Source organism: Bos javanicus, chromosome 13, assembly GCF_032452875.1.
Source record: "Bos javanicus breed banteng chromosome 13, ARS-OSU_banteng_1.0, whole genome shotgun sequence".
NCBI lineage: Eukaryota > Metazoa > Chordata > Mammalia > Artiodactyla > Bovidae > Bos > Bos javanicus.
Genome location: NC_083880.1, coordinates 24,008,883 through 24,153,061, shown reverse-complemented (window position 1 = coordinate 24,153,061; position 144,179 = coordinate 24,008,883). Strand labels below are relative to the sequence as shown.

The 144,179-nt window shown below is 40.1% G+C and overlaps 1 protein-coding gene across 7 annotated transcripts; it reads right to left on the bottom strand.

Moving 5' to 3' along the window:
- Positions 1-23,055: 23,055 nt before the first annotated feature.
- ARMC3 (armadillo repeat containing 3) lies at positions 23,056-115,209 on the bottom strand. 7 transcript variants are annotated; one of them, XM_061435988.1, is made up of 20 exons: positions 115,103-115,194; positions 111,805-111,853; positions 110,323-110,467; positions 96,813-96,930; positions 92,006-92,131; positions 88,271-88,339; positions 87,856-88,031; positions 85,680-85,874; positions 83,069-83,252; positions 74,915-75,067; positions 74,565-74,670; positions 55,302-55,551; positions 51,628-51,764; positions 50,685-50,853; positions 48,009-48,109; positions 47,251-47,352; positions 46,743-46,850; positions 31,170-31,370; positions 28,962-29,124; positions 23,056-24,286 (listed from the first exon to the last, which is right to left on the bottom strand). In XM_061435988.1, the coding sequence occupies exons 3-20, from the start codon at positions 110,371-110,373 to the stop codon at positions 24,077-24,079; spliced, it is 2,619 nt and encodes an 872-aa protein (XP_061291972.1). In that variant the 5' UTR covers positions 110,374-110,467; positions 111,805-111,853; positions 115,103-115,194; the 3' UTR covers positions 23,056-24,076. The 7 variants fall into 7 exon arrangements, 6 of the variants coding, with proteins under 6 accessions (XP_061291972.1, XP_061291974.1, XP_061291969.1 ...); XM_061435990.1 differs by lacking the exon at positions 110,323-110,467 and having other exon boundaries at positions 115,103-115,209; XM_061435985.1 differs by lacking the exons at positions 110,323-110,467; positions 115,103-115,194 and adding an exon at positions 114,877-115,087.
- Positions 115,210-144,179: the final 28,970 nt, after the last annotated feature.

Below are 144,179 nucleotides of genomic sequence, written 5' to 3'. Positions count from 1 at the left end.
TGCTGGATTATCCTAAAAGAAATATCCAACCACAAGATACTCTGGATATCGTAGGGAGTGCATTTAAGATGAAGTTTAAGCCAGGGAATTCCCTGGCGGTCCAGTGGTTATGACTCCATATTTTCACTGCTAAGGGCCCAGGTTCGACCCCATAACTGCAGCATGACAAAGAAAAAAAAGTTTAAGCCATACATCAACGATGTATGTGTTAGTCACTCAGTTGTGTCCAACTCTGCGACCCCAGTGGACTGTAGCCTGCCAGGCTCCTCTGTCCATGGAGTTCTCCAGGCAAGAATACTAAAGTAGATAGGCATTCCCTTCTCTAGGGGATCTTCCTGACCCAGGGACTGAATCTGGGTCCCCCGCATTGCAGGCAGATTCTTTACCGTCTGAACCACGGATGGCTCACATGTCAACTATATTTCAATTTAAAAACTAAAAAGAAAAAAAAAAAGAAAAATAGTTTAAACCAATTCATGAGCACAGTTTATTCTTTCTTAGAACTCCCTTCTTTATAATTCTCTGTTTTCTCCAAATGGTAACACATGGAGGGTTTTAGTTTGCAAAGCAAGCCTAAAATGCCATAACCCATCCAAGACTTCGGCATACAAACATTTGCTCACCGCTACTAGTTAAAACGTCTTCCTTCAGCTGTTGGCTGTCAGCAGCTCTTTGCAGGCTGGTTTAAGTTGGACAGGACCGATTGTAAGGGAGGGCCGTGTGGTATTACCCATATGCTGTGTAACCGAAATTGCATTTTCACGGCGGAGGGAACAGGAGCGGGATCCCAAGTGGATTTCAGGTCAGTTCCTAATTCTCAGGCCAATGTCCTATATCCAGTTTCCCCTCCCTCGTTTTACATTTCAACAAAAGGCAGCAGCGCCTTGCGATCCCAGAGTTTATTTGGCCAATGTCATCTGAGTATGCGACAGGGTGATTTGTGGTGGGAGAGATGTGTTAACTGGGCCCAAACTGCTATCCAATACCCCAGACGTAAACCGCTTCCTGCGGGGTTGAAAAAGAGACTGAGGCTTTCGGAAAGTTTACCTTTCATTCTCTGAGGCCTTCCAATTTCTTGGTTGCAGCTGGATGTGCTCTCAGGTCAGAGGAGATATCCTGGGAAAGAATAGGGAAGGCCGGCCCAGCTGGGGGCAGTGGGAGCAGGGGCTTGCCTGGCTCCCAGCTCTGGGGCAGCTCACGGGGTGCAGGAGCTCAGCCCTGGATGGGAGAGGAATCCTTCCTTCAGGAAGAGCCTTGAACAGCAAAAGGACCTTCCAGTTCCTGTATATTTTATCTCCCCAGCAAGCATCCTTTCACTAGTAGTTATCACAGACTGCCGACGTGGCAGCCACCAAGTCACACAAGACACTCAGGAGCCTTTTGCATTATTTCCTTGGAATTCATTTTCTAGGCAAAACATGTTTATATACGGCAGAGTCGCTCTGCTGTGCACCTGAAACTGTCAAGCATTGTTAATCGGCTATACTCCAATGTCAAATAAGGAGTTAAAAAATAAAAAAATTAAAAGTCACCTGTAATTAAAAAACGAAGTAAAAGACATCAGCAATATTAGTAATTATACCAAATAAAATGAGAAGAAGAAAAAATCAGACATTGGAGATGAGCATCGACCCCTACTTCCTTCCCCTGTGCTTCTTGACTTACGAACAGCTCTTGTTCTAAAGTGATTAGCTCTGTGACTTTCAAACCAGTGTCCTGGGTTTACATGCGATGGATAGAGTCCTTGTGACTTGCTCTGAATCCAGTTGAGAGCTGAAGGGATTTGTGAGAAACGCAGATTCTACTTTGAAGGATTCCCCTCAGGGATTGGGAAGGTGCCCTCATTGGCAGACAGGACTCTCCCTGATGGGGAGAGAGTTGCTGGCAGTGGGGGTGTGAGGGAGTTGTACTGGGAAGCATTTGGGTGACTTGCAGGGAGGAAATCCTGCACAGCCGTTGCGCGCCTGCAAATTTATCTCTCTGAACTACGGCCTCCCCATCTGTTCCAGCCTCTAATTACAAATGCAAGAAATAGCTAATTTGCAATGGCATCATAAAAAGGGGAAATATAAGTGATTTAAGAGCTGCTCTATGCTATGTTGTTCATGTTTTACACACTCCAGGCAAAGAGAAATTGTGCTCTCCCTGTGTTAAGAGAGTTCCCTCACATCAGCCAGTTTCTTATTTGGCTGAACTGTGGGAGAATTTCTATGAAGGTCTCGGGGTAGAGGACCCGGCTCCCAGGACAGGACACCCCCGATGTGATTCTGCCTGGGAGAGGAGGCTGGCCACCGTGGTTACTGTTTAAGGCCAGTCATCTGCCATGATTTCTGAATTAGTTGAGCTCCCTGGGGAAATATATAATGTAGACATAGTGCTGTGAGTCTATCTAGGATCACTATAAATTATTTTCTTTTCAACTGTGCCAGTGATGAAATAAGGAGGCTTTCTCATGAATCATCTCAGTAAGGAGATGTGGAAAGGTACGTGCCCACACAAAGTCATAGATGCAATTCCCTTTTCTTTCCTCCTCCCTCCCCTCCCCCTCGTTCTCCCCTATCTTCTGTCTCTGACATGAGAAGACCTTGGAAGTCGCCTAGAGCGGCATCCATGTAGGAAAGAGCGAAGAGCACATGGTTTGGAGTCAGGGGCTGTTGTGCTCCTGGCTCCCAGTGGTTATGGAAAAAGGGGGCCAGTGACAACCTTGCTGAACCTCACCTTCTCTTAGGTGTGGATGGAATGAGCAGCATCTGCTGTGCTTCCCAGGTCTCTGCAACCATCAGGTGAATCCCTCGGTGATAGAGCTTGATAAACCAGGAAGTACATGCAGCGGTGTGCCCACTGAGCCAGCCCTTTATTAGGGAAGTGAGGAACTCAGTCTCCTGCAATGCTCAGATGAGGGGCTCACTCTTGCACTTGGTCCCTATACTCACCCCTCACCCAGAGTGCAGAGCACCCAGAATGGTGCTGACTCTTGGGGGAGGGGGCCGGGTGTGTGAGGGCAATAGGCTCTGGTGAAGGCCACCAACACGAAGGCACAGTTTCTGAATGCAGCATTACTGACACCTGTGTTCAAGCAGCATTGCCAAGGGCTTAGAAACTTTGAACAAATCAGCTTGCTTTTCTGGTTCTCAGTTTGTCTCTGCTGTCAAATGAGAAGTTTGAACAAGATGCTTTCTAGGAATTCTTCAAGCTTTAAAATTCTATCTTTGTATTGATACTATATCAATATTATTGAATGTTGTGCACTAGTCTTTGATTTATTAACTGTAAATCTGAAACACACATTTGCTCTGGGATCCTTTGATTTCTCTAAGCATATTATGAATGTCATCTCCATTTAATGGTGGTATATCTGCAATGAGGAAAATAGTATGAAAAAATTCATATAGTGTGTGTCAGTTGCTCAGTCATGTCCTACTCTTTGTGACCCTGTGGACTGTAGCTTACCAGGCTCCTCTGTCCATGGAATTTTCCAGGCAAGAATACTGGAGTGGGTTGCTATTCCCTTCTCCAGGGGATCTTCCCAACTCAGGGATCGAACCCAGGTCTCCTGCATTGCAGGCAGACTCTTTACCATCTGAACCACCAGGGATACTAGTTCATATAGATGTGCTCTAAATAAGAATATTTGGGAGATGGTAGGAAAGAATTATTTTGATATTTGTTAAAGGGGTGAGGAAGACTTTATTTTAAAATTTCTTTAAAAATAATTTTGTTTATTTATTTTGGCTGTGCTGGGTCTTTGTGGCTTTTTTCTAGTTGTGATGAGGAGGGGCTGCTCTCTTGTTGCAGAGCTTGGGCTCTAGGTGTACAGGCTTCAGTAGCTGTGGTTCCCAGGCTCTAGAGCACAGACTCAGTCATTGTGGTGCACAGGCTCTGTTGCTCAAAGGCATTAAGGGATCCTCGAGACCAGGGATCAAACTCCTGTCTCCTGCATTAGCAGGCAGGTTCTTTACCACTAAGCACCAGGGAAGCCCTAAGGAAAATTTTATTCAGGACTATTGCAATAGAGGAGAGAGATTGGGCTTAACTGCAAATACAGTAATGGTTGCTGGGGGGTTATAGTTAAGTAAAGTGAGTGGATCAATGGATAGAAAGTCTCTAAGAGGAGATAAATCGAGGGAGATTCTCACTCAGTGCAGTTCAGTTCAGTCCCTCAGTCATGTTTGAATCTTTGCGACCCCATGGACTGCAGCACGCCAGGCTTCCCTGTCCTTCACCATCTCCCAGAGCTTACTCAAACTCACGTCCATTGAGTCAGTGATGCCATCCAAACATCTCATCCTCTGTCATCCCTTTCTCCTCCTGCCTTCAATCTTTCCCAGCATCAGGGTCTTTTCCAATGACTCAGTTCTTTGCATCAGGTGGCCAGAGTATTGGAGTTTCAGTTCAGCATTGGTTCTTCCAATGAATATTCAGGACTAATTTCCTTTAGGATGGACTGGTTGGATCTCCTTGCAGTTCAAGGGACTCTCAAGAGCCTTCTCCAACATCACAGTTCAAAAGCATCAATTTTTCGGTGCTCAACTTTCTTTATAGTCCAACTCTCACATCCATACATGATACCATAGCTTTGACTAGATAGACCTTTGTTGGCAAAGTAATGTCTCTGCTTTTTTATATGTTGTCTAGGTTGGTCATAACTTTCCTTCCAAGGAACAAGCATCTTTTAATTTCATGGCTGCAGTCACCATCTGCAGTGATTTTGGAGCCCAGAAAAATAAAGTCTGTCACTGTTTCCACTGTTTCCCCATCTATTTGCAATGAAGTGATGGGACCAGATGTCATGATCTTAGTTTTCTGAATGTTGAGTTTTAAGCCAACATTTTCACTCTCCTCTTTCACTTTCATCAAGAGGCTCTTTAGTTCTTCTTCACTTTCTGCCATAAGGGTGGTGCCATCCGCATATCTGAGGTTATTGATATTTCTCCCGGCAATCTTGATTCCAGCCTGTGCTTCATCCAGTCCAGCATTTCTCATGATGTACTCTGCATAGAAGTTAAATAAGCAGGGTGACGGTATACAGCCTTGACGTACTCCTTTTCCTATTTGGAACCAGTCTGTTGTTCCGTGTCCAGTTCTAATTGTTGCTTCTTGACCTTCATACAGATTTCTCAAGAGGCAGGTCAGGTGGTCTGGTATTCCCATCTCTTTCAGAATTTTCCACAGTTTGTTGTGATCCACACAGTCAAAGGCTTTGGTGTAGTCAATAAAGCAGAAGTAGATGTTTTTCTAGAACTCTCGCTTTTTCGGTGATCCAGCAGATGTTGGCAATTTGATCTCTGGTTCCTATGCCTTTTCTAAATCCAGCTTGAATATGTGGAAGTTCTCCGTTCACATACTGTTAAAGCCTGGCTTGGAGAATTTTGAGCGTAACTTTACTAGCGTGTGAGATGAGTGCAATTGTGTGGTAGTTTGAGCATTCTTTGGCATTGCCTTTCTTTGGGATTGGAATGAAAACTGACCTTTTCCAGTCCTGTGGCCACTGCTGAGTTTTCCAAATTTGTTGGCATATTGAGTGCAGCACTTTCATAGCATCATCTTTTAGGATTTGAAAAGGCTCAACTGGAATTCCATCACCTCCACTAGCTTTGTTCATAGTGATGCTTCCTAAGGCCCACTTGACTTCACACTCTAGAATGTCTGGCTCTAGGTGAGTGATCACACCATCGTGATTATCTGGGTCATGAAGATCTTCTTTGTACAGTTCTTCTGTGTATTCTTGCCACCTCTTCTTAATATCTTCTGCTTCTGTTAGGTCCGTACCATTTCTGTCCTTTTTTTGTGCCCATTTTTGCATGAAACGTTCCCTTGGTATCTCTAATTTTCTTGAAGAGATCTCTAGTCTTTCCCATTTTATTGTTTTCCTCTATTTCTTTGCATTGATCACTGAGGAAGGCTTTCTTATCTCTCCTTGCTATTCTTTGGAACTCTGCATTCAAATGGGTATATCTTTCCTTTTCGCTTTTGCTTTTCTCTTCTCTTCTTTTCACAGCTATTTGTAAGGCCTCCTCAGACAGCCATTTTGCCTTTTTGCATTTCTTTTTCTTGGGGATGGTGTTGATCCCTGTCTTCTGTACAATGTCACAAACCTCCATCCATAGTTCTTCCGGCCCTGTGTCTATAAGATCTAATCCCTGGAATCCATTTCTCACTTCCACTGTATAATTGTAAGGAATTTGATTTAAGTCATACCTGAATGGCCTAGTGGTTTTCCCTACTGTCTTCAATTTAAGTCTGAATTTGGCAATAAGGAGTTCATGATCTGAGCCACAGTCAGCTCCCAGTCTTGTTTTTGCTGACTGGATAGAGATTCTCCATCTTTGGCTGCAAAGAATATAATCAATCTGATTTCGGTATTGACCATCTGGTGATGTCCATATGTAGAGTCTTCTCTTGTGTTGTTGGAAGATGGTGTTTGCTATGGTGTGTTCTCTTGGCAAAACTCTATTATCCTTTGCCCTGCTTCATTCTGTACACCAAGGCCAAATTTGCCTCTTACTCCAGGTGTTTCTTGACTTCCTACATTTGCATTCCAGTCCCCTATAATGAACAGGGCATCTGTTTTTGATGTTAGTTCTAGAAAGTCTTGTAGGTCTTCACAGAACCATTCAACTTCAGCTTCTTCAACATTACTGGTAGGGGCATAGACTTGGATTACTGTGATACTGAATGGTTTGCCTTGGAAAGGAATAGAGATCATTCTGTTGAGATATCAAGGGATATTCTCACTACACCCACCCAACAGATTTCTTGCCAAAAGCAGGCTGGGTGATGAGATGTCAAGGATGGGGAATGAGGAATTTGATTAGATTTCAAGGGTGAAGGGATTCTCGCTGAACTGACTTAGTAGGATTTTGGCTACAACTGCTGCTAAATCGCTTCAGTCGTGTCCGACTCTGTGCGACCCCATAGACGGCAGCCCACCAGGCTCCCCCGTCCCTGGGATTCTCCAGGCAAGAACACTGGAGTGGGTTGCCATTTCCTTCTCCAATGCATGAAAGTGAAAAGTGAAAGTGAAGTCGCTCAGTCGTGTCCAACTCTTAGCGGCCCCATGGACTGAAGCCTACTAGGCTCCTCCGTCCGTGGGATTTTCCAGGCAAGAGTACTGGAGTGGGGTGCCATTGCCTTCTCCATGGCTACAACTAGACTAGGCTAAAGTTTGATTAAGGAAAATAATCTTTGTCAGTAGGAAGAAATAATCTAATTTCTAGGACAGTGTAATCTTTTTTAGGTGAGTGTTCCAAATAATTATCCAATAATAAGTTCTCCATGGTTGTTTTACAAATAAATAATAGAGGAGGGGATGAGGGTTTAGTGGAAGGATAAATTCCTGTTTGGTTAATAAGACACAATCCTCATATCCCTAGTTTGATGAGCACTCATAGTTGTAAGTGGTTTGGAATCCTGGATTGCAAGACGTGGGGTGAAACTAAATCTGAATCAACCCCCAGGACTAGCCCAAACTCTACACTTCTATGAAAATAGTGGCCATTACACAGTGTTTACTGTGCAGAGACAACTGCCAGAATATTGTCTTGCTCATGTTTCCACCGTTTTGTAGAGGAAAAAATTTGAATAACCCTGTATACTATTGACGGGTATCTCAGTATAGACATATGTCACACGGTCTACACTGCATGTTTCAATACCCTGCCTTCTTCATTACTGATCCAGCTCCATGCACACTTAGGATCCTTGGTTTTGGGAGTTCAATGACACTGCTTATGAAACCGGAGAAAGCAATGGCACCACACTCCAGTACTCTTGCCTGGAAAATTCCATGGACGGAGGAGCCTGGTAGGCTGCAGTCCATGGGATCACTGAGAGTCGGACACGACTGAGCGACTTCACTTTCACTTTTCACTTTCATGCATTGGAGAAGGAAATGGCAACCCACTCCAGTGTTCTTGCCTGGAGAATCCCAGGGACGGGGGAGCCTGGTGGGCTGCCGTCTATGGGGTTGCACAGAGTCAGACACGACTTAAGCGACTTAGCAGCAGCAGCAGCAGCAGCTTATGAAACAGTTCAAAACAGGAAACGTGTTTTCTTGGAACTTAATCCAGTATTTTAATTCAAGATTTGAAATGCAGACAATATGAGACAGATTTTGAACTGGAGGGCGTCAGTACAGTGGGTATCTGTTATTGCCTGTGCCCTCCATCCAGGCCTCTAGTTCCAGGAGAGTTGGGTTGGGCTGATTTTGGATCCAGTAAGGATGAGAAGGCAGGCACACTGTCCCTGCCTTCTAGGAGTTTCTGGTTAATATGGGAATGCTGCTCTGAGAGATAATCTCACAAGTCTGTGAAAGAACATTCAGAATAGATGAAAGGTTAGCACCAACGGAGAGAAGTCAGAACATAAATCACCAACAGTCAAAGTCTAAGAAATAGTACAAAAAACATCCACTTCCCTCCGGCATCCTTAGGGTGGCAAAACCTTCCAGAGGCAAAACAGAAAAATGGCAGAACAAAAGAAACAACTTCCCTCTGAAAAGGAAAATAATGTCGCCCATCACCTGCAAATATAGAGGAAGGAGCAAAGAAAACAAAAGAGCCTTTTACTTCTCATTTATATGCATGAGTAAAAGTAGGTCCCCCATCTTTCCCTTGTTTTCCTCCGAAGAAAGCAGTTTTCAAATTGTATTCAGAGATTGACTTTGCTGCAGAGAGGCAGCTTCATTTTATTCCATCGAAAAATAATTCTTTTCGATTATAACCCTATTTGAAGACAATGTCTTTTTAGCTATTGAACAGAGCCTTTGGAGTTGTGGTGGTTCTGTGGCTGTGGAGCAGTCTGCCAGTTTTGATGTTTATATTTTCTTCTATTCGCGTTCAGAGTGAAAGGGCCTCCTTAAGCTGTAAATGACGGGAAAAAGAATAAGCTGTCTGCTCTGATCCACAATCAGCATAACTCCAAGAGAGCGTTCTCTGCTTAATCCGGACATGATTAATTCAGCTAAAGTGGATTTTTTTTTAAATGACTAAAAATAAAATGTATTCCAGTTGCTTCATGCTAAGCCATCCTCCGTTTGTGCTCCTCTCCATGGACAGCAAAATGGGGGACTTCTAGAATTCTGACCTAGCATTTCCATAACACCTCAGTGAATTGGAGGAGCTTTCTGCGTAATTAGCATGCAAATGTGCATTTCCATGCAGAATGGCAGACAAGCTCTCACTCTCCTGCTGAGGGACTGATTTTGTTAGAGGGCTCCAAGAAGGTGTGTTTTTCATTAAGACATGCTTGCGTGACTATGAACACAGGGGTAAATTCCATCTCGGCTGTAATTGGGAAGGAACCTTATGAGAAATGAGTTCTGGCCCCACAGCAAGTCAAAATGTCTGTGTCCTGGATTGGTCTAACATAGACTGCCTGAAAGATGCACACTTCTCAAGGAGTGTTCATCTGGGGGCAATTCTTGCTTTTTGCATATTTAAGATTTTGTCTAAAGGAATTTTTTTGAAAACCTTCAGTGATTATCTGCAAAATAACTATATTAGGGGACTTTATTAAATCATGCAATCTCACTTCATTTATTATTTCTAAGTGGCTCCCATAGGGCAGAGGGAATAGGGCCTCTGTTCTGTCTTCTTTTGGTCCCAGGAAGGAGGTTCCCTGGAGACAGGACTGTCAAGGTTTTCTCTGGCAACATTCTCTTCTGTAAACAGTTCTGCTTGGAGCTTCTGAAATGTATATCTTTAAGACCAGATGTCTAGCTTTCTGGTTTTGTTTGTGGGAAGACATTTTTCCTGTCGGGGGTGTGGGGACAGTCTGTGGCTGGGGTGACACATTCTGTCATACCTGAATAAGACTGAGTAGGGAGGACTTCCCTGGTGTCTCAGACGGTAAAGAATCTGCCTGCAATGCAGGAGAGCTGGGTTTGATCCTTGGGTTGGGAAGATACCCTGAAGAAGGAAATGGCCACCCACTCCAGTAATCATGTCTGGAGAATCCCCATGGACAGAGGAACCTGGCAGGCTACAGTCCAGAAGTCTCAAAGAGTCAGACACAACTGAGCGACTAAGCACAGCACAGGGAGGACTTAGCCTCTTAGGCATCACGGCAGCTAGAAGCTTCTGGGCAAGAAAGTGGCTGCCTGAAACTGAGTTCTGTGACTTTTGAGCAAGGGAAAGCTGAGTTGGCTCTGAGATGGGGGTAGGGGTTAGGGGAAAATCTTTGTCCTTGAGGGGTGTCCTTGGGTGGGGGAGGAGGAAGAAAATGTACCACTTCTTAGCATACAGGATGATGGGTAGCATCATTATTTTTTAAAATCTTTGAGGGGACAAGGGGTTTTCCAGAGGGCACAGTGGTAAAGAAACCACCTGTCAATACAGGAGACACAGGAGATGTGGGTTTGATCCCTCGATTAGGAAGATCCCCTGGAGGAGGAAATGGCAACCCACTCCAGTATTTCTTGCCTGGAAAATTCCATGGACTGAAAAGCCTGGTGGGCTGCAGTCCATGAGGTTGCAAAGAGTTGGACATGACTGAGCGACTAAGCACGCACATAAGGGGACAATAAGCTAACAGGGATTAGTTACCTCTAGTCATGGGACTGTGGGTGACAGTAGCTTCTTTATATATTTGTCTACATTTTAAAAATTCTCTACGTTTTCTACAGTGAGAATGTATTACTTTCAGAATCCTAAACACTATTTTTAAGGCTCTCAGTCCTGGCAGAGGTCAGGAGGAATGGAGCTGGCAGTTGCAGGAAGGTGCAGAGGCAGGCGTGCAGAGCTGGAACCCTGCCAGTGACTCCCCACACCCTGGCACTGCAGCATGGCAGGGGTGGGGCCATCTGCTCACCACTGAGCAAATCTCCCATCCTCCACAAGGTGCTCAGAAAGCCGCCTCTGCTCCTCAGCCAACCCTTGCAGGGCTGTGGGGCCTGCCTTCGCTGAAAGCTGCCCTTGACTGTGGTACCAGCTTCCAGCACATTGATTTATGGAGCTATTTGGTGTCAGGTAATTGCCCATCAATATCCTATTTATCACCCAGCTTGTCACGGGTTGTGACGGCTATTCCATAAAGCCAAGGCCTCTGAGAAAGGGCCAGTGACTCAGAGCACAGGGAGAGGATGCAGGAAATGTAGCACTTTCGAGTTCTTTTCTCCACACTTGTTTCTTGCTGCTCAGCCCTCCCTTGAACGGGGGCGGCTGGAGGGAGGGGGGTGGCCGGGGGCGGGGAGGCAGGGGGGTGCACAGTGGCTGCACCCAGGGCAGGGAGCTCGGGGTTGTGGGGAGACTTCTGAACGCCCAAGGCTGCCTTCTGCTGGGAGGAGCTCCCTTGTCCCCACCGTTCTCCCCAATATCCTTCCTAAATAAGTGTGCTCTGTGTGTGTGTGTGTGTGTGTGGTGAGGGGAGAGGGGCAGATTAGGAACAAAATCTGCGTATTCAGCAGGTCATTACATTTTTTAAAGTCCAGATTAATAGAATGGAAAGGAATATATCAAAACACAAATACTCTAGCTTGATAGAAAAATGCTTTTCTTCTTTGCAGTAGTTTCCATACTGTGTAGAATGAGCGGGTATCTCTTAAAAACAAAATAATACATCTTATATATGTTCACCGATACTTGAAATTCCACAATTCAAGAGTCATTCATTCAGTTTCAAGTTTTTTATGATTTTAAAAATGCAGGTTCTCCTAGAAGGTGTCTTTTACAGCCTGGATGAGGAGTTCATTATTCTGGGAAGAAGGCTTCGGAATTGACAGGCCCTGGAGAGCAGGCTCTGATGAGGGGTGGGGGTGGGGGGCTGGGAGGGAAGAGTGGAAGGAAAGCAGCTTTGCTACCAGAGGGTTTGCCAGGGGTGCAGCTGGAGGTGTCAAGTATGAAGGTGGAGAAGCTCCCCACTTTGCAGGCAGTGTTGAATTCCTGGGAAGCCCAGCTGTTGTCTGGAGCCCTACAGGTCAGCAAACACTGGACTTTCTGGGCCCTTTCCCTGCCTTTGGGTTTCACGGGTTCTGTCAAGGCTCTTGCCTACTCCAGTCCTTACTCTGCAGGGGGCAGAAAAGGGAGCCAGAGTCTCCAGGTGTCTGACAACAGAGTCCCATCTCCTGACACTGAGTGATTAAAAGGATTTTTCTTTTAAGAAAAAAGAGACCTTTTATCATACTCCTGGGGCTGTCAGAAACCGCTGGAGGTTTTGCTAGTCTTGCTTTCAGATGCAAAAGCGAGAGGGCGTGACTGTCCTCACCTTAGCTCACCCTTAAAGCCTGGGTGAGGAGAGGAAGGAGGTTTTCCGGTTGGTCTGGGTGGTGTTTTGATGGACTGTTCTCATTATATCCAGGGCAGCCCTCACTGAATGGAAGCAGGCTGCGAATCATTTCTCCCCGCAGATTCCCCTTTCTTTTGATTATGTCTGGAAATCTGGGTCCCTTGGCACGGCATGAACCAGCCCAAAAGGGTGAGCGTTCATCTGGTGCTTTCTCTGTGGCAGGCACTGTTTTCTTTTCTTTCTCTTTTTTTTTTTTTTTACTGCTTTACGATTATGCATCCATATAATTCTCTCTGCACCCCCATGAGAATGGAACCATTGTCATTGCCATTTTCCAGGCAAAGAAACTCTGGGCCAGGGAGTCGCTTGCCTGAGACCATCCGGTCAGTGGGTAGCAGGGCCAGGCTAAGAACCTGGGTGTTCAGTGATGGCCTTTGGTTATAACCATGACCCACACTCTCCCACCATTCTGTCTGCAGATGGTCATTTCAAATTTTGCTTACATCTGTGTGTAGAGTCTTAAAAAATAATTATAATGGAATACCCTTTCCAGGCATTATGCTAATTATAATGTGCCAACAATTTACATCAGTAATTAGGAGACTGGGGAGTGAGTGATTCAGTTGCTTGAGGAGAGGTACAAATATTACTCCCTGTGGAAACCATATTCCCAAATCCCAAGAATAAAAATAGCATACCAACAAATACTGGTGCCCACTGGAAGCCCATCATCTAAATATTTTCAAGGTCCAAGTATTTTAGTGATTAAATAGCCCAATGGCATAAATCTATAAAGACAAGAAAGTGGGCAAACCCACTCAAGTCAGCGCACTTCAGTGCAGGGGAAGAAAAAGCCTTTTCACACTACCTTCCTGGGTCCTCTAGCTCGGTCCCTGTGAATTGGACTGACAAATGCAGGTTAACAAAAGAAAGACATAGACATTTATTTTTTATTTATTTTACTTTTTATTTTTTGTGTGCATATTTCTTGGAATACTTTTTTCTGACAGCTCCAGTTATTGTGACAACTGTGTAAATCTTAATTGATAATTAAATTGAAATACTTGCTAGTATTTTAATTATAATACAATGGAATTATTTTTTAGTATAAAATAAATATGGACAAATTTTAAAAACTTAAAAGCAGACTTGCTGCTACTGCTAAGTCACTTCAGTCGTGTCCGACTCTGTGCGACTCCATAGACGGCAGCCCACCAGGCTCCCCTGTCCCTGGGATTCTCCAGGCAAGAACACTGGAGTGGGTTGCCATTTCCTTCTCCAATGCATGAAAGTGAAAAGTGAAAGTGAAGTCGCTCAGTCTGTCCGACTCTCAGTGATCCCATGGACTGCAGCCCACCAGGCTCCTCGGTCCATGGGATTTTCCAGGCAAGAGTACTGGAGTGTGGTGCCATTGCCTTCTCCTAAAAGCAGAATACAGATCCTGAATTAAGTGGAGATGGCAAAACTAATATTAAGATCAGAATAGAAAAGAAAAGACTGGAAAACAAATATTTTAAACTTCATGTGAATGGCAATTGCAGTTTGCTGCAGAATAAAACAAAGAAGTTTTCTGTTTTGTTTTTAAAAAAGATAATAGAAAAACAGAGAAATTTATATCAAATATGATAAGTTCCTCAAGTCAAAAAATAATTGACTAAATTTGTCACCTGATATCAGAATTGAACATCAATCAATAAAAATTTTAAGGATTTTTAACAGAATCTGATTGTAATTTTGGCCAGCTATGAAATGGCTCAGATTCTTATATATACATACACAGAACCATTTCTTGATAGATGATAAAATGAATTATGATTTCACTTATTGAAAATTTAAAGAAACTTGTGAGGAAACTAATAAAAGTGATAATTTACAAAAAGTGGAAGATTTTCAATTAAGCTGGAAAACAATTGCCCATAGACTGGAAGACCTTTCTAACAACATCAAAGATCAGTTCATACCCAATTGAAAATTTGCAAGGATTTTTTCCCCAGCTTTTAATGGGTTGGGAAATCTAAGAGACACTTGCTAATAAATATTTGGGTATATGTTGTCTCAAATTTGCAACAAATGTCAACCCCTGGCCTAAAGTATGGAACGTGTGGCATAGATAGTTTTTAATCTTTCATACACATTTATTTAATATAAGCCTTATGTTACAAAAGAGCTTTCATAAAATGAAGACACAAAGACAGGTGAAACCTGAGAGTGTTCATACAGGTTTGGTGGAGACTAGAAGTTGTGGGGGAAAACTGATGAGAGGAAAGGGTCTGAGCTAATTGTGGGAAACTGAAAGTCGTTCAGTCGCACAGTCGTGTCCGACTCTTTGCGACCCCATGAACTGTAGCCCACCAGGCGCCTCTGTCCATGGGATTTCCCAGGCGAGAATACTGGAGTGGGCTGTTATTTCCTTCTCTAGAGGATCTTCCCGACCCAGGGATCGAACTTGCATCTCATGGATTGCAGGCAGATTCTTTACCACTGAGCCACCAGAGAAGCCTGAGGGAAAGTTATCAAGGTCTGTTTGTTCAGAGTCCTGTAAGTCCCTTAATCTTGGGAGATAAGGACTCTCCTTTCCTCCTGGTATAAGGAGGTTGCCTCTCACATGAGGTTCTCATGACCCCTTCAGGGTGATGGAGAAGGTCAGGGAGACCTGCCTGTACCTGCCATTTCTCAGGTTCCTTCAGCTAAAAATATTTAGTTTGCCAAGTGGCTGTATTTCGGAATCACATGTTCTCAGCCCTGCTTTCAGCAAACAGCAAAGGTAAAATAATAAAACTTTAAAGCTGAAGGCATTCACAACCAAGACATTCTCAAATTTCCTAAACAGTTTAGTTCATGTATTTTTAATTGTTTTTTTATAGACATGAACACACATTAAAACAAAAGTTTAGTTCCAACTTTTTAAAAAATTGAATAACAGTTATTTTCAAGTCTCCTGCTTGGATTGTCTTAATATCCACACTTAGCCTTGGATGTGAAAACATGAGCTGAAGGAACACTTTGAGGTGCTCATCAAAGACTGACTCTGACCTTCTCTGTGCAGGTTCCGATTCACAGCTGAACCCTGTGTGTTTTTGCATGCTTTCTACATGGCCTCTTTGACAGTGGTGCCAACTGTACATGGCGCACATGTGCATGGTGCCAACTGAAAAATGACAACAGAACATGTCCTTGGAGGAGTCACTTTCCAAGACCTCTGACTCCAAGGGACCTGAAGTTCAGTCAGTGGCAGGCTGAAAGCAGACCTGGCTTCTCTCCTGGGGTGATTTATGTTAAGGCTCTGGACCAGGTTCTCAGCCAGATGCCATCCCCCCCACTCTCACCCAGCCCAGGCTGCTGGGACTGTGCCAATAACTCAGTGGTGAACCTGAAACTAAGCAGACAGTCTGTATTAAGAGATTTTTCCATGACTCTCTTCATTACTTCCTTTCCTTTCTGTGGGATTTCACATTCGTGAGCATATCCTCTGAACGTGATATTGTAACAGCATCAGACTTGGCGATTCTGAGTCCCAGGGTACTCATTTCATAAAGAACATGCATCAGAAGAGAGCATTTGAGTTATCCTGTAAATGTTTTTAATTCACCAATAATGTTGAGTTAGCAATCATGGATCCTGGGCCCAGGAGAGGGCTTTCCTGTTGCTAAATTTTGTGCCACTCATTAAAAAAAAAATTTTTAACGTGGATCTTTTCTAAAAGTCTTTATTGAATTTCTTACAATATTACTTCTGTTTTATGTTTTGGTTTTTTGGCCGTAAGGCCTGTAATATCTTAACTCCCCAACCAGGGATTGAACCCACACCCCCTGCCTTGGAAGGTTAAGTCTTAGCCACTGAACCACCAAAGAAGTCCCACTGCTTAAAGCCAGCTAGGATGCATGTGTGTTAAGTCGCTTCAGTTGTGTCTGAGTCTACACGACCTTATGGACTAGCCCACAGGGTTCTCTGTCCATGGGATTCTCCAGGCAAGAACACTGGAGTGGGTTGCCATGCCCTTCTCCAGGGTCAGCTAGTATGGGTTCCATATTGTTACTTCTGAGAGGAAGCCTATAGTCCATTTCAAGAAATTCTTAGCTTCCTTTTTATTTATTTTTTATTCTATTAGCTAGGGAAAGTTAAAAACTGCACAAGGAAAGTCTCCCTATCTCATTCATCAGTTCATTTTTCCCCTTTCATCCTAATTCTCAAAGAAGTAAATAATTACATACAAAGGATACAAACCAAGCTTTCTATTCTATAAGCATCTTAGGAACCAGCATATTTATCTTTCTTCCTATCTGTCTCTCTTTTATTTGTATTGATAAAAAGAGATTAATTTTTTTTTCTAGAAAGCCAGACAAATGAAATCATACAGCTAGAAAATTCTGTATGCAAGATAATGACTATCATTGATTTAGCAGATACATGACTTGATAATACAGATATAAATGCATTCATCTGGATTTTTCAAAGTTTTTCTAAAAGTAAAGACTATGAAATGAAAGGAAAAGATAGGCACTAATTCAGATTTTTCAAAGAAAGGAACCCATAAATAAACTAATTGGACTATCACTCGATTTGTATGTCAGATATGTAAGTACTTAGGGAACACTGTTTGTTTCAGCTGTTCTCATCACTGTGATTAATGACTACTTAAAAGTGCTCGATTCCATTTGTATGCCAGCTGTTCTTGTGTAAAACAAACTGGGACTTTCTCAAGATAGAGTCAGACTGTCTGCAGAGCTTGGGAGCTGATACCTACCAGTTAGAAAAGGAAACGGGTGGCTCTTAGCTCATCCTGATGAGATCAGACCCAGATGCTTGTGACTGAAATATATTCCTAAAGTGGATGCTTGTTGGTGGGGACTTGTAAAATCTAGGGCCTGCCCCATGTGTCAGTTCAGCTTAGTGGAAAGGTTGAGCCAATCGGGAGCTTTATGCATGGTTAGCAAGTTAAAAAGACACAAAGTAGTCTTAACCGTACAAACTAGTAGTATTTTCAAAGGGAAATATGCAAGATGAGTCTGTCAAAATCACAGACAAGCTGGACCAAGCAGCAGTAAGAAGTCATCAAGCCGTGGAAGTAATGTTATGTCCTTTCCCAGAGAAGCGGCCACACACAGATCACATCCTGGGGGTAGGCAAAGTGTTGGTGATGGGGGCATGACTTCACAATTAGAAGATTGTATATGCAGGATCATGACCATCAACAATTCAGCAGATAAATGACTTGAGAGTACAGGTATAAATGGATTCATCTGGGATTTTCAACATTCTTTTCAAAGTAAAGACTATGCAATCAAAAGAAAAGAGAGGCAGGGCTTCCCTGGTGGCTCAGTGGTAAAGAATCAGCCTGCCAATGCAGGAGACGTGGGTTTGATCCCTGGTCTGGGAAGATCCCACATGCCACGGAGCAGCTAAGCCCTTGCACCACAACTATTGAGCCTGTGGCTCCAGAGCTGGGGAGCCACAGCTACCAAGCCCACACAAAGCAGCTAGTGAAACCCACGAGCTCTAGAGCCTGTGCTCTGCAACAAGAGAAGCCACTGCAATGAAAAGCCTGCAAACCGCAACTAGAGAGTATCCCCTACTTGCCGCAACTAGAGAAAAGCCCATGCAGCAAAAAAGACCCAGCACAGCCAAAAAGATATAAATAAAATTACTTTTTTTTAAAAAAAGAAAAGAGAGGCATCGTAGGGAATGATTTCAGCCATGAACTTCAAAGACAGTGAGCAGAAATGCTCACTGCATATTCACTTCCTGTAGAGCAAGTTCAAAAGTAGCTGTGTGATCACTGACTGTACCCTCTGCATTGAAACGCAAAAGGGAGTCTGAGATGGGAGTGATTTTCTTTACCACATGACGACTTTCAAAAGGGTCCATGTGAAAATGAAAACCCTCTTGTAGTCTTTAAGGTGAGTTAGTTTAAGACACAAAGACAGTCAGCAAATACTGTTCAGGCTGTCTCTGTGCCGGTCACTCTGCCTCTAAGGTGGATGCCAGACCTAAAGTAGCTTTTTGTCTCATTGGGAGAGAACAACACTTAATAGCTAAAAGTTGTCAAATGCTTACCATGTTTAGAGGTATAGTGAATATGTCCATCCTCTTATTTATTCCTTAGAGCAACCTTATGATGGCATTATTATAACTACATCCCCACTTTAGAGACAAGGATGCCAAGATATTTGCTCAACATCTCACTATTAGGAATGGCAGAAGCAGGATTCTTGCACCCAAGTCTCTCTGATTCCAAAGACCAGGTGTGGTCTCAGCTACTATGTGGTAGCCATGTGTGCGAGGAAAGTGGCAGTGCCAGGCAGTAAGCATGAGGGAAAATGTTAAGGTGAGTGTCAATGGCAATGTCATGGCAGGTCATCAGAAGAGCGAAGAGCATCTTGAGGAAGCTTAGGGAAAAAGGTGAGGCTTAATCTGAATTTGGATTTCAATTTGTAGTCCAAAGATTAGTAGGGTGAGTTGAGGATGACTACCATACATGGAACAACAGACTGGTTCCAAATAGGAAAAGGAGTATGTCAAGGCTGTATATTGTCACCCTGTTTATTTAACTTCTATCCAGAGTACCTCATGAGAAACGCTGGGCTGGAGGAAGCACAAGCTGGAATCAAGATTGCCAGGAGAAATATTAATAACCTCAGATATGCAGATGACACCACCCTTATGGCTGAAAGTGAGGAGGAACTAAAAAGCCTCTTGATAAAAGTGAAAGAGGAGAGTGAAAAAGTTGGCTTAAAGCTCAACATTCAGGAAACTAAGATCATGGCATCTGGTCCCATCACTTCATGGCAAATAAATGGGGAAACAGTGGAAACAGTGTCAGACTTCATTTTTGGGGCTCCAAAATCACTGCAGATGGTGATTGCAGCCATGAAATTAAAAGATGCTTGCTCTTTGGAAGGAAAGTTATGACCAACCTAGATAGCATATTGAAAAGCAAAGACATTACTTTGCCAACAAAGGTTCGTCTAGTCAAGGCTATGGTTTTTCCTGTGGTCATGTATGGATGTGAGAGTTGGACTGTGAAGAAGGCTGAGCGCCGAAGAATTGATGCTTTTGAACTGTGGTGTTGGAGAAGACTCTTGAGAGTCCCTTGGACTGCAAGGAGATCCAACCAGTCCATTCTAAAGGAGATCAGTCCTGGGTGTTCTTTGGAAGGACTGATGCTAAAGCTGAAACCTCAATACTTTGGCCACCTCACGCAAAGAGTTGACTCATTGGAAAAGACTCTAATGCTGGGAGGGATTGGGGGCACGAGGAGAAGGGGACGACAGAGGATGAGATGGCTGGATGGCATCACCGACTCAATGGACATGAGTTTGAGTGAACTCCAGGAGTTGGTGATGGACAGGGAGGCCTGGTGTGCTGCGATTCATGAGGTCGCAAAGAGTCGGACACGACTGAGCAACTGAACTGACTGACTGACCATACTTTCTCACTAATGCTCTTTTCATGCTGCCAGAGAAAAGAAAAAGTTGGCTCATGAGTCACTGAGTTGATCTATTGTCACTTTTCTTGAAATAACATAGTTATAAATAGAATTGACTTTATACATGTTCATAAAATTTTTTAAATTTTGTATCAAAATGTATCAATATCTCTATTTTATAGATGAGAAATTCCATAAAGCCTCACATACTGGAAGAAGTGATGTAGCTATTGGGAGACAATTCTCCCTGGATCTCCCTCTTTTCTGTCTTATGAAAAGGTTTCCTGACTGCCCTTTGCTCTAGACTCTGTCTTCAAGGATGCTAATGAACAAGCCTGGGAAAGATAGTGAAAAGGGTAGATGCTTCCTGCCCACATAAAAATTAGGTTCTCTGAACTCAGGGCTCCTCTTCTGGGACACACCCACTGCGCTTGCAGGCGTCCACCTGGGTCTGTCCATGGGACTGGGAGCAAGGTGCCTGATATGATACGCTGTCTCATTTCTTTGTTCTTGCTGTGCGTGAAGAACAAAGCCCATTGTCTCTGACCTGGGCATCTCATGTTCATGCCAACAAAAATGGCGGCACTTAGCTTGCAACTGGGGTGAAACCTCAGACCCTTCACACATCAAAGAGAAAGAAATTTATTTACTTTTTTAGATAGGATAAATTTATCCTCACCCTTATTTTTTTTCTCTCTTTTTTCCCCCTCATTGCACGGCATGTGGGATCTTCATTTTGGACTAGGGTTTGAACCCATACCCCCTGCAGTGGAAGCATGCTTTCTTACCCACTGGACTGCTATGGAAGTCCCTGTCCTCATCCTTATTGAAAAATAAGGCAGCTGCTTTGGCATCCGTCAGATTACTATCAAGTAGATCCATCTTAGAACCCAGAGAAACCAAAGAAGACAAAATGCTCTTGTGAGCGTCTCTCTTTAACACTTATTCAAGGTGTCAAGTACTTAGTCGCTTGGTTGTGTCCGACTCTTTGTGACCCTATGGACTGTAGCCCACCAGGCTCCTCTGTTCATGGGGATTCTCCAGGCAAGAATACTTGAGTGGGTTGCCATGACTCAGGGATCAAACCCAGGTCTCTGGCATTGCAGGCGGATTCTTTACCATCTGAGCCACTGGGGAAGCCCAGGGACTAGGTTAAATACAGTTCTCTCCATGTCCTTACCCTCAAAGTGGTCATCATCTAAAGCAAGGGTTGACAAGCTGGCCTGTGAGCCAAGTGTGGCCCACATCTGTTTTATTAAATAAGATTTATTGTCTAGGTATGATCAACTGGCTGCTTCTGTGCTACAATAGTAGAGTTGAGTTGTAATAGAAACTGTATGGCTTACAAAGCCTAAAATATTTACTCTGTGACTCTTTAAGGAAAATATTTGCTAACCTCTGATCTAAGAGATACATGAAGAATAAAGAATGCCCTCAAATCATGCTAAAGACAGAGGTGTGAACAGAACATTGTGAGAATAGAATACAAAGCTATAAGCACCCACATGTACTCACATAACCTCCCCATTCCTCCATGCACGCACACACACGTCATTTACATGCACGGTCTTACTTCATCCTTGCAGTAACTTTATTAGATTAGTAGCTCTATAAATTGGGAGCATCTCCTCTACAGACAAACTAGGTTCAGATTTAAAGCTTTGCCAATTACTACCTGAATGAACTAGAGGTAATTTACTTCTCTGTGCCCCACTTGCCAAACATGAGTAATATCACCTATATATCAAAGGGTTCCTGGAAGGATTCAATGAAGGCTTAGAAGAGCCTCTGGTACATGGTAAACAACATGTAACTATTCATTATCACTTATCTCCATTTTCCAGATGAGTAAATTGAGAGACAGAGAAGTTGAGTAATTTTTTCAAAACCACGTAAGTAGAAAAAGGTATATGCAGAACTTATCCCCAACTCTCACTCACAAACCTGGGCTTTTTGCCACTATTATTATATTGCTTCTCAATAATAAAGGCTTATTACATTTATAAGGAAAATCACCACAGTAACATTTCTTTACATTTTCCAACAATGCTATTTTTCAAATTGTAATTTTTGGTTTGTTGGCTTATCCTACAGGTCCTTTGTACTGTGTGAGTTATACCAGGGCCTTATTGAATTTGCTATATTAATATATTCATTCCTGACACTTCAATGGCTGTCCTTTGAAGTCAAGTCTACTTTTATTATTAAAATAATGATGTTTCTGGCTTTAAAAGTATAAGTCTAAGCAAAGCTTTTGCTAGTGATCTATCTAAAAATATTCAGGTAATTTTAGATTAAGAATAGTACTTTTAAATACTAAACTCAAGTAATTTGATACTATTGTATTGCTCTAAAAAATATTCCCCCAAAATATGCCCAATGGTGATATTCTCCATATAGTTTTCACATTGTCAGTTTATCTTATCCGTATTATTCAACTGGGTTAAAACAAAAAAGCAAACAAATCACCAGTAAGTGGTTTATAGCCTTTCTGGGAATGGTGCTAAAGGGAAATGTATTTCCTGAAACTCCTTACCTCTTATCTCCAGGTATCTTCAGATTACTGCCTTTGGCAGACAAATAGTATGAGGAAATCTTGCTGAGAAATATGTTACTATTTAAATAATTTTATGTCAATAAAAACCAATATCCATTTGATTTGACACATCATTTTGAGCTTCTAGAAAATATTTTCCATCATTGACAGTGCTGCTTCTTTGACAAGGAAATAATATATCTGAAACCTACTTACTAAAAGTGGAGGACAATTATTACCTAGAACCTAAGTGAGAGAGATAGTATACCAAAATCATCTCTAAGATGAAGAAAAGAATGTGTGTTTGGTCTGTACCAGACTAAAAGATGTTGTGTCTACCTGAACACCATCACAGTGGCTCAGCATGGAACTTTTCCCTCATTCCATTTTGATGTTTGGCCATTGGCTTATGAAAACTCTTTCCAGAACTTACTTGCTGGGAGGTTGTTTTTCAAAGATGTTATTTTTTATATTACATTTGTCCTCTGTATGAAGCTCCCAAAGAAGAATTCCCCTGGTCTTTGTTCCTCTTGAGAAGCTGCTCTGTGTTTTTATCTAGTGGACCCTGTCATCAGTCATGTAACTGACAGCATTCGCCTCGACACTGGCTGCTAGGCAGTCAAATTTTCACTTGCCTCTAACAAGTATGCAGGATTTTCACAGAATGCGTTTTGAATTCTAAACTTAGTCTCAGCCCTGTCAAACTTTCTTTTCTATACTTAGGCCTGTTGCTCATTTGTTTTTTATCTTGTTACATCTTATATATCTTTGTAATCCATCAAGAGAGACTTGGAAATGCACTGATGGGTATGTATCCTATAATCTGTGCTCTGGTTCATGAAATTGGGTGATAAATATAATTACCACACCATTTGATGTAAGCAACTTTATTTTGAAATAAAGAATTACACATTCTTTGAAATTATACATTGGTTCACACAGAATAATCTTCACCTTAATTCCTAAAATCAAAGTTACTTTTAAAAGCCTTTTAGTAAAATGATTAGACGGGTTAGCTTTAGACTTAAAGGCATGGTAAGGAAAATGTTTATATCAGATCCATTTTCTCTTGCCCTTTGGAATGTGTGCTTGCTCCCCATTTTGTGCTCAGTACTGACAAAACAATCTCTCCCCAAAGATTTACCCTATTCTTATATTACAAAACTTTTCATAAAACAAGAATTTTTAAGTCACATAAATTTGAAATCATATTTTTGTAACCCAGCATTAAAATGTACAAAAAGCAAATCAGAATTTTTAACTGAAGGTATGTTTCCAAGTCAACATAGACAAGTACCGTGTATGAAACTAGTTTTTAGGAATATTTTCAGTTCAATGAAGTATACTAAACAGTGTTCTTAATGATAAATTTGGAAAAATATAAATTTCTAAAAAATTCCTTTTAGAAAGGAATTTGTGATACTAAAATAGATCTACAAGTGTTCAAAATATTAATACTCTTACTTAATGGTAGTGAGAGGAGGTGACTGGACATTAAAGACCACTGACTTTATTTAACCAGGTCTTCCTGGAGTGTCCTGAACATGAAGCACAGCAGTCACAGGGCACTCACTTTCAGGGAACAGCAACTGTGGGCTTTTTACACAGGATTTCCAAAGGGCAGAGATGCTCCTCAGGAAATGGGAGGGGTGGGGTGGGTTAATTTCAAGAATAAAAAGCTTTCCTTGAGCATAATATGATCTCACCAGACTGACTGCTTGCCAAAAGCCTGAAATCAGAAGCACAACTGAGTCCAATCCAAGTGACCTCATTTCTACACAGGGAGAGCATGTCTAAGATTTTTATTTAAAGAAATAAAATCCACTGGTGACTCCATAGAAAGGTATATAATGCATTTCTTTTTTGAACCCCTTCTGTGTTCATTTGGAAGTTTAGAGAAATCTGTAATGATCTGCCTCGCGACTTCTTAACTTTATCAGGGACCCTGGATGGAACATGAGGTCTACTATGTAAACTTCCAGGGGAGGGAGTGCCCCCATCACTCCCTTTCGGGATTCGCTCATCAGCTTAACTTCATTCCAGGCTCTGCCGTACTCCCCGCGAACAAGAGAGCAGCCCACACCAATTTTATCAGCCAGAGCCTGTGGGAGAAAACACGAGATCAACCAAGAGTGAGGAGGGGAGGGGCGGAGAAAAAGGCTTGGTTGAAAGACCCACCTTGCTTGAAGGTGAGATATACACTCTTGCAAAGGAAAAAAAAAAGTGCTTAGAAAGGAGGCTGGGAAAATGTACAGGATTGTGACAGGAGTCGGTAAAATGTGTTAAGTTTCCTTGTTCCTCAGGATTCTGTGGACTCGAAATTTGTGTGTAGGTCCTGCTGGGAAGGGACATTTTTCAGGCAGGTATGCTGCATTGTATCAGCACAAGATTGATAATGTAATTGGAGAAAAGCTGTTCCATGGGCTTTCAGCACTACTGTGTCTATCAATCTTTCCATGCTCCTGGGCTGTTCTTTGGGTGTGAAATGCAGTGGGATTGAAGAGAGGGATCAGATTGGGGTGGGGTGGGAGGGACCTGTTTGTTCTGTGTGGTGTAGACTGGTGCAGCCAGACCAGCAGACCTGTGAGCAGCTGGACCTTGGGCTGCCTGCTGCCCAGTCCTCAGGGGTTGCTATGTTCCTTGGAAGCTGTCTCTTCCTTCAATTTGTCCTGATTTTAAAAGCACTTTTTAAATAATCTGGAAAGTTCCTAGTCCCATCATAGGGGATAAGAGAGCTGGCTGGGTTTGAATTTCAGTTCAGTCACTGACTAGCGTCACCTTAAGGACATGACTCACTTCTTTATGCTTCTGTGTCTCCATCTGTGGGACGATAACAATGGTGTAGCCACCTTCCTTGCAGGTGGGTGTGAAGATCAACTGAACTCATGCTGTGAATGCTGGCACAGCGTACGGGCTCAATAAACGTTCCTAGTACCAGAAGGCAACGCTTGCGTTGATTCGATCATCTCTGTATTTCTACATGCATGTCATTATTGATTGCTTACTATGTAAAGACTGCTACCAGGGAGTCTTGGGTGAACCCAGATGATGGAGGCATGGTTGTTATTTTTAGGACCTTACATTCCATCTAGTCTGATCAACAGTCAATGGTAGCATAACAGTATCTGGATGTTTGGTACTCCTGTGATATGTAATAAGAAATATATATTTGATCTTTGTCCAGTTCCTGGCAGAGGGCTCCTAAAACTCTTGGAATTTCCTAAGTGATGAGATCCATAAGGTGTCTTTTGTTTTGTGAGTGAGGTGACTTTTGGACCCTGCCTAAGGATGGGAGCTGGTTGCCAGGAGAATCAATTCTGTGAGTGAAGGGTTGAAACTTTCACTTCTGCCCCCTGACCTCTAGGGAGGGGAGAGGGGGTGGAGGTTGAATCAATAGCCAATGGCCAATGATTTAGTTAATCACACCTATGCTATATATCGTTCATTAAAAAGCCAAAACTCTTGGAGAGCTTCTGAGTTAATGAGCAGTGTCTTCAGAGAGCTTGGAAACCCAGAGCCCTTTTCGCACAGCCTGCCCTGTGTCTCTCCTACCTGCCTGTCCCTGAGTTATACTCTTTTATAATAAAGAGTCATACTCGTTGATAATAAACAACTGCTATAGTAATAATAATAATATTTCTCTACTTTCTGTGAGCCACTCTAGCAAATTAATTGAACACAAAGAGGAGGTTACTGGAACCTTCAGTCTACAGCCTGGTCACTCAGATGCGCAGGTGACAACTTGGGCTTGTGACTGTCACCTGAAGTAGGCAGTGGTGAGGGGGAAGCAGTCTTTTAAAACTGAGCCCTTAACCTGTGGGGTCTGACCCCATCTCCGGGTAAAGAGTATCCAAATTGAGTTGAATTGTAGGACACCCAGCTGGCAGCAAATAATTGTTTGGATGTGTGGAACAAGCCTCTGATCCCCTTGAAATTGGTCCTAGAATCATTTTACACTCACAGTAGGGGGTAGACACACACACACACACACACACACACACACACACACACAAATATAATCATCTTTTCCAAAATAGTATTTAGTGATCTCTTATTCCATATCAAGGCATTTTAAATCATCAAAATACCCCTGTGGAATACTATCGTATTCCCCATTTTTCAAAGAGTAAGACTGAGGTCGGACAATTTTCCCAAGGTCACCATAAGGGTTGACCTAACATGAAAGCCATGGAATCTATCTCCAGAGTCTGAGTTCTTGTAGGACCTTAGTTCTCCAACCAGGGATTGAACCCGGGGCCCCAGCAGTGAGTGAACCAAGTCCTAACCACTGAACTGCCAGGGAATTCCCAGTCTGAGTTCTTAACCTCGGCTGAGTTGAACCTGGAAGTTTCTGTTTACTTCGCAAAATGGGAAAAAAGGTCATTTGCTCATAGGAAGAGGTGAAGATGGAAAGGCTTAGGAAGGAGGGCTGATGTGGGGACATGACTGCTGAGGAAAATAAGAAAATTCCTTGGCTAGGAGCTGGAAGAGGTGGCCAGGCAGCACGTGAACCACCATCTTGGATCCCGAATTGGCAGTGGCACACCCCACGGTCACGTTCTGCAGCCTGAGTGTCAACGTGGAAAGGGCAGGCAGTTGGATCGGCCCAGGGTAGGCAGGCAAGGCAGAGGAGTGGAAGGATTGGGGGGGGGGGTGGCAGGAAGATGAAGGAAATCAGGGAGCAGATTATAAGGTCTGTGGGCAATTTATCTAGGCTGCCATGGGGGAAAGGAGCTGGAAGAAAATGGGGGAGATGAACAGTATGTGTAGGAGGTGTGAACGATTTAGGAGGAATAGAAGGATGAGACATTTTACCTGTGAAAAAAGTAAGAACCTTGAGTTCTGGGTCAAGACCCTAACATTTAAGACAAGAGTGGAGGAAAAGAAGTCTCCAAAGGAGACTGAGATGAAACAACAAGAGGACAGAAGTGACTGAGGAAAGTGGTGCTGAAGAAAGGGAAGGATCAATGACAAATTCTCTGACATATCAAACAAGAGAGACACTAGATCATTATGATCCTTGTCGGGAGGGAGCAACGGCCAGACTGCAGAGAGCTGAGGATAAAAGTGAGATCAAGGAGTTGAGATCACTCAGAATTTTTGACCAGGAATGAGAATTATCTTCAGACAGAAGCAGTGTAGTAGGTTTTGGCTCAGACAGGCATGGGTTCAAATTCCAGCTGTATCTCTGGGTAAATTCCTTGTCTAAGTATCAATTTTCTTGTCGTTAAAACAGAGGTAGTAGTTCCAGCCTTTGGCCTATTTGAGACTGTTCATAATTATGTTTATCAAATGCCTGGTACATAAGCTCACGTTGACGACTGTCGTGTAATGGGGCTGTATACAGGAGTGGTTGTAGAGATCATGAGAAAAGATTTACATTTTCTCTTTAGATAGAATGGACTTAAGTTTAGATTTTAAAGGAGAAACAGCTGGCAAAGTGAAAGAGATTTAATATGAGAGAGAAGAACTGATAGAGCAAGAAATCCCAGGAAATAGGAAAGACTGGCATTTGGGCTACAAATAGGATTAGCTTGAAACTGGAGGCAAAATGCAATGAAGTTTGTAGGTATTCAGGAGAAGGCTGGAATTTTATACATTTAAATCTATGGTTCAGAAACCATTTTCTCAGCCCCTATTATATTTCAGACACTGAATACAATGAAGGGAAAAAACGATCACCCCCTCCTTTTGCCTCTTCTGGCTCTAGTGTCCTCATCTCCATGAACGATGCCATCATTTCCAGTTGCCCTGACCAGAGTCTGGAAATCATTTTCTTCTCATGCACTCTCTCGTACAACTGTTAGGCAGTCAGCAGCTTCTTTCAGTTTTACCTCCTGTGTCTCCCTCTAAACTCACTGCTAGTTTGTAGCCTCCTCCATGGCTTTTGTATCTGTCACCCAGACTTCTTGCTCCAGGGACCTTCCAGCTGGTCTTCCTGTCTCCAGTCTTAGCCACATTCTAGTTCATTCCCTGTTCTGTAGCCTCAGTGGTCTTTCAAAATCACATTACCATGCTCCCCTTAACTTTCAGTGGCCACTCACAGATTTTAGAATCAAGTGCAAACTCACACGGTGCTTTACTGTCTGGCCCTTTAGCCCATCCTTCCCTGCTCTTCTGGATCCAGACCTATTCTCCATCCCTCACGTGGGTCACTGACTCTCATACCTGTTATTTTGAATAAAATGTTTAGAACATCCGTGTCTTTCCTTCTTTCCTGCTGGCGTCCTATGCAGCCTTTAATACTGAGGCCACATATCATTTCCTCCCCTGAAACTTTCCCTGAAGTCACCTGAGAACCCACAAGTCTGGCTTCAGACCCTCTTGAGTGCAGGGATTGTCACTTTATTATCCCTATATTCCCGACCTTGGAAGAGGCCCTGGTCTAGAGTTCAGTTCAGTTCAGTTGCTCGGTCATGTACAACTCTTTGTGACCTCACGGACTGCAGAACGCCAGGCTTCCCTGTCCATCACCAACTCCCGGACCTTGCTCAAACTCATGTCCATTGAGTTGGTGATGCCATCCAACCATCTCATCCTCTGTTGTCCCCCGGTCTAGAGTAGGTGTGTCACAAATATAGAATGAATAAGCTTCTAACAGTCTGGTGAACTTACATGTGTGTATGTATATACACATACATATATATGCCAAATATAAGTACATCTAAATGATAGTATTAGTATTACATAGTTAATTGTTAGCAACTGGCTCACTCCACAACAATGAACACAAAACATTTTTACCTAATTGGAAATGAGGCAAAACATCTTAAATACCTTGAAAAGCAAAGCTCGATGGTAGAAGATTCCTTTTTTGATCAGTCCAATTGGTACAACATTGGATTTAAGTTGAAATTTTAGTTCACTTATATGAAGCTCCCAGCTGAAATCCTGTAGTTTTTCTTTTGGAATCTTACCACCCATTTTTTCAGCCACATACCTGCATCAATTGCAGTGAGATTGAATCAGTCAAGTTTAATATTTCACTGTCTTCTGTGTAATTATACTTGTAAAACATGTTTTCCTTCTGATTTTTGTTTTACTTTATGTATTTACTATAAGTTAAGATTATGCTTGGGCTTCCCTGACAGCTCAGTGGTAAAGAATCTGCCTCTAATGCAGGAGACACAGGAGATGAGGGTTCGATCCCTGGGTCAGGAAGATCCCCTCACGGAGGGCATGGAAACCCACTCCAGTATTCTTGCCTGGAGAATCACATGGACAGAGGAGCCTGGTGGGCTACAGTCCATAGGGTTGCAAAGAGGCAGACACGACTGAAGCCACTGAGTGTGCATGCATGAATACTCACACACACACACACACACAGTATTATGCTTACTCTCTTCAAACTGTCATATATAAGCTGAAATTCTAACAGTTTCATTCAGCAGGAAAAAAGAAATGAATGCTAATTTTCCTAATGTTTATAGCAAGATACAGATCAATATCACATTACATTTGTATCAATGCAGGTTTTGAATGTTATCTTACTCTTGGCAAGTATTTTCAAATGTTTGAATCTGAATTGTCCTGACGTATGGTCCTTCTTTTAAGGAATTTAACCTCATCCAAACACACAGGACCACTGCATACTGTTAGGTTCACAATTATTTTCAAGTTTTATCCTCTTCTTCTTTTAGATTTTATTATTATTATTTTTTAATTTAGAGAAAGATATATGGCATTTACATAACACTGAAGTTAGAGGAGGGAGGAAGAGGCACAAAGGAAAAAGTAAGTAACGATTACATGAGGAGGTGAGTTGGGCACGTTGTACTTTGCCTGAGAGTTTCTCCTAAAAGTAGGCTCTCACTGAGGATGTCACTCAGCACACCAGTAAAAATCCTCTGTCAACTGCGGCTACTTACATCTTGGAGTAAAAGCAGAATTGCACATCGTTAAGAAAGAATTTCCTCTTGCTGTTTATGGAACCAACAAAGAAGAGCAATGGTGAAAACCAAGAGAAAGGATTGGGCAGAACGCTGACCTGCGTTGTCAGCCAGCCAGGTATTCCACTAGGAGCCAAATGCATGGGAAAACATCTCTGTATCACTCTCCTGGTGTGGGCTCAGATTAAAAAAAAAAAATGGGGGATTGATGAAAATGATTTCTGATAGGAACAAAGCATGAGGAAATTTGACAAATGTTAAAATGAGCTAAGTCAGAATCTGCTTGAGTCATCACTTCTCAAGGACACCAGGAAAACTTCAGTAGCCAAAAAAACATTCCCTTCCAGAGCCAGCTGACAAGGAGTCAGTGATCTGGCGGCTGTGTTTCTTGCAGTTGTCACATCCAGGTTTGGTGCCTGCAACTCACTTCTATTTGGAGAAGGTACAAGCTCTTACAGAGACTGCAGCTGTTGCACAAGCCAGGAGCTCACGACTGGCTGGTGTCAGTCAAGAAAGTGAGCCTCCATTTCCAGGAAGTCTTAATCCCTGTCAGCTATAAGGTCAAGTTCTCAGTCTTCTCTTGGTGGGATCAGAGTAAACGCTCTCATTTAGGAGGCAACCTCACTGGATTATACAGAGCGCCGAACCATCTCTTAGAATACCCACAATGCCACTTTAGAGCAATGTGAGACACAAAATATCGGACATATAGCATAAAAATAGCGGGTGATCATTTTATTAGGAACCAACTTGTGAGTTTACAAATAATACACAATAGGATTCCTTCATTTATAACTTCTTTGGAATCACCCTGAAAGATGCTTTTCATGGTTTAGCAGGAGAAAATGACAGAGACATTTTTCTTTAAGTAATTTCTAGCTCCTAAGTTGTGATTTTTGGCAGAAATATTATCCAAAATAGAAATGGAGGCTTTCTTTCCAAATCTTTGTGTTTCTGCTTCAGAGTCAGAGTGCTGTTACAGTTCGATTTTATTATGGTGTAGTTGTCTGAAAACTGACTAGAACAATGCAAATCACTAACATCAAAAATGATTTTTCAGAAACTGAAAACGCGTGTGTATACACAGACAGCTTACTTTGCAAGAACCTCAATCTGCTCCTTTATATTGGTGATGGGAAGTATGGATTTGGTCACTTCATACACATAAACACAGAAGTCAGGATCAGAGGGAGGGAACCATTCTTTCTCAAGGCTTCCTTCTCCAGTCAATTTGGGTGCTGCTGCAACCTCTTCCTCCTCCTTCACTTTTTCCTCTTCTTTTTTCCCTCTGCCTTTCCTTAGAGAATAAACAACAGCAAGAAAAATAACAGAGTGAATAAGCACTAACTGTGCTCTGAGTTAATCTGAAGAGCATCATGGGAATATAGTATTTGCTATATACCTCAATAACCATACCCTACATATTTTTCAAAGTTTCCATGACAAGGAGTTTTACAGTCTCTATATTTGTGGGAGAAATTATTTTTCAAGAGAATACTACATGATTGATACATATTATGAAAATCATATATTGCTTTTATGCACCATTTCTTATCAAAATATTTGGTACACTGTAGGTATGCAATAAATATTTATTGAATTGGGGAAAAAATAGGTTGCCTCCTCAGGGAGTCTAAGCCAGTCTTTTATCATCTCTTGCTTCAGCTGAGACCTTCTGCAAGAAGAATTTGGATCCCAATTTTTAGAACAATTACCCAACACACGGGGGCTTCCCAGGTAGCACTAGTGGTAAAGAACCTGTCTAAGAACCTGCCTGTCAATGCAGGGGACGTAAGAGATGCAGGTTTGATCCCTGGGTCAGGAAGATCCCCTGGAGGAGGGCATGGCAACCCACTCCAGTATTCTTGCCTGGGGGATCCCATGGACAGAGGAGCCTGGAGGGCTATAGTCCATAGGGTCACAAAGAGTTAGACATGACTGAAGCGACTTAGCATGCACACATATCCAAAACATGGTAATAGGCAAAAAAAACAAAATAAGGAATGCAAGGAATTTTCATGTAATGCAGGGACAAAGACCTCATGCAAAGTTTATCTAGGGAAATGTACTTAGTTCTGTACTTAGGGAAAATAGAATGTACCTAGTAAACAATAAGGATACTGTTTACTCTCAGTGAAAAGTTCCAGACTTAGAGAAGTTACTAGTTAACATACAAATTTTTGTTTAGTATGGATGCAAATTATTTCCATTCAATGGAAAAGATACTCCCAAAGGTTACAATTTATTGTCCTGTAAGACGTTAGTCATCCTACAAGTTTTTAAAATGTAGCTCAGCAATCTTTTTCTAATATTCTTTAGTTAAATTGGATATAAATATATATTCTCAAGTGATCTTTTTCCAGTATTAACATCTTACTAATTCTCTCATTATTAATGAGTTGAACAAACAATGACTGGAGTTCTCATTCCAGGTAACAGGGAGTAAGTACACTTCACCCTGTCTCTCATACTGAATACAGTCCTAAAACCTGGACAGGGTACATGCAATCGCTATTTGAAAACTCTGAAAAATAATTCATAGCAGAAAGATCAGAAAAGACCAACATTTGAATGACTACTGAACTGATGGCGAGCTTATCTTTTAATTTTCCTCCACTATTCTCCAACCTGAAGTAAACATCGCCCCAAGTCTGGAAGTGGGCATCAGCGCATAGAGAGAGCTCAAGGAGAAGTCTACTTGAGAAACAGGAAAGAGAGAGAATGGAGGAAAGCCCTGATTTTGATTCTTTTTTCTTATTTTTATCCATTCTCTTATGCCCCAGCCGCTAAGGAATCTTGTGATGGTGGTGGCAGTGGTGACATTAAGGTCCCTAAGAATCTAAAACTGCCTTGTTCATGCTCAGCCCTCCTGCTGTTTGGCTGTGGATATGCGTGCTGTCATGGCAAGAGTGTTGCAGCACAGGGTAAATAATGGTTTTGGCTTAAGGACCAAAAGGGAAACTCCAAGGAACCAGAACAGACAAGTGAGGTCATGGAGATGGAGGAGCTCAGGAAAGCAACCCTATAAAAGTGTTTTATGAATTCCTAGGCTTATTCGAAGCTGTGTGTGCACAGTTCTGACCCTAAACAGCACATACATAGATTTTGAAGATGGAACTATGGTATAGACCACCGCCCAAGTCCCAAATGGATCTTAGTTGGCACACATGCAGGGCTGATCCAAATAGCACTGCAAAGCCTTTGAGAATGGGATAAACAGTAGATTGGCAACTGGTTGGAATTTGAAGACTGAAAGCAACTGGGGCAATTGACTGCTAAAACACACACACAAAAGAAACATTCTTCTTAGAATGTGTCTAAGACCCATAAATAAGAACTGTAGGACTTATAACATATTACAATCTAATTACTCAACATATGAAGAGCCAGGAAAATCTCACCTCATATGGGGAAAGGCCATCAATACACATCAATGCTGAGATGATACAGATGTAAAATGTTCCAACAAGTAAAACACTCTTGAAATGAACAGGGAGTCAGAAAGTCTTAGAAAAAGAAGATATAAAAATAGAATTTGGAGCTGAAAAATGCAATAACCAAAACCTAAAAATCACAACTCTCTGAATAGGTTTCATAGCAAAATGGAGATAACAAAGAAAATAATCTATGAATTTGAAGATATGTCAATAAAAATTATGTGATATGGATAACACAGAGGACAAAAGATTGAAAAAGTAATTGACAAAGTCTCAGGGACTTGTGGTGCAATAAAAAGAGCTAATATTGGTATCATAGAGTCAGAAGAAGAGGGAAAAGAAGGCAGTACAGGAAAAAAAACTGAATAAATTAGAGCTGAAATGGTTTCCTCAATTTGGTTAAAGACATAAATCTACATAGTCAAGAATTTCAGGGAATGTTCGAAGGGGAGACGGCTTCGGCGAGGATCAGGATACAATAGCTTCAATTAGATATTAATTAGAGATGTAAAGAGTAATAGAATGAGGATAGCTCAGTAGGAAAATTCAGGGGAGAAAAGAGGCTGAGTAGCTTGGTTTACACGGGAGACCAATAAAACTTCAAGACAAGAAGTTTGCACCACTTACGTAGGCCGCAGGCGTCCTTCCGTTCTCCCAAAGGAGAGGAGACACTGAGGCCTCCCCGGTCAGATCTTAGAAGCCCAGGCAAAGTTAGTAAGCATGGTGGGCTCCGCGCTCCAGATGGAGACTCAGCCAGAGTTTGAGAGAGCAAGCGACATGGGGAGACCAGTCTTTCGAGGAACTGATCCCAATTCTTTATTTTCCAGAGTCTGTTTTTATATACTGAGATGGTATACAAAAGTCACGTGGGGACAGCAGTCCTGACTTTTATTAAAGTCAGGTGCTTCATACAAATGTATACAGAGGTCTTAGGGGTGTTACATCATCTTCTGGCCAGGGGGGCCTGCTGACAATTTATGACCCTCTCCTTGTGACAGTGGTCAGTCAACCAGAACACTTTTTTCTCCAAGGGTGATTATTCTTAAAACAGATGCCACCCAAATAAAGTTACATTCCTATAGGGTAAGGGTGTAGTGGGTTTTAGTTAAGGAAAGAATTTACTTAGCCTAAGGTCTAATGTGATTTATATCAAAGGTTAATACTTATTTCTTCTATATATTCATTAATGTGTGTAAGGGCAGGGGATGTGGAGTCTTAGCAACAAACATTGGCTCAACAAATGAAAAACCCTTCACCAATACAATTTCTAATCAGCCCACTATACTTATACTAATGGTTTTCTAATTTTTCTAAGGAACCTGTTTTTAGAAGGTTTAAAGCATCTTGTGCCTCTCACGCTTGGGAGGCTGTGAGCAATCACATGTGGCCGGACAAGCCTGTCAGGCAGGCTAGAGAACCTTCAGAGGAGTTTGTAGGTTGAAACACTCCTATCACGCCCAGGAATTATTATTAACTGGAGCTCTAAGTTAACTCCTTCTCTGAAAGAGGTGGTGGGGGACAGCCCCCCGTAAAGTCAGAGGTGTAGGTGAGAGCACAAAGTAGTAAAGTAGGCAGGCTCTGGTTATGGGGGTAGATGCTCAAGGATTTCCAGGGGGACTCCTGAGGCTCGATCCCGCCTTTGCATATGTCGAGCCTCCTTCCTCATGACCTTTGCCATGGGCCTCCGGAGTGCCTCACGCTGGCCCCCAACAGTACACCCAAAGAAATACACTCCAGACACATTGAAATCAAACTACTGAAAACTAAAGACAAAGCGGATGATATGATTGCCCATGTAGGGAATCCCAAAGAATCTCCTGAAAAAACTCCAAGAACTAAGAATGAGTTCATCAAAATCTGAAGATATAAGAACAACACACAAATCCATTATGTTTCTACATAGTGAAAATGAACATATGGAAACCAAAATTAAAAAAAAAAATTTGGAGCACTCACAATTATGCCAAGAAAATGAAATCCTTAGGTATAAACTTCTCAAAACACGTACAGGATTTGTGTGCTGAATATTAAAAAGTGTTGTCAAAAGCAATCAAAGAAGATCTAAATACATGATGAGATGTCCTGTGTCCATAGATTTAAAGATTCAACATAGTAAGATATAATTCTCCTCAAATGATCTCAAGGTTTAATGGAATTCCTGTTAAAATCCAAGCAAAGTTTTTTGTAGAATAGAAAATCTTTTCTAAGATGTATATGGAAAGGCATAGGCCCTAGAATAGCTAAATCAAATGTGATGAAGAAAAATAATGTGGGAACAATCAAAAGTGATTAATAAAAAGTCTTACATATAGTTACAGTAATCCAGATAGAATAATACTAGTCGAGGGACAGACATGCAGATTAACATAACGGAAGCCCCAACCTACCACAGGTACACTCAACTATTTTGACAAAGTGAAAGTGAAAGCCACTCAGTTGTGTCCAACTCTTTGCAACCCCATGGACTATATAGTCCATGGAATTCTCCAGGCCAGAATACTGGAGTGAGTAGCTGTTCCCTTCTGCAGGGGATCTTCCCAACCCAGAGATGGAACCCAGGTCTCCCACATTGCAGGCGGATTCTTTACCAACTGAGCCACAATAGAAGCCCAAACATGTAAATTTCTTTTCTTATCATGTCCTTGTCTGGTATCGGCATTTGAATAATGTTGGTATCATGAGCTGGGAAACATTCTATTTTCTGGGAAAGAGTGTGTAGAGTTGGTGTTAATTCTTTGAATTTTTGGCAGAATTCACTAATGAAACCGTCTGGGTCAGGAAATTTCTCTTTTGGGTTTTATGAAATCAACTTTTTAAATAATTACATGATTATTTTTAGCATCTATTTCATCTTTAGTAAGTTGTGATAATTTGTAGTTTTTGATGAACTGGTCCATTTCATCTAAGTTGCTGATTACAATGCTTAGTAGGATTGACATAGTTATTGACATTTTAAAAAAGCCAGCCTTGATTTCATTGACTTTCTCTGCTGTTTCTCTGTTTTAAATTTTGTTGATTTTTGTTATTATTTTCTTCCTTCTAATTGTATTGAGTTTATTTTTCTAGGTTCTTGAAGTGAGAACTTAGATTATTGATTTACAACCTAATACATTTTAGTGAAATAAATTTCCCTATCAGCATTGCTTTGGCTGTGTTTGTGTTCAATTCTTTGTATTTTTAAATCCTTTTGAGACTTCCTTTTGTCCCAGAGATTATTTAGAAGTATATCATTCAGTTTCCACATGTTTAAAGATTTTCTTCTTGTCTTTCTGTCATTAATTTCTAGTTTGATTCTATTATGATCAGAGAGCATATTCTGTATGATTTAAACTACTTTAAAAATTTTTTGCTGTGCTTTGTTTTATGACCCAGAGTATTATAAATGTTACAAATGCAGCTGAAAAAATGTGCTGGTGATGAAATGTTCAATGCTGCTGCTAAGCGGCTGCTGCTGCTGTTGCTCCTAAGTCGCTTCAGTCGTGTCGGACTCAGTACAACCCCATAGATGGCAGCCCATGAGGCTCCCCCGTCCCTGGGATTCTCCAGGCAAGAACACTGGAGTGGGTTGCCATTTTCTTCTCCATGCTGCTACTGCTAAGTCACTTCAGTAGTGTCCGACTCTGTGCGACCCCAGAGACAGCAGCCCACCAGGCTCTCCCGTCCCTGGGATTCTCCAGGCAAGAACACTGGAGTGGGTTGCCATTTCCTTCTCCAATGCATGAAAGGGAAAAGTGAAAGTGAAGTTGCTCAGTCATGTCTGACTCTTAGCGACCCCATGGATTGCAGCCTACCAGGCTCCTCCATCCATGGGATTTTCCAGGCAAGAGTACTGGAGTGGGGTGCCATTGCCTTCTCCGTCCTTCTCCATAACATGTCAATTAAATCTTACTTATTTTGCTGTTCAAATCCTTTATTTCCTTGGTGATTTTAGGTCAAGTAGTTCTATCAGTTGCTCAAAAGGGCATGTTGCAGTCCTCAACTACAATTCTGGATTTATCTATTTCTCCTTTCTGCTCTATCAGTTTTTGCCTCGTGTATTTTGAGGCTCTGTTGTTTGGTGCATATATATTAGATTATTATGTCTCCTTCATGATTAATTTTATTATTCATAATGTCCCTCTTTCTCTCTAGAATTTTTCTTTACTCTGCAGTCTACTTTTATATTTGAAAAGCCATTTCTGCTTCTTAAAAAATGAATGTTTACATGGTATCTCCTTCCATCCTTTCACTTTCAACCCATCTAGATGGATAAATTTGAAGTGAGTTTTTTAAAACAGCATGTAGTTGAATCATAACTTTTAAATACACTCTGCCAATATCTGCCTTTTGATTTGTTCTTTTCCTTTTCCTTTTCTTGCCTTCCTGTGGGTTACTTGAACATTTTAAAATTATCCATCCTGATTTATTTATACTGTATGTGAGTGTAGCTCTTTGTATTGGTTTGTTGTTGTTATGGTAAGTACTATAATAGACATATTATATATTACTTATCACAGTCTGCTGGTATCCACATTTTATCACTTTGAGGGAAATATGGAAATGTCACATCCATGGAGGTCTCTTTACTTTATCCACTTTTGAGTATAATTTTCTTGAGTATCAGATATTAAAATTTTTGTTTCAATTATCAAGTATAATGTATAAAAATAAAACTCACGAGGAAATATTCTATTGTATATATCCATATTTCAGTTCCTTCTTTCTTCCTAATCCTTCCAGATTCTTTCAGCATTTTCTTCCTTTGGTAGAACTTCCCTTAGCTAGCCAATCTGTAAGGGTAGGCCAGCTAGCAATAAATTGTTTTCCTTCATCTGGAAATGTCTTTATTTCTCCCTCTTTATTGCTGAAGGATAGAGAACACATGGTTGGTTCCTTTAGTGCTTGAAAAATGTACTGTTTCCTTCTGAGAGAAATCTGTGCATGCTGTTCAGTCGCTCAGTTGTGTCTGAACTATAGTTGCAAGTCCTATAGCCTGCCAGGCTCCTCTGTCCATGGGGTTATCCCAGCAGGGAATACTGGATTCAGTTGCCATTTCCTCCTCCAGGGGATCTTCCCAACCCAGGGATAGAACCCACATCTCCTGCAGCTCCTGCTTGGCAGGCAGATTCTTTACCACTGAGCCACCTGGGAAGCCCATCATTCAAATAGGTGTTCCCTATAGGTAATCGGAATTTGCACCTTTATGAAGTCTGGATTCCATGACTCAGGTAGGCTTTCTTGGGTGGAGCTATGTCATATGAGAAAATCACATCCTACGTTACGCTAGCAGAGAGGGAGGAAGGACTAAGAAGCCTGTGTGTGTGACTTCGTTTAGCCTTTGATTATATGTACCTTTTTCCTGATGATCTTGCATTGTATCTTTTGCTATAATAAATTTTAGCCATGATTATATATTTGAAAGTCCCCAAATGGAACTAGGCTAGTGTAGACAGGTAGATCTCGTAAATTATGTATTCATAAATGTGGAGTATTCTGTTCCACTAGCAGTAAATTAGGGGTGGGAATTACCTTTAAGTATTACTTGAAGCATGGGGTCCAAGGGAGATCAACTCAAGACCATTTGAGTTTTCTCTTTAATTTGGAGGGGAAAAAATACAAAAATAATTCAATTAGCTGCTACTGGAGAATTACACAAAACTCTAATCATAACAAATACTAAAAATGTTTTATATTTTCTAATTCAATACCTTGATGATTAGTGATATTAAGCATCTTTTCACATGCCTACTGGCCAACTGCATTTCCTTTTTGGAAAAAATGTCTATTCAAATCCTCTGCTCTCTTAAAGTCAAACCGTTTTACTTATTTGTTTTTGTTACTGAGTTTTATGAATTCTTTTTATATTTTGTATATTAACCTTTTACTGGATATACGATTTGCATATGTTTTCTTCCGATTAGTAGGTTACCTTTTCATTTTGTTGATGGTTTCTTTTGCTATCCAGAAACTTTTTAGTTTGGTGTAGTCCCAGTTGTTTATTTTTGCTTTTTTTGCTTTTTAAGTTAGATCCAAAAATTTATTGCCAAGGCTGAAGTAAATAGCTTATCATCTAAGTCTTTTTCTAGGTGTTTTATGGCTTTAGGTCTTATATCCCGAGTTAATTTCTGTTTATGGTATAAGATAGTCGTCTAGTTTCATTCTTATGCACGTGGCTGTCCAGTTTTCTGAGGGAAATTATTTTAGAACAAAAATGTTTTAGGACGTCACTGTGATGGGAATCAAAATGATTTAAGTACCAGAAATGTTAAAGTTTATATGCTGTAAAGATCTAAAAGTTGCCAAAGATGAACAGACTGGAAGGATATGCATTTCATATCCTTCTATTTGGAGACAGAAAAACATGTTTCTAAGTGTGTATAATAAACTCATGTGCAATCAAATTAAATATTTATGAAAACCAGTCTGAATAAAAAATATAGTATAGATAGAACTTATAATTCCTTTCATGAATAGGTATAGTAAATATTTATTGTAAGGAGAATGATCTTTACAAGGAAAAGCTTTGGAGGGCATTAGACATGTTGGTTTCAGTGAAACCTAGGTAAGTATCAAGAGGGTGTCTGAATAAACAAGAAATAAATTAATCACCTCTCCTAGGAGTGTTGCGCTATAAAACAGAGTGCAATTAAAACCTCTGAAAACAGAAATAAGATGGTGGCTGGTCACCGAATGAGAGTCTCTTGCTCAATGATTTTAATTTATATGATAATAATATTCATCAGGAAAAGGAAATCCAGATTTTCACTTTCCTTGTCTGGCACCTCACACACAGTTGTCTCTCATCTCTTCTTCCCTCTCCCTTTCAAAAATTCAGCCAGTTTTTGAGTCTATGTGTTTCATGATTCTTCACCAGTATTGCTCAGTCTCTTTTTGTCAATGTGATAATATTCTCTGTGACATTTTCAGATGAGTAGAGTTAAAATATTTTACTCTATATCTAGGGGTCCAAAGTTTTAACAGTCACAAGATGAGAAACAAAAAAGATAAACAACAAAATAAATCATGAAAGATAAACAGTAAGATTATAACCAGTCTATCCCCTAGTGGACCAAGGGCTAAGAAGGGGTAAAGAGCCTGAACACACACTGATCACTTAAATAAGCCAGGTGGATTCTTCCCCAGGACCGCAGTTGGGGAGACCATAGGGAGACACCTGCCTCAGAGCCAGTCAATGTCCTGCCAAGCATGTGATGTTACGACGGTCTCCCTCACAAATACACATAAGAGATACAGACCGCACCTGATCGTTGTTATGCTTTAGAATTAAAAGACGGTCTTGGAACTGGGGCCAGGTTTGGTCCCATGGCAAATCAGAATCACATATAGGCTACAGTTATGGGTGAGGTGGTAATCAAAAGAAAGTCAAGGTAGATAACAAAGCAATTTGTAAAAAGGTACTGTGCAGGTGGAGAGAGAAAGAGAGGGAGAGAGCTTAGCAGACCCTATGGTTATTGACTTGACTCCCAGCCTCTTTCGTGTGCTGGATTTGGGGGGTTCTTCTCATCCCTACAAGGCTGGAGTGGGTTTGGGCTCCTTGCAACTGCTTCATCCAGTAGTACTAACATTTGTTGAGTGTTTACTCTGGGCTGGGCTCTGCTCTAAGCCCTTTACATTATGTTTCTTAACTCATTTAATCTTCTCAACACACTATGAGGAACAACACACTGCAGGAGCTTTTTTCCTCCATTTTACTGATGAGTGAATTCAGCCAGAGAGAAGGTAACCTATGTGTTCAAGAGACACAGTTTCTAAGTGTGGACCTTTTCCTAAAAAGTTCAGATTTCTATTCTCTTGAATAAACACGAATCCCTTAGGTATGCTAACCAAGCACTGTACTAATACTGGGGATGGAAAGAAAAATTATTTGAGTTAGAACATGTTCTTGTCCTCAAGGTGTGCTCAGTCCAGTGGAGGAGAAGCAAGAGAAGTCAAGAGAGGAGAGAAAGGAAACGGAGGAGGTGGGGAAGTGATGGGCAGGCAAAAACGATGAGGGCTGGGACAGCAGGAGCAGATCAGAAGCAGAGACCAGAGCAGTGAGCCACACAGACTGACAGAATAAAACAAAGCCAGAAATTGAAAACACAAAGCTCTGAGGTCTGCGGAGGAAGGCAGACAGTTCCTTAGGAGACCTTAGGGGACAGTCTCAGTTTAGAAGGTAGATGTGTTTGTGTGTGCACCAAATAGCCTCCAGCACCCCAGTGGTTCTGAAGGGCTTAAGCCAACTCTAATTGAAGGGTCATGGAGTGGGGCAGGAGGTCTGAGTGGATTTCTGAAGAATCCAGGAAAGAGCTCACATGAAAAAGAATATGCATAAAAATATGTCAACATGTCAGTCAGTCAGTTCAGTCACTCAGTCGTGTCCAACTCTTTGCAACCCCATGGACTGCAGCACACCAGGCCTCCCTGTCCATTCCCCAACTCCTAGAGTTTACTCAAATTTATGTCCATTGAATTGGTGATGCCACCCAACCATCTCATCCTCTGTCATCCCCTTCTCCTCCCGCCTTCAATCCTTCCCAGCATCAGGGTCTTTTCAAACAAATCAGTTCTTCACATCAGGTGGCCAAAGTATTGAAGTTTCAGCTTCAGCATCAGTCCTTCCAATGAATATTCAGGACTTATTTCCTTTAGGATGGACTGGTTGGATCTCCTTGCAGTCCACAGGCCTCTCAGTCTTCTCGAACACCACAGTTCAAAAGCATCAATTCTTCAGTGCTCAGCTTTCTTTATAGTCCAACTCTCATATCCATACATGACTACTGGAAAAACCATAGCTTTGACTAGATGGACCTTTGTTGACAAAATAACGTCTGCTTTTGAATATGCTGTCTAGGTTGGTCATAACTTTCCTTTCAAGGAGTAAGCGTCTTTTAATTTCATGACTGCAGTCACCATCTGCAATGATTTAGGAGCCCAAAAAAATAGTCTGTCACTGTTTCCCCATCTATTTGCCATGAAGTGATGGAACAAGATGCCATGATCTTAGTTTTCTGAATGTTGAGTTTTAAGACAACTTTTTCACTCTCCTCTTTTACTTTCATCAAGAGGCTCTTTAGTTCTTCTTCGCTTTCTGCCATAAGGCTGGTGTCATCTGCATATCTGAGGTTATTGATATTTCTCCTGGCAATCTTGATTCTAGCTTGTGCTCCATCCAGCCCAACGTTTCTCATGATGTACTCTGCATATGTTAAATAAGCAGGGTGACAATATACAGACTTGTTGTACTCCTTTTCCTATTTGGAACCAGTCTGTTGTTCCATTTCCAGTTCTAACTGTTGCTTCCTGACCTGCATATAGGTTTCTCAGGAGGCAGGTCAGGTGGTCCCATCTCTTCCCATCTCTTGAAGAATTTTCCACAGTTTGTTGTGATCCACACAGTCAAAAGCTTTGACATAGTCAATAAAGCAGAAATAGATATTTTTCTGGAACTCTCTTGCTTTTTTGATGATGTTGGCAATTTGACCTCTGGTTCCTTTACCTTTTCTAAATCTAGCTTGAACATCTGGAAGTTCACAGTTCATGCACTGTTGAAGCCTGGCCTAGAGAATTTTGAGCATTACTTTACTAGCGTGTGAGATAAGTGCAATTGTGTGACTGGTGACAGAAGCAAGGTCCGATGCTATAAAGAGCAATATTGCATAGGAACCTGGAATGTCAGGTCCATGAATCAAGGCAAACTGGAAGTGGTCAAACAAGAGATGGCAAGAGTGAATGTCAACATTCTAGGAATCAGCGAACTGAAATGGACTGGAATGGGTGAATTTAACTCAGATGACCATTATATCTACTACTGCGGGCAGGAATCCCTCAGAAGAAATGGAGTGGCCATCATGGTCAACAAAAGAGTCTGAAATGCAGTACTTGGACGCAATCTCAAAAACGACAGAATGATCTCTGTTTGTTTCCAAGGCAAACCATTCAATATCACAGTAATCAAGTCTATGCCCCAACCAGTAACGCTGAAGAAGCTGAAGTTGAACGGTTCTATGAAGACCTACAAGACCTTTTAGAACTAACACCCAAAAAAGACGTCCTTTTCATTATAGGGGACTAGAATGCAAAAGTAGGAAGTCAAGAAACACCTGGAGTAACCGGCAAATTTGGCCTTGGAATACGGAATGAAGCAGGGCAAAGACTAATAGAGTTTTGCCAAGAAAATGCACTGGTCATAACAAACACCCTCTTCCAACAACACAAGAGAAGACTCTATACATGGACATCACCAGATGGTCAACACCGAAATCAGATTGATTATATTCTTTGCAGCCAAAGATGGAGAAGCTCTATACAGTCAGCAAAAACAAAACCAGGAGCTGACTGTGGCTCAGACCATGAACTCCTTATTGCCAAATTCAGACTTAAATTGAAGAAAGTAGGGAAAACCACTAGACCATTCAGGTATGACCTAAATCAAATCCCTTATGATTATACAGTGGAAGTGAGAAATAGATTTAAGGGCCTAGATCTGATAGATAGAGTGCCTAATGAACTATGGAATGAGGTTCGTGACATTGTACAGGAGACAGGGATCAAGACCATCCCCATGGAAAAGAAATGCAAAAAAGCAAAATGGCTGTCTGGGGAGGCCTTAACAAATAGCTGTGAAAAGAAGAGAAGCAAAAAGCAAAGGAGAAAAGGAAAGATATAAACATCTGAATGCAGAGTTCCAAAGAATAGCAAGAAGAGATAAGAAAGCCTTCTTCAGCGATCAGTGCAAAGAAATAGAGGAAAACAACAGAATGGGAAAGACTAGGGATCTCTTCAAGAAAATCAGAGATACCAAAGGAACATTTCATGCAAAGATGGGCTCGATAAAGGACAGAAATGGTACGGACCTAACAGAAGCAGAAGATATTAAGAAGAGATGGCAAGAATACACAGGAAAAACTGTACAAAAAAGATCTTCATGACCCAGATAATCACGATGGTGTCATCACTGACCTAGAGCCAGACATCCTGGAATGTGAAGTCAAGTGGGCCTTAGAAGGCATCACTATAAACAAAGCTAGTGGAGGTGCTAGAATTCCAGTTGAGCTATTCCAAATCCTGAAAGATGATGCTGTGAAAGTGCTGCACTCAATATGCCAGCAAATTTGGAAAACTCAGCAGTGGCCACAGGACTGGAAAAGGTCAGTTTTCATTCCAATCCCAAAGAAAGGCAATGCCAAAGAATGCTCAAACTACTGCACAATTGCACTCATCTCACATGCTAGTAAAGTAATGCTCAAAATTCTCCAAGCCAGGCTTCAGCAATATGTGAACCGTGAACTTCCTGATGGTCAAGCTGGTTTTAGAAAAGGCAGAGGAACCAGAGATCAAATTGCCAACATCCACTGGATCATGGAAAAAGCAAGAGAGTTCCAGAAAAACATCTATTTCTGCTTTATTGACTATGCCAAAGCCTTTCACTGTGTGGATCACAATAAACTGGAAAATTCTGAAAGAGATGGGAATACCAGACCACCTGATCTGCCTCTTGAGAAATCTGTATGCAGGTCAGGAAGCAACAGTTAGAACTGGACATGGAACAACAGACTGGTTCCAAATAGGAAAAGGAGTTCGTCAAGGCTGTATATTGTCACCCTGTTTATTTAACTTATATGCAGAGTACATCATGAGAAACGCTGGACTGGAAGAAACACAAGCTGGAATCAAGATTGCTGGGAGAAATACCAATAACCTGAGATATGCAGATGACACCACCCTTATGGCAGAAAGTAAAGAGGAACTAAAAAGACTCTTGATGAAAGTGAAAGTGGAGAGTGAAAAATTTGGCTTAAAGCTCAACATTCAGGAAACTAAGATCATGGCATCTGGTCCCATCACTTCATGGGAAATAGATGGGGAAAAAGTGGAAACAGTGTCAGACTTTATTTTGGGGGGCTCCAAAATCACTGCAGATGATGACTGCAGCCATGAAATTAAAAGACGCTTACTCCTAGGAAGGAAAATTATGACCAACCTAGATAGCATATTCAAAAGCAGAGACATTACTTTGCCAACAAAGGTTCGTCTAGTCAGGGCTATGGTTTTTCCTGTGGTCATGTATGGATGTGAGAGTTGGACTGTGAAGAAGGCTGAGCTCCAAAGAATTGATGCTTTTCAACTGTGGTGTTGGAGAAGACTCTTGAGAGTCCCTTGGACTGCAAGGAGATCCAACCAGTCTATTCTGAAGGAGATCAGCCCTGGGCTTTCTTTGGAAGGAATGATGCTAAAGCTGAAACTCCAGTACTTTGGCCACCTCATGTGAAGAGCTGACTCAATGGAAAAGACTCTGATGCTGGGAGGGATTGGGGGCAAGAGGAGAAGGGGACGACAGAGGATGAGATGGCTGGATGGCATCACCGACTCGATGGACGTGAGTCTGAGTGAACTCCGGGAGTTGGTGATGGACAGGGAGGCCTGGCGTGCTGCGATTCATGGGGTTGCAAAAAGTCAGACACGACTGAGCGACTGATTTGATCTGATGTTGAGCATTCTTTGGCATTGCCTTTCTTTGGGATTGGAATGAAGACTCATCTTTTCCAGCCCTGTGGCCACTGTGGAGTTTTCCAAATTTTCTGGCATATTGAGTGCAGCACTTTCACAGCATCATCTTTTAGGATGTGAAATAGCTCAGCTGGAATTCCATCACCTCCGCTAGCTTTCTTCATAGACAGTATTTAAAAATACATGGAACCATATTATAATGGTTCCAACCAAGTCACAAATGTGGTCCTGTTTCCTTTCCCTCTTCTCATAGCTTCTTGAAGGGTCACAGGTTTCCATGAGGAAGATGGGAAGGGGACATGGAAGTAAGAGGCAGGGGTTAGGAAAGGCTCACACTCCAGTCATTGCAGCTCACCACCTGCAAAGGCAGCCACCAGGGGAGGGCAGAAATGTTCATTTTAGGTTGATGCCTACACATGGCTAGACTTTTAAAGGGCTGACTGGAGACTGCTATTTGCATTGTCATTTGTGAATTAAAGTGACTGTAGGACTTTACAGTGGTCAGAGTGCCCTGAGTTCTCACCCAGAGGCAGGAGAAGAAACTCCCTCTGGGTAAGTTTTAAAGAGACAATAAGAGACACAAATAAAGGTAATTTTAATTACACTTTGTGAGTCCTGCTTAGTTCTGTATCTTATCCCATGAGAAGAGCTTCCTAGTTGAAAGCCACCCTTCCCTTTCCCCAACTCTGTAATTAAAACTTGATGGGATTACAGTTAGAAGACTACAGTAAGGTGTTTCCTACCTTGATCCTTTCTCTTTAGTGGTGCTTTTGCTAACAGCCGTATTGCGTCCTGAAGTAGGTTCTGATTTCTCTTCAGTGGGGGATCCAAATCCAGCACTAAAATGAAAACTATTTTCTTTTGTCATTTGAAAAAACCACAACCAATGTCAGTCATATGAAAAGAACAATATGCTACATTTGCAAGACATTTTATAGGTTATAAGGCATTTTCACTTCCATTTTATGTTTTGATTCCAATCAACGAGAAGAAATAGGGCACCAGGCATTATTCCATCTACAGATAAGGATGTGAAGCCTGATCATAGACCATGAGTCATGGGCTCAAGATCTTACTCTAGGTTCACAGCAGACAGAATGTCAAGCCAATTTTCCTGGTTTTCATCCTGAAACTGTGTGACTGTGAGAAGAATAAAAATTAAGCTGCCAAAACCTAAAATCTAAATTTCCTTTTTACTCCCAAATTAAGGGAGAGAATTATTTGAGTGTAGACAAAACATCATTTTCTTACTTGGTCTTTTCTTTACTTGCTCTTCTTAAAGAAGATGAAGAAGAAATACTTCGTCCATAACCAACGTCTGATGACTTATCTTCCGTAGATGGAGGTGGAGAACTAAAATTTTACGTATTTGAAATTATGTACAAATTAAAATAATTTGTCAACATTAACTTTGTCCTACAAAATAGATTTTTTTCTGAAAAATCATATTCGGAGCTGACTTTTAACAGTGACACATTATTTTAATAGCATAAAGGAGAAAAAAGATAAAATGAAGATAAAAAGATAAGATGAAGAAAAGATAAAATGAATACTATAAAGCTTTTCATGACCTAGAACTGGAAATAGTTTTAAAGATGTGTCACATAAAATGTATAGCTTCTACTATTTTTTATTTATTAGAAAAATTGGGCATCTGTGGTATTCTTGCATCTAGTTCTGGAGATTTGTAAACATAATTCATCTTGGTTTGCTCCTCTCTGTTTATACTTTCTTCAGTTACTTGATGTTGCCAGAAGGGTAAGAATCCCTGACTGCAGAAATACACGTGGAATTGAGTGGTAATGTGGAGTCAAAGGAAAAACTATGGTGGTGACTATTCCATGGTCTTTACTATGTTAGGCTATGAATTTACAGACCAGTATTTACTCTCATGGTGGTGCTAGACACCAGAAGGAATAAAAGATACCATACTGGGCACCTTTATGTATTCACATGATGATAAACAAAAATTTTGCTTCCCCATATCCCTGTTCCCCACAAAGACTCACACATCAGAAGATCTACTGTTAATTAAGAGTATAGCACGTTGGTCACTTGGTTCTTGTAAGCAGAGATCCTTCAAAGGCAAAAGTTTGGTGCCAGGATTTATCTGTAGGTAGTTTAAGAATTGAACAGTAATATCTGCATGGGTTATATATTTTTAAACAGTATACTGATATAATAGGTTCTCAATTATTTCAAGTATCTAATTTCTCACACACACACACACACACACATGAGAAATAGGAATTTGAAGCTTGTGGATGTCTTGCCTTTGGGCAAGATATACTCTCCTGTACCCTCCGCTCCTCACCCCAGCCCTGCAAGTCTCTGCAGCTTGATGCTCAGCTGTTTCACACCATAATGATCAGACTGGCTTGTGAAAGTATTTGAGTTTGAAAATCCATCCACATATATAAGGAGAGTTTATTGTCTGTAACAGTAACTAATTATTCAACAGATCACCAAAAATGTTGTGAGGATGACTAAAAGCAAGCTAGATGAAGCCCATACTAGCAATTTTATCAGCCTGGTGAAAAGGTTTAGACCAGATCACCTTGTGAGCTCCTTTTCTAATCAAGTAATAGATACCTCTCTTAGTCATGATTCTTTTAAAGTAAAACAGAGCATGTCATTCTTCTGTCCAGAACTCTGCCGTATTTACCCATTTCATTCAGAGTAAAGGCCCACATCTTTGCAATGATCTACAAGCCCATCATGAGCTCCTACCTCTGTGACTTTGTCTATTATTCCACCCCTGGTTGACCCAGCTCTAGCTACACTGATTTTGCTGTTTCCTTAAATGTGCCAACTGTGTTTACTCCTCATGCTTTCTGCACCTCCACCTATAAACTCCTTCTCCACAGCTAAATCCCTCACCTCCTTCTAATTTTTGCTCGGATGTTACCGAGCAAACATCCGACAGTGGGGCTGTCTGACCTCAATGCCAGATTATGACTGTCAACCCCAGGATCCTCAGCACGATAGAGCCCCTTGGTCCTTCTTTGCTCTCCTCCCCAGCCACTATGGTGGTTCTCATTTCGATCATGTGATACAATTTGTGAGATTTACCATTTATCATCTGTTTCCTCTCACTGGTACCATGGGAGAAAAGACCTTTGTCTCATTTGTTCACTGACATATTTAAAGACTAAAATATCAGAAACAATTTAGAATTAACCCCAACCTCCTGGGCTGTGGACCAGTATCCCCTGTCAGATTAGTGGTGATTCGACTAGAAATAGTGTGCACAATAAATGTCACGCACTTGAATCATCCCCAAACCATCCTCCCCTATCCCTGGTCTGTGGAAAAACTGTCTTCCGAGAAATGGTCCCTGATACCAAAAAGGGTGGGAACCGCTGAATCAGAGAGTTCTCCTTCATAAAGAAATTGTCTCATTAAGTTTTGGTTTTTGTTGTTGTTTTTTTAACTCATGGACACATATATTTACCACAGTTTTTTACCTGTTCCATGGCAACATTTTTCCAACAAGTGCTCTTTGGTGGTTTTTCTGCTCTTTCCCTCATTTTTCTTAAAGCATCTTTGTACTAATAATGTGGCACCTGTTCTTTTAAAATTACTCATCGTTGAATGAGATCAGTAATTTCTCAGTGGTTTGTGTGTGTTATGGAGGGTATGGTGGTGGCAGTGCCAGGAAAAGCAGAAGGAAGAGATAAATTGTTAGACTAGCTGTTCTGATTACTCAAAATATCTCTAATTCTGTTACCATGATATAGCATTTCCTGCAAATATGGCTTAATTAGCTGTGATTCTTTTACGACCCTCTGTCCTCTGCTTCTTTGAACCAAATTGATCCAAGAAAGTTACTGCTACCAGCCCTGCTCACCCCAGTTCCCCAGGGCCTGTCCACCCAGCCCCTGGCAAACCAAGCACACAGCTTTTGAACGTCTGAGTTGTCCATCCGCTCAGGAAGCATGGAGTCTGGATGGTGCTCTCTGAGATCGGCTACCACTCCTGTCCGTCTCTGTGCTTTTTCCCCTTTCTCATTCTTCCTTCCTATAGCTTCTGCTTGATCCCAGGGACTTTTAAATGTTTGAAGTCTGCAGATCATACTTGTTTCCTACTTCTGCCTAAAATGGGATTTATAGGTTTTTAAAAATTTCTCCATTTTTCTTACTGTTTTTGGTTTCCAGAAGTAGAAAATGTTGATATAGACAGTAATGTCAAAAAGTCTTCAAGATTCTAATGTTTAGCTTCCCATCTCTTTCAACATTAACACTGAACTGAAATCATAATCATAAATGCAGCTAAGTAAAAAATAATATTATTCTGCATTACATGTTATAATTCAGTATTCCAATATGGCTTATTTCGATGAGATTATAATTAATAAATTAAGACATATTTCTATTGTTAATATTATAATTAACACGGAGCCCTAGAAGCAATATAAAAGAAGCTGATTCTTTTTTATTTTCTCTGAAACTTGAGACTAGCATTAGCAAGTTAATTGAAGTACAAGTAATTAAAATCTAATTAAAACTGTACACAAATGCAAAATCTTATAGCCAGACAAAGTTTAAGGATGAAGTTCTGATTCCCAAGTTTCTGTCTATAAAAATAAAAATTATGTCAGGTGGTTATAAAATTGCAATGTAATGGCATCATGATGAAAGAACTGATCACTCTATACTAAAATACAAATTAGTGCTGCCACTTACCCGACCATAATCATAGAATCCATCACTGATTATGTTACTTGATGACAAATAGCCAGTCTGGCTGTATTTCAGAGATAGGTAGTTGTTGAGCAGTTTGTTGTAAGCTGCCTCACTGAATTTATTTTTTCGACTTACTGATACATTAATTTCTTCAAGGATTTCTAAAGCCCTGTCAATAAAAGCAAAAATGACATTATTTGCCTTATAGAAGCAATCTAACATTAAGTTCCCATTTATGTACCTCACACTAAGATCCTGAATTGAAGAACTGAGATGGAAAGGTTAAAACCATCCCACCCATTTAGATAAACTAATCCTGACACAATTATAAAGACAAATCTGCCCTTTTTGAGAACATATATGCCATGTAGTAACTTACATTCAAACAGTTTGAAAAAGACACGTTCAGAAGAAAAACATTGTTCATTTAAAGCAAAAATTAGTATTGGACTCCAATTTTTTTCAGCTAACCAGGTGATATATGCAAAGAATAAAAATGGGTTAGAAATAATGTAAACTTGTCTGTGGAACTTTAAAACCCTATTGACTGTGATGCTAAAGGCAAGTGACTCATAGGCTGTTGGTCAGGAGAACCAATGCGGTGAAGCTGCTTAAAGGCATAATTGTAGTGGAAAAGTGGCTTGACTGTTTAAATTCAGTCTTGAAAGTTGAGAGAGCAAACCAGGGGAGAGTGAAAGAGGAGCATTTATTGAGATGAAAAAGTGGAAAAGGAGACATTGAAGACGATTTTGCGGAGGTGGTGAGGGAGGTCTAGGACCCCGCTTCTGCAGGCGGTCCCTTCAGAGGGACTGTGACCCACAGAGCATCTGAATGATGCCCAGCAGCCTGAGCATGGGCATGGAAACTCTGTTGGACCTTCCTCCGGCCTGAAGAAAGTGTGTGTCCTTGATCTGAGCCAGACCCTCCAGGCCGTGCCACCCACCCGAGCCTGCACAACTCCACGGCCATGGGCTCGTCCCCGGCGCAGACCATCACGGCCCAGCTGGCGTTCCTCCGGACCTCCTCATTCTTGGAACGCAAGAGCTCTACCAGCGGCTCCAGCCCACCTGCATTTCTCAGCTAGAAGTAGAAACCAGAATTTTACACATTAAGAGTATAGAACATACACATTTATGCTTTAAAAAACCTCATTATTTGATTGTTAAAAGTGTGTTGAGTATGTAAAAACATTTTAGGATGTGTCCACGTTTAGACTTATTAAATTCAAGGGGAAATAATTTATTGCAAAAACCTTAAGAGCCCAGTTTTCTGTTCAAAATCAACAAGAGGCCACAATAAAGTAATTGAGGGAGGGACTTTCCTGGTGGTCCAGTGGCTAAGATTTTGTGCTCCCAATGCAGGGGCCCTGGGTTTGGTCCCTGGTCAGGGAACTAGATCCCACATGCTGCAACTAAAGTGAAAGTGAAGTCGCTCGGTCGTGTCTGACTCTTTGCGACCCCGTGGACTGTAGCCTACCACTCTGCTCCGTCCATGGGATTTTCCAGGCAAGGGTACTGGAGTGGGGTGCCATTTCCTTCTCCAGAGGATCTTCCTGGCCCAGGGACCGAACCTGGGTCTCCCACATCGTAGGCAGACGCTTTACTGTCTGAGCCACCAGGGAACTCCAAAGCCAACTAAATAAATAAAGAATGAGTATTAAAAAATAATTCATTTTATTTGGAGAATAATTATGATACTGTGATGGCTTTTGACAATCAACAACATGAATCTGCCGCAGGTATACATGTGTCCCCCCCCACCCTGAGGGAGGTCATTGTGATTTTACACAGGGCAGAGATGGGGCAAAGAACCTGGCCTCCTTCCCCTAAAGTGCAGTGTCCATGTTCATTCGCTCTGCTCCTCACCACTGCTGGTGCATTTGGCCCTGTGGTGGACAGAACCATGGGCTCCCAGAGATGCCCTTGTACCCTGGAGGGTTCTGGCAGATGTGGTTAAGTTAGGGGTTTGAAGATGGGAAGATTGTCCTGGATTATCAAGTGGACCCAATTACAAGGGTTTTTGTAAGAAGAGGGAGATAAGAGTGTGAGGAGTAGGCAAAGGAAATTTGTAGAAACAGGTATTGCAGTAATCTGCTTGGAAGACAGAGGAAGGGGCCACAGCCAAGAAATGCAGGTGGATGGTCAAAGCTAGAAAGGGTTAGGAAACAGTCCCATCGAGTCTCCAGAAGGATCACAGCTCTGTTAATATTCTAACATTAACCCATAAGACCCATTTTCAGACTTCTGACCTCCCAACTGTGAGATAACAGAATCATATCTGGCCGCCTGATAGGAACAGCCGACTCATTGGAAAAGACCCCGATGCTGGGAAAAATCGAAGGCAAAAGGAGAAGAAGACAGCAGAGGATGAGATGGTTAGATAGCATCATGGTTAGATAGCATCACTGACTCAATGAACATGAATTCGAGCAAACTCTGGGAGATAATGAAATACAGGGAGCCTGGCATGCTGCAGTCCACAGGGTCGCAAAGAGTCAGACACGACTTAGCGAATGACCAACAAAAACAATTGCTTTAAGCCACTGAGTTGTGGTCATTTGTTACGGCAGCAGTGGAAAACAGACATGGTCTCCAAAGCTGGGCAGGAGTAACCGATGCAGGGAAGTGGCACCGTGTCACCAGACACTGAGCAACCCAGCCGTGTGGCCAAGGCAACACTGAAGCAGTTCTCCAGAGGAAGATCCATTTTATCATTCATATTTCTTCAAGGAGTGAAAAAGAAAAAGAACAAGTAGAGAATTGGAGAGAACTACACTAATTACACTATTAAAAGAAATCACTCATGTATAAAATTATTCAAATCGGGGGGAGAAGAAAAGATTTGACAGAGTGCTTGTCTCCCTGTCTGAAATGTAATACTGTGCTATCTAAGCCTGGAGGACAAAGGAATATTCTACAGGTGTCTCTGTGTAGTATTTGAAAACAGAAGCCCTTATGAGACATGATCCACTTCCAATCATGTTCTCAAACACAGGGGCCCTGACGGAGATTACACATTAGCACAAGTAACTTGGGCAGCTTTGAAAAGTTTACTTGAAGCATCTCATGCTTAGTAAGCCAAACTTCTGAACATCTTTATTTCTGAGTATAATACAAGATAGCAATCTGATTCCATGTGCTCTTTTGGCAAATATCTAACTCGTTTATTAATTCCTCCACTCATTCCTCCATTCATTTATTCATCCACTCATTCATTCAACACTGCTTATTAAGCCTATACTGTGTGCCAGATATGTATCAATGACATGAACACAGGGAAAGGAAACTTCAATTCCCTTCCCTAAAGCCTCAGGGAGTTTATGGCCTTACATACAAAAGCTAATGCAAAACTGAGTTCAAGAAGGCATGCACAGGGAGTGGTGGGATCACAGAGCAGGATGTTTGAGTCCCTGTTTGAGGACTGAAGGCAGGCCTCATGGAGGACGGAATGGCTGAACTGGATGTTGAAGGAAAAACAGGCGTTTATCGGGTGGACAAACATGAGACTAGCTTTCTCAGCAGAGATATCAAGGAGGTATAAATAAGGGAAATGAGCATGCTGACAATTACAAATCGTATGGTATTTCTAGAGTGTAGAGTTACACCTGGGAGGTGAGTTCAGGCTTAGGCAGCACAGGTGGATCATCTCGAGCCTTTACATAACTATTCCCATGGGGGAGTGGCATACCACCAGGGACTTGCAGTGATGTGATGAAGCTCATATATTGAAAGGTCAGTTTGGGGACTTCCCTGGTGGTCCAGTGGCCAAGACTTTACTCTCCCAATGCAGGGGGCATGGGTTCAATCCCTGGTCAAGGAACTAGATCCCACATGCTTTATCTAAGAGTTCACATGCTGCAACTAAGACCCAGGGCAGCCAAAGAAATATGTGCCACTGCCAAGTCATTCAGTCATGTCTGACTCTTTGTGACCCCATGGACTGTAGCCCACCAGGCTTCTCCGTCCATGGAATTGTACAGGAAAGAATACTGGAGTGGGTAGCCATTCCCTTCTCTGAGGGATCTTCCTGACCCTGGGATCAAACCTGGGTCTCCTGGATTGCAGGCAAATTTTTTACCATCTGAGATGAATACAAATGAATTGAGTCAATAAGAACAAAGAAGGGGGTAGGAAAAACATCTAAGAGACAGAGGAGATTTGTCAGTTGTCTGAGCACTGTGTGAGGGCAGGGGCTCTGGGCTGAGAATGATGTTTTCTCACAATCTTGACTTCCTGACCAATCAGCTCTGCTTTACACACATTAATTCTCTTTAGCCCCATTTTCCTCCTCTGTAAAATGGGGATGACAAATGTACCTATTCCTTTTTTAAAAACTGAAGTATAATTGCTTTACATACTACATGCATTACACATAGTTAGTTTATTCTATTAGTTTCATGTGTACAACATAGCAATTCAATATTTTTATAGACCATACTCCATTTACGTGAGTGCTCACTCACTCACTTTCTTGGCTGGATGAGGTCAGTTCGTTTCCCAACATCTTGCATCTCGAGGGACTTAAACGATGGGTCGGTGAAACACTTGAAAATGTTTCAAATGAATGCAGGGGTAGGAGCCGACCAGAAGAGAGAAGGAAAGTGATGCAAACACTCACCTCTGTGCGGGCCTCCGCGTCACATGCGGTTGCAGCAACGGTGAGGGCGGCTTTGCTCTGCACGATGGTGTTGGCCGAGTGCAGCGGGCTGAGCAGGGCGTGCATGACGTCATGGCTCTGGATGCCCAGGCGCAGGGGCTCCTGCATGGCCATGTTCGTCAGCACTGTGGCTGCGTTGGCGATGGCTCCGTCTCGTTTGCTGGACAGGGTATTGATTAACGCGTCTATACCATCGCCTTCCGCAGCAGCTCTGGGTCAACGAAGGAGAAATGAATGCTCTTCACCCCACTTCAAGAACTGATCTTTGGAGCGTACAGCTAAGCTTATAAAACAAACGAGTGCATAAAGACAATTTTAGAAAGAAATTAATTTATCCGGGCAATGAACCTGGCACTGAAGCGCTGGGGATTTAAATGGAGTCTGGCGGGGGGAGGGGGGGGGCGGGTAATGTCAAGTTATGAATGAATTTAAATAATCCTTTCCCTACATCTGCAGCTTTGGGTTATAGAAAAATGCATGATTGCTCCTTAGAAACTCTACTAAAGCTGTTCATTTTTTAATTTGGTAATACTTATAAGATCCAGAAATTCCAATTCAATAGTTACTGAATTCTATTAAAATATTTCTAACCAGTAAGAAAACAAAGCTTAAATAGGAGGAATGAGTGAACATGGAAATTTAAGATCAGATTCTTCAGTTTGTCTTCTTTTTAAATGAAGCTGTTAACTGTAGGTAGACGTTAACACGTTTGAAGGCAGCAAATCATTTTGATGGGTGAATATTGCTTTTATAAATTAAACATTAAGATCAAAGTCATGATATTGACAAAAAATAATTTTAGTAATGTAGGCATATCCAGTTGTTAAATTTCCTATTTCTAGTATAAAAAGACTACCATCCATTAATATATTATTAACATTTTCTCACAATTAGAAATCCTACACCTTCTTATAAAAGCACTATACTTTCTATAGTTCTTGCTTTGTAATCACTCAAAAAGCTCATAAAAGAGTATAAATTAAAAAGACATAATTTTAACGAGTAAAAGATTAATCTTAAGCTCAAAGGTTCTTTAATGTTTGGAGTTGTTTCAATTATGATGTTTCAAGCAATAAGATATATAGAGCATCCTGGTTTTAAAGGAAGACCCCAAATTGTATTAAAAATCTGTTTAAATCATCATGGGAATAGAAGTAATCAAGACAATAAAAGTACACTTAGGACTCCAATAATACTAACATCTCTTTCAGGTTATATTTGACACTTAAAAAATTTAGGATAATATTTATAAACAAAATTAAAAAAAAAAAACTGAGGCTATATAGTTTAGCTCATCACCCTGCATTCTGATGAGTTTAATTTAATTTGGCTTTGTCACATAAATTTGCTGATGGTGAAGGAGAATTGATGTGTCAAAACAGAAGTCATCACAGTTATTCATCAGAGAGCAGAATACACATATGACCTCAATAAGGAGACTGGTAGCTCTAGGTGAAAGGAAGCTGTGATTAGCCACAAACTAGCTCTGACGGTGGAGAAGGCAATGGCACCCCACTCCAGTACTCTTGCCTGGAAAATCCCTTGGATGGAGGAGCCTGGTGGGCTGCAGTCCATGGGGTCGCTAAGAATCGGATACGACTGAGCGACTTCACTTTCACTTTTCACTTTCATGCACTGGAGGAGGAAATGGCAACCCACTCCAGTGTTCTTGCCTGGAGAATCCCAGGGACGGGGGAGCCTGGTGGGCTGCCGTCTCTGGGGTCTCACAGAGTTGGACACGACTGAAGCAACTTAGCAGCAGCAGCAGCTCTGAAGGAGACTCAACTGCAGCCATTGGGCAGGAATGGAATGACATCATTCTGGAGAATGAAGGGCTCCTTGGTGTTGACCTTGAGGGCAGCTCCCACCCTTGGTTTATATAAATCCATCCAGAAAGCACACCATATTGATTGTCACTAAAGCAAAGCGAGCACTCAGTTCCATGTTTCTCCTCCTCCAGTCCCTGGTGTCTGTTTAACCCTCTGTATCATCTCCCAGTCTTTCCCTGGGAAACCATCCTTTATAATTTGGTTTGATGACAGGTGACCAAAATTTGGGAGGAAGCCCAAGAAAAACATTGAGAGGAAGGCCCTGCATCTCACTATGACAGACTGAAGGACAGCATTTAATTTCCTTTCCTCGAGTATAAAATAAACACTCTTAAGATTATTTCACATTAGATCTCTCTTCTATTATTGACAATGGTGGTCATTTGATTTTATGAAGAAGGGAAAATTTGAGGAAATTATCGACATAAAAACTACCAGCAATAATTTAAAATTATGCATATCTTCTAATTAGTATATGCTTCTGGTTGTTCAGTTGCTAAGTTGTGTCCGACGTTTTGTGACTCTGTGGACTGCAGCACACTAAGCTTCCCGGAAGTTCATCACCAGTGCTGGGAGCTTGCTGAAACTCATGTCGATTGAGTCAGTGATGCCATCCAACCATCTCATCCTCTGTCACCCCCTTCTCCTCTTGTGCTGAATCTTTCCCAGCATCGGGGTCTTTTCCAATGAGTCAGTTCTTTGTATCAGGTGGCCAAAGTATTGGAGCTTCTGCTTCAACATCAGTTCTTCGAATGCTTAAACCTCAAAATATTTTGTTTCCTTTTACTTGTTTTTCATGCACTTAATGTAATCCATTGCTTAAACCAAATACTTTGTGATTCTTAATCATTATAAACACACCTTGGTTAAAATGTACTTAGTGGTTTTAGATGTGCACTTTTTAACACATCTTGGAGTATAAAGAAAGAGCACACAATGGCATCCATGAGAGAAGCCAGAAGTATTTTAGGTAAACGCATTTCAGTAAATTCTCAAAGGTTTTGTCTTTTGTGTGTATCAGAGAGTTTACAGAAAATTTAAGTAAGCACATAGGATCATACTCCATCATTTTAGTTTCTCTAGTTTATGTTTTTTTAAAAAACAAAAACAAAAACAAAAAAACTCCTGGGTCATGGAGACACAGGGATTTTCATCAGGCGTGCCTCTGCTCTCAGTCTTTCTGCTTGGATTTTGCTTCTCTCTTTCTCCTGTACAAAAGCATGTCTGGCCCTGGTTCATTTATACTCTACCTCCTGCTCTTTCTTTGCTCTTTATGGAGGCAGTAAAGGGAAGTGCATTTTTATGTACTAGCTGTTTAAAAAGCTCAAAGATTCTAGACACAGTGGAATATAGCTTTTACTAAATTGAACATAACTGCCAGCACCAAATCATACATGCACAGCTGGGAAAGCAATGTAACATAATGTGTACATATCTGCCCATAATTTGCTATGTGCAACTCTAAGTGCAAAATGCATAAATGAGATTAAATTTTGATATGGAAAATCAAGCTATTAGTCTTACTTTAAAAAATAATTTCAGTTATAGAAATGGAGTGCAGACTTTGTATTTAAAAAAAAAAGAATCGCATTAATTTTGTGTCTTTTAAACCCAAGACACTATGTCTTATTTCCCCTGTGTCTAACATATACACAAGCCAAATCCTATCCTGTTCTAAAACACATTTGTAGTTTCCTAGGTGGAACAGCATTATTCAAATGGACAGGATATAAGTCAAACTGCTTTGTTACAAAATACAGAATTACCGGGTCATATGTCATTGCAACAATCTGAACCTATTTTCTGATATTTACTATCATTAGTCTCCATCCGGTTGGACTTTAATCAAGTAAGAGTTTAAAATGTAAATTGAAAAGTTTAACCAAACTAAAAACCAAATATGGGGATGTATAAAAACATGTTTATATATGTAAATAGAAGTGAAGTTTGACAGGTCATGTCTGTCAATTTATTACAACGTCCTGACTATTTCCCTCCTCTGTATTTCTCAAATCCCTCCCTTTCCTCCATCTCCATCTCTCCCTCTGAATCCAATCCAATATCCTTTCTTATGGGTTGATGTAAGTTCTCTCCTAACACACTTTCCCCCTCATCCACTCCAAACTTTTCTCCATCTTACAGTTAAGTGATTTAAAAAAAATAATAATAATATATATATATACACACACACACGCATATTTATACATATATTATGTATATATACCAGAGAAGGCAATGGCACCCCACTCCAGTACCCTTGCTTGGAAAATCCCATGGACGGAGGAGCCTGGTGGGCTACAGTCCATGGGGTTGCGAAGAGTCGGACACGACTGTGCAACTTGACTTTCACTCTTCACTTTCATGCATTGGAGAAGGAAATGGCAACCCACTCCAGTGTTCTTGCCTGGAGAATCCCAGGGACGGGGGAGCCTGGTGGGCTGCTGTCTATGGGGTCACAAAAGAGTCAGACACAATTGACTGAGCCTGCAGCCAAGTGTATTTATGTCAAACCTCATCTCCCAGTGCATCCCACCCTGCCTACCCCACCTCGTGCCCACACATCTATTCTCTGTGTCTGCGTCTCTATTCCAGCCCTGGAACTACGTTCATTTGTGCCATTTTCCTAAATTGTGCATACATGTGTTAATATATAGGTGTTTTTCTCTTTCTTAGCCATAAAAGGGAATGAAATTGAGTCATTTGAAGAGATTTGGGTGGACCTGGAGTCTGTCAAAACAGAGTGAAGTAAAGTTACTTTTTAAATAATATAATCATATTTCTCCTCTACTTAAAGCTTCCACCATTCCCTGTTGCTCAGGATAAAGCCCCAGATTTCTCATGTGTCCTCTGAGGTTAAGCATGAGTTGACCCTATCTCCTTCCCCACCCCCACGCTCCCTGCCCCCTTCTCCCTGTTGCTGCATCCCAGCCAGGCCTTCCTGGCAACCTTGCCAGGCTCCATGTCACCTCAGGGTATCCTCACACCTGGTCCCCCTGCCTGGACATTTTTTCCCCCCAATAATTCCCATTCATCTTTCAAAGTTCAACATTAACATCTCCTCCTCAAGGAAGCATTTCTTGACCCCCAAACTAGGTTAGGTCTTCTTTTTCACGTGAGCTCAGAGCATGCGTTTGCTAAACATAAACGTTTCTTTTTGTTTTAAAAAATGAGATTTTGGTACAAACGTTCACAGTCAGAGAATAGTAACCATCTTAAAATATTATTTCATGGCACATGTTATGGAAAGGAATTCACCACAAAGTGTTTTTGTATTAAGTCCCCAAGCCCCACAGTGAAAAAGCACTTACAGCAGGGGGGCTAAGAATACTAAGGAAAAATTCAGTTCCACAAATAGCATCTATTTTATGCCTCCCTGTATTTACTATGCTGTTTCATGTCTGTGTGCCTTTGCACTCATGCTCGCTTTGCCCCAAACGCCCTGCCCTATTTCTCCCACACCTCTGCCTGAGGACCACTAGCTCACCCTGCAAAACCAGCTCACTTGCCCCTTCCTGGGTGAAGTTATCCGCATCCATTACTGCCCCTCCTTATTAATCACCCTTCCTCTGTGTCTGCCTGGTACCTACTTCTCAGGCAGGCTGCGAGTCTTTTTATATCCCCAGTGCTGAGAAGATCAATATATTTTAATTGACTTGAATCACCTCAAGGGGAGTGATGAGAACCTCTTGCAGGTGTGGAGAAACAGAGAGGGAAAAGCACTCAGCTCAGTTTTAAGTTCGCAAGAAGGGAGAGGACTCAATAGTATGGGGATCTCCGCTTGTATCACTTAAACAGCTGCTCTTGAAAGCAGGTTATTTCCTCCTCACCCCTGGGCTTCTCTGATTATACAGTGAAGTCATTTTTATAGGAAGTGTAATAGACGGATCTTGCACTTGACACAGTCTCTTTGGGATGTGCTCCTTTCAGGTATCAAGGGATGTGGATATTCTGCCTTTGCCGACTCGGTGGACTGTTTATTTGGGCTCTGTCATTGGAGGACATGATTTGGTACCTCTCGGATGTTGATTCTTGCTGCTGTTGGGAGGCTCACGTTTAACCCATCTGCAAAGGCTGGTTACATGAATCAAGGGTGACCTTGGGCAGCACGGAAAATCTGTTTAACAGAGCCCACATACCGGGGAATATGTGGAACCCGATGGAACAGATGGTAATATTGGCAATCAGAATCTTGTTTGTTAACAGTGATTACAACCATTCCCACCAGCACGGCTTTTCATATGTCTCCGTGAGGTTTGTCACACCAAAGAAAGACATATTGGTGGCAGACACGCTGCGAGTGGGGCGGGGGTGCATGTGCAGCAATGACTGGGGGCTGGCGAGTTTAATTGCGGGTTCCCGCGAGTCTATACAGGTGCGAGGGGGGTGGGGCGCGGGCCACTAAGATAAACAGATCTCCTGGTTATCACAGCCAGATTTGGAATGCTGTGAACAGGATTCCTGACTCTCATTCCAGCCAGCTTTTCAAAGGTAATGACCCGAGAAGTCGAGGGTGTTCGTTAAATTGATCGATTTCTGAGTCCCAAACAGCCGTCATCCTGAGGCAGCCCCACAGCTGCAGAAGACAAAGAAATGTGCCCCCCAACTCTGGCTGAACCCCAGAATTGACAAAAGTAGCCAAGAGATTGTCTCTTTTCAAAGAAATATTTAAAGACGTTTATCCTGTAGTAAGGGACAGAATCGATTAAACCGCAGGCAAAAACTTAAAGAATGTAAAGTAACATTATTATTAAAGTGAAACCCAGCCATAAAAACAAACGGAGGAAGCTTTGCATCCTATAGCAAAATAAGAAAAAAAAATGCAAAAAAAATTTTTTAAGTATGTGAAATCAAATTGTTTCCATCATACCAAGGTGCCCTAGCAAGTATGGTTTGGGGGCTTCTAGAATATGCTTTTAACTACAGTTGCTGCGACATCACGATTTTTCAAGAGAGACCTGCTAGTCGCAACGAGTCGAGTACACCCTAACCCAGCCCCTCCACAGAGAACACACAGGGTTGTTGGGTTTTTTTTGTTGTTGTTGTTACCAATTACGAGGCAGTCAGTCAAGGTGCAGGGAAATCAAATGTAATTTTCTTACAAGTGACATGGAATCTTTATTTACCTATCTGTTCAATCAGGATACCTCACTTCCATACATGCCACCTTCTGTCTTAAAAAGCTGGAATGCCTGCCAATAATAAACTAGATGCCATCAGGAAAGAACAACTGTCTTCATTTAACATGGCTGACTTGTCTCCTGATAAAATAGGAATAATGGTCAAGGTGTTAGAACACTCATAATAAGTGGCTTCTGCAGCTACCAAATGTTTCTGTTTAGCCTGGAAGTCAGTCTGTTTACATATCTGGATGTGACAGGGGCCACAATCCCAAAGTAATTAGAGATACCACGTTTTTTATTTTCTTAAATAATAAGGATGCTGAAATCTCTAGTGACTGCACATAGAAAAAAAACCACCGGCCATTGCCTGGACTACCCTCAGCTCATCAGCTCTAATGTTGCTTCTTCGGAGAGACCCTCTTTGATGAGCTGTGTCATTCCTGTGACTCCTTTCACAACCCTGGTGTCATGAATGCCCCTCTCTATGATATCATGCTGTTTTATTTAACCCATACTGTTATTGCCTCTGAAATTACCTTAAAAGTACTCGTGTTGTCTGTCTTCCCGTCCAACCTGTAAGCTTCATGAAAACAGTTTCATGGAGCCATTGTCATGTTCCCTACTGAACCGCTACAGCCTAGAGCAGTGGCTGGCACACAAAGAACACTCAAGTAACAGTGAAATAATTTACACAAGAAACCAAAATTCACAGATAATAACTTCCTTAGCCTTTGGGATAAAATGATAAAAGTGGTAAAGAATGATCCCATCTATTCCTAGTAGAAATTTGTATTCCAGGCTCCCTGGATCATGGGTAATCACTTGGACGTGCAAAATAGAATCCAGATTCCATTTTTATTTTGTTTTTGTTTTATGGTTAAGAAAGATAAAATTCAGTGAGAGAGTTGCTCAGGGAGCAAGTCAATCAACAGACACAAAATTAAAACCATGGTGATCTGACTTTTAATTCACTACGTTTTTTTTGCAATTATTAATATCTTAAGCTTTAAAAAATATTGTATTTTCTAGGGGGGGGAAAAAAAGCCAGCTTCTATTTGGCTTACTTCATCATTCCTTAGGAAATGAGAAATAAGGGAGACCATTTTGATGCACAGCATTTTGGGAAATTCTTACTAACCTTTGAATGCATTTTTTTTTTTCTTCTTTCTTATTCTCTTATAAAGAGAAAACAAAGGTGAGGAGGAAGTGAAGTGATAATGGATAAAGGAACCTGGGAGAAAGGTGGAAGGAGGGAGGAAGGAGAGCAGGGGATGGAAACTCATTTCTCCATAGGGGATGGAAACTCACTTCTCCAAAAGTGCCTTCAGTCTGGTGAAATCCAAAGAGACCAAGAAGGCAGAGGGAAACATTTTGGTGGGAAGATTTGGAGAAGCTTAAACTCAGGGAGATAGTGAGCAGGAGGCAGAGAAAGAAAAATCATGAGCTTTCTTTGGATGTAGGTAGCCGACTGGCTAGGTGTATAGTGTCCATCCCACCTCTGTGACCTTGAACAAGGACTGTGCTTCTGTTTCCTCATCTGCAGAATGGACATAATGATAAGACTTGCTACATCATAGGGAACGCTTTGAAGATTTCGTGATACATTCCATTTCAAGTACTTAGCTCAGTGCCTGGCCACACATTCCAACTATCATCATCATTTCATCATTGCTATCAACAGCATCTTCACCACATCACCATCATCATCACATCATTACCCACGCCTACTGAGTGAGCCACAAGGGCAGAGTTTCTCGTAATCCTGTCTCCATTTCTGGGATCATGGGAAAATAGCGTCCTATTTCCAAATTTGCATCTATGTATGAACTTTTCATTTTCAGACAACTTTTCAGTTAGACAGTCAAATCTCCAACCTCTGCAGGGCTGGAGCTGAAGCAATTTCCTCAAGCATCACCCCCAAGTCTTTGTTTAGGCAACAAATGAGCAATGAAGGCTGTTTTCAGAGGGATGGAAAATCATGGGAAAAAATTAATATAAAAAGTCAAGGATGAGTAAAAGTGGAATTTATGTAGGTATTAAGCATGGCTTCAAATTGAGAGAGAAAAGGATCACACAATATAAAGTTATCCAAACTGTTTGATAATTTCTTCTTAAAATCAGTTACATTGGAAATTAAGCCTGAAAGAGGTACCAGCAAATTTAAAATAAGGTTATGCAAATGTCAGTCTTTGCTCTCCAGGTAAGAAAAGCAAGATAGATAATTTTCTAATTGAACATTTCATGGGATTCACTTAGCCTCAACTGGTAGCTAATAAAATTCAAACTGTTTGTGAAGGTTGACTAGGCATCAACTGACACAAAATGGGGATATGGAATCGACTTGTTTAATTGCAAAATCCAGCTTTTCATTCTACATAGTCCTTAAAATCAGAGGTGTTGATCAATATACAGTTAGCAGAGACGAAATCTAGGTGCTGAGGTGGGTAGAAATAGAAAGTATCCACTTGGTAAACTTGGACGGAAATAAGGAAAGAATACTACTTAAGTGTACCATGAAGGTGCCTCCCACATATTTTATCTCTTAATTTCAAAAGGCTTTTAAGATAGTGAAGAACACTTTAAATAAGTTTTTTGAGGTATCATCCTGAATACAAAAATTTGATACATCCTTACTACAAAACTTTCTAAAAGGAACCAACTCAAGTTGTCTGGAGGATTCTCAACATATGAGCATTTTAATTCAAAGGAGGTAGCATCTGACAATAAAGTGATATAAGTAAGAATTTTAAAACCAAATAATTTCTATTATTTAACGTCAAGAGCAAAAAATTCAGCTCTAGAGTAAGTACCATATCAAGATTAATTTATGTCGGTTATGGTTATGTAGCACAGGTGATATTCAGCCACCAGGACAATGAATGTGTCAAAATATTTTGAATGACTTCACCTTAAAAGGAGACAAAGACAAGCATCTATTAACACACAGTTCGCAGTAGAATATTATCTCTTTAAAAGCACCACAATGGAACACTTTCCAGAGCACAATCTTTGAATAATGTTTTAAAATATTATTTTAAACACACTGAAGAATATTTCGGATTAAGTTGGTGAGCATTTTCACTAAAATACAGAGCAAATCTTCCATTACCGTTTCTGCCCCTCCCCCAACATCTGCCTAAACTGCCACTAGGGGTCAGTATGAAGACACAGTTCTCCACGGTCGGAGGAAAATGGGCTGCGGAAAACCTTTCCCCGTGAAAAGCCCTAACAAAGACCATAACTGCACAGCTTTAGCATTACCAAGTCCAGCCCGTACATCAGGTCTGGAACATGAGTTTGCATTTTTTCCTGAGACTGCATTTTAATGTTGTAAATCACAGTGGATTATTTCTATGGTCAATATTTCTTTCATTAAAAAAAAAAAAAAGTGTTGTAAATGACAAGATTACTTATTCCTAAGTGAATCTGTGTGGATTGGTCAAGAATATGATCTAGAACAGATGTTAAAGTTTATTTTGAAAGAGTGTTGGTATGCATCTCTAGCCATCTGGGAGATATATATATATCTTCCTGGAGGGAAATGGCAATGTGGAAGTGAATCTTGTGATGTTTCGCCAACTCTAAGAGAGGTGTTTTGTTCCCTCCTTTGAAATGACCATCATCATTCATTGCAATACAGCCTCAAGTGCACAAGAAAATACAGTAAATTCCCTACATAGGAACCTTCAAGTTGTGAACTTTCAAAGATGCACACGTATCCAGAGAAAGGAGGAGGAAGAGGTAATTGAAGAGCTGAAGAGATTCACAATGCAGGAAATGGCAAGGGAGTTTTCTTTATTTGGGGAGATACTATTAGCTTTTGAGACACAGGACTCAACTGTTGAACGGTACACAAAGCTTGCAGCAGCCATTAGGAATGCAGTCCAGTGCATCAATGACAAGAGAAAAAGCTACTACCCAGACATCGCTGCATCCTTTTTTCAAGAGGGTAGATAGAATTGCATCCAGCAAGGAACCAAAACCCGGGCCATCAACGTCAGGCATGAATGAAACTGCAGCTTACCCTCCATCTCCTATTGTTGATGACCATTCAGCTCTACCATCTCCCACTTCCCCTTCCTCCTCCAATCAGTAACTCCTCTTGCCTGTTCACCTGATGCCAGTGCCTGTGTGCCAGCCATTGTAATGTACTCCTGTACTTTTCAAGGTACTGTATTGTGAGATCAAAATTGTTTTACTTTTTGTTTTTTTATGTGCTATTTGTGTGAAAAGTATTATAAACCTATTACCGTATTGTACTATATAGCCAATTGTGTTAGTTGGGTACCTAGGCTAACTTTGTTGGATTTATCAGCAAAATGAACTTATAAACAAATTGGACTTACAAATAAGCTCTTGGAACGGAACTTGTTTGTATGTAGGAGACTCACTAAAGAGTAGCACTAGTCTATACTTAAATCTGCAGAATAAAAGAAAGTAAAATAAATATTTGTAGAAATAAATACATCAGTACACTGCTGCTGCTGCTGCTGCTGCTGCTAAGTCGCTTCAGTCGTGTCCGACTCTGTGCGACCCCACAGATGGCAGCCCACCAGGCTCCCCCGTCCCTGGGATTCTCCAGGCAAGAACACTGGAGTGGGTTGCCATTTCCTTCTCCAATGCATGAAAGGGAAAAGTGAAAGTGAAGTTGCTCAGTCGTGTCCGACTCTTCGTGACCCCATGGTCTGAAGCCTACCAGGCTCCTCTGTCCAGGGGATTTTCCAGGCAAGAGTATTGGAGTGGGGTGCCATTGCCTGACTACCTTCCACTAACCCTATTTAATTGGGGGGGGGGGGCGGATTTTTAAAAAAACTTTGAAAAGTGGCTTTCAAACACTAGAGAGATTTAACATTCTAAGAAATTATTTAAGGTCAGGCCCTTCCCTGAGAATACTGAATGGATAGAGTTGGGTCATGGTGAATAAATGAAGTGCTATGTTTTCTTAATGTTTTATATGTGGAACATCTTTAAAAGATTTTCTCTACACATTACATGACTTTCTTAGGCGTCTTCATGAGTGCTTGGTCACTTTAGTCATGTCCTACTCTTTGTGACCCTATGGGCTGTAGCCCACCAGGCTCCTCTGTCCATGGGATTTGCCTTGCCCTCCTCCAGGGGATCCTTCCAACCCAGGGATCAAACCCAAGTCCCTTCTCCTTCACTGGCAGGTAGGTTCTTTACCACTAGCATGACCTGAGAGGCCTGTCTTAGGCCTAGTACCCTGATAAATAATTCTACTAGATATTAAAATGATTCAGTCACTGCTTTATTTCTGTGTTAGTGAAGAGAAATATGAATACTGGTAATACAGAATGACAGGTCATCCATACAGAATGAGGACATTGAAAAGTTCCCAAAGCACTCAACATGCACATCTGAGTGATTCAGGGGCATTCTGTCTCTTCCTGGAGTCTCTTTGGGGTGTTCTCCCCAGTCATCCCCTCATTTCCTTTGTTGTGGTCCTGACCACAGGTCACATGATAGCAGGATGGTCCCTAGAGAAGAGATGTCTCTGGTAGTGTGGAAGGCAGCAGTGGTCCAGCAGTCAATCAAAAAATATATATATACATTTTTTAAAGTAACCACTGTATATGCTGCCTTGAGTCACTGCTGTTGTGGGAAGGGCTATTAAAAACAAAAAATAGGGCTTCCTTGGTGGTCCAGTGATGAAGAATTCATCTTGCAATGCAGGGAACACCAGTTCAGTCCTTGATCTGGGAAGACCCATATGCTGGGGGACATCTAGGCAGTGCACCACAACTGCTGAGCCCGCGCTCTGGAGCCCTTGTTCCACGACCAGAGAGCCCACCGCAATGAGAAGCCTACACGCTGCAACTAGCGAGGAGCCCCACTCCTTGCAACTAGAGAACCCACTCGTAGCAATGAAGACCCAGGGCAGCCATAAATAAATTAATTTAAAAGTTAAAAAAAATTTTAAGACGTTACAAATAAGGAAACGGAGATAACAAGTTCTCCAAGATTTAAGGAAATCACCCAGTTCTTTATGGAGATACTATGAACTAAATATGAAGAATCAAGAGTGAGTTAGTATGATCTATCTATATATACAACAGAGACTTGATTGAGCATTTTCTATAGCAAAGCCATAGTTTCAGCTGACCTCTCTATAAACATTAAAGTAATTGTAGTTATCACTTTTTATAATTTAATCTTATTCATGTTTTATTTCTTTTGAAAAATATCTCACTGGCAATTGCATTATTTTCTCATCTTTTCATTGTTTACCAGTATCCAAAGTTTACTTACTGTTGGCATTGGGAAATGAAAAGCGCTGAACACTTTTCATTCTTGGAATAACTGAAAAACTCTAATTCTGATCAGATCCAACAGATGGCAGTGATGCTATAAATTAATAGTTTAAACTATTCTAATATAGAGAATCTGCCCCTCAGGAAATGTCAACCAAGAACAAATGCTCTCGGTAGTTACCTAAATAATATAAAACTTTGATATGACTGATTGGATTTAAGAAGTACAATGTAAATATGTAGTTTAGCTGAAATAGTACTTCTTTCAAAAATAAACAACTTTCTCCTTTCTAAAAAGTATTATAAATTGAGAATTGTCAAAAAGATTAACAATGAACCAAAAAAAGATAATGGTGTCCAAATTAACTAACTGGATTACATTTTTAATGCTTTTTAAAAGAATTATTTATTTATTTGGCTGCACTGGGTCTTAGCTGTGGCATGTGGGACCTAGTTCCCCAACCAGGGATTGAACCTGGGTCTACTGTATTGGGAGCTCAGAATCTTAGCCACTGGACCATCAGCAAAGTCCCCTGGACTACATATTTATATAAAATTAATTGTTGTTTCTCTGTTTCCATTTTCACCTATTTCTTTCTATGGTGGTTGTTTTAACCTCACTTGTTACTTATTCACTTAAAAATGACTTTACTTTTTCCCCTCCTATCACTTTAAATAAGTGACTCTGGCTCTTCTTGTCCTCTTTTCCTGTACCCTCAAATAGTTATTTTTATTCTTATTCATTGTCTTTTGTCCACTTTGAGTGACCTTTATTCTGCAGATAATACAGAATGAAAAGTAGCTAGAAGATTCTTAGAACTAAGTTAGTCTCCACTTTGTGAATGAAATTATGTGAAAACAGACAACGCAGTACAGATGATCACTTTCTATTTTAAGTTATTGGCATTGGCTGACAACAGACAGATCTTCCTTCATTGTCATTTTCCTTTTGATTGTGTTGTTGGTATGCGCCCACTCCCCCCCAGAATGCTATTATGGGATGGGGACGACTCTAGATGCTTGTTGTATGTCAGTGAGTTAAACAGACAAAGGTGCTGGGAGCTGGTCGGAGAACAGAAGAACGAGCTGTGTGTTGCTAAGAAAACGCTAAGTGCTCTGAGAAAAGGGCAGCAGGAAAGGAGGATGGACAAGGTATGTGGGTGGTGCGCTGTGACCACAGTGGTCACCATCGGCCTTCTTGGGATGGCATTTGGGCAGACTTGAGGGGGTGGGGAACTGCGTGGTGGGCATTCATGGAGTAGAAGAACATTCCATACAGAAAGGATGGTCATGCAAAAGGCCTAAAGCAAAACACTCCTGGGAGGTGAACGAACTTCTAGAATAACTTTATTGTCTATTTTACTCTTCATCATTTTACTCCCTGACATTGGCTTGTTTGTTTATAAGTAAAAGGGTTTGTGTTTGTTGAATTATTTTTTAAATTACACTTTCACTTATGCATAACTCAAAAATACCTGGAGACTTCACATATCCAGAACACACATGAGAACTATCAGAAAGGAAAAGAAAAGAAAGAAATGGCCTGTGAGGACCCAAACACCACTTAGAGATGTGGCCTCAGGTCCTTCATTATTGCTTTTATATAAAATTTGATAAAGCTAGGTTACCTGGTGTGCAAGCTTTACACTGACTGAAAAGAAGGGATTTGAAGAGAACATTGGCAGGGTTGGCCCTACCCATCAACTCTAGAGACAGCAACATTAACACTGCCAGCCTGTGTAAGGATCAATAAAATGTATCAGCCCAAAGGCGCTCTACCTGGAGGCTGTCCTCAGCAACTGGGCAAGCACCCACCTTCCCTAAGGGGCCTGAGTACAGTACCATGGAGTGTATGACAGCCACTTACTCAAAATGATAGCTGCAGCGCATCCCCTCTCCCCTCCCAAGTTTAATGACTGGTACCATCAGAAATTTGGAAGGGGAGGATTTTAGAAGATTTTATTCAAATTCATTACATATTTTTAAAAACATACATTGATTATAGAAGTAAATTTTCAAGTGTCCAGAAGACTTTATCTAGGAAGCCACATTCACAGACAGTAACAACTAGGCAAATTCTTTTGGTATCAATTAAAGTCATACTTATAATTAAAGTTGAAAATTTTCCACAAAGAGGTATGGGTGGTCTGGTGGTTTGTCACTGCTACCAAATTTCTCATCATCATATTTTTATTTGTCTCTGTTTTTGGTTCTTAGAACTTTGACATTCATTCATTGTCATATTATTTTATTACATTTCAATGTGTTTTCTTTTGGAAGAAAGCAAGATGTGTGCAAATCTGAATTCAGGTATTTTAGGTTATAAAGTTTTATGCATATTATAAAATTATGTTTTTAGATTATAAAAATACTTTGACTTAAAAAAAGCACTTGTCAATTTTGCAAAAAAAAAAAAAAAAAATTCATCACAAAGTATGCTCCTTCCTCCAGTTGGTTTTCTTTTTTTACTTTAGAAAATTTTTATTTACCTTCAACATACATAAAGGAAATTATACCAGCATCATATGTTGTCATAACAAGCCAGTGATCATCTAATTCATGAGGTGAGTCTCTAACTCCAGAAAGTGCCCTGAGTTTAAGAATTAGAAATCCATTTTAGGCACCTTGAGATATGAGTGTAGGGGAAGGTAATCTTACATTTTAACAACAAAACTGGAATTCTTAGCCCTTCACTGCATTAAAAAAAAAAAAAAATTAGGCTACCAAATATCAAGTATCCCAACAGCTACTAAAGGTACCTAGAAGACATCAGTTCTGGGTTTTTGTTTTCTTCTCTTACTATTAATACTTAGATGTGGTGGAAAAGCGGCTTTCTAACTATTTTAATTCCAGTTACCCAGCAGCAGAGCCAAGGACTCAGCCTTCAATCCTACAGTACACTGCTAAGAAAGGGGATGAAATGGACTGTTTCCAAAAAGTGATACTGGAAACACCCATGCCGAGTCTGATGTAATTTTTACAGGTGATTTGAGTAGGTGCTACAAATAGCCAGTCATCTTTGTGGTCTCTTCTGTTGTAGTTAGCTTAGGGGACCCTAGGAGACTGACTAGAAGGATTGACCATGGGGCTTGCTTGTTTTCATTCCTTTTGATTGACGACAGAATCTTTTTCAAGCCCAGTTCTCAGCATTTGGCACAAACAGGTCAAATCTGACTCTGTATCTTTCTCAAAACCATTAATTTTCAGTATTTTTTAGCTCAAAAAGTCCGAAGTAAAAGCTACATAGACCTCAAAAAAACCATAAAACCACTTTTATTCAGGTCCCATTTCCCTTAGCAGACATAAGTTGGAAAAAGAAATCAGAATGTACAGTACATGATAGGTTAAAGAAATAACAGCAATTAAAATTGATAAGAAAAATTAAATTACAAAAAGTAAAGTTGATTATCACAGAAGAAAATCAGGCACCGTCTAGTCCTAACTGACCTTTCTGTGGACAAAATGGAACTATATCGGCAGATAACAAAAATTTGATAAATGGAAAATTGAGAGAAAATCTAAAGGCAGCTTCTTTGAGTATTACTTATCATCCTGATTGTCTAGGATGTTATATAAAACTGTGAAACGAGGTAAGCCAGGCAATCTCACATCAAATCAAGACAGCTATACACTCTAGAGGCCTTTTAGAGTATTTTAGATAATATATAAATCTAAATGCACTGGAGATTGAAGCATTTTGGTGTCACTGATAAGATTTTTGCACTGGCAGGACTATACTGGAAAAATCACTGAGTATGCTGTTTTCAAATTGCTAGTTACTATGACCTGATATTCTAGACATGTGTGTGCTTTCATGCAGGTGGTGATGCATGCTGAATTTAGGAAATGATTGTGTCAAAGATTGTAGCTCTTAAAGGAACACAGTTTTGTTTTGGTGCTTATGCATTTTGGCTACATTTTTCTTGGGCATTGTTACATTTTGAGTCTTTCCATCAAGGTCTTATAAAAATTTGTGTGTGAGTAGAGAAAAAGAAAGAAAGAGTAAGAGATAGATGAAACATATGATGGGATGGAGGAGGATTTATTTCGAAAAAGGAAGGGATAATTTTAGCAGCAATGCCAGAAAACCATAATATGTGAATGTTAAAAACTGACGCAATGACATGGTTAATTTTTTGGGTCAACTTGATTGGGTTAAGGGGTGCCCAGATAGCTGGTGAAACGTTGTTTCCGAGTGTGTCTGTGAGAGTGTTTCTGGAAGAGGTCAGCATTTGAATGAATCAGTAGACTGAATAAAGATTCCTCTTTTCATTTATAATAAAATCTCACAAATTAAAAAAAAAAAAAAGATTCCTCTTTTCAATGTGGGTGGGCATCATCCAATTCGTTGAGGAACTATACAGAACAAAGAGCAGGGGCTTACCAGGTGGCTCAGTAGTAAAGAATCCGCCTGCCTATGTAGGAGACTCAGGAGACACAGGTTTGGTATCTGAGATGGGAAGATCCCCTGGAGGAGGAAACGGCAACCCACTCCATATTTTTGCCTGGGAAATCCCATGGACAGAGGAGCCTGGCAGGCTACAGTCCATGGAGTTATAAAGAGTTGAGTCATGACTGAGTACACACGCACAGAACAGAGGAGGAGGAAGGGTGAATTTCTTGAGATGGGGCAACCATCATCTGCTTTCCTTGGACATCAGTGCTCCTGGTTCTCACACCGGGACTGACCATCACTACCACCTTTCCTGGTTCTCCAGGTCACAGATGGCAGATCCTGAGACTTCTCAGTCATCATAAGCTCATAAGCCAATTCCTATAATAAATCTCATTACACACACACACACACACACACACCTCCCATTGGTTCTGTTTCTCTAGAGAACCCTAATTCTCATACCATGTTTAAGGAGGGTAAATAATTGTTTTTTACTCTTATTTATTTAGATTTTTCATTGAGGTTATATTGGTTTGTAACATTATACAAGTTTCATATGTGCATTATATTTCTACTTCTGTATACACTATGGTGTGCTCACCACTAAAAATTTAGTTTCCATCCATCACTGTACAGTTGATCCCCTTTACCTGTTTTGCATTCCCCCTGCCCCTTCCCCTCTGGTAATTACTGCTCTTTTTTTTTTTTTTTTTAGTATCTTCAAGTTTGTTTCTGTTTGGTTGGGCTGTTCATTAATTTTGCTGGCTAGTTTTTTATATTCCCATAAGAGTGAAATCAGATAATATTTGTCTTTCTCCATCTGACTTATTTCACTCAGCATGGTATCTTCAAGGCCCATCCATCTTATTGCAAATGGCATTAATCACTTTATGAAAATTGCCTTCTAGAAATTTTTACTGTTTTATAAGCAACCTTATCATCTGTAGAGGAAATAGCAAGCCTTTGGAGTCCAATAGATCAAGCTTTAATTTCCAGCTCCTCTATTTGAATGAATATGTGTACCCAGGAAAATTAGGGAAACCTGCAGAGCCTCTGTTTCCTCAATTAGTAGATGGATTATCTTGACAATTAAAATTTTAAATGAATATAAATTACATGCCACAGTGTTTGGAATACAGAGGACATTCCTTTTCAGCCTTTTTCCATAGGTATTTACTGATGATACTCTGTTTTCAATGGACTTTTAAAGTGTTTCTCGATTTTATCTACTGTTTGTCCTTTTAAAAACTGATTCTTTAAATTTTTTTTCTTGATTTACCAATATTTGTAGAATGTTGTCTTTAGTATTTCCCAGCATTAGCCAATTTTCTTTGTTCTGGAACCTTCTACAAGACTTAGCCTCTTACCTGCATCAAATGTCCCACCCATTTTCCCAACAAACCCAGAAGCTCTCAAGATTTCGTGATGTTTTTGGAAAACAGGCCTATCTGCCAACTCTTATTTTCATAAGGGTTCTTAAGGAATAACCCAACATAGAAGCATCTGAAAGGATATGTAAACTGCCTTGAAAGGCAGGACATTACAATGAGCTTATCTTGGTCTGTTAAATATCCTGCGAGTCAGTGTTGAATGAGTCTTTTTGTACTCACTTTGCATTAGCAGGATTGCAGGTGGTCAGATTTGCCAAGGCAAGGGCAGCAGCTTCCCTCACTTCTTCGCTGTCACTTTTTAGCAACTGAATTAACTGAGGGATTCCTACAGAAAAAGAAAAGTAAAATGTGACTTTACAGATATCCATGTGAACTAGAATATGGCAGCCTAAACATGTTCAATGGAGAAGGAAATGGCAACCCACCCCAGTATTCTTGCCTGGGAAATCCCATAGACAGAGAGGAGCCTGGTGGGCTACAGTCCATGGGGTCGCAAAAGAGTTGGACACAACTTAGAGACTAAATAACAAAAACAACATCTTCAGAGTGGCTTTTTCCAGTGTGCTTACCTTGATTATTGAAAAATTCTTTGCTGCCCGAATTCTCACACATTGCTGATATAGCTTGGGAAGCGGCAATTTTAGTTCCATCATTTTCAGAACCCAAAAGGCTTACAAGGCATTTTTCGACTTCTAGTTCGTGAAAAAGTTTTCTATTTTCAGCTTTCATAAACCAAAAGGGGTAAAAAAAAAATCAGAATTTTCCTACAAAAACTGTGGAAATATAAAGACTTCTCCATCCAAAAATGATGGGAATTCAAAATATTTGTTAGCTTTAATCATATTCTAAGCTAAACAAAATATATACCTATTTAACCTTTAGAACACAGTCAATATGCAAAATAAATGTATGGGTATTGCACTTTTTTCATATTCTCTTATATGATATCAATACTATGGCAGAGAAAATTCTGTAATAAGAAAGAGACAAGTTTCAGACTTAGTAAGAACTTACTTTCGCCAGTCATGTGCTGTATTCACACACGCTGTCTTCTTACTGAGCACAAAACCTGTTTATTTTAAATACAAAACCCAATATTTGAAGAACGCCTAAGATGTACAAACCTGTGAGCTAGATGCTCAAGAGAAGAGCAAAGAAAGTAAAAATGAGTAATAAAGTGTGATTCCAAGTCTTAAGGAATTTATAATCATCTTTTTTTCTTGTTACAATACATGCTGACATAGCAAAAATGAAAATAATTGCTAAGTTGCCATAAACATAATATAAACATAGCACAATTCTGTCTGAAGACAAATAAAGTACCTATCATGATATTCACCCCACTATAAAACACTAAATTGAAAACCAAGGTATTCTTAATGTTCTTTTTGTTCCTGATGTTTTTCTCTCAATTTAGTTTGATTTTCTAATAAGTGACAGCCTCATTACTATACAAAAGCAAATACTACATTGAATTAAATTCAATGCAGTATTTAGAGTATAGAATATTAAACAATTTTTTGTTTTGCATTCTATATTTAATCCTAAATAAATTACTATTTATTAAAAGCATATACTAGGCAATACTTACATTAAATCAAACTCATTTTTAATGTTATAATAGAAAAAAAAACAAGTTGGAAAAGAAACAGTTTACAAATAATTTCTTGCTAATTACAGTTTCTTAGAAAATTTTGTCATAAGTTTGATTCTCATTAATAGATTGCCAGGAGAAATATCAACAATATCATATATCAGATGATACCACTCTAAAGGCAGAAAGTGAAGAGGAATTAAAGAGCCTCTTGATAAGGGTGAAAGATGACAGTTGAAAAAGCTGGCTTAAAATTCAACATTCAAAAAACTAAGAATATGCCATCCAGTCCCATCACTTCATGGCAAATAGTAGGGGAGAAAGTGGAAGCAGTGATTTTCTTGGACTCCAAAACCACCGCAGATGGTGACTGTAGCTATGACAAACCTAGACAGCATATTAAAAAGCAGAGGCATCACTTGGCCGATAAAGGTCTATATAGTCAAAGCTATAGTTTTTTCAGTAGTCATTGTGAGCTTTGGACAATTAAGAAGGCTGAGCACCAAAGAATTGATGCTTTTGAATTTTGGTGCTGGAGGACACTCTTGAGAGTCCCTTGGACTGCAAGTCATTCCTAAAGGAATCAATCAAGTCAAACCAGTCAATCCTAAAGGAAATCAACCCTGAATATTCATTGGAAGGACTGATGCTAAAGCTGAAGCTCCAGTACTTTGGCCACCTGATGTGAAGAGCCAACTCACTGGAAAAGAATCTGATGCTGAGAAAGACGGAAGGCAAAAGGAGAAGGGGGCAGCAGAGAATGAGATGGTTACATAGCATCACCAACTCAATGGACCTGAATTTGAACAAACTCCGGGAGATAGGGAGGATAGGGGAGCCTGGTGTGCTGTTGTCCATGTTGTCCAAGTCTTTAATAAAGTCAATGTAAATGATTAAAATAGAAGGATGTGTGATATATGCTCTTAGAATGTAAATGTACAAAAAAAGAATCAATCAGTTCAGTCGCTCAGTCAGGTCCGACTCTTTGCAACCCTGTGGACTGCAGCACACCAGGCCTCTCTGTCCATCTCCAACTGCCGGAGTTTACCCAAACTCATGTCCATTGAGTCAGTGATGCCATCCAGACATCTCATCCTCTATCACCCCCTTCTCCTCCCGCCTTCAATCTTGCCCAGCATCGGGGTCATTTTAAATGAGTCAATTCTTCACATCAGGTGGCCAAAGTATTGGAGTTTCAGCTTTAGCATCAGTCCTTCCAATGAATATTCAGGACTGATTCCCTTTAGGATGGACTGGCTGGATCTCCTTGCAATCCAAGGGACTCTCAAGAGTCTTCTCCAACATAACAGTTCAAAAGCATCCAATTCTTCAGTGCTCAGCTTTCTTTATAGTCCAACTCTCACATCCATACATGACTACTGGAAAAACCATAGCCTGGACTAGATGGACCTTTGTTGACAAAGTAATATCTCTGCTTTTTAATATGCTGTCCAGGTTGGTCATAACTTTTCTTCCAAGGAGCAAGCGTCTTTTAATTTCATGGCTGCAATCACCATCTGCAGTGATTTTGGAGCCCCCAAAAATAAAGTCTGTCATTGCTTCCACTGTTTCCCCATCTATTTGCCATGAAGTGATGGGACCAGATGCCATGATCTTCATTTTCTGAATGTTTAGTTTTAAGCCAACTTTTTCACTCTCCTCTTTCACTTTCATCAAGAGGGTCTTTAGTTTTTCTTCACTTTCTGCCATAAGGGTGGTGTCATCTGCATATCTGAGGTTATTGATCTTTCTCCTGGCAAGCTTGATTCCAGCTTGTGCTTCTTCCAGTCCTGCGTCTCTCATGATGTACTCTGCATAGAAGTTAAATAAGCAGGGTGACAATATACAGACAATATACCAAAAAAAGAGAATATTTTGGTAGAAAAAAAAGTTGATATTAACTTAGATTGCATCGACATGTGGAATGAATTCATTACTTGTGCATATTTTAATTAACTTTTTTTCCCAGAGATATCTTTAGAAATTATAACAACTAGGTTTCTACTTTTAGGTTAATACATGATTTGTCTTCTTTCAACAATGGCTTTTTAAAATCACCCTTTTTCCCAGTGTCATGGTCAGATGTCACTATCTTTGCAAATACTCTCTTGGCCTTTGTTCGTCCGATACACAAATATATGCGAGCAATGTGGGCATCACTGGCACGAGGGAAGTCACCAACACTTCTGTTCATTTGTCTTAAACAATCATGAGCCACGTCCTGGAATCCTATCATTTTAATCCCTTGCTCCTTTTGTTTAAAATTGGAATTCAGTCAGGCCATAACTGTTGCATTAAAAAGCTGTGATTCATACTTAAATCTCAAGTATGTGGCCCCTAAAATGTTTTAAAATATATTTAGTCCTTATTAGTTTTCCCTGAATAACCAAGATCTCAAACTTTTCCGGAATCTTTAACTTAAAATGTCAGATGTATAATTAAGACTTCCATTATGGCACTAAATCAACTATGCTAAACAGAACACCCTGAATGGATTCCATCAGGAAAACTGACCAAAAGAATTAATTTGAAAAGACTAACTTTGGAGTATGTGGTTGTTGCAATTAAAAAAAAAAACAGTGTATATACAATCATAGGAACAATTTTTTAAAAATAATTTAAATACTGTGGGCAATTAGTTTCTCAACCCTGCTGGGAGTGTTCTCAAAATCCAGCTGTGTTCACCAAACCTCAAAAGTGCTAACTGCAGTGTGGCTATAATAGATTTAAAAGATGAATTAACATATTAACCAACTACCTTCTTTGAATTGCTACACTGAGAAGTATTTACATTTTAATTACACTGATAATAAAGATGGCAAGGTAATTATATTACTAATAGAACAATGTCCTTTAAAAATAATGATTATTCAGTATCACTAAAATAAAAAGCATGAGGTTTTGTATCTGAAGATAAATCTGTGTGTAATGATGCTTTTCTTACCCATTCTCAGAAGTTGCTAGTGGGCCACCTGTGCTCTTGCTGAGATGTTAATGCCAGTTCATAAACCTCATGGCAACATGGTAATTAACGCCTTCCTCCTCCTGGTGCCAGGTCAAAGGCACACTGATTTAGGGGTGCATGTTAAAACTTTACTCAGCAAACAAAACTGAAAGATTGTGTATATGTGTTTTTGTTTGAACTATGTTTTTGACACCCAGTGATGATTCTAATCCTAACCCTAGTCTATAAAAAATTTTTTGATGATGACAGAAAGTAAAAAGAGAACATTATAAATGAATACTGATCATTACATTGCTCTTAAAAACAGTATAAGGAGCAAAATTTGTAAAAACCTACTTATGAATGGAGTTAAGAAAATATAAATTGGACTACATCAAAATTTAAAACTTCTATGCATCAAAAGATACAATTAATAGAGGTAAAAGGCAACCTACAGAATGGAAGAAAATATTTGCAAGTCATATTTCTGATAAGGAGTTAACATCTAGAGTATATAAAAAACTCCTACAATTCAATAACAAAAAAATTTAAACACATTTAAAAATGGGCAAAGGATTTGAATCGACACTTCAAGATGTTTTAAGTGGCCGTTAAGCATATGAAAAAGATGCTGAAAATCATTAATTATCAAGGAAATGCAAATCAAGACAGAGAGCTACTACTTCACACCTGTTAATATTAGTATATATATTTTTAAAGACAGAAAATACCAAGTATTGGCGAGAATGTGAAGAAATTGGAAACTTCGTGCCCCATTGATAAGACTGTAAAATGGTGTAGCTGCTAAGGAAAACAGTACGGCAGTTCCGCAAAATCGTAAGCATATAATCACCATATGATCCAGCAATTGCACTTCGGGGTATATACCCCAAAGAACTGAAAGTGGGAACTCAGAGAGGTATTTGTGCATCTACATTCATGGCAGCATTATTCACGGCACCCAAAAGGTGGAACCAATCCGGTGTCGATTCGTGGATGAAAGGATCAACAAATGTGGTATAAGCATACAATGGCATATTTTTCAGTGTTAAAAAGGGAAGGACATCCTGACACATGCTGCAACATGAATGAACCTTTGTTAGAGGAAACTGACTGAAAGCGCCCCACCCTGCAGGCACCACGGTAACCGTTTCCGTGAGTTATTTTACAACAGGAGGTTCTCATAAGGAACATGGAACTAAGAAGCCACCATCAACTGGAAGAATTCAGGAAATGTCAAAAGGAGACACCATGTGTCCCCAGAATCCTTCTTGCTGGCATCCATCTTGACTGAACAATGTGTAAGCCACCAGGAAGGACCCCGAGTCAGAATGATTGGCCAGAGACAACCCAGAAACTAATCCCATCACCATAAAACCCGAGCTATGTGGCAGAGCAGTTCTCTTGGGGTCCCTTACCCTGTTGCTCTCCATTGGGGTGCCCCTTCCCAATAAAGCCTCTTGCTTTGTCAGCATGCATGTTTCCTTGGATACTCCATTTCCAGGTATTAGATAAGAGCCCACTCTTGGGTGCTGGAAGGGTTTCCCCCTTCTGCAACACCTTAAGGACATTATGCTGAGTGAAATAAGCCGATCACAAAAGGACAAATATTGTATGATTCCACTTATATAAAGTACTTACAGTCAAACTCACAGAGACAGAAAGAATGGTGGATTTCAGGGACAACAGGGAGGGAGAAGTGAGCAGCAGTTATTGATTCATGGGTACAGAGGGTCAGTCTTGTGAGATGAAGAGCCCCTGTGGTTGGATGGTGGTGATGGTAGCACAACAATGCGAAGGAATTTAATATCAAGGGACTGTACTCTTAAAACTAGAGGTAAAGAACCCACCTACCCATGCAGGAGACAGAAGAGATGCAGGTTTGATCCCTGGGTTGGGAAGATCCCCTGGAGGTGGGCATGGCAACCCACTCCAGTATTCTTGCCTGGAGAACCCCATGGACAGAGGAACCTGGCAGGATACAGTCCATGGGGTCACAAAGAGTCAGACACGATTGAAGCGACTTAGCATGCATGTACACTTAAAAATGGTGACGATGGAGAAATTTATACTACATGTATTTCACAGTTTTTCAAAAAGGAACCACTTTCCTCTCCTTTTCTTCAAACCTGCTCTTCTTTTCCAGTTCCCCATTTCTGTGAATGGCACCATTCCATGTCCGGCTGTCCAAGCCAGAAACCTGGCCTTATCCTTGGCACCACTTTCCTTTCCCCCACCCCACACAGTCATTCAACAAACCCATATGGATCCTCCCAGGGTGCCGCGGGATCTCATGGCAAATGCCTCCAAGTCTATCTCGATCCCACGGCTCTGTTTCAGGATCCCTTCTCCTCTCACCTAGGTCACCGCAGCAGTGCCCTTTCCCAGTCTCTCCATGAATGGTCGCACACACTCTTCTTCACTTTGTAGCAAGAGTGCTCATTCTTTAAAAAGTGAAAAACTGCAGTGTTCCCTCCCTTCTCTAAGTCATTTGAGTGGCACTTTGTTGTTATGAAAATAAAGTCCAAAGCCCTTAAACTTGGTTTGTGATGCCCATTAGCATTTGATGCCTCACTACAACTCCAGCCTTAACTCTGAGTTTCCTGCTGCATTCTATTCACTGGCCATTCTGAAAACTTCCAGTTCTGAAACTTACCACATTCGGTCCCTCCCTGACCTTTACACAACTGTTCCTTCTCAGAGCACTGCTGCGCCTCCCCAACCCCACAAGGACCTTCTTTGCCCAGCCAATTCCCATCATCCACTCTACATGCTACCTAGCCTGTAAATCACCTCTTCCAAGAAGGCCTGTCTGATCCGAATCTGTGTTAGGTGACCCTCCTTGGGGATCTTCTTTGCCCACCATCAAGCACATTTAACACAGCATTACGATTGTCTGCTTACTTGCCTGCATTGGATTTGTTGATACAAACTGGAGGCTTAATGAATCATTAATAAACAAATTCATCAACAGCTCCAGAGAGGCCGTAGCTCACTCACAGACACATCCCTAGGCCACTGCAGTGCCAGGAGTGTTTATTAGTAGTAGAACTCAAACGTAAGAGCTCTCCATCTGGTGCTTTTGTCACAACTGTATCACATGAAGGGTAATAAACCCACTAAACTCACTATCACCAGAGAGACTGTAACCCAAAGGGACCTTATATAAAAATTTTAGATTTGACATTGCCTGTGTCTTTCCACTGCCCTCTCATCTGGTCTCAAGTAACTAAGGAGGCCTGGGATAGACAGAGAACAGAACTGACCAGGTATGACAAGGCCCTAGTTCCTTTTGGGAGAATTCTGAACTAAGCAATTTTGCCAGCATTAATTTTATGGTTTGTCTTTAGAGTAAGCCTTTATGATATAACTCATGAGGTCACTCTCTCTGTTGACTTTGTACTGAGCAGTGAACTTCAGCATACTGCATTAAAACTGGGATTTGAAGAAATCCAGTATGGGTGGAAAAGGAAATGTTCCTCATAATACACACATGGACATATATACAGATGTGAGTATATATGTTTAGAATATAAATCACTTAAACCAGTCAAAGCTGTCATCATTCATAAGAGGAGTGATGTGGAAGGGGAAAATAAAATCACATCCTTTATTAAATAAAATATGCCAAATATACATAAATTGAAACTATAATTTCATCTTCAGTGCTCATGATGTAATTAATCTCTCATATTTTACAGGTTTATGTCAACATAGCTTGCCAGTGAAATGAAAAGTGTATTTTGTATATAGTATGAGCATATTATTTTTCATAGCTATATTACATGGCACAGCCAGACTCCAGCTGCAACTCAAAATTACTGTATAGATATCATTCCAAATGTGGATTTATTGAAATGACATTTTCAGGATCACAAACAGTGCATGCATTCTGTAAAATTTCAAAATCAGGAGAAATCGAGGCTTAAAACTTAATTTAGGAAAGAACTGTTTTTTAAAAAAAGGTGTAATTAAATCACATTGAGTTTGTTATATCCTTGGTGAAGCAATCTCTATTTTCGCTTATGGGCATTGTGATGAATTTCAGCCTTCAATATTAAGTATAGCACTATCCTCAAATGACCATTTAAAAGCAGACAAATACTCTAGCGTTTTTTAGTACTAATCAGAATCAAGAATACAGGAGGAAATAGGTATGCTTAGTTTATGTAAAATGAGACATACGGTCATAAGCGGCTTTAGCAATGGCTCTTGCTGCGTTCTTCTGAATTTCAGGAATTGTAGAGTTTTCTGCAAATGACAGGAGCTTCTTAAGACCCCCCGTTTGCTGAATCAGCACCATAGTGTCCATATCTTCAATGCAGTTGGCCACCACGGAAAGAGCTTCTATGTGAAGGTCATTCAATTCCTAATGATAAAAGCAAACACAACTTTAGAAAACTATAGTAAAAGCAAGTCACACTTGCCAAATTTTACTACAAGAGGGAACTCCCATCACTCAGAATATAATATAATTAATTTTGTTGTGACAGAGGCCCAGGGAAACAGTTCTGTTTATTAACATAACATCACCCTCCCTGACCATTTGTCCCATCTCTTCTCATTTCCCCTAGTTTAAACTATTCTATAGATAAAAAATAATTGCTGGAAACTCCCAGTAGTGGTATCCCAGTGAAGTTGCTCAAACAGCCTTTCATCGACAACAACTTTAAAATCTAAAAAAAAAAGTGGTTTTTGAAAAAGCAAACAGAAGCTGAAGGGAAGTATATTCCTGAAAACCTCCAGTTGGTAGAAGGAGTTATTTTGAGTGTGCCACTTTCTTGCCTGAGGAACCTCCAGAATCCCCACAGCAGTGGAAAATTGCAACCTTATATCTGAACAGTTAGAAATGTAAGGTAGAAATCCTTAAAGTGAGAGAAACACGGGAAGGATGCTCCACCACCATGGTATTCTATACAGCATTGCTTCTGATCAAAGAACTCACTTCATAGCAAGAGAAGTGGATCAGTGAGCACAGGGGCACAGAAGTCAGTGGCCTTCCCAGGGCCCCACCATCCTGAAGCAGCTGGCTTGGTACAGCGGCCTCTGGAAGACTCCGCTACAACTGGAACTGAGCACAGGGCTGTTTGTGCTCTGAAACGTCATCCAGTATACGGTGTTGTTGCTCCCGTAGCACAGTTCATGGGTCCAGGAACCAAGGAGTGACACGGTAGTGGCCCCACTCACTGTTACCCATAGCGATTCAATAGCAAAATTTCTGTTTCCTGCACCCACAAACATAGGCTCTGCTGATCTGCAAATCCAAAGTAATAGATACTTCCACCCAGAGACACAGCAATGAGTCCAGTCCACTGAAATGAAATGACAGCCACCTGGTCTCTTTGGGGGCCTCGTGCCTCTGAATCAATAGGCGAAGAAGAGAGTTACTGTGTGGGTTGGGGTGACTGATCCCAACTATCCAAGGGAAATTGGACTGCTACTCCACAATAGAGGTGAGGAAGAGTGTGCCTGTAATACAGGGAGTCCCTTACATCATCTGTTTGGTAATACCATACCCTGTGATGGAAAACTGTAATGACCCAATGCAGACACAACTACAAATGGTCCAGACTCTTCGGGAATAAAGGTTTGTGTCATCACGTCAGGTAAAGAATCAAGACGAGCTGGGGTACTTGCTGGGCAAAGGGAATATGGAATGGGTATTGAAAGAAGGTAGTTGTTATTGATACCAACTACAACCATGTGATCAGTTACAGAAAAGAGGACTGTAATTGTCATGAGTATTTCCTTATTTTGTTATGAATGTGTGTGTGTATGTATGAAATATCTTTTTCTTCTCTTATCCCCTCAGGTAACATGAGATGTACTGATTTTATAATATAGTATTTTTAAGGTATTTTATTTTAAAAAATATTTATTTCTTTAGCCAGCTGTGCCGGGTGTGAGTCGCGGCACTCGGGATCTTTGTTGCAGCATGTGAGATCTTTATTTGCAGCATGCGGGATCTAGTTCCTTGATCAGGAATCAAACCTGGGGTCCCTGTGGTGGGAGTGTGGGGTCTTAGCCACTGAACCAACAGGGAAGTCCCTGTAATACAGTATTTAAGTATGGGTAGTTTTATATCTTAGTATTTAAATTATGGAATGTGAAGGAGAAGAGTAAACATCACCCAAGGACTTTATACCTTCTCCTCTGGGGAAGGGGACAGTGTGTTTTTGGTTGTACACAGGACAGTTGTATCATGTTAAGTGGAAGCATGATCTTTTATTGTTCTTATTTGGAGATTAATGACTTAGGAGCTCTGTATGGATGCCAAATTGACTAGCGATGGATTTGTGATGGTTAATTTTTTGTTTTAACTTAGCTAAGGCCACAATATCCAGATATTTAATCAAATGTTATTCTAGATGTTTCCATGAATGTATTTTTTAGATGAAATTAATATTTAAATCAGTAAATTCACTAAAGCAGATTACTCTCCATCATATGTGGAAAATGACTCTTCTTGCCTTACCCTAGAGAAAACTAGAGCAGACAAAGGGGAGAAGACTAATTGCAGGTGTTTGAAGATAAGACCATAAACAAAAATTTAAAAATCTTAAATCTTCTAAGTCAGAAGATTAAAAAAAATTATTTTAGAATGGCCACTAGCATTAGTCTGATTTAATCATGCTGGTAAACTATGTAGCAATAAGCAGGTTAGTCCATTATACTTAGTATCATGCTTAAATATAATAAAATTTCAATTTAAAAATATTCCATAATATGCATTTATAACAACACTTATAGAAGAGATACATCTTCTCATAGAGCATTGAATAAAGGTTACAGGTACCTTAGTTTCTAGGATCTTAATAAGCTGATCCACTCCTTGATTTTCTCTTAGCATGGCCCGGGACGCCTTATCATTTGTAATAACACCTAAGGTTTTGAGAGCCAACAACTGAATAATTGGATATTCTGACTTCAAGAGGTCTAATATAGGAGGGATGGCATTTAGTTCTTGAAGTGTTGCTCGGCACCGAAAATCCTGCCAGGAAAGACAAATGTTTAAATAAGTGATTTTTAAAGCAAAATACAGTCTCAAGAATAGAGACACTCTATTTTCTAACAAAGAACATAAGTTATGTTCCCATCTTTTACTCCAGATTCATTTCCAAAATAGCTTAACAACAAATATAAGCAAACCCTCAACTGATAACACCAAAATATTCATATTAGCCCTACAGACATTGTCAGTAACAGGAAATACACATGATCCAGGACTTCTCAGAAGCCACTGTTTCTTTGTTTTTGTCGTTGTTCAGTTGCCAAGTTGTGTCCAACTCTTTGCAACCCCATGGACTGCAGCACACCAGGCTCCTCTGTCCTCCGCTATCGCCATTCCCAGCTTGGCTTTCCTCTATCCATCTCGCAACTGGCCCCTAATATTAAGCTTTCTTCGGGCATAAAAATTGTAGGTTGTTGCTTATTATGGGTTGAATAGTATCCCCTCCAAACATGTTGAAGTCCTAGCCCCCGTTAGAACCTCAAAATGTGACCTTATTTGGAGATAAGATTGTTGCAGATATAATTAGTTAGGATAAGGTCATAGTGGAGTAGTGGGTATTTACTGGTGTCCTTATAAGACCAGTGTCTTTATAAGAAGAGGAGAGAGAGCCAACGGAGGGAAATATAGCCATGATGAGGCTGCAAACCAGGGACCGTCAAGGATTCAGACCTGCTGTCAGAAGCTAGGGAGAGAAAAGGAAGAATTCCACCCAGAGTCTGGGACAGCACAGCCCTGCTGACACCTTAAAGTCAGAAATTCAGCCTCTAGAACTGGGAGGGAATAGATTCCTGGTGTTTTAAGCCAGTCTGTGGTACTTCTGTTACAGCAGGCCTAGGAAATGAATACATTGTTATTAACTAGTACTTCTGTTACAAGAAAAGGGGAGCTAAATCTTAATAAGGAGATTTAGGATGAAATACACGAACACATCTGCAGGATTATTTAGGCCCATAGGACGAAGAACAGTCACCAGAGAAGGGACACTGTTGCACTTGCTCTTCAGGAAAGGTAGAGGTAACACCAGGGGGTATCCAGCCACATGGCAAGGACACGCAGGGGCCAGGAATTCATGCTTTTGGGTGCCTTTAGTGATGAGTCCCTTTGTCATCTTTTGCTGTTAATATATATTTTCTCTATATATCTCTCTCTCAATGAACCCTCCCTCACCTTTGCTTCAATATCTCTTCTTTCACATTCTGTTGATGGCTATTTAAAATGGTGTCTTATACTTGCAGTTGAACTAAGGCTTATCAAATGTGTGTGGGAATTGTTCAGAAACCTGAGCAGGAAGAGAAGCAGAGAAGGCTGTCCAAAGCAGCCGGGAGCTGACCTGCTGGCGATGTGAGGGTGTGCCTGCTGGGTTGGGGATTGAGAGGTTGTGGGGCAGGGGCCAGAGGACAGGACAGGTGCAGGCGACGGGGTAAGGGGTGGGGGTAAAGGAAACCAGCACGTTACAAAGGAAAGTAGCATCTTGCAGATGTGAGCGATGAATTTTGTTCAGCAAAACTCAACTCACTAGGTTTTCACCAACACATTGAGACTAATCCAAAATCTTAGTAAACTGCATAGGGTACAGTAGGGTACAACCCATTGGACCACCAGGATTAGATCAATAGGTAAGCCCAGGTCAAAACTAGTTCAACACTAATATTAGATTTCCTGTTTTGGAAGAAACACATCTTACCTAGCATAAACCCACCTTAGTCTGCAAGCCATTCTATTCTTTTAAAATTAGGTTATGATTCTAAAATGCCCTTTCACGGAGGACAATTATTTTGTGGAAATTGAAAGTATCAACACTAAACTTCATTTTATTCTCTGAATGATAACTACTAAATAATACTGAGATGAACTGATGAATCAAAACTGGAGCATTTTAATAAACTTTTTCCTTTTTTAATGGGAAAATAAATTCTATAACCAGCTTTTGTCAAAACACTTTTTTAGAAGTTAATCTCACCTGGACCAAGTTGTAAATGCACTCAATAGAATTTTTCTTCACATCCGGGTCTGGGCTGCTTAGCAGTCTGATGAGAGGCTCTAATCCACCTTGTTCAAATATTTGCACTTTGCTGGTATACTCTACAGACATGTTTGCTAGGCAAAGACTAGCAAATTCGTGGATAACGACTTCTTCTGTGTATCAAAAACAAATAACACAAGTATGTAAGGGCTTATTCAACCATTATTTTAAAGCATGCTTTGAAAACCAAAGCTCCACAAATCTTACTTTGGTTGGAGCCCATCTTAGTTTGAGAGATTTTAATGATAATTCACAATTGGTGTTTCATAAACTATTTTCAATAGACACTTTAATCAGAAGTGTATAAGAAACCATTCCCCATTTTTTACATAGATGTAGGTTGCAGAGTTACCTTCTGGAGCCAGCCGAGCAATCACAGAATTCACGACATCTAACTCCCTTAACAGTTTTTTAACATCATCTGCAAAAGAAGAAACAGAATATTAATGTTTAATAATAATAATAATGGCAATGTCTGTGGAATAGTTCTTTATGAGATAGGTTCTAATATTACCTAATTTTACAGATAAGAAAACTGAAGCTCAAAATCACACAGCAAGTAAAAGGCAGGCCAGGTCTGTCTGACTCCAGACAGACTCTAGCCCATGTTCCTTGATTGCTCAGTTGTCCTGCTTTCCAAAACACTAGGAAAGATAACCATAAATGTTCAAAAGTGCCTAGAATACCAGCAGTAGAGTTACTGTGCCCTGCACTTGCTTATTATGTAATAGTAATTCTTTTTTTGTTTTTTTTTGGGGGGGGGGAAGATACTAAAAATATTTTAAAATTTAGATTTTTAATAAAACTAGTACAGAATGCCAATAAGAATTAACCTCAGCCTTTTTTCATAAGTACATCTTGTATTCATTCCATTTGATTATCACAAATGCCAAAAGTGTTTAGATATATTGACTTTTTAAAGTTCACTTTTGTCCTATTTATAGGAGCCTAATTAAAACTAGACAATTATGCCTCTATTTCTTTCTTGCTCTCCTTAACGCCCTTTTTCTTAGAAATAGACACAGCTGTTACTTCAGTTTTGCAATTTCTCTTCTTGGTTGATTATCTTTTCTGTCAGTCAAAATTAGCATTACCAGAAGTTTAGAAAAGTTCACTTTGCAGCAGCTGAAACATATGGTCTAGGGGATTAACCACTGGATATATATGCCTTTTCTTAGACACCTTTTCCTGTGGAATTCAGGGATATAGCTGTCTCTCAACCAGTCAAAACTTCTTTCTCTCTGTTCTGTTCAAAATGACTCAAAGAAGGCTAGTGAACTTATGTACGTGAATAGGCTTTCAGTACAAGAGAATAATTGAGTTTTGGGGAAGTAGAGGAAAGACATTCTATGCTCTTGGATTAATTCTTAGTCACAATTTTTTGGTTGCATAATGTTCACCATCTAATTTACTCTTGATCATACATACTCTTTTACATCAACCTTTTTCCTAAGACAGCGAGCTCTTCTGATTGCCTTAAGTAATGTAGAGTCTGGGCTTACAAGGCTACTTCTCACAAGGATCCTGATGAAAGCTCCCTCTTTAGTTGACTTAATTAAATGAGTCTCGGTTACATTAAACTAAATACAGGGTTAAGACTTCACCTTCCAGTGCAGTGGGGTTTGGGTTTGCTTCCTGGTTGGGCAGCTAAGGTCCCACATGCCTGCGGCCAAAAAACCAAAACGTAAAACAGAAGCAACACTGTAGCAAATTCAATAAAGACTTTAAAAATGGTCCACATTAAAAAAAAAAGAAACTTAAAAAAATAAATACTAGCTGGAAGGTAAAAGAAGACAGAAGCTCCTGTTTGATAAAAAGGTTTAACAAAGTAATTTGCGTGCCTATCTTGGATGGCCCAGGCATGGCACAGGCTCATAGCTCAATCACTGTAGCCAAAAAAAAAGAATTTATTTGAAACTGCAAAAGGGGAAGACGGTTTTCATAGCAAGCCTTTAGCACCTGGAATGTTGGAACATTCTGTTGGTTCATCCACTATAAGCATGTGGAAAAGCATATGAAGATACAAATTTCTGAAGAATAATCAGTTATTTAAAGACTGTCCAAAGACGATGATTTAATCATGCAGCTTCAGAGGTGTATTTATTTATATATTAGTCTGGAAGCATGACTTCATTTTAGGTCAAATGACCAGTTGCTTTTTTTTTATTCCAAATCTCCTTAGACACATATGAAAAGTGAAGCAACAGTTATATATTATATATATATAATATATAATAGTGTTGGCTCTCAGCAAAAAAGGAGGTTCACAAGCACTTGAGGATATGGTATGTCTTATCCATATCACCAGATAGTTCAAATAGAAAATCAGCTAAAGTGAAAGTGTTAATTGCTCAGTCGTGTCTGACTGTTTGCAACCCCATGGATTGTACCCTGCCAGGCTCCTCTGTCCATGGAATTCTCTAGGTAAGAATATTGGAGTGGATTGCCATTCCCTTCTCCAGGGCATCTTCCCGACCCTGGACTTGAACCTGGGTTTCCTGCTTTGCAAGCAGATTTTTTATCGTTTGAGCGTTAACCCCAATAATTGTTTGATTTTTTCACCTACTTCATAGAATCATAGAATTCAGTATACTTGAGACTCAAGCACTCAGTGGAGACCTTGAAGACAGCCAAGCTCTTTCCATGATTAAGCTTTGCAGTTGCAGACTGCATTGGTCCTAGCACTGGTTACAGCCTAGTCAGCCAGCTTACAGATTGTGGTTTGACAGTTCTAAAAGAGCCATCTCGGTTCTCTGTTCTCTGCTCCCTGCTCCGAGAGGAAGTGCCAACTATAGCTTATGCTCAACTCCTGTTTGTTTTTGATAATTGGAACTTTGTACTTAGAGGTTACATTTTGTCGCTCACGGATGGGCTGCTTCTGGAGAGGTCATCAGGTTGCCTTCTGGCTTGAGTTTAGTACCACTGGTCTCAGGAGAACCCATTTGACATTGGCTTGCTTTTCACTTACTTTGGCCTCAGGTTCTGAGACTATGCTGTGTGAAAGAGGAAGGGGCCATCCTCAAGGACGTGAACTTGCCGAGTGCCTTATCAGGAGTTGGCCCTGCAGTTGGTCCACAATAAACGGGGATAATTTTGCATGGCAAAGAGATTATAGTAATTGTCTTTACGATAGGTACTGATTCCTTGAACATAAAATTGAACTCCAAAATGAATTATGCTTCTCTGCAGGTTTAATGAAATTTCTGAGGTTGCTGAAATTTGTGTATTTGTTTTTCCAAAGCAAGATCTGCTGGTGAGGGGAAATACCTGACTGGTTTCATTATGGTTTATAAATGAATAAACGGATATTTAGTTCTGTAAAAAAATAAAAGAGCCATCTCATGTAGCATCCAAATGTAAGAGTATTCATAACATTTAGGGGCCACAGACTCCTTTAGAAACTCATGAAATTCAATGTAAAAACCTGCTCAGAAAAATCTGCAAACAAATTGTAGGGTTTCACAGATGATAAACTCCTCATATAATGGAAAGATAAGAATACTAAATAAAATCAATAGAAACTAAGAACATAAAAAAGAGGGGAAAAAAGTCACAGAGACCTAGATATTTCATTAGAAAATGTAAGTATAAACAAGAATTTATAACTCTTTCTCCCCCAAAATCATTTAGAAGGAGAACCTGACTTAGCATGGACACTAATGTTAAGAGATTTAGTGAATAGAAAGTCTACTGAACTATTGGTCAGAGAGTAAAGCTGTAATTTTAGCTCTCATCTCAGTTCTGCTACTAGCCATCTGCATGACTTTGGGCAAAGGACCCAATCCTTCAAAGAATCCTTCTGTGTTTAAAATGAGTTGCACAGGAGGCATTAGGAAGCACCTTTGGTATATAAACTCTGTGGTGTGTACACAGAATAAAACAGGAGAAATTTAAATATTTCCCCTTTTTTGTTGTTTATAAATAATGTAATATGCCACATTCAATATGGCAGAATTAGTCTACCGAACCTCCAGAGATGGATTTATAAAATAAATAAAATTAAAATGAATCCCTTAAGGTTAAATTTAAACAAGGATAATGTGTCAAGTGAGATTACTTGATTATGATTTTAAAAGCAGATACTTACTGTTAGAAGCCAGGATTCCAAATATCATAGTAGCATTTCTTCTCACAATTTTGTCTTCATGGGTGAGTAGCTTAGTTAAAGGTTCCACAGCTCCAAGTTCAAGGAGGGTGGCTTTATTTTCCTCACCTACCATCACAGGTAAAATAAAATCAGAAATGGATAGCAATCTCATCAAAATTCTTCCTTGTGTCATTCCAGTTTATTTGCCGTTTGCCTTTCACGTTCCTCTGCTTCTACACATATTTCTCTAGAATAAACTTTAGAGCAAAAGTATCCTGGATGCTTGCTGCTCTCCTTTCCCTCGATGTTTACACAACTAGCTTTCTCCTTTGGTTCTTAGCTCATACTTAACCTCCTGAGGGGTCTCCTCTGACCATCCTACCTACTGTCATCACTACATACCAGTCTTTCTGATTGCTCTTTATCCTGCTTTATTTTCTTCATACCACTTAATGATCTCTGTGATTGTTTGCTTCCTCTCCTGTAACTTGACTTTCCATGAAGACAGATACCCTTTTTATTCTGTTCTTTCATAACTGCAGTGGCTAGCACAGTGCCAGGCATCTAATGGGCACTCAGTAATACTGGCATAATTAATTATGAAAATTAACGCAGAGAATCTCCACCTCAAGTTCAAGTGTGTGTGGTGGAGTTTAGGGTGTTCATTTTTCACCCAACAGGTTCGCCTGCAGCCATCATGGCTACGGCAAGAAGCCCCAGAACCAGGTCACTGAAAGCCAGCATCGAGCCCAGTTGTAGAAGCAGATTATCCATACCCTGTAAGTGGGATATCATTCTGCAAAGTCTGGAATAATGTTTAGGTCCTGATTAATTTCAACTTTGCAATTTCTCCAGCTATGATGACATATATTTCACTTTCAAAATTAATTTAAGAGGAGAATATTTCTTTGCCTTAGTTTTCTCAGAAAATGAAGATATTTTGTACCTGAAGTTACAGGTTTATTTTGATAACACCTTTCTCAAAACACAGACTGTATCTTCCTATAGTCTATGGACTTGCCTTGTGTCTAAATATTTAGTCACTTGAAAAGAATATGTTGAAATATGCATTGTTGATTACTACAAAAATCCTTCTCAAATTTTCCATAATTTTGCGTTTTATTGAGGTTCTAAAAGTTAATTTAGATGAAAATATTTTGTAAAAAAAAATCCCCCCCCCGCCACTGTACCACACAGCATGTGGGATCTTCTCTCTCACCAGGGGTCAAACCTGAGCATCCTACACCAGAAGCATGGAGTCTTAACCAATGGACCACCAGGGAAGTCCCAAATAAATTTTAATTCAAGGATAAACTTTAGGATACTTAAATAAATGGTGGCTTCATAGAATCAATGGAGAAATATCCCATCTTTTACAATTTTCTAACAGAATTTTTATATAATTGGTATTATTTCTTCTGTGTTTGGTAGAGTTCAGCAGTGAAAACATCTGGACCTAAGTTTTCTTTGTGAGATATTTAACTATAAATTTCCATTTCTATAATAGATAAGGGGCTGTTCAGGCTATCTTTCTTTAGTGAGCTTTGAGAGTTTGTCTTAAAATGAATTTGTCCAATCCATCTGAGTTGTAGAATTTATTGGCTTTATATTGTTCATAATATTTAATTATCCTTATAATATATGTAGGAGCTGTAGTGATGTCTCCTCTCTCATTCCTCATATCGATAATGTCTTATATCTTTTTATTTATCAATCTGACTAGACATTTTTATTACTCTTATTCATCTCAAAAAACCAATTTTTCATTTTATTGCTTCTGTCCATTGTTTTTCTGTTTTCTATTGTTATTTCACTGATTTCTGCTCACATGTATATTATATTCTTAACACTAATGCTTGGGTTTCATTAGCTCTTGTTTTTCTATTTTCTTAAAGTGGAAGCTGAGGTCATAGATTTGAGAGACCTTCTTGTTTTTTAATAGTCATTTGGTACAATAAGTACTCTTTTAGTAGCATCCTACAACTTTTTATATGCTGTGTTTTCATTTTCAATTTGGATTTCCCTTTTGATTTCCACTTTCATTCTTAGGTTATTTAGAAGTATGTTATTATTTTCTAGCTATTGGGTGATTATTCAGAGTTCTTTGTGTTATTGATTTTTAATATAATTCTAATATGGAATAGCATATATTTTGTATGATTGGAATTTTAAATTTATTAAGGCTTGTTTGATGGCCCAGAATATAATCTATTTTGATAAATGTTCTGTATGCACTTGAAGAGAGTTCTGATGTTCTTAGAGTGTTCTAAAAATATAAACTAGGTTAAATTCATTTGTATTGCTGTTCAAATCTCTTATATCCATATAGATTTACTATCTACTGGTTCTTTCATTTATTGAGGGAAGAGTATCAAAATCCTCAGCTATAATTGTGGGTGTCTATTTCTCTTTGCATCTAGCGTCATATAATTTGAAAATCTGATATTAAGTACTTAACACAACTGTTTAGGATTTTTCATAGCATGTTGATTAATTGGCCCCTTTATTATTATTACAAAATGGTCATCTTTATCTCTGATAAAGAGATATCTCTGATATCGTCTTTATCTCTGATACCATTCCATTTTTGTGATAGTAACAGCTCCTTCAGCTTTCTGTTGATTAGTGCTAGCATAGGGTATCATTTTTCCTCCTTTACTTTCAAATTATTTGTTTCATTATATTCTAAGTGCATTTTTTGAAGGCAGAATGTAGTTTAGTCTTGCTTATATCCAATAAAACACCCTGTCCCTCTTAACGTATACAGACCATTTACATTTAATTTGATTATTGATATGTTTAGGTTTAACTCATATGTGTTTCATCATTGTTTTTCTTTTCTTCATTTCTGCCTTCTTCGTATGAAATGAAATTTTTATGATTCCATTTTATTCCTTTGTTGGCTTATTTGATATCATTGTTTTGGGACTGTGGTATATATCCTAGCACAGTCTTCTTTCAAGTGGTAGTATATATTACTTCACATGCAGTACACTTATATAGTATACTTCCACTTTTTTTTTAACCTTTCTACCTTGGTTCTGTTGTCCTATATCTTACTTTTACACGTGTTTCAGACCGCACAATATATGATTATTATTTTTGTTTAAAATAACTAATTTGTTTTTTTAGTGATTCAAATAAAAAACATTATATGTTACCATTTCTGGTGTTCTATCTTTATTCTTCTTCCATATTTCCATCTGGTATCATTTTCCTCCTGCCTGAAGGACCTACTTAATATAGTTAGTAGTGTGGTCTCCTTGCAAAGAGCTATTTCAGTTTTTGAATGTTTGAAAAAGACTTTATTTCACTTATGATTTTGAAAGATATTTTTTCAGGGTGTAGAAACCTAGGTTGAAAGTTTTAATTTTTTTTAGTACTTTAAAGATGTTGCTCTGCTGACTTTAATTTAAACAGTTACCTATTTATTTGGATGTGCCGGGTCCTAGTTGCGGCATACAGGATCTTTTAGATGCAGCATTCAAACGCTTAGTTGTGGCGTGTGGGATCTAGTTCCCTGCTGCTGCTGCTGCTAAGTTGCTTCAGTAGTGTCCCACTCTGTGCGACCCCATGGACAGCAGCCCACCAGGCTCCCCCATCCCTGGGATTCTCCAGGCAAGAACGCTGGAGTGGGTTGCCATTTCCTTCTCCAATGCGTGAAAGTGAAAAGTGAAGGTGAAAAAAAAAGTGAAGTCGCTCAGTCATGTCTGACTCCCAGCGACCCCATGGACTGCAGCCCACCAGGCTCCTCCATCCATGGAATTTTTCCAGGCAAGAGAACTGGAGTGGGGTGCCATTGCCTTCTCCTGATCAGGGATCAAACCCGGGTCCCCTGCATTGGGAGCACAGAGTCTTAGCAACTGGACCACCAGGAAGTCCTGAGACTTTCCTTGTTTTTGATAATTGGAAAATGTCCCTGAATTGGAGTTTGATTTAAAAAATCATATTTAGACTGAGTCTCTAGGTTGGGGGCAAATAACAGAAGTGAAGTACTCTTTTCATTACGTCAAGGGCACATGTTATCTCTGTTGATGCTGATTTTGATCGCCTGGCAGAGGCAGGGTCTGTCAGGTTTCTCCGCTACACACTTTCCCCCAGGTGTCCACTGTGTGCTCTCTGGAAAGATGTCCATGCACAGCCCCTAAGGAGCGGGAAGTTGTGTCCCACCTCCTCGAGGGCAGAGTATCTGCATAAACTGGGATTCTTCTGCATTGGAGATTTGTCTTTTCTCTCCTGTTTATTTACTCATTCAATCATTTTTTAATCTGTATAATATTTTTCTTCTTCGGGCTGTAAATCTAGGATGGCATGCGTGTGTGTGTGCTCAGTTGTGTCCAACTCTTGGCAAATCCATGAGCTGTAGCCCACCAGGCTCTGCTGTCCATGGGATTTCCCAGGCAAGAATACTGGAGGGGGTTGCCATTTCCTTCTCCAGGGGATCATCCTTACCCAGGGATTGAGCCTGCATCTCCTGCATTGGCAGGTGGATTCTTTACCACTGAGCCACACAATTATTCCAGATTTGATCCTTAGGAGCTCTTTCAGCTCCTGTGACATTTACAATTTTTTAAACTGCAATAAAGCCTTCAAAATGACTGTTCTACCCTGACTAAATTACTCTTTAAGACTAGGGTAGGAACATAGGGAGATACATTATTTTCAGGTGATAAATTAAATGATATTCTGGTTGTCTGAAAGAATTCATGAGACAAGTAAGTTAAAGACTAAGGAGAAAAGTGCCCATTATGTAGTAAATATTTTAAGAAAATAATGAAATAGAAAGATAAATTGAAAAAATCCAAACCTTTTAAAGCAAATCTATAAATGGCTTCACATGCTTTAGCCAAAATTTCTTCTTCGGGAGAATTAAGCATTAGTACCACGGTTGCGACTTTCTTGCTTTCAACTGTTAATGGATCAAACTGAAAGGCAGAGAGAAAAATATCATAGCCACAAATGAGTTTTAAAAAGCACATAAAACATGAATGGTGTCTTGAAACTTAAGGAGAATATTAATCTTACGAAAAGGATGTGGTCACTGCCCACAAAGTGCATTGCAAAATTTTTATTTAAAAAATATCACTGATGGAGAGTTGTCAACATTGCTGGCTTTGAAATTCCTGGAGTATGGAGGGAAAAGCAAAGTATTTTGGAACCTGGTGGTGTAGTCTGTCATTTTAGCCACGGGAAATCAAAAAAGTTACCTAAGCTGTTAGAATTTCAGTTTCCTTCTCTGAATAATGGGTATAATAATACCTACTGTGAAGGATTAAGAGATTAGAGATCATCCATGTAAAGCATTTAGCAAGTTGTCTGGCACATAACAGATGCTCATTAAATAACATATCTTAGTATAATTCTTCATCAATACACAAGAATCCTTGATAACCTGCTCTATTAGATACTCTGGCAACTCAGTGATCAGTACCTACTTTCTAACCACTATACCATTTCTTGAAAAGCAGGAACTACATTTATGTGAAACAACTAAAAATTTAAAGAAAGCAGCAGATCACCAAAGATAAAACTGGATAAAATCTGGAGCAAGGAAAAGGTAATATAGTATAAATAAAAAGTATAGGACTGTAAGAAGTCCTGTATCCTGCTGTGAGATCCTGAGAATTCACATTTAGCTGAAATAAACAATAACAAACTCATGACCCCTATGGATTTTCTTTGGTCAAGGAGAAAACAAATTATTACACTGTTTTCTTCCGTTTCCAGAGACCATGGACGAGGATGTTCTGTTTATGACACGTGTAAACCAGTGGCAGATGTGTGTTGATGTATGGCAAAACCAATACAATATTGTAAAGTAAAAAAAAGTAATAATAATAAAGAAATTTAAAAAAAAAGAAAATTGAATTTCAACGCTTTAGCTGCTTCTTTGTGTTGACCCTTTCTAAATGGACATCTTAATGTGTTTTCAGTTCAGTTCAATTCAGTCACTCAGTTGTGTCTGACTGTTTCTGTTTGCGCCAGGATTGCAGCACGCCAGGCCTCCCTGTCCATCACAAACTCCAGAGTTTACCCAAACTCATGTCCATCGAGTTTGGTGATGCCATCCAACCATCTCATCCTCTGTTGTTCCCTTCTCCTGCATTCAATCTTTTCCAGCATCAGGGTCTTTTCAAATGAGTCAGTTCTTTGCATCAGGTGGCCAAAGTATTGGAGTTTCAATTTCAAAATCAGACCTTCCAATGAACATTCAGGACTGATTTCCTTTAGGATGGACTGATTGGATCTCCTTGCAGTCCAAGGGACTCTCAAAAGTCTTCTCCAACACCACAGTTCAAAAGCATCAATTCTTCGGTGCTCAGCTTTTTTTATAGTTCAACACTCACATCTATACATGACTCCTGGAAAAACCATAGCCTTAACTAGACGGACCTTTGTTGGCAAAGTAATGTCTCTGCTTTTGAATATGCTGTCTAGGTTGGTGATTGCAACCATGAAATTAAAAGACACTTACTCCTTGGAAGGAAAGTTATGACCAACCTAGATAGCATATTCAAAAGCAGAGACATTACTTTGCCAACAAAGGTCTGTCTAGTCAAGGCTATGGTTTTTCCAGTAGTCATGTATGGATGTGAGAGTTGGACTGTGAAGAAAGCTGAGCGCCAAAGAATTGATGCTTTTGAACTGTGGTGTTGGAGAAGACTCTTGAGAGTCCCTTGGACTGCAGGGAGATCCAACCAGTCCATTCTAAAGGAGATCAGTCCTGGGTGTTCTTTGGAAGGAATGATGTTAAAGCTTAAACTCCAGTACTTTGGCCGCCTCATGGGAAGAGCTGACTCATTGGAAAAGACTCTGATGCTGGGAGGGATTGGGGGCAGGAGGAGAAGGGGATGACAGAGGATGAGATGGCTGGATGGCATCACTGACTCGATGGACGTGAGTCTGAGTGAACTCCGGGAGTTGGTCATGGACAGGGAGGTCTGGTGTGCTGCAATTCATGGGGTCGCAAAGAGTCGGATACGACTGAGTGACTGAACTGAACTGAACTGAACTGAGGTTGGTCATAATTTTCCTGCCAAGGAGTAAGCATCTTTTTAATTTCATGGCTGTAGTCACCATTTACAGTGATTTTGGAGCCCCCCAAAATAAAGTCTGTCATTGTTTCCACTGTTTCCCCATCTATTTGCCATGAAGTGATGGGACCAGATGCCATGATCTTCGTTTTCTGAATGTTGAGTTTTAAGCCAACTTTTTCACTCTCCTCTTTCACTTTCATCAAGAGGCTCTTTAGTTCTTCACTTTCTGCTATGAGAGTGGTGTCATCTGCATATCTGAGGTGATTGATATTTCTCCCAGCAATCTTGATTCCAGCTTGTGCTTCCTCCAGCCCAGTGTTTCTCATGATGTACTTTGCATATAAGTTAAATAAGCAGGGTGACAATATATAGCCTTGACGTACTCCTTGCCCTATTTGGAACCAGTCTGTTGTTCCATGTCCAGTTCTAACTGTTGCTTCCTCACCTGCATACAGATTTCTCAAGAGGCAGATCAGGTGGTCTGGTATCCATCTCTTTCAGAATTTTCCAGAGTTTGTTGTGATCCACACAGTCAAAGGCTTGGGCATAGTCAATAAAGCAGAAATAGATGTTTTTCTGGAACTCTCTTGTTTTTTCGATGATCCAGCAGATGTTGGCAATTTGATCTCTGGTTTCTCTGCCTTTTCTAAACGCAGCTTGAACATCTGGAATTTCACAGTTCACGTGTTGTTGAAGCCTGGCTTGGAGAATTTTGAGCATTAATGTGTTTTGGGATGTAACAAAATTGACGTTCGTTTTTGAGTAGAGGATGGAGAGAGAGATTACTCTGAATAAGGAGACATAATTGTGTGAGGTTAGAAGAGTAGAGAAGACAGAGAAGATGGCAGTAAGCAATGACCTGAAAGGACGTGGCTAGGATAAAAATACCTCTTGGAGGGAAAATAGCTGTTGGATTTTAGGGCAACATTATCTAACATACGAATTGAAGCTGTTACACATTTAACTTAAATGTGAAATTTAAGTTAAAATGCAGAAATCAAACACCAATTAGGAAAGCCAAATAGAAAATGCATTACTGTTTTGGTTTATTTTAATTAGGGTCTTCTATCAAGTGAGATGACAGTATAACACTGTAAAGGTCATATAGTCTTTGCAAAACAATTATATATTACTCAATGCTCACTTAAAATAACAAAGGTACTTCTAGCTTCTATTTAAAAAACTAATTATCCCTAATAAAAAATTATTAAATCTTCTGAATAATAAAACAAATTGAAGCTGGAGCTGTTACTTGCACATGTCTAACTCTGTACTAGAGCTGAAAGAGTGTTCAAAGTCTCAAGCCTCTTAGACTCTTTCTGGAAGACAGATCGTCAGTAAATATCTGCTATGTGCACCAGGCTTATAGGTCCTTATGGATTCCAGTGACATGAACCACTGAGAAAAAATGGCCTCTAGGAGAGCCTAGAGGCATGGCTAGTATGCTGTCTGCAGCACTGACCAGGAATATAAGGGCCTGGAAATTCACAGAAATTTTAAGGAAGAACTTCCAAAAGTGCCTGGAGATTGAGGCTTGAGAATTATTTTGCTGCTGTTGCTGCTAAGTCGCTTCAGTCGTGTACAACTCTGTGCAACCCATAGACGCCAACCCACCAGGCTCCCCCGTCCCTGGGATTCTCCAGGCAAGAACACTGGAGTGGGTTGCCATTTCCTTCTCCAATCCATGAAAGTGAAAAGTGAAAGGGAAGTCGCCCAGTCGTGTCCGATTCTTCCCAACCCCACGGACTGCAGCCTACCAGGCTCCTCCGTCCATGGGATTTTCCAGGCAAGAGGACTGGAGTGGGGTGCCATTGCCTTCTTTGTAAGAATTATCTTAGTTAGGTATTAAAGGTAACCCCAGAATTTCAGAGCACTTGGGGTCATCACTTGCTCACTAACATTTTTTTTCATATTAATATGGCTGCACCAGATCTTAGTTGGGGCATGAGGGATATTTTGGTTGTGGCATGTGGGATCAAACTTGGGCTCCTTGAATTCGGAGCATGAACTCCTAGCCACTAGACCACCAAGGAAATCCCTAACAATATCTTTTTTAATCTGAAAATTTGAAAGTTGGATTATATCTCTCAGAGCTCTTCCAAATATATAATTCTAGGATTATATGAAGTACAAAAACATGGAAAGACAATAAATGTTGCTTTGGGGAAGGGAGAATTCATTTGAACTGGGGTAGATGGAGAAAGGTCTATAGAGGTGGTGGAATTTTACGTGTGATTTGAAGAATGGATACAACAGGGTAGGCTGAGATAAGGAGAAAGGACATTCTGTTGGGGGAAACAACACCAGGAAGGTTTAAAATGGAAATGAATGTTGCATTTATGGTAGATAAAATAGGAGCTTGACTAAGAGGAAAATATGTAATAGGAAGCAGAAATATTATTGAAAAATAAGGACATATAAGGCCTCAGCAAATGACCTAGATCTTCCTCCCCACCCCCCAACCCCCAACACTCTAATGGGAATGATCAGCACAGTTCAGAGGAAAGGCTTGTGACTCAAGAAATTTCAGTTCAGTTCAGTTCAGTCACTCAGTCAAAGTCTGATCCTTGGAGACCCCATGGACTGCAGCATGCCAGGCCTCCCTGTCCATCACCAACTCCCAGAGTTTACGCAAACTCATGTCCACTGAGTCAGTAATACCATCCAACCATCTGTCCTCTGTCATCCCCTTCTCCTCCTGCCTTCAATTTTTCCCAGCATCAGGGTCTTTTCAAATGAGTCGGTTCTTCACATCAGGTGGCCAAAGTATTGGAGTTTCAGCTTCAGCATCAGTCCTTCCAATGAATATTCAGGGTTGATTTCCTTTAAGATGGACTGGTTGAATCGCCTTGCAGTCCAAGGGACTCTCAAGAGTCTTCTCCAACACCACAGTTCAAAAGCATCAATTCTTCAGCGCTCAGCTTTCCTTATAGTCCAACTCTCACATCCATACATAAATACTGGAAAAACCATAGCTTTGAGTAGACGGACCTTTGTTGGTAAACTAATGTCTCTGCTTTCAAATATGCTGTCTAGGTTGGTCATAACTTTTCTTCCAAGGAGCAAGCGTCTTTTAATTTCATGGCTGCAGTCACCATCTGCAGTGATTTTGGAACCCAAGAAAATAAAGTCTCTCACTGTTTCCATTGTTTCCCCATCTATTTCCCATGAAGTGATGGGACCGGATGTCATGATCTAGTTTTCTGAATGTTGAGTTTTAAGCCAACTTTTACACTCTCCTCTTTCACTTTCATCAAGAGGCTCTTTAGTTCCTCTTCACTTTCTGCCTTAAGGGTGGTGTTATCTGCATATCTGAGGTTATTGATATTTCTCCCGGCAATCTTGATTCTAGCATATGCTTCATCCAGCCAGGCGTTTCTCATGATGTACTCTGCATATAAGTTAAATAAACAGGGTGACAACATACAACCTTGACGTACTCCTTTCCCTATTTGGAACCAGTCTTTTTTTCCCTATCTAGTTCTAACTGTTGCTTCCTCACCTGCATACAGATTTCTCAGGAGACAGGTTAGGTTGTCTGGTGTTCCCATCTCTTTCAGAATTTTCCACAGTTTGTTGTGGTCCACACAATCAAAGGCTTTGGCATAGTTAATAAAGCAGAAGTAGATATTTTTCTGGAACTCTCTTGCTTTTTTGATGATCCAGCAGATGTTGGCAATTTGATCTTTGGTTCCTCTGCCTTTTCTAAATCCAGCTTGAACATATGGAAGTTCACGGTTCATATTGCTGAAGCCTGTCTGGGAGAATTTTGAGCATTACTTTACTAGCGTATGAGATGAGTGCAATTGTATGGTAGTTTGAGCATTCTTTGGCATTACCTTTCTTTGGGATTGGAATGAAAACTGATCTTTTCCAGTCCTGTGGCCACTGGTGAGTTTTCCAAATTTGCTGGCATATTGAGTGCAGCACTTTCACAGCATCATCTTTTAGGATTTGAAATAGCTCAACTGAAATTCCATCACCTCCACTAGCTTTGTTCATAGTGATGCTTCCTAAGGCCCACTTGATTTTGCATTCCAGGATGGCTGGCTCTAGGTTGGTGATCACACCATCATGATTATCTCAGTCATGAAGATCTTTTTTGTATAGTCCTTCTGTGTATTCTTGCCACCTCTTCTTAATATCTTCTGCCTCTGTTAGGTCCATACCATTTCTGTCCTTTTTTCTGCCCATCTTTGCAAGAAATGTTCCCTTGGTATCTCTAATTTTATTGAAGAGATCTGTAGTCTTTCCCATTCTATTATTTTCCTCTATTTCTTTGCATTGATTGCTGAGGAAGGTGTTCTTATCTCTCCTTGTTATTCTTTGGAAATCTGCATTCAAATGGGTTTATCTTTCCTTTTCTCCATTGCCTTTAGCTTCTCTTCTATTCACAGCTATTTGTAAGACCTCCTGAGACAACCATTTTGCCTTTTTGCATTTCTTTTCCTTGGGGTTAGTCTTGATTCCTGCCTCCTGTACATGTCAGGAACCTCTGTCCATAGTTCTTCAGGCACTCTGTCTATCAGATCTAATCCCTTAAATCTATTTATCACTTCCACTGTATAATTGTAAGGGATTTGATTCAAGTCATACCTGATTGGTCTAGTGGTTTTCCCTACTTTCTTCAATTTAAGTCTGAATTTGGCAATAAGGAGTTCATGGTCTGTGCTACAGTCAGCTCCCGGTCTTGTTTTTGCTGACTGTATAGAGCTTCTCCATCTTTGGCTGCACAGAATATAATCAGTTTGATTATGGTGTTGACCATCTGGTGATGTCCCTGTGTAGAGTCTTCTCTTGTGCTGTTGGAAAAGGGTGTTTGCTATGACCAGTGCGTTCTTTTGGCAAAAGTCTATTAGCCTTTGCCCTGCTTCATTCTGTACTCCAAGGCCAAATTTCTTGTTACTCCAGGTATTTCTTGACTCCCTACATTTGCATTCCAGTCCCATATAATGAAAGGACATCTTTTTTGGGTGTTAGTTCTAGAAGGTCTTGTAGGTCTTCCTAGAACCGTTCAACTTCAGCTTCTTCAGCATTATGGGTTGGGGCATAGACTTGGATTACTGTGATACTGAATGGTTTGCCTTGGAAATGAACAGAGATCATTCTGTCATTTTTGAGATTGCATCTAAGTACTGCATTTCAGACTCTCTTGTTGACTACCATGGCTACTCCATTTCTTCTAAGGGATTGTTGCCCACAGTAGTAGATATAATGGTCATCTGAGTTAAATTCACCCATTCCAGTCCATTTTAGTTTGCTGATTCCTAAAATGTCAGTTTTCACTCTTGCCATCTCCTCTTTGACCACCTCCAATTTGCCTTGATTCATGCACCTAACATTCCAGGTTCCTATGCAATATTGCTCTTACAGCATCTGACTTTACTTCCATCACCAGTCACATCCACAACTGGGTGTTGTTTTTGTTTTGTCTCTGTCTCTTCTTTCTTTCTGGGGCTATTTCTCCATTGATCTCCAGTAGCATATTGGGCACCTACCAACCTGGGGAGTTCATCTTTCAGTATCCTATCTTTTTGCCTTTTCATACTGTTCATGGGGTTCTCAAGGCAAGAATACTGAAGTGGTTTGCCATTCCCTTCTCCAGTGGACCACGTTTTGTCAGAACTCTCCACCATGACCTGTCCATCCTGGGTGGCCCTACATGACATGGCTCATAGTTTCATTGAGTTAGACAAGGCTGTGGTCCACATGATCAGATTGGTTTGTTTTCTGTGATTGTGGTTTTCAGTCTGTCTGCCCTGTGATGGAGAAGGATAAGAGGCTTATGGAAGCTTCCTGATGGGAGAGACTGACTGAGGGGGAAATTGGGTCTTATTCTGATGGGTGGGGCCATGATCAGTAAATCTTTAATCTGATTTTCTGTTGATGGATTCAAGAAATTTAAACTTAGCTAATTTTTCATTTAGATGTGAAAAAGATAGGTTCAGGCATTTTCAAACTCAAGTGTATCAACCGTAATTTCAAACAAATTACTCAGCAAATATTCCAGCCAAGGTTGGGGAGGACAAAATAGAAACACAATAGTGGCATATCAGTAAATTGATAAAATCAATAAACTGAATTATAACGGTGGTCTGAACTCTGAAGAAAGGATTTCTAAAGTAATGATGACATGATAAGAACTGAAAAAGTTAACAATGCTTGAAATTAAAATTCTAGATTTTTTTTCCAACAAAACTCAGGTAAAATTTCATTGATTTTATCCTGGAATTTTCACATTTTTTTGTTAATTGACTGTTTTCCCATTTGAGTGTATTAATAAGTTGCCTTGAGGCCTGATCTATATGCCCAGGATGTAGAGGAATACTTGACTTGTGTATGATATGTATTCAATATTTGTCTGATAAATGAATGACTTTCTCAGGCAAAGGGTTATATTATTTCTCTATCCCTATTGCCTAGAACAGTACTCTGGATATAGAAATACTCTGTAAATCCCTATAAAGGAATGTATTAAAGAGCCTCTGGAAACTTCTTTTTTATGCTTGTGGCCTTGCAGTGCCTTCCTTGAGTGTTGCACTGTCTATTGAGGCCAGAAAAGAAGATTTCAGATCTGAGGTTCATGAAGCCATCAGTGGGCTCCAGGGACAGCTTGTCTCTCTGAAATTGTGGGCAGGACTTTTGGTGTGCTTTCTGCAGGGAGAGAGTCCACAGTCACCATTCTATCCTCATGAGGCCCCCTGACCCTGCACTGAACCCTTGATAATCACAACCGCAGATCAACTTTCACCTAAGACAGTGCCCCTGGCATCCTGAATGGTTACCTTTCCTTACATTTTCGAACTTCCACTTCAGAGACTTCTGATATTTCAATATTTTTAAATTTAATTTTGCAAGCATATGAATGAACGGACTATGCTGAAGTATGGATTTGTCATGATCCACAGAATGACTACAGTTCTCAAAGGAGTAGGGTATGTGGAAATACCTTTAAACATCTTTTAATTCTCCTTCTGTGGTTCAGATAACACTTTAGTATTTCATCATATCTTCTGGTTATCCTTAAGAAAAAGGTGATGGGGGTACAAGAAGCTTAAAAGGAAGTTTGAGACTGAGAGAATTACCATCATAAGAGCTGTCAACAAAGAAATATCAATGTTTGGCAGAGAGCAGAGAAACTTGGCATGACATGCATTTCTCCTACAGAGCCTGCAGCGCTATAGTAATCTTTTATTAGAAAAGGCGCCGAGAATAAGATGATAGCTGTAACAGAATGCCACATGACTAAATAAATAATCCTGTGCTGTAATTACAGATTCCATCTGCTTTCCTGTGAGGAACTCATAGCGAGTCACCAACAAGCTGGTTGTGAAATCATAATTTCGCGCTCTGTACGGAATAAATGATGAACCCAAATTATTTACACAGAGGATGAGAGAAAGGGGAACCGTTTTGGCTAAGCTTTGAATTTTAAGTCCAGTCAATTAGAGAAGCCATGGACTGGTCGAGATGCTTTTCTCTCTCTGTTAAGGAAACAAGACCATTTAGGATAAGACTGCCCAACAGAAGAGCAGTGATGGAAGGATCCCGATCCTGTATTGTCTATGTGGCTCTTGAGCACTTGAACTAATGCGACTGAGGTACTGAGTTTTTCATTTTATATTGTTGATTTTCATTAATACAATTTCAGTTATTTAAATGTAAATAACCATATGTGACCACTAGCTTCCATGATTAGACAGCACATGTCTAAAAGAACATACAATTATAAAGCTGGACTCAGTGAAAAGAGATAAATCATGACAGTTTAGTGATTTTTATGGCGCCAGCAAATGCAAATAAAGGGCCTTTTTGATTTCTTTTGGAATGTGTTTACGGAGTCAGTAGTCTCCAATCATGAGGAGCCAACTGCCCAGGAAAAGGGAGACAGATAAACAGAAGGAAGCTGACTGCACCACCCTGGCACAAGCTTTTCGTACAGACTCTTTAAACATCAGTTAAAATCTGCAAAAGGGTAAAGGTTAAAATGAAAACCGCTAAAATAACCTCTCATTTGCTTTACAACCTGAGTCATTCTCAGGCTGGTGGAAAGGGTCCAGAAAAACAAGCCGCAGGAGACATCCCTTCTTCCACAGAACTGGATTTGGTTGCCCAGGTAGGAGAGCAGGTTCTGCTATTGCCAGTGGCTCTGATTCAACAGCCACCATACTTGGTTCCCACATGCACTTAACAAGAAGAGCAGGCACTGACCCATTAACATAAATGTCTACTTAACTTGATACTTAACCACTAATATTCTAGAGCCAGATCACAGTCTGTGAGTTTAGATTCTGTGGATTCAGTTGTCTCTGAAATGTAAGAGAATAAAATTTCCATGCTCTTAAGCTCAAAGAGACCTGACCATAAATCATAATGGCCATGTTCTGGGCATCTGGGAACTTTAGCAGCTGGCTGGTCTTTCAAAACTGACATCCCTGCCTCTTCAGACAGGTTCAAGCAAACCTCAACAGTTTTGTAGGGTGATGGACAGCACCCTCAGCCGCATCATGAATAATTACATGTACCGAGTTCTTATCTAATGCCTGGCACTGTTCTAAGCATCTTTTATTTATCTAACCTTGCCCCACTGCTGTAAGTGGTTATGAAGTGGGTATCCCATGAAGTGGACATCATCACATCCTCACTGGGGAATACAGAGGTCAGGAGATTTGCCTTAGATCAGAGTTGGTGGGTAATGAAGCAAGGATTAGACTTTGACAGTATAACTTAGTCACAGAATATCACTGTTGTTATTGTTCAGTCACTAAGTTGTATCTGATTCTTTGTGACCCCATGGACTGCAGCACGCCAGGATTCCTTGTCTTTCACTATCTCCTGGAGTTTATTCATGTCCATTGAGTTGGTGATGCCATCCAACTATCTCATTTTCTGTCGCCCCCTTCTCCTCTTGCCCTCAATCTTTCCCAGCATCAGTATCTTTTCCAATGAGCTGACTCTTCTCATCAGGTGGCCAAAGTATTGGAGCTTCAGCTTCAGCATGAGTCCTTCCAATGAATATTCAGGGTTAATTTCCTTTAGGATTGATTCGTTTGATTTCTCTGCTGTCCAAGGGACTCTCAAGAGTCTTCTCCAGAGCCACAATTTGAAAGCATCAATTCTTCAGTGCTCAGCCTTCTTTATGGTCCAACTCTCACATCCATTCATGATTACTGATGCCCTACCAAATATTGCCTACTATGGTCATTTCTGCTAATAATTCTTTCATGCACTCAATCCACAGAAAGTCTGCTTTTTATTAAAGCATCACAAACAACCTTTCAGCCAGACTTGGAAATGATTTGTGAAAGCAGAATATAGTTGTATTTGTTATTCAAGCCATATTTTCCCCACATCAAGGCATCTTCTCAGCTAGTATTCTCCTTTAGGAGAAGAAATGGAAGCAATAAACCATAAATGCACATATCAGTATATGCTTTGACAATGAAACTACTAACAAAAACAAAGGGATTTTTGTTTTAACCTTATCACCAAACATCCTTTTTTTCCATCCCCATTACCCACATTAACCAGTAGATGAAAGATGAATAAAAATAAAAATCTTTGGAAACAGTGTTTTAGGAGATATAAAAGAAGCAAACTGCCATGGCTTGACAGGAAAAAGTTTATTTTCTCAAGCAGTTATATATCCCCCTTTTAAATCTGATTTTTCATCTATAATTTATACAACAAACCCTTCACAGACTTTGAAGAGGTATATCTTGGAACAAATTCCAAGTTCAGATAGTTTAAACTGTGCTATAGTGTTTTAAAATAGCCGTGAAATTAAAAGATGCATGCTCCTTGGAAGAAAAGTTATGACCAATCTAGACAGCTTATTAAAAAACAGAGACATCACTTTGCCAACAAAGGTCCATCTAGTCAAAGCTATGGTTTTTCCAGTAGTCATGTATGAATGTGAGAGTTGGACTATAAAGAAAGCTGAGTGGTGAAGAATTTATGCTTTTGAATTGTGGTGTTGGAGAAGACTCTTGAGAGTCCCTTGGACTGCAAGGAGATCCAACCAGTCCATCCTAAAGGAAATCAGTCCTGAATATTCATTGGAAGGACTGATGCTGAAGCTGAAACTCCAATACTTTGGCTACCTGATGTGAAGAACTGACTCATTTGAAAAGCCCCTGATGCTGGGAAAGATTGAAGGCAGGAGGAGAAGGGGACAACAGAGGATGACATGGTTGGATGGCATCACCGACTCAATGGACATGAGTTTGAGTGAGCTCCAGGAGTTGGTGATGGACAGGGAGGCCTGGCGTGCTGCAGTCCATGGTATTGCAAAGAGTTGGACACAACTGAGCGACTGAACTGAACTGATAGTGTTTTGAAGCATTAGAATTTATAATATAGAAAAGCAATGAGGTAGGTAATACTGCTCTATCAGCTTTATTAACATAAAGTCAGAGTAGGGGAAGGATGGAAGGACCCTCAGGATAGTCAAGGACCACATGCCTTCAGCAGTCCTCAAGGCTGTGGTGACCCAAGGAAACAAGAACTAGATTTTTGTTAACTTGAGGATGGGAATTGTTTCTCAGTCCTTGACTGTGCTCCTCAAAGATTGGAGTAGAGAGGACAATACCAGCAAGACATAAAATTATGAAAGGTGTATTAGACAAACATGTCTATTTGTTTAACAGCCCCTTAATTCTCATTTTAATGAGAAAGTGTTTGTCCTCAAGTACTGTGTTCATGACTCCACTTTCTGGTAACAGGATGTCAATAATGCTATTTTGCAGTAAAAATAAGGGTAATGCAAACTAGATGCAATGATTAAAACAAGAGAATTTAGAACATTTGAGCATTATGTCCAAAGGAGAGCAGGCAGACCGATGAACTTCATCAGGAGACCACACTGACCATCTCTGCAAAACTTTTCTAGACCTGTGCCGATATGTTATCTGTACCCTTTGTTGCCAGCTACACTGAGGTATCACACATAAGAAGTTACATAGGAGTGTGTGTGTGTGTGTGAGAGAGAGAGAGAGAGAGAGGGAGGGAGAGGGAGAGAGAGGGAGAAGGAGAGGGAAAGAGAGAGAGAGAATCTAAAGGATTCTCGGGATAACAGATCTTATTTACTGAGTGTTTACTATGTGCCAGGCACTGTGAATTTCATGTGTTCTATTTCATTGTAATCATTTACCAAAATGATTTGGACATGACAAATCTCATTTAAGAGATTGAAAAAAAAAAGACTGAAATAACTTGGCCAGATTTAGCAACTTTACCAAAATAACAGTTTATGAGAGGCAGACCTGGGACAGAGCTCACATTTGTAACTGCAATGTTCCGGTGTTGTCGGGAAGACTCCTGCATTAACATCAGGTTCCTTCAGGCTGTAAATCTTGTGAGTCTGTTGACTATACATACTTTTTTCCCCATTCATATTTTATTTGAAGAAAACCACACCAAATGTCTGTTCCAAATAAGATTTTAAATTGAAAATTGTCCTAGGACATTTTAAACACAATCTTTTGGCAGTTCATAAACTTTAAAGAGAAATGATAGAACTCTGCTTTAATTATTTTATTATAGCCTTTTTCCCTTTTTTTTTTTTTTGGACTGTGCCTGGTCTTAATTGCGGTATGTGGTTAGATGCAGCATGCGACTCTCAGTTGCAGCATGTGGGATCTAGTTACCTAACCAGGCATGAAACCCAGGGTCCTGTGCATTGGGAGCATGAAGTCTTAGCCACTGAACCAAGGGAAGTCCCTATTATAACGTTTTAATTTAAATATTGTGATCACATTCCCATGCTATCAAACATTAAGTGACATCATTTTATCAAAATGGAATAATTTATTTAACTAAGTTTTTATTTTAAAACAATTTAGTCACTTCTAATTGTTTACTTCTGTGATCACTACTGCTATGGAAATAACTTTTTGTGTAATACATGCTTATTTACCATGACCACTTTAAACCATCTTACGTCTTCTAAGATCACCTCATCCCAATTGCCAACCTATTGGACATTAAGTTTATTGAACCTTGCTTTTAAAAGGGAGAGATAGGGACTCCCCTGGTGGTCCAGTGGTTAACACTTCACCTCCCAAAGCGGGGGTTTTGGGTTTGATCCCTCATCAGGGAGCCAAGATCCCACATGCCTTGTGGCCAAAAAACCAAAACATAAAATAGAAGCAATATAGTAACAAATTCAATAAAGACTTTGGGAGAATATTTTAAAAAATAAAAATAAAATAAATAAATAAATAAAAGGGAGAGACAAAGGTTTGTGTTTTGAGGAATGCATTATTTAAGCACTTGAAAGAGAAAAAGGTGGTGATGAACACAGACTTTTCTCTCCGTAGGACTGGAAAACACAGGACTTCTGATATCCAAATGCTCATCTAAAGACAACCTTACATACATACCTAGTAGCTATAGCATTACCTTCATTCATTTTTTTAAAATCCACTTAGATAATTAACATCAATGAGAGACTGGCAAATGTAAATTTAAAGTATTTGAAAAAACAAACCAAAACTATTTGTTCATTAACTAGGCTTATAACATGCCATCCACATACTGGAAAAGCTAATAATTACTCTCTAATTGTGCTAATCATGTAATGACAATGTTGTAAATGTTTGTTTACATAATGTTAGATTTCTCTGACTAATCTTATCATTAGTCAGACTTTGGACTTCTGCCACTGTGCACTCATGTATATACTGGTACATGCCAAACTGTTTCAACAACTTATTTTTAAAACTGGTTAACATGCTGCTAGTATTCAAATCAGAAACTTACCACATCCTTGGGAGGGGGCTCTGCTTCCTTCTTTACCTTTTTACCCATTCTGGAAAAAATGCCACAAATAGTTAAAATGTCATCTGTACGTTGTATATGCACAAATCTCTGTTACCCACATACCTAGGAGGAAATGTACTTTTTCTTCTAAATTTTACCTAAAAAGAGACTATGCAATACACAACTGCAATATGTTTTCTACATCCCAAGTTTCACAGTTTTAAAGGAACTTATTGATAAGATTGTTGGGCATTAGTCCTGGCTTCTGGTTTAGAAAGAATACATTAATGACTTAAATTTTACTTACATAACAGGTAATGATTTACCACACTTATAGCTCACTTGTGTAGGGTTTGGGAGATTAAATGCAAATTAATTTTGAGATCTGCAAGGATGTTCTGTCACAAAGGAAGGGATTTTTGTCTTCTTTCTTGCACTGATCTATCCCAAGCACCTAGAACAATGCCTGGTACATACTGACCAACTGACATAAAAATCCTTAACTCTGTTGTTTGTAACTAATTATTTCTGAATGGTATCTGAGATCTACTAAGTCCAAGTGAACATCTGTGTCATTTTCCTAGATAACAAAATGTTTTCTCTAATATATTCTATATCTCAATTTAAAAAAGTAATTGAGAATCTGAAAAGATGAATTCTAGGGAAATTGGGGTTACTCCTTGCAAAGACCCTTTCCCACCTGCCCTTTTATGTCCAGTCTTGTGAAGGAAAAAATTAATGGAACAGTATACATACTTGATATACCACAGAGGAGTAACTCCATCTGGGTACAGAAAACTTTCCAAGATGCTGGTGGTGATTGTTAAAATAACCCATTTCTCCAATGAGAGTTTGTGGGGTTATGTTTGATATTAGGGCAATTTCAGACAATATATTCTAGTCCAGGTGTCTCCAACCTCTAGAATCTAATGCCTGATGATCTGAGATGGAGCTGATACAAAAATAAAAGAAACAAAGTACACAATACATGTTAACACACTTGAATCATCCCAAAACTGTTCGCCCTATCCTGTCCTGGCTTCCATAAAACCCTTTCCTGGTGCCAAAAAGGTTGGGGACCACTGTAATCTAGTCTCAAGGAAATTACTATAGTCTCGAGAAATTCTGGGAAGTAGGATACCTTTGGAGAGAATGTCAATGTCAGGGTTAGTTCAGATGGCTCATCAAGGGACAAAAGCAACTCCAAATAGTAAAGACACTAAACATAATTGATCACATATGTTTAAAAGTCAAATGTTCATAGAAATTCATAGTGACTTCTGAAAGACATCTATTCCAGGTCCCTAACTTCCAGTCACAAAAATTTCAAGATCTTTGAGGCCCTGGGGAAGCCTATGCTGGGATGCACTACCTCACACTATATCTAATATGTTAAAACATTAAAATACAAATCATATCCCCCACTGACTATAATTTTCATCATTAAAAGTTTTGAAAATTTGCATATGAAATGACTCATCTGTTTGTACACCTGGAAATTATTGCAAAATGAGAAAATTATTTTATTTTTAAATCTAATTAATAAAATACAATATTAATTTTTGAATTTTCTTTTCATATCTTAGGACCAATAGTTTTTTCCAGATCTCTGACATCTTTCTCAGATACTTGAAAACCACACAGATCCTAGACTTGCGCTTATAATGTTTCAGGCAGACACGCAGACTATTCTGAATAGATGAAAATCTTTCCTATGATTTCTTTAGGAAAAAGAGTTTCCATACCTCTTTATAACCAATTCCAACATATAGCAGTCTTTGCTTTACAAAAGAATTCCTTATGAATAACATTCAAGAAGCAATTAAATTACACCTGTAGAAAGTTACTTGATGTCATCTGATTTTTCACTTGGGAGCTTATTTTTCCCATCTCAAGAGAGTGAATTTGAGTAACTGCATACTGAAAAATACAGAGGCTGTAATAGCTTAAACATACAGGATTACAGAGATAGAACTTGTCCTCAGCAGCATGGTTAAGTAGGAAGCATTTTTTTCTTTTTCTTTTTTTTTTAACCGTTTTGGGTATAATAGTTAATAGGGGAGAAAATACACAGCTGACAGAGTCCAGGACAGTGAATCCAAGAGATGACTCTCGGTTGTTTTTTTTCAATTTGTAAATTAAACATTTCACTTAAAATCAACATAAATGACCTTGTTTTATTCTTTAAAGCTACTGAGATGTCAAATTAAGAAAATAAATCCCTTTGATTTTTGAAGCAACCTAAACCTGTTTTTCCTATTTTACCACTTCCCCATTGATTTTTATTGTGCCAAAACACATAAAACTTATCCTTTTAATTCCTTTTAAGCTCATAATTCCGTGTCTACCGTTTACTTATACAGGTATCACATTTCAATACAGAGAATTTGGGAAAAAAAGGAAGGGCAAATGGAATTTTTAAAAAATCACTCATAAATAAGCTCAGGAAGATGAGCACTCTTTTGACATAGCTCATTTTGGTGTGTGTTTTCTATAGTGATCTTACCTTCCTACTTGGATTTCTATCTGCAATTCTCAACTTACCTTCCTAGGGGCATTTTCTTACTAAATTCTCAAACTAACAGACAAGTTCTTGAAATCTCAGTCTCCATTTATTGCTTCAGTCATCATCACTGGATCAGCATGCCATTTAAAACAAAATTTTAAAGCCCATCATCCAGCCAGTCCCTTATTGTTGACCATTTGTTTTCAACTTTTTGAAATTATGTGCAGACTGCAAATGAACATTCTTAGAGGTAAAATTTTCATCCTCACAATTGTTTCTTTAGTTTAAATCCCTAGCATAAAATAACAGGGCTAAAAGGTATGAACTTCACGGCACTGGGCATGAAAACAAATCTGTTTTGAATGTTCATAGTTTTGATTATTGGACTCATTTTTTCACGAATTTACTGATCTTCTTCGTGAACTTTCAGCCTTATGCGATCTTAAACGTTTTCTAACGAGATTTGAGAAGGTGTAGAATAACTGAGGACCCACTTTTTGAGTTGCTCAGTCAAGTAACGGAACCTTAGACCCTCAGATACCCGCTCTGGACCTCAGTTTTGTCACCTGTTGAATAGGAAGCTGTTGGCACGCTTATGAAATGCACTGGGACCCCAGTCTAATACTGCGGGCATAAAGCAGGGACCCAGAGGTCCTCCCAAGGTCTTCCTTCAGGTGCTCCGGATGCTCCTACACGCGGGGCACTTTCTCTTTCCTCAAGTCTTGCTGGGGCCTCTGCCCTGGGCCTCTCCAGACTCCCAGGATAGCGGTGCAGCCGCCCAATCGCCTTTACCTGCAGGGAGATCCAGCCGGTCAACGGCTCCTCTGATCTGGCGAACAGCACCAACCGCCGCCAGCGCGCTTCTGGCAAGTCCGCTGTTGTGACTGGTTGCTAGGCGACAGGGAGCCGCGCCTGCGCAGTCAGCGCCCGCGTGCGCCTGGGCAGTGGAAACGCCAGCCTGGCTGCCCCATATCCCAACAGCGGTTAGAGGGAGGTACCTGAGAAGCCATGTGCATCCTTGGTGACTGACTCCCAGACTTTGGGGGCAGGATAGGCACTGGGCATCCTCCCCTTCTAGTTGTTGAGAGCCAGCCCTAGTGACAATGAAATCAGGAAGCAGGGCCACCTCCGCTTCTGACCAGAGAACTGGCTATGGATTCACACACTCTGAGGTGCAGGCGCATTCTCCCAGTGAAGCGCCTCGGCCAGAGTCTCTGCGAGGCGACTTCCAAATGCCATCTTCATAAAATGCCCTTTGATTGACCGTAGCAAAAAAAATCTCTCCCATCATCATCGCAAATTTCCTTCATGCTCCTTGAAAGTCAAATCTCTTTCTCCATCCCACTTCCCTGGGAACAACTGATCTGTTTTATCTTCCTTTAATTTGCATTTTTATGAACATCTTATATATGGAACCACACAAAGCACTACCATTTCGGTCTGGCTTCTTTAATTTAGCAAATGCTTTTGAGATTTGTCCATGGTGTTGCATGTATCCGCAGTTTGTTTCTCTTGCTGAGTAGCATTGCACTGCCTGGATGGACCACATCCATTTGCTGGTACAGGACCACATCCATTTGCTGGTTGATGGACATTTGGGTTCTTTCCAGTTTTGGACTATTATAAATAAATATGCTCTAAACAGTTATACACAGGTTCCTGTGTGAACATATGTTTCTCCTTCCTTGGGAAAATACCCAAGAGTATAATTTCTGGGTCTTATGCCATGTGTATGTTTGATGTTACCAAAACTTGCCAAACTGTTTTCTAAAGGAACTATACTATATTTGTATTGCCATCAGCAATGAGTCAGAGATCCATTTGCTTTATGCCCCCAAACACTTGGTATTGTCAAGCCTTTTAGTTTTAGTCATCCCTTTGGTTATGTAGTGTTATCTCCTTCTGGTTTTAATTTGCATTTCCTTTATGACTAATCATGATAAGCTGATTCTCCACACTTGTTAACCATTTCAGTATCTTCTTTTGTGAAGTATCTGTTCAAATATTTTTCTACTTTTAACTGGGCTGTTTGTCTTATTATTGAGTGGTAAGAATTAACTGTTTATTCTGGATGTTGCTGTTGTTAAGTCATATCTGACTCTTTTGCAACCCCATGGGCTGTAGCTCGGCAGGCTCCTCTGTCCATGGGATTTCCCAGGCAAGAACACTAGGGTGGGTTGCCATATCCTTTTGCAGGGGATCTTCCTGACCCAGAGATTAAACCTGGGAAGCCCATATATTCTAGATACAAGTTATTTATCATATGTGTAGTTTGGAAATATTGTCTGCCCTGGTTCATTAAATAATGAACCACGAAAATGAAATTTAGAGACCATAATCTAAACATTAGGGTTGCTCACTGCTACTGAGTTGGTCATTCCTTCTAGGCCTTCTCAGAAGCCTGGTGAGGCTCTGAATTCAGTACATTCATAAACTGGAATCCAGACAATGGTTGTAAGAGAAAATATCATTGTTTGTCTGTAAGCACTCTTTGGTTCTCTAGCCATGGCTTCTACTGGGATCTTAAAATGGTCATTTTCTGTCTCAGAATCACTAAATATATTTAGAAGTATTTCAACTACTCCACATCCCTTGCAGCCCTTTTGTCCACCACACTGTGCTATAGAAGTAGCCCCTTGGTCTGTCAAAACTGTCTCCAATAGGTACTTTTTTCTAGGAGACCACAAGTGACTCAATAAGACATCCTCTCAACGTAAGCAAATCTACCATTTTCAAATTCAGTCAAGTCAACCAACTAGTCCAAGATTTATATCTTTGAGCTTCTAAGATCAATAGTCACTTCTGGTTTCAATTACTGTGTCATTTGAAGTTCCATTGCAGACAACACATTCTATTCTAGTTAGCAGGGAATTAGAGATTTAAAGAATTGGTGCTAAGACTGGACAGTTTCTAGGCTTAACATTCAGAGATGACTTTCAAAGCAATACTGCGGAGCATAATTCACAGTAACTATGACATGAAAACAACTGAAGAGACGAACAGATAAGGAAAATGTGTGTCTGTGTACAATGGAAGATTATTCAGCCATAAAAAAGAAAGGACTCCTGCCACTTATGCCAAAATGGATGGATGTTGAGGGCATTATGTTAAGTGAAATGTCAGACAGAGAAAGACAAATATGATATGATCTCACTTATAAGTGCAACCTGTAAGCATTAGAACTCATAGAAACAGAGTAGAATGATGATTTCCAGGGACTGAAGGACCCTGGAAAATGGGAAGCTATTGGTCAAAAGGTATAAATTTTCAGTTATCAGTAAGTTCTTGAGATGTGATCTACAGTATGATGATTATAGTTATCTACACTGTATTGTATCCTTGAAAGTTGCTGGAAGAGTAAAGCTTTAATATTCTCACCAAGAGTTTCTGAGCTAAAAGAAGAATTGAAATTTTGGGTGTAAGTGTGGGTATAAAATAATTCTTTCTTTGCAAATTTGAAGGTTGGTTTGTTAGTTTAAAAAATATATTAACCAAATTTTGAGCATCTCAATGAGCCTTGTCCAAGATTGGAAGGACCACAAGAAATATTATAATGTACACTGCCAACATTCATGAATTCAAAGGAAAAAATGATCACTCACTGTCTTTAGCAAGTGTTAGAATTGAAATCCTAAAATATTAGTGAGATGAGTGGAGCAGTATCTTTATTCTAGAAGAAAAACTTCATTAAAATTTTGAAATAATATGAAAACATTTTAAAGGATTAAATATCTATTCATTATTGCAAATTATTTCAATGTTACACTTGTCAAAGAAAGTTAAGAGTTTTAATGCTTAAAAATTATAAACCTATGAAGTAAAATTTTGTAATATTAAAGGTCAGATTATTTGATAAAGAGCAAAAAAGCAGTTTTTATTCATTAAAGAAAAAGTATCATCAATTATTTGCTGACTTTTCTTATGTAATCATAGTTGCTGACCAAGGTATAAAGAATATGAAAGGTTTAGATCAGAAATTACATATAGCAGTTTCCAGCTGCAAATCAGAAGTGTGTGTGTGTCTGTGTGTGTGAAATATTTACAGAAACAAATGCAACTTTTCACTTAAAAGTTATACTAATATTTCTACTAATTTTTTCGTATTGTAAATATGCAAAATAAACATAATTTGATAATTTTTCTTCACCAAGCCTCATATTGACTCTTCAGAGTCCCTTCCAGTTCACGTCAGTGTGGCTTACATGTATTATCATTTTCCAAATCTGCTATGTTGTAGAAAGGTTTGAGAACCACTGATCTAAGGTCTTCTGACCAGTCCCATGTTGGACTTACAGGACTTTGTCCCCAACAGTCTGGGTCCAGTAACTTGACATTATCCATATGTGGAGAACTCATCAAATAAGTTTGTTAAGCAGTTTATTAATATAATAAGAGCTAGTCCCACTTCCCCTAAATCAGTGAACTTTCTTTCCTGTTATTAAGGTACTTGAGCAACAAATTAACTATCAGAACATTGTAAGTGAATAAAAATGAGGACTAGGGAAGATGAGAGATCTTGATAGATTTTTCCTACCCTATCAGAGTCAACAGTTCTTTTGCATCTGGATTATTACTGATCTTCAGACTGAAGCATTTTTCTCCCCTGGTCTCTATTACGGCTGACATAGCTATTTCCATAGCTACTATACATTTTGTCTCCTAATATTATATTAAGTATGTTTAAAAATCAGTGTCTTGGGAATTCCCTGGAGGTCCAGTGGTTAGAACTTGGGCTTTCCCTGCCACAGTCCCAGGTTCGATCCCTGGTTGAGGAACTAAGATCCCACAAGCCACGTGGCAAAACAAACAAAAAAATAAATAAAAATCTGTGTCTTTAAGTATTGTGATTGTCATGCTTCATCCGTAAGTACTGTGGTTTTGGAAATTAATTAAACCTCATAACACCATTGAATCTCCCATGTTAATGACTTGAGAGTCTTGGCATAACAAACTTCATTTGACTCAATAGAAATGTTTCAGAAAACGTGTTTTTTAAAAGAATTTTTGAAATCTAATTATACTTTGAGAACATTGAGAATTTACTATCTAGAGAAATCTGAGGATGAATCATTTTATATAGAAAAAGAAAAGAGACCTTCAGTCAAAGAAAGCAATTATCTATTATTTATCTCTTAAAGTGAAAGGTGTAGTACATCTATAACATATTAGGTAATTTATCATAATATGTTCCTTTTAATATATTCTTTGAATTCACTTCCATTCAAATTGAATTAGATAGTTGATTGTTGTAAATTAATTGAATGTAGTTAAAGATAAACACTAAAAGTCTAGACTTCTATTTGTAATATTCAGTTCAGTGTTAGCAGTGTAAGGAAACCCAGAAACAGTATGGTAACCCTTCACCTTTCCTAGGGCTTATACATAGATGGTTTGCCAACACGTACTGTAAATAGTTGCTATTTTTCTCCACAGTAGACTGCCACAAGGCAGTTTCTTCTACCACATTGTGTTATTTAAAAGTTATCTGCTTTTTTGGCTGCTGTTCAAGGGAGTTCTTTGCCTGTAAATCCTCTTTATCTCATGCTAGGGTTGAAGAGAAATCTTGGCACAATTTCAGTGCATTTGTCTTGTTGTACCAGAGGAGAAAAACATGAAGGGCCCCAGAGACTGACACTGTTCTGCAAATGATTTTGAAACAGTGGGGAACCCTGTTGGCCATTCAGAAGGGTAATGCTACTAAGCACCCACTGTGACAAATAAGATCCCCTCATGGGAAAGGCTGCCACACCATAAAAAAGATCAATGAAAAGCTCAAAAGATAGAGTTTCAAAGTAAACATCACTCATGGTGTACTTGAGTTGAAGCCTTTAAAATCAGCTTAACTTCGTGGACTGGTTCCATATGTAGTAGTCATTTAGTTCTTAGTCTATTTTTTACATTCTTGGACTCTGAACTCAAGTTTCTGTAATTTGCACTATGGAGATATCTTATGCCTATTTGTTAGAGGTTAGAGGTTTAAGAGGAAAAATAGGATGCATCCCACTTAAAGAAAGTCTGAGACAACTTATCCATTGAGATATCATCTCATTCTGTGAAGGATGCCCCAGAACGGTTCCTCCACCACTGGTCAGCCCTCTACATGGAATGTGTAACCTGTGCTTGTATATACACAGTAGGAACTGCTGTCAGAGTAACCGCTGGACAAGAAGACATTTCCCCTAGTTGGCTTCTGGCACTCAGCTTGTATTTTAAAAGAAGTTGAACAATTGTGTCTGTTTAAGGAAGGATCCCTTGAACTGAGAATAAGTGGGTTTATCTAAAATACAATCCAGATCAAGCTCACCAGAATAAACTACGTTGAATATAATGTGGTTTGGGGGCTCCCCAAGAAAACCAGTGCATTAGTAGGAGAAGCTCTCTGAGCTTGCCTCTTGGCTTGTTGTGGTCAGCTGTAAAGTTAGTACTTTTGAGACCAGGTTATTGGGTCTGATCCTTCCTTGGCTTCCTTAACCAAAGTAGCCAGAGATTTTAGCTGGATCATGATGGTAAAGAAGGCAGAACACCATAGAATTGATGCCTTTAAACTGTGGTGCTGGAGAAGACTCCTGAAAGTCCCTTGAACAGCAAGGAGATCAAACCAGTCAATCTTAAGAGAAATCAACCCTGAGTTTTCACTGAAAGTTCTGATGCTGAAGCTGATGTTCCAGTATTTTGGTCACCTGATGCAAACAGACAACTCATTGGAAAAGTCCCTGATGCTAGGAAAGATTTAGGGCAGAAGGGAAAGAGGGCAGAGGATCCATTCAGAGGATGAGATGGTTGGACAGCATCATTGATGCAATGAACATGAACTTGGGCAAACTCCAGGAGTTGGTGAAGGACAGGGAGCCCTGGTGTGCTACAATCCATGGGGTTGCAAAGAGTCAGACACAACTGAGCAACTAAACAGCAACATGACCAATACATGATTACTGTGAGAAAAGGAGATCTAGCTCAGGCTTTTCCAATGGCAGCTGGTGACTGTGATCTTGACCAAAGAAGTGTTCTTGGGCCTGAATTTGAGAGGCCTTCCTTATTTGAAGGGCTGAGCCACCTGCATGGATCTGGCTCCAAGGCAGGAGAGCTAATAACTTTATGGAGACCATAGCTTCATAGAGTTTCACAGAGATCAAAATGAGCTCCCACAACTGGGCAAATGGATAAACCAATTTCCTGTAATAAATCTCTTTGTACATAGGGATATAGATATCTCCACTACTGGTCCTGCTTCTCTGCTTCCCTAACTGATACACTGGAATACTTCTATCAGTTCATAAGTGGTCCTTTATAGCAGTTCTTTCATTTCTGGCTATGGTTTTAAAATTTTGGACCTGTCTGCTTTCCATACTTTAGAAGAATCTCATAGTTTTTGTTCCTCAACTGGTACTCTTATCTTCTACAGTAGTTATGAATTTACTGGTTTATTATATTTATCTTGTCTTATTTCTAGGGTTTGGGAGGCATAGAATAAGGCTTAGGTGTGAGCTTAATCTGTTATAACCAGATCCTTTCTTAGTTATTTTTTCTAAATAAAGTGTCTGGAGCCATTTTTTAAAAAAGATTTAGAAAAATATCGTCATTATAGTTAAGCCTCCTTAGTTTGGTCAATATAAATTTGTGAAAAGCTTAAATATAGAAATTTTGAAGGAAAGGAGTGAGGACATAACTTTCTGCATCTGAAAATGACTGAGAGGTAAATTGATGTAATATCAGACTTAAAGAACCTTCACTACATTCTCAAAAACAGACTTGAATTTCTCCCTATTTAGGAGAATATTCTGCTTAAATAGCAAATATCTTCTTATCAGAAAATTTTATATCTGCTTTATCTTAATCCTTTCATGTCACACTAAAATAAGTTTGATTTTATAGGAGAAAAAACACTGGAAAAAGTATCGTATGAAATTCTGAACTTTCAAATTAACAAAATATCTTGAGCTATATTAACAAAGGATTGCCACACAATAGGCTTCCTAGAGTAATCTAAATTAGCATATCAATGGTTAGAAAAATGAGCTAGAAAAATGAATTTAGCCCAACTTAATTCTTAAATGAATTAAGCTGAATAATCTTTTTTCTTTACTAATTATCATTCAAATTCTGAATTAATTTTTATGTTCTTTTTACACCATGACTAACACCCAAGGATAAGGTATATGAAGCACTTTAAACTGTAAATCACCAGAAAGAGGTAAGGCAAAATTATTGTAATCTTTGGTTTAACCAAGCTGTACTATATTGGTCATTGTTTGGGAGTATATCTGGTCATATTAAATCCTCCTTGCTATACCATCAAGTTTTAGCAACTGAAGATGAAATAAAGTGTGCTGATGGCATTTGTAGACTAAAATCTCCCTAAGCCCTAATTTGCTTTTTTTTGGCCTTTCATCTCTTATAGTTAGAAAAAGAATGAAGCCTGTTTGTTCTGGGCACCAGAACTAAGATCTGGCACTGCCAGATCTAAGCTGCAGTGCAGTGATGAAACTATTTTTGCTTCATTGACTACACTAAAGCTTTTGACTATGTGGATCACAGCAAACTGTGAAAAATTCTTAAAGAGATGGGAATACCCAACTACCTTACCTGAGAAACGTGTATGCAGGTCAAGAAGCAACAGTTACAACTAGACATGGAACAACAGACTGGTTCCAAATGGGGAAAGGAGTACGTCAAGACTGTATATCGTTACCCTGCTTATTTAACTCATATGCAGAGTACATCATGCGAAACGCTAAACTGGATGAAGCACAAGCTGAAATCAAGACTGCCAGGAGAAATATGAATAGCCTCAGATATGCAGATGACATCACCTTTATGGCAGAAAATGAAGAGGAACTAAAGAGCCTCTTGAAGATGAAAGAGAAGAGTGAAAAAGTTGGCTTAAAACTCAACATTGAAAAAACAAAGATTAGGGCTTCAGGTCCCATCACTTTATGGCAAATATACAGGGTAAAATTAGAAACAGTGACAGATTTTATTTTCTTGGGCTCCAGAATCACTGCAGATGATGACTGCAGCCATGAAATTAAAAGATGTTTGCTCCTTGGAAGAAAAGCTATGACAAACCTAGACAGCATATTAAAAGACAGAGACATCACTTTATTGACAAAAGTTCGTATAGTCAAAGCTATGGTATTTCCAATAGTCATTTATGGATGTGAGGGTTGGACCATAAAGAAAGCTGAGCACTGAAGAATTCATGCTTTCGAACTGTGATGCTGGAGAAGACTCTTGAGAGTCCCTTGGACAGCAGGGAGATCAAACCAGTCAACAAGGGACAAGTCTGGCTTTTGTCCCTGGTCTTAGGAGCTAACTTTTATACCCTTGGAATGTCCCAAGTAATAGGAATGTGTGACCCCTCAAACCACATCTAACAGTTTGTGCTAGTAAATGACTCATGGTGGGCATTCTGATAGGTTATGCTAAGAGATGACTCAGTGTGGGGATTCTTAATACATCAAAAGTCTTGAAGTGAGGACTGTCCACCCCAGAGGAACCAATCAGGGGGTTGGGACTTTGAGCCATGTGATACTCCAAGAAGGGGAGAGGGCTGCAGATTGAGTTTAACCCTGTGGGCCACAACTCAACCAACCTGCCTGCTTACTGAAGCCTCAGTAAAATCTCTGGACACCAATGTGGACATGGAGGCTTGAATCTGGAGCCCTCTCAGTCCCATATTCTGCCACATGCACCTCTTACTTTGGCTGGCTGTTTGCTATAATAAAATTGTATAATTGTAACTGTGCGTATAGTACTTCCTTGAGTTCTGCTGAATCATTCTACCAATTTATCAAACCTGAAGGAATCTGTGGGGACCCCTGTATTTGTAGGCAGCTAGAAGTGAAGGACTTCCCTGGTGGCTCAGATAGTAAAGAATCTGCCCGCAATGCGGGAGACCTGAGTTTGATCCCTCGTTGGAAAGATCCCCTGCAAAGGAAATGGCAACCCACTCCAGTATTCTTGCCTGGAGAATTCCATGGACAGAGAAGCCTGGCGGATTACAGTCCATGTGTTCGCAAAGAGTCAGACACAACTGAGTGACTAACATATATATATATACATATATATATATGTCTGAAGTGAGGGTAGCTCTAAGAACCCCCAAACTTCTGGCTGGTGTCAGACGTCTTGCGTAGACTTGGTAGTCTGAAGGACTGTGCCCTTCACCTTGAGCTGAAGTGGATGGACTTAAAGATTTTCAGGAGCTGCAATCCAGAGGATTTGGTGATTGACTGGAAGTTGGAATATGGACATGGGAGGTGTCATGGATGACTCCTAGGTGTCAGACTTGGGCAACCAGGTGCCATTCGCTGAGTCAGAGAACCCTGGAAGAGAATAGGTTTGTCAGGGAAACAGCCCAGGCTCAACTGGACTTGCTGCATTTGTGGTACCTATAAACCATGTATTTGGAGGTGTTTACTATGAAGCTGTATTTATGTATCTGAAGCTCAGAGGAAAAATCTGTGCCATGGATATATGGATATAGGAGTTGTTGGTATATAGAAGGTATCCGAATTCACGAGAATGATAAGCTTACCTAGGGAAGAATGTGCACAGAGAAAAATTCTAGTACAACTTTAGCTATGTACTCTGCTTAGATACATCAATCCTTTAGAGTTTTATAAGGAAGTAAAGGCTAAGGTGGGACCAAAGGTAGGTGGAAGAACCAGAGAAAGTAGAACTTCATCATTTCTTATACATGTGGTCGCCATCTTTCTCTCCTTAGTCTCCTTCCTCCTCAGGCTGGAAGTTAAGGAGGGTTGTAATGGAAATGGGTGGGTTTTAGGCATTGTCTATGTTTATCTGGCGATCAAATTCCTGGTGCCATTGAAAACTGCCTTCACAGAACTAGATCTCCACTCCTTTTGCTAAATATAAGCAGTAACTATGTAGCTACCTGGAGAAGGCAATGGCACCTCACTCCAGTACTCTTGCCTGGAAAATCCCATGGATGGAGGAGCCTGGTAGGCTGCAGTCCATGGGGTCACTAAGAGTTGGACACGACTGAGCAACTTCACTTTTACTTTCCACTTTCATGCATTGGAGAAGGAAATGGCAACCCACTCCAGTGTTCTTGCCTGGAGAATCCCAGGGACGGGGGAGCCTGGTGGGTTGGCGTCTATGGGGTCACACAGAGTCGGACACGACTGAAGCGACTTAGCAGCAGCAGCAGCAGCGTGTAGCTATCGCTGACTCTTTTTTCCTCAGTCTGTTCATGTTTTTACTTAGTTAGTACAGAGTGGCAACTCTCAAGTTTCTTACATGTAGAACTAGAAAATAAAAGCCCTCTTTCCCCTATTGTTAATATTTTGCTTTAATGTAGTACATATCTAACAACTGATGAGTCAATATGAATACATTATTATTAACTAAAGTTAATTTACATTAGGGCTCACTCCTTGTGTTGTACATTCTCTAAGTTTTGACAAATGTATAATGACATGTATCCACCACATTAAGACTATCATAAAGAATAGTTTTCACCACCCTAAAACTCCCTTGTGTTTCACCTAATCATCCCTCCCCCCAATCCCCTGGTATCAAACCATGATATGACATGGAGGAAATTTAAACACACGAAGCTAAATGAAAGAAGCCAATTTTTAAAAGCAATATACTGGCACTTCCCTGGTGGTCCAGTGGCTAAGATTCCATGCTCCCAATGCATGGGCACCCAGGTTTAATCCCTAGTTGGGTAACTGGATCCCACATACCACAACTAAAAAGTTTGTGTGCTGTAACTAAGGATCCTGAGTGCCACAATTAAGACTGCGTAAGGCCAAACAAATTAATAATAACACATAAATTATTCTTAAACAGCTGTATACTATGATTCCAGTTATATCACTGACCTTTTTTGTGAGGTGATAAGAGGTGTTAATTAACCAGAGGGAGAGGATCCTTTCCTAATGTAGACATCTATCAAATCTCCCTGAAAGTAAAAGTGAAAGTCACTCAGTTGTGCCCGACTCTTTGCGACCCCTGTACAGTCCATGGAATTCTCCAGGCCAGAATAGCAGAGTGGGTAACCGTTCACTTCTCCAGAGGATCTTCCTAACTCAGGGACTGAACCCAGGTCTCCCGCATTGCAGGTGGATTCTTTACCAGCTGAGCCACCAGGAAAGCTCAAGAATACTGGAGTGGGTAGCCTATCCCTTCTCCAACAGATTTTCCAGACCCAGTAATCGAACCTGGGTCTCCTGCATTGCAGGCAGATTCTTTACCAGCTGAACTACCAGGGAAGCCCATCAAATCTCCCTGATGGACACTTTAAATATCTTAAAATTTTATATGTCAATTAAGCCTCAACAAAGCTGAATAAAAAAAAAAGGTGAATTTAGAACTCCCATTATTTTGTCTTGTGGTTTTCTTTTCTGGGAAGTGAAGGGATCTATTTTGCACATAATTATTAAGATTATATTAACTTATTTTCTTACTGAATGTTTGAATGCCCTCATTCAAGTGGGCAAAGAGTATATTAGAGATACTCAATCAAACAGCAACTTTTCCAAAAGTCTTGTGGGGAATTAGAAAGGTTTCATTCCCTGGCTGATCTAGTGTTGCCAACCCATTTCCTGGCGAAGCCCCAAAACCCTGTCGATGATACGGATTTCCATCACGTTCAGATATATCAGGGGTTAAATCATTTTCTGTGAGATAGAACAAATGATACAACGTGGAATCCTCAGCCTCCTTCCCTCAACACCAATATTATAAAATGATTTCACTCTCTTCAGAATAGGTTATGACAAAACAGTCGCTAAGCTATGGAAAGACTGGGTTTTCGCCAATACCATTTTCTATCTTTAACCGCTTAAATAGCTCTGTGGTCGACCGGCTCTCATTATGCTCTTCATTTGTCAGGTGCTTGAAAATAGCCTAGACACTTTTTTCCCCCCAAAGAAAGGCACCCTGCCGGGAAGGATGTGCCAAGAAGAAAGAGAGAGACATTAGGTTCACAGCGGGAGCAAGGCGTTCTATTTCCTGGGAGAGTCGTTTTGATCTGTGCTGTTGATGAGACTGCTCTCTGCTTGGGAAGAGCCTTTAAGGTGGCAGCTCTCTTGTCCCAGGCAGAAGGTCTTAAAGCAGAGGACAGAGATGTGTGACTGTTGTTGTTGTTGTTTTTAATATACTTTTATTTATTTTTGGCCATGCTGGGTCTTCTTTACTGCGAGGGCTTTTCTCTAGTTGCAGGGAGCAGGGACTACTCTTCCTTACACTGCGCCAGCTTCTCACCGTGAAAGTGAAAGTGAGAGTCAGTAGTGTCCACCCTCATGGACTGTAAGCCTTCAGGCTCCTCCATTTATGGGAACCTCCAGGCAAGAAATACTGGAGTGGGTTGCCATTTCCTTCTCCAGGGGATCTTTCAGACCCAGGGATGGAACCTGGGTCTCCTATGCAGTGGGCAGACTATTTACCATCTGAGCCACCAGAGAAGCTTCTCTTGTTGCAAAGCACCAGCTCTAGGGCATGTGGGCTTCAATAGCTGTGGTTCGTGTTCCCAAGCTCCAGAGCACACAGGCTCAGTAGCTGTGGTACATGGGCTTAGCTTCTTTGAAGCATGTGGGATCTTCCTGGACCAGGGATTGAACCTATATCTCTTGCATTGGCAGGCAGATTCTTTACCACCGAGCCACCAGGGAAGCCTGAGATGTGTGATTTAACCTCTTGCTTGCTTATGTTTGCTTCCCTGCATCCATGCTTATCCTCTCCTTGACCCTTTCTGTGCCCCACCCCACCCTTAATCTGACTCTAGAAAGACTTTACCTCTGTAAATCTCAGAGGTAGCCTTCCGAATTTTTTTTCCCCAGAAAAAAATACATTAAATGCTTGAATGCCTGCTCTGGCCTCTCATGCTCCTCATTATGCCAAGTATTTCCAGAGCATATGTTGTATACCCAGTTCTTCTTATGCCAAGAGAAAATTTTGTCTGATCAAAAATGTTTACAGTATTCACAAACTCCACGAAAGTTGATATAACTGAGAATAATTTTCTCATCATTACCCTACTCTCATATGTAATGGCCATGTGAAGAAAAAAAAGTATATTAAAAAGCTATCTGAAAAAAAAAAAAAAGCTATCTGAGTCTGAATCATCTTATATTTGAAACTAAAGGAGAGCCCAGACAAATATAGATACAGCCAATTTTTTTTTATGTAGTCAGGGATATTCTGCTTTCTCAAGCTTGCTTTCCTGGCGTGATCCCGTGAGGATTTCTTCATATTTGAGAGAGTCCATAATCCGATTCATGGCCACAAATGACAATACCCTCAGCACCCAAGGATTGGTTTTCAGCACATCAGCAATATCTCTTCTTGGTTATATATGTAGATCCAGTTCAGGGAGAGAGGGAAGGAAAGCAAGGTCTTCATTATTTGTCTTGCTGTTAAAAGAAGCTCTAAGGGGATCATGAGGGACTTTCTGTGGTTTTCTAAATGTTCCATCTCATGATCTGGACTCTAGTTAAACAGCCGTGTTCTTCATGAAAATGCACTTGGAATTTGTGCATTTTTCTGTACATTTTATGTCAATGAGAAGTTTAGTTTTTAAAAATCCATTCATTTTCTGCTCTGATTGCTGTGGCCAAAACTTCTAGAACTATGTTGAATAGTAGTGGTGAGAGTGGGCACCCTTGTGTTGTTCCTGACTTTAGGGGAAATGCTTTCAATTTTTCACCATTGAGGATAATGTTTGCTGTGGGTTTGTCATGTATAGCTTTTATTGTGTTGAGATATGTTCCTTCTATTCCTGCTTTCTGGAGAGTTTTTATCATAAATGGATGTTGAATTTTATCAAAGGCTTTCTCTGTATCTATTGAGATAATCATATGGCTTTTATTTTTCAATTTGTTAATGTGGTGTATTACATTGATTGATTTGCGGATATTGAAGAATCCTTGCTTGCATCCCTGGGATAAAGCCCACTTGGTCATGGTGTATGATCTTTTTAATGTGTTGTTGGATTCTGATTGCTAGAATTTTATTAAGGATTTTTGCAACTATGTTCATCAGTGATATTGGCCTGTAGTTTTCTTTTTTTGTGGCATCTTTGTCAGGTTTTGGTATCAGGCTCTACTACAAAGCCACAGTCATCAAGACAATATGGTACTGGCACAAAGACAGAAATATAGATCAATGGAACAAAATAGAAAGCCCAGAGATAAACCCACGCACCTATGGACACCTTATCTTTGACAAAGGAGGCAAGAATATACAGTGGAGAAAAGACAATCTCTTTAACAAGTGGTGCTGGGAAAACTGGTCAACCACTTGTAAAAGAATGAAACTAGAACACTTTCTAACACCATACACAAAAATAAACTCAAAATGGATTAAAGATCTAAACATAAGACCAGAAACTATAAAAATCTTAGAGGAGAACATAGGCAAAACACTCTTCGACATAAATCACAGCAGGATCTGCTATGACCCACCTCCCACCCAATATTGGAAATAAAAGCAAAAATAAACAAATGGAATCTAATTAAAATTAAAAGCTTCTGCACAACAAAAGAAACTATAAGCAAGGTGAAAAGACAGCCTTCAGAATGGGAGAAAATAATAGCAAATGAAGCAACTGACAAACAACTAATCTCAAAAATATACAAGCAACTCCTACAGCTCAATTCCAGAAAAATAAATGAGCCAATCAAAAAATGGGCCAAAGAACTAAATAGACATTTCTCCAAAGAAGACATACAGATGGCTAACAAACACATGAAAAGATGCTCAACATCACTCATTATCAGAGAAATGCAAATCAAAACCACTATGAGGTACCATTTCACGCCAGTCAGTATGGCTGCGATCCAAAAGTCTACAAGCAATAAATGCTGGAGACGGTGTGGAGAAAAGGGAACCTTCTTACACTGTTGGTGGGAATGCAAACTAGTACAGCCACTATGGAGAACAGTGTGGAGATTTCTTAAAAAACTGGAAATAGAACTGCCATAAGACCCAGCAATCCCACTGCTGGGCACACACACTGAGGAAACCAGAATTGAAAGAGACACGTGTACCCCAATGTTCATCGCAGCACTGTTTATAATAGCCAGGACATGGAAGCAACCTAGATGTCCATCAGCAGATGAATGGATAAGAAAGCTGTGGTACATATACATAATGGAGTATTACTCAGCCATTAAAAAGAATACATTTGAATCAGTTTTAATGAGGTGGAAACTGGAGCCTATTATACAGAGTGAAGTAAGCCAGAAAGAAAAACACCAATACAGTATACTAACGCATATATATGGAATTTAGAAAGATGGTAACGACAACCCTGTATGTGAGACAGCAAAAGAGACAGATGTATAGAACAGTCTTTTGGACTCTGGGAGAGGGAGTGGGGGGATGATTTGGGAGAATGGCATTAAAACATGTATAATATCATATAAGAAACGAATCACCAGTCCAGGTTCAATGCAGGATACAGGATTCTCAGGGCTGGTGCACTGGGATGACCCAGAGGGATGCTATGGGGAGGGAGGTGGGAATGGGGTTCAGGAAGGGGAACACGTGTACACCCGTGGTGGATGCATGTTGATGTATGGCAAACCAATACAATATTGTAAAGTAAAAAAAAAAATTAAAAAAATAAATAAATAAAATAAAAATCCATTCATCTAATCTGCTTCCAAAAGTCTGAGAAGCAGATATCCAATCCTCGGCGAGTCTGCCAGAGCAGTGTTGTCCAGTGTAGTGTCCACCAGCCATATGGGGCTGGTCCAAGTTGAGGTGTGCTGTTAAGTGTGATAGACACACTGCATTTCAAAGACATAATATGAAAACAGCAAAATATGTTATTAAAATTTTCTATTGATTACATGTTACATTTATTTGGCTAAATAAAATATATTATTAAAACTAATCTGACCTGTTTCTTTTTGCCTTGTTATATGGCTACTAGGAAGTTATGTATGTAACTCTCACTATATTCTCTTAGATAGATTCTCTTAACTTTCCTGCTGGGCTGGTTAACATAGATATTCACTTTGCCCACTCATGCTTAATTTTTCCAATTCCCATTGAAATATCACAGAATATTTTATGTTCTAGGGGTAAAAAGAATAATTATTTACTTTGATTTGTAAATTTGGGTTACATCTATACACATTTTACTTGGCCTTTTAAAAAACTAACACTCAACTGAATTATGAATTAATAACAGTGAATAGTGTAAAATGTTTTCGTGTTAGAAATAGTAAAAGAAACACATCTAATATGGGCAAATGTGCAGAGTCAGTGTTCAGAGAATCATTGTCCAAACCACTATGGCTAAAGGAAATAAATACATCCTTTCTTGGGTTTATAGTCTTCCCATTTGTCTGCTATTTCTGCTTTCTGTTGGGTATTTTTTCAGGATTGATATTCAAGCTGTGAAAAGCATTCTTCCATCAGCAGAGTCTGGCACAATGGCAGGCTCTTCAGATAGCAGGGTTGGCATTTTTTAAATTCACTCTGGATTTGTTAAGTGGTTTGCAGCTGAGAAGCTGGATGCACTGACTTTCCACTGTATGAATTTTAAAAATGCTCAGAGACAAGCATCTCCTGAAGAATTAAGATATTCTGTGGGCCATGTAATCAGCACATTATCAAAATATATGCTGTTTTGATTATTATAGTAATCTAAAAATTGCTAATTATATAATAGCATGCTAACTGAAACATAATTGCAGACAATACATTATTTGATGTGTGTTCCTGTTATTGGCAAACTCTGGGACTTGTTACTGATTATTCCTGGGCAAATAGAAATTTGTCCCCAAAGTGTTAGACTCAGTCAAGGCTAGAAGCACTTAAGCAGGCTTAGAAAAATGACAGTTTTTTCCCATGAGAGTCACTGGGGAACATCTATCAATGAAGGGTATGAGAAAATTGGATACAGTAAGCAAGAGCGAGGAAGATTTGCAGTAAATGCATTCTTCTCTTTGCAGAGGTTCTAATCCTCCCCCTTCACCTGTTCAGTCCCACTAAAGAGCTCCCAGTTAGAACTTTTGTTCTTTTTATGTGTAACAATAACCATTTTTTTATGTGTTTTTGTTTTTTCTTTTTTGAGGTGGAACATTTTTAAAGTCTTTATTGAATTTGTTACAACACTGTTTCTGTTCTGTGTTTTGGCTTTTTGGCCACAAGTCATGTGGGATTCCCAGCTCCCCGACTAGGGATTGAACCTGCACTCCCTGCATTGGAAGACTAAGCCTTAACCACTGCACCATCAGGGGGAAGCCCCTGACACTAACCAGTTTTACATTTCATGTTGTTGTTGTTCGGCCACTCAGTTGTGTCCGACTCTTTGTGACCCCATGGACTGCAGCATGCCAGGCTTCCCTGTCCTTCATCATCTGCCGGAGCTTGCTCAAACTCATGTCCATTGAGTCACTGATGCCATCCAACCATCTCATCCTCTGTCATTTCATAGCCACTGGAAAAACCAAAGACTCAGCATTGGTAAGACGAACTTACTCTTTGAAAGCAGCTGGACCATCAAACAAATTTTGTTTTACATTGCACTTGACGCAAGGATTGCTCTTCCTGTGTCACTGTAAACAAGGTGTTCAGAACAAGAAGAGTGGGGAAAATAAGAAAAGGAGGGAAAAGGGAGGGAAAAGAGTCTGTCCAGTAGGGGAGGGAGGAGGAAGGAGAATGGAATGGTGCATCTCCTGGAAGTCCTGAAAATCATTGAGATGAGTTTATCTGATGATTTATCTAAATGGTATTATCAACTGTAAGCCAATCCAAATTCTTTGGAAATTTTTCTGACTGGAAAAAACAAGTAGAATGATAAAATACCTGTAGTGAAGTAGTGTTGATAATTGGACTTTGGAACCTCTTAGGTTAGGAAATTTAAATGTATTTTGATAATAGAAACTCAGAAGCCATATCTTCCAGGCTGCCTCCCCAACATACATTTCTTCTTATCATTGTTCTAGCAAGACCCCAACTTTCCCAGTAGCAAGGTTTACCTGTGACTAACCTCACCCTCAGCTCCAGGGTGAGCCCTGATTGGCTTTAGTAATTCAAGATATCCTATTTCTTATGAGAATTATTTAAACTTTTATTATTTTGGCCACACTGAGCAGCATGTGGGATCTTAGTTTCCTGATCAGGGATTGAACCCACGCCCCCTGCACTGGAAGCAGAGTCTTAACCACTGAACTGACAGGAAATTCTCAAGATATCCCATTTTCCAAGCCACAGGGCTTGGTTCAGGAATAGACATGTGATCCAGCTGGTGCAGTGAGATACAAGAAGAGATGTTTAGGAGCTCTCTGGACAAGAACTGTGTGAACTTCCTATAAGGGGCTTGCCCTCTCCCCGGAGACACATGATCAAACCAGCAGTCCCAGTTGTAGCTGGCGGAAGTCTTGAGACCTTTACAGGAAATGCCCTGAAAATGAAGTTAACTCTATGACACACACAGAGGAGACAAAACGGGATGCTTGATAGCATCTTCATTTGGTAAATCTATTTTTTTGAGATACGTATATTGTATCAAATGTACCATGTATATATATCTTCTTTTAAACATTTTATTTTGAAATAATTTTTAGACTTAAAGAAAAGCTGCAGAAGTACTCAGAGTTCCCATAGACCTCTACCCAGCTCCCTAATGTTACTACTGCTCAAAAGGTTATACTTTCTATCTTTAACTTGTCACTGGCCACCTTCAAACAGTATTACACCATTTCACACAGAGTGTGAGTCCACTTAATCCCTTCCTATCCTTCGTGCTCTTATCATCATACACTTGATTTCTCCACGTGGTAAAAACCACAGATATGTCCTCACTGATTTTGTCTTGCAAAGTCGATTATTTTTTGAATAAGCGGAAAACTCATTCATATTTGCTCACGTATGTACTCTTTTCGGTATTCTTCATTCCTTCATGTAGATCTGAGTCTTTATTAGTTTTGTTAAGGATCATCTTTCAATGGCCTGGAGAACGAATTTTCTTTAATATTTTTTGTAGTGTGGTTTTGCTACCCCATTAATTTTCCATTTCTCTGTTTGCTGAACATTTCTTTATTTTTGTCTGTCTTTTTGGAAGACATTTTTCCTAGATTTAGAACTCCAGGTTCACATTTTCCCTCTTTGATCACTTTAGAAATGTTGTTTGTCTTCCAGTTTGCATTTTTTCTGATGATTCAGTGATATATATTTTCTTCCTATATGTAATGTCTTCCCACCTCTTATCCTCATACTGATTTTTTAAATTATTATTTCTTTTAAATATTTATTTGTCTGCATCGGGTCTCCATTGCGGTACGTGGGATCTTTAGTTTCAGCACGTGGGATCTAGTTCCCTGGCAAGGGGTTGAACCCAGGCCCCTGCATTGGGAGCATGGAGTCTTAGCCATTGGACCCCCAGGGAAGTCCCCCTCATACTGCTTTTAAAATTATAAGTTTATCATGGTTTCTCAACAGTTTGGTTATGATTTTTTTTTCACTTGATTTGAAAATTCGGGAGCTATGATTTTTTCAGACATCTTTTTCTTCAGATGACTTCTGTCTCCCCCTTTTCCCTCTTTTTCCACACTCCAGTTACAGGAATCTGGACCACCTGATATTCACTGTCCTATGGGGTGTCAACACTTTGTTCATTCCCATTTTTCATGTCCCATTATAGTTTGTTACAAGACATCGAATATATTAAATAGTTCCCTACTCTGTTCATTTTTTTTTTCTTTTTTTCCTCTTCTTGTTTCGGTTTGGGTGATTTGTTTTTTCCAGTGCTTTTAAGTCCATTGATCTTTCTTTCCCCCTGAATGTCTAATCTACTGCTAATATAATCCAATAAATGTTTTGTTTTATATATTGTATTTTTCACCTCTGAGAGATTCCATTTCATTCTTTTTAAATATACTTTTTTCTCCTCACTATGTTTCTGCTTTCTGTTAGATACTTGAACATATTTATAATAGTGGGTGTTAAAGGCTTTTTCTGCTGATTCCATCATTGCTCTCATTCCTGGGCCTTTTTCTACTTTTTGCCCCTTTATTGACTGGTTTGCTTATTGGGTGCTGGATATTGTGAGTATTATGTTGCTGAGTATCTGAATTTTTTTTTCTTTTTGTGAAGGGTGTTGAGCTTTGTTTTGATTACAGGCAGTTATTTGCAAGTCAGTTTCACCCTTTGAAGCTTGTTTATTAGCTTTTTTCAGGTATGTCTAGAGTAGTCTTTAATCAGAGACTAATTTAATTCTACTACTAATATGTAACACTTCTGGAATCTCTAACCATTGCTCCAAGTGTTCAGCATGGTCTTGGCATTCTGCAAAATCAGAACCTGAATATCTCCCAGCCATGCATGATGCCTGGGAATTGCTCAGCTTATAAAATATGCAGATTTACACATTTCTCTGTCTCTGTCTCCTACATATCCAAGTTTCTCTGGAACTCTGTCTCTGCTGGTCCTCTCTCTGCACCCTGGTCTGAAAGAGGCTGCTAGTTCCCAAACATGCCATCTCTGTTAAGCTGAGGAGCTTGCCCCACAGCTTCCAGCTTCTAAGCCACATGATCTCCATGCCCATCCTGACAAATAGATGCTTCATTCCTGCTTCTTCCCAAGTATGTCAGTTCCAATTAAGTTGTATTGTTGGAACTTAGAGTCCCTGGTGGCTCAGATGGTAAAGAATCTGCCTGCAATGCAGAAGACACAGATTCGATCCCTGGATTAGAAAGATCCCCTGGAGGAGGAAATGGCAACCCACTCCAGCATTCTCGCTTGGAGAATTCCATGGACAGAGGAGAAGAGTCTTTGGACAGGACTGAGCGACTAACACTTTCACTTTCAAATCATACCTGGGACCCTAGGTCGTGCTTTGCTTTCAGTCTCTGAACTCAGTCTTTGGGGGAAAGACTTTTTTACTTCTCCAGCTCTGTCCCTTCTCTCACTGTCCCCAGATGTGGTTCACTGTCCCTAGACTATAAGGAGTTTGCTGTCTCCGCCCATCATTGACTGAGGTGAATGGGGATGTTCCTCCACCAGGTGTCCTAGCTCTCACCTCCCTGGACCTGCTCTGAAGTTAATACATACGGGAATCCATGCAGGTTGAAGCAGTTCTCAACCGGAAGAGGTTTGTACATCTACAGAGTTGGGATTTACTGGGATCAGCATATGGGAAGGTAACTTCCCTCCATGGGTTCCTAGAATATCTAAAATCAAACAAGACTCACCACTTAAGGGAATCCATTTCTTCCTGAGCCTGCCCTACCCATGAAAAAATTTCTATTTTTCCATTAACATTCTTTTGACTTTATTTCTTGCAAATAAATGCCCTAACTTTTCAGGCACAGAGAGCATTCACAGCTTCCCTGCCCAGAGTTACCCCACAGTGAAGCTGACCTGCTGGACACACCCTGGTGTGGGTGCGTACTAAGCCACTTCAGTCGTGTCTGACTCTTTGAAACCCCATGGACTGTAGCCTGCCAGGCTCCTCTGCCCATGGGATTCTGCAGGCAAGAATACTAGAGTGGGTTGCCATGCCCTCCTCCAGGAGATTGTTCTGACCCAGGGATCGAACCCGCCACGTCTCTTACATCTCCTGCTTTGGCAGGCGGGCTCTTTATCACTAGCACCACTGGGGAAGCCCTTGGAGAACCTCAGATCCAATTACTTCTCCAATTCTGAGAGAAAGAGGCAGATGGACCAACGATAGGGGAAGGAAAACCCTAGTGCACAAACATTTCACAAAGTACGTCAACAACCTAGACAAGAGGAGGGCCTACTTTATAGTTAAAATTTTTCCAATATGTGAATCACCGGACCTCCCCCACCCTTTTAAGCTTCTTTTCCAACATAATTCTATAAAACGGACTGTGTCAAGTGACAACCCCCAGTAGTAGACGATCGTGTATTTCTGTCAAGAGGGAACTGTTGTAATATGGTTGTGTTCTACAAGGCTGGAGATATGATTCTAATTACCTCATTTTTCTTTTACTTTCTTTTATTCGGTGGCACACTTATCACTCCAGATCTAGATTCTCTGTGAAAGGAACTGATATTGTGCTCCAAGTGATTTTCTCTGTTTCTCTCTACCTTTATCTGGGTAAGAGGCAATAGTTTGTCTACGAAAGTGTGTTACTCCACTATTACATTTTAGAAACCAAGACCTCTTAGAGCTGTCTAATATGTATCACTTATTTTCAGAGCTGCTTTATTCCTGAGGGCAAAAAAAAAAAAAAGAGAGAGAGATAGCTGACCTAGGCCCCTGGCTAGCTGACAAAACCCTAACTGATTTTTCTTTTCTTAATTTAAAAGATGGCAAAATGATTTTTCTTTTTTTAATTTAAAAGAAGGTGATTTATCTGTGATGAATGGTCAAAAAATAAATGATCAGAAGGCCATGTACAATCAATTTGCCCAAGAGTCTGGGTGAAGCACTGGACAAGCACACAGATTGCAGAGGATTGAATCCTGGCTTTTAAATTGAGTTTATTAAATTGAGTCTAACTTTAGGCATAGTATTTTATCCCTCTGATCTGTAAAAGGGAATAATAATTTCTAACTCACAGATTTGTAAGGATCATGCGAGAAAGGTTTTAAATTCATCTGTTACACGGTATTCATTTTTTTCTGTTAGTTATTATATGTTTCCCAAAACATAAACTGTTCTGAAGAATCCTGTGCCTGTGTGCTACGTGCCTTCAGTCGTGTCCAACTCTTTGCAACCTAATGGTCTGTAGTCCACCAGGCTGAAGAACAACCTTATACTAATGCTTACAAAGCTTAATTTTTATCCTTTGGGGCAATCAAGTTGATTAAAAATGTGCAATAAAATGTTTGACATAGAGTTTTTAACTAATTTTAACATTAGTACTGAAATAGAAAAAAGTTATATGTTGACCAGAGAGATAGTTAGAAAATATTCAAAACCAGAAGAAACCATGAAATATTATTTTAAATGTTTTATTACAAATTTTTGCCTTGTTTTATTACAAAGGGAAATAAACATGAAAAGAGCAAATCTCATTCATAAACATTTGCCCAGAGACAGCAATATTTAAAGCAGCAATAGATAACTTTATCAGAAGTTTTGTGGAGCATTTTTTCCCACTGACTTCAATTATGATTTCAAGAAAAAAAATTAGTAGTATGTCTTAAATTCTGTTTCAGGCCTATTCTATTTCAAGTTCATGCCATCTGTGTTTAAGACTGCTAGACCCAAATAACCATCAATAGTTACTTAGGAGCCAGTAAATAAACTATGGTACATCCACAGAACAAATGTCTACAGTTGAAAAGGACCCCTTTGTGCTAATATGGGAAACCTCACCCTAGTAGTAAATGAAAAAGTGAAATGTAAAACAGTGTAACACCTTATACTGGGTGGCAAGTACATAAATCTGTATCTGTTGTATGCACAGTAAGTCATACAGGAAGAACACAGAAGAAGCTCCCTTGCATCTACTATGGAGGAAAAAAGGGTGGATAGGCACAAAAATAGGAGTGAGATTTTGTAACATACATATGTTAATAATATTTTGATTTTTAAAAATGTGATGGAAACTTATGAGAATATAGCTTTTTAAGGCCATGAAAATGACAGGAAAAAAATACTATTTAGTGGAAAAGAAGGTTCCGGAGACATACACACAACATGATGCCAGTTTTGAAAAATTGCAAATTTCTGTGTTCATATGCACAGAAATATGCAGTGGAATTTTCACCAAAATTGTAATGCATGGTAAAATTTCAGGTCATTTTGGCTTTCATAGTTATACTTTTCTAAATAATTTGAGTATTTTTTATTTAAAAACAATAAAATGGGACTTCGCTAGTGGTCCAGTCATTAAGATTTAGCCTTCCAATGAAGGGGGTGCCTGTTTGATCCCTGTTCAGGGATCCCACATGCCTCAGGGCCAAATTTCCAAACCAAAAAACAGAAACAATGTTGTAACAAATTCAGTAAAGGCTTTAAAAATAGTCCACATAAAAATTTTTTTAATTAAAAAAATAAAAACAGTTAAACTATTAATAAAGGCTGATAAAAATCTAAAAATCATAGGCAAAAAGAAAAAAAAGCAGGAGAAAGAAAAGAGAATGGAAGAGGAGATGAGAAACAAGTGTGGCTGTAAAAATTCACGTCTTCAACTCCTTCAAGTATATGCTCACATTTCACCTTGTCTGATCTCACGAGTCTATTAACAGTATGATCTATACCCCACTGCCTACCCATATAATTCCCCTTATTCAATATTTCTATTTTTCCATAGCATGTATCACCTTGCAGCACAGTATTTTAACCTATTTGTTTAAGTACGTTTAAAAGAGCCTGGCATTTAGATGTTCTATCAACGTTTGTTGAGTGAATAAATGAGGTCTCCACTGAAGGTTGGTGTTCCACTGAACTGAACAATAAAACTTGCTTCATTAAGTGACATCCTTGTTGCAGAAGGCTGAGAGTTTTCCTCACTTTGAATTTGCAGTTTATATGCAGAGTACATCATGAGAAACGCTGGGCTGGAAGAAGCACAAGCTGGAATCAAGATTGCCGGGAAAAATATCAATAACCTCAGATATGCAGATGACACCACCCTTATGGCAGAAAGTAAAGAGGAACTAAAAAGCCTCTTGATGAAAGTGAAAGAGGACAGTGAAAAAGTTGGCTTAAAGCTCAACATTCAGAAAACGAAGATCATGGCCTCTGGTCCCATCACTTCATGGGAAATAGATGGGGAAACAGTGGAAACAGTGTCAGACTTTATTTTGGGGGCTCCAAAATCACTGCAGATGATGACTGCAGCCATGAAATTAAAAGACGCTTACTCCTAGAAAGGAAAGTTATGACCAACCTAGATAGCATATTCAAAAGCAGAGACATTACTTTGCCAACAAACGTCCGTCTAGTCAAGGCTATGGTTTTTCCAGTACTCATGTGAGAGTTGGACTGTGAAGAAAGCTGAGTGTCGAAGAATTGATGCTTTTGAACTGTGGTGCTGGAGAAGACTCTTGAGAGTCCCTTGAACTGCAAGGAGATCCAACCAGTCCATTCTAAAGAAGATCAGTCCTGGGTGTTCTTTGGAAGGAATGATGCTAAAGCTGAAACTCCAGTACTTTGGCCACCTCATGCGAAGAGTTGACTCATTGGAAAAGACTCTGATGCTGGGAGGGATTGGGGGCAAGAGGAGAAGGGGACAACAGAGGATGAGATGGCTGGATGGCATCACTGACTCAATGGACGTGAGTTTGAGTGAACTCCGGGAGTTGGTGATGGACAGGGAGGCCTGGCATGCTGCGATTCATGGGGTTGCAAAGAGTAGGACACGACTGAGCGACTGATCTGATCTGATATATCCCTTTCCTGCTGAGCCTCCCTACCTTCATCTAGTCTCACCCACTGAGGTCATCACAGAGCACCAGGCTAGGTTCCCTGTGTTATTTAGCAACTTCCCACTGTTTTACAGATGGTAATATATATATGACAATGCTGCTTTCTCAATTCATCCCACCCTCATTGTCCCCCTTAATGGACATGAGTTTAAGTAAATTCCGGGAGTTGGTGATGGACAGGGAGCCCTGGCGTGCTGCGATTCATGGGGTTGCAAAGAGTCGGACAGGACTGAGTGACTGAACTGAACTGAACACAAAAACATAGTTTGTTAAGTCTTTGAGAAATGGTTCAAGGGTAAGAAAGTTTGTAAATACATTCTGTACATTCTCATAAGTCACTAAGGAAGTGGTGGATGAGTTTTCAAACAAGTAAATTGAGTCACCTGTTCCCTTCTTTTCATTCTGTTTTCCATGGTTCCTATCATCTTTCCCTTATTTTCTTATTTGAGATGGATTTTGTTCTTGTTGTGATTGGGAACTTAGCAATATGAGGTCATACGGAGGGGGAAGGGTATAGGATCTGAATGGGTTTGGGGCTGGAAATTGACACCTCAAGAGCAGTGGTCCTGTGTTTCCCTGGTGGTCCAGTGGTTAAGAATCTACCTTGCAATGCAGGGCCCACTGGTTAGATCCCTGGTCTGAAAAGATCCCACATGCTGCTTGGCAACTGAGCCAGTGTTCCACAATACTGAGCTCATGTGCCGCAATTACTAAAAAGCCTGTGTGTATGCCCTAGAGTTTGTCCTCTGCAAGAAGAGAAATCCCCTCAGTGAGAAGCCCTCACACTGTAGCTAGAAAGTAGCCCTCACTGGCTGCAACTTAGAAAGCCTGAGCATAGCAATGAGGACCCAGTGCAGCCCAAAATAAGTAAATATCTTTTTAAAAGAGCAGGGGTCCTCAACCTCTGGGATCTGATACCTGGTGGCCTGATATGAAGCTGATGTAATAATAATAGAAATAAAGTGCACCTAAAGAAGATACACCCACTCCAGTATTCTTGCCTAGAAAATCCCATGGACGGAGGAGCCTGGTAGGCTGCAGACCATGGGGTCGCTAGAGTCGGACACGACTGAGCGACTTCACTTTCACTTTTCACTTTCATGCACTGGAGAAGGAAATGGCAACCCACTCCAGTGTTCTTGCCTGGAGAATCCCAGGGATGGGAAGCCTGGTGGGCTGCCATCTATGAGGTCGCACAGAGTCGGACACGACTAAAGCGACGCAGAAGCAGCAAAGAAGATACAAGAATAAGAATGGTTGGGCAGGAAAACACGCTTTGGGAGCAAGAGGCTGAGTCCCGTGGAGCACGCCGTTGCCCACTGGGCTCTTCCACGCACGTTCTTCCCCTCTGCCTCCGCGCCCGGGTCAAAAAAAAAAAAAAGAATGGTTGGGCAGAAGGAGTCCAAAGTGAGGCTCTTGAGAGAAGAACTTAGGAAATGTTCTGAGTCATCATTTTTTAAGACACGTTTGCAGAATATAAATTCCCACAGTTATTAATACATTTTATGTAAACAAGAAGGGTTCTGTATTCAAATCAGTTAAAGAAACAGTGAGTTAGATGGCGTTTCTTTACCACAAGACTTCCCAGAGTCTTTAAGACGCTGCCATAAAATGTGAATCTCCAAGAGTAGCTTTTCTTTGCAGCATTTCCCTTTTCTCTCTTTCTCTTTTTCTCCTAGAACCCATTTCTCTGCAGATCATCTTGCAGGACAACTCTTCCACTTGATAGAGGGGGCTGGTTAGAACTGGTCCCAGGTTTCTGCCCTGCAGTTTGGGGTTCATATCAGAGCTCCAAAGCCAGAGGGTCAGGGTGAGCCTAATCCTCCATGGAGTGGCAGCAGAGCAGAGTGGACAGGTGGACTTGAAAGCCAAATAGATCTGGTTTGGAAGGCTCCCAAGACCACTTTTGAGTTGGGCAGTTTGGAGCAAATGACTTAAATCTTCTGCAGTCTTGCATTTCTTCCTCTATGAAATGGGCCTCCTACTGCCTAGGGTAGTGGTGAGGAGTTAAATGAAATTATTACAAAGCACTTAGCATAGTGCTCATCAAAGTAAAATTTCAATAAACGGTAATCAGATCAGATCAGATCAGTCACTCAGTCGTGTCTGACTCTTTGCGACCCCATGAATCGCAGCACGCTAGGCCTCCCTGTCCATCACCAACACCCGGAGTTCACTGAGACTCACGCCCATCGAGTCAGTGATGCCATCCAGCCATCTCATCCTCTGTCGTCCCCTTCTCTTGCCCCCAATCCCTCCCAGCATCAGAGTCTTTTCCAATGAGTCAACTCTTCGCATGAGGTGGCCAAAGTACTGGAGTTTCAGCTTTAGCATCATTCCTTCCAAAGAAATCCCAGGGCTGATTACCTAATAGTTGTATTTAATTTTGGGAAGGGTCTAGGTTTTTTCTTTCTTTGGTCATCCTATGTGACATATGGGATCTTAGTTCCCCAACCAGGGATTGAACCTGCACCCCCTGCATTGAAAGCTTGGAGTCTGAACCACTGGACTGCCAAGGAAGTCCCAGGGGTGGGTCTAGGTTTTGTTTGTTAGTGTTGATGTTCTTTAGGCTGGTCCAGCTCTTCACTGGGGTGGAGTGTTTTGCAACTCAAGGGGCATCCCCGTTTCCAAATTTCTCTCTTGACTTGCGGTGTCTGCAGTGGCAGAAATCATTTCAGATCCCGCGCCCCCCCACCCCCCGGAACAATGGGCTCAGGCTATTGCTTTCCTCCAGATCTAATTGGAGAAGCTCAGGCCCGGGTCCCGGTGAGCTTGCAAGTGAAAAGAGGCAACACCTCCTGCCATGAGGTGCTGCAGGAAGCTGTCGCTCACAATATCTTTATTTCTTCTTCCTTTATCCTGCCTTTGCAGGACATGCAAAACATCATCACAAAGGCTGACCTTTAGTTAATGTAGCAAACTATATTAGAAAAGGGAGTTGAGCAGATAATTACTTCTTCCATGTTGCCATTTTTTTCATCACATTTTTTTCATTTTACGTTAGCTAAGACTTTTTATAAATTCCATAGAGAAAATGAATAGTCTTGTGATAATGTGGCATCTTTTTGGGCCCAGTGCATTAGCCTGCTGATACATAAGAGGCTATTTATTATCAGGAATTCATATTACCTATAATAATCATTATTGAAAACATAGCTGTCTTAGCCTGGTCTAGATAACCCTGCATGGGTAGTGCCAGCATATCAAAGCATTTGATTTGCATGTTAATTCAATCTAATTTTTCCTAAACTGCCTTGTTCTTTTTAAATGTGTGGTTTATCCAAAAATACTTGCTTGCATATGCTTTTCCTGCTCATAACCGGGTTGTTTGGAGCTGCCTCATAGGATCCAGGCAAATGGTTATTTCCCATTTCCTCTAATAGGGCACTTCTGGTGGGCTGCCGTCTATGGGGTCGCATAGAGTCCGACACGACTGGAGCGACTTAGCAGCAACTGCAGCAGAGTTACTACTGGATATGTCCAGATATTTTGTCCAAGTTTGAAAGAGGTGGGTGTAACTTGCTCTTCCATGTGC

Coding starts and splice junctions, on each gene's coding strand:
- ARMC3 (XM_061435985.1), bottom strand. CDS start 114,944: ATGCCCGCAGTATTAGACTGGGGTCCCAGTGCATTTCATAAGCGTGCC. Junction 47,353..48,008: donor AACAGTAGATCTTCTGATGT/GTGAGTCTTTGT, acceptor GTAAAATTTTAG/TTCTCCACCTCCATCTACGG. Junction 46,851..47,250: donor GCAAGTAAAGAAAAGACCAA/GTAAGAAAATGA, acceptor AAAAGAAAATAG/TTTTCATTTTAGTGCTGGAT.